The sequence below is a fragment of the Bombus pascuorum genome, chromosome 7, assembly GCF_905332965.1.
Source record: "Bombus pascuorum chromosome 7, iyBomPasc1.1, whole genome shotgun sequence".
Classification (NCBI taxonomy): domain Eukaryota; kingdom Metazoa; phylum Arthropoda; class Insecta; order Hymenoptera; family Apidae; genus Bombus; species Bombus pascuorum.
This window is the reverse complement of record NC_083494.1, coordinates 17,406,098-17,518,183: the sequence shown is the minus strand read 5'-3', so window position 1 is coordinate 17,518,183 and position 112,086 is coordinate 17,406,098. Positions and strand designations below refer to the sequence as shown.

Genomic DNA, 112,086 nt, shown 5'->3' with positions numbered 1-112,086 from the left:
ATATTTTATAATATACATTTTATTGTAAATTTATATACATAAGTGATTTCTTCGTTCTGCGTTTTTAATTTTCCTTTGAAATCTGCAGAAGTTCTACGCGTGCACCATTAGATGTCGCAGCGCACACCGATACTCAGAAATCAAGAATAGTTCAAAAAAGATAACTTGAAGTCGGTAATATTACGAGAAAATATCTGAATGCAATAATAAGTAGAAATAATAAATACCAATTTGAATGAATGAATTCGAAGCACAGCACAGTAAAACTATATTTATGATAAATATGTATAAAAGAACTTTCATAACGGTGGTATTAGATTGCAATTTGTTAGTTTTCTTCGGCACAAGTAACTAACAACCGTAAACACGTATAAAAATAATAAAATGATTTAAAGAAAAAAATCATGAAAGTATACCTATAGTGATTTTTCACACGATACTACTACATATAATATGTATATATCGAAAGTACACATGTGCTCGAATCGTTGCTTTCTCCCACGTTAAAAATGCAGGAAATGGAGCCGAAAGAAATAAATCGAGCGTCAACTAATGAAAACACCGCGTCACAATACTGTTAAATTAAACAAATAACGCGTGGAATATTTGGCCGCGTGTTAGGTCTATCCCTAACGCTTCGTCACGTGGCGTCCGTACAAACAGACACCATTCAATTGCAGAATCTGCAGGATGTCGTCAGCGATGCATTGTGTATCGAAAAGATGAATCAAAAGATCCCACGAATCAACCCCAGATTGAAAAAACAGAATTGCGTGGAAAAAGGGGCGCATACGTACGTGTATATAGCAAGTAAATCCAACGCAACCCAACATCTAACTATGGTTAATTAAATACATCTCGTAGCCTCGTAAAATACAGCTACTTAGATAAATAACGAAGCACGATATCTATAGCCATCGATCTGAAACTATCATGGTGAGAAATTTTGTGTCACTTTCTAGAACGAGTTTGTACATACTTACTTTCATCTTTTCCTTAATATCCGGTAGTTAGTCGTTCAGAGGCGACAACAAGAATCGTTTTCTCTCCTAGGAATAGGTGTTTCTGTAATCAGTAGGATCACGAACGATAAATTAAAACGCGGTAGAATCTAAATCAGAATCTAGATAGGTAGGCGAAAACTTTGTCCGAGAACCAACGGGTCTCCTTTCAAATTTATCCGGCTATCCTTTTCATCTCTAACTGCTCTTACACACGAAATAAAGCGAAAGACAAACGACGAGGGAAACAAGAAGAAGGCGAATTCTGCGGAAAGAGCGAGAGAAGAGAGGACGGAGGATAGCGCGATCGTCTTTCTCTCGAGGGCCGAAATATCCGCGTGGGCCCTTTGGTTTTCGAGCAGCACCGGCCCCTAATAACAGGGTACACCGAGGCTAAACAAACATACACGCCCCTGGCATCTCTCGTTGAAAGAACACACGAGAAGAAATGTAAAACAAAACAAAAGAAGCAGAAACAATTTAGCCACGCCACTTAAAGGATGCAAGGTGAAGTATGATAGGTACTGAAAGATTCAACAGAAAATCAAGTACATGCCTCGTTTCACCGAAGTATACGTCGTTCGTAAATTTTAATCCATCGGATAAGAATAAAAAGCAGCAGGAGTAAAGAACCAATAAGTATCTAGATTCTGATGTTTATTAAAATTACAGTGCTGTAATCTCAAAAGATACTTACTCGAATACCTGATAGAACACGATATACTTGTCAGAAATAAAGAGAAATATGTTAAACGTGTAATATTTGAGCGTAAAATATGGCCCATAAACCGTTAACGTAAAACGGTATGGCATAATTGCTAATTGCAATCATGAATAACAAATGTTTGCTTCGCCACTCTTTTCTTAACATCCACGATTTAATCGAAAAGGAACAAGACGCATATTGTCTTCGATAATCGATTCGGAGAATTCGTTCAGTTAGCAATTATAACTAAATTATAATTACGTAACGAGTTCGTTGCTTAAGTCTATGGTAATTGATTCCTATCGGTACGTGCGGTGAACGAAGAAATCAGGTCATGCTGAGAAATTCACTTACAATATTGAGTTATGTAAGAGAAATTTGATGCAGTTACTGTTACAGCAAAATTAAAAACGACGATAAGTGCTATTACGTAGATCGAATAAAATATTTTGGAAAAATAAAAAAAGGTACCGTTGTTCTTCACAAAGGTGGATTAAAAGGAGTGTACGTCTGACATTTCCTGTCGATTCTTCTCGTATTACTTCACCATTTCTTAAAATGAAAGCCAAAACGTACATACAGAGCTTGGAAAGATCTTAGGCCTGCCATGTAATCAAGGAAAGTAAAGAACGAGAGAGAATAGAACGCTTGTCGGCAGACATCGCATCTTCGAGTTTAGTATTGTTTCTGAATAAGCACTGCTATTGTGTATATGCACTTACGGTTTTCTCAATATTCTCGAATACGTTTGAACGTCTCTTTCTTTATTTTCAGACACAGGTACATCGTATCAATATGTACATAAATTTCAACGATTACGCACAACTACAAATAGGTCTTATAACTCGCGAAGTTAAACCGATGTACCATATTTCATTGGATAAGAACGTATTTCTAAAATATCGCATAGGCTTCTTAATCTAAATGGAAATACGTAGCGTGAAAGCTAAATGCCTTAAGGGCCGATCCATTTGTCTCTAGCACGTGCAAAAGACCGGCGAAGAGACGCGCAAAATGCGAGAGTACAAGGGTTTGAGTAAAAAGACGCGAAAAAGAAGAAGGAGATGAAGAAGAGGGAGAAGGAGGAGAGGACGAAGAATATAAGAAAGAAGAAAGCGAAGACGAAGGTAGATGAGACAAGAGCCATTCTGGTTTGTGGGCACAGCCGCTGCCTGCAGCCCACAATTATGATAATAGCCCCTGGTCCTGAGTCTTGTTAGTCCAACGTGGAACCATCTCCTTTTATCTATATCTTCTTATTTTCAGACTCACCATGCTACACCCTCTGCTTACTACAATTTCTACTTTCACCCCTTTGCATCGTTGCGAGGTCAGGTGGAGTCAGATTGATCGAATTTTGCCAGAAGAATATATCAAAGTTTATCTTTGAATAAATACTCTGAAAGTTTTAGTGTACGTTTTATGTATTTTAAACACGAAGTGTGTTTACCACGTTGATCTGAAAATTGAAACCTACCAGCTTTATTATCTTCACTTTTTATAGTAAAACAACTTGTGGTTGATCACGATGTATCGCTTCGATCTAAACGCTAAAAACAAACAAACTGTTGTTATACACGAGCAGCGTATTGTTGGTACAATGATACAGTGATAAAATGAAATTTAAGAAATACAAATAGACGTCTCTTGTGCATAAGTTTCGAGTTACGTGGCGTTTCAGAAGCATTAAAGAGCCAATCGGACCGTAAATGCACGTGAGGAAAACAGAGGTACTCAAAGAGTAATTAAAACGCGTGTACAAACGTTTTCGTCTCGTTAATTAAAATTAAACCGAGCGATCCGCGTTTCCTTGAACTATACTGTGTAAGGCTGTTTTGAACGGTTTTGTGTTTTAGTAGATTGAAGGCAGCTAGGAACGCGTACAAGGAATAAGAATATAGGCAGGCAGAGTGTCGGCATCGGTCGTGAATACAAGGAGTACGCAGTATGTACGTACTTACATACGGTCGCGTCTGTAAACGTTGTAAAAGGCGATAGCAAACGGAGCACGTTTTAATCCACTTTTCAACGCACCGTCGTCGTCGGGCCTTTTGACACTGCGGAAAGCGTTAATTGGAGACTGCGCCACTGCGATCGGGCAAAGAAAACCTTTCAAAGCGGGGTCCCTTCGTGTGATAGTGCCAGCAGCTTTTTTCAGGATAAGTAGAAAATGCCGTTTCTTCCTTCTTGTGCACCGTACTGCCTATACGTCAACCTGACTTTACCGATGTCGCGTCAAAGCTGCCTGGGAACCGTCACGATGTTCTTTTCAAAACTCGTACAATTTTGTTATATCTATATGTCCGCACGTTATTACGCGTACATCATATATACACGAAACTTGAGGGAAAGTCTTCAGACATAGTCATCTACGTGGGAGATCAACGAGCAAAATGTCAGCTAGAAATGCATGTTTTCGACTGCAAAACTACAAGACGAAACTAATACTACATTGGTACAGTGGTACTGTGTGCGTTTGATTTTATAAAAGTTGAAGAAATTGATATATTTGTAGCACTATGATAAATTACTTTTTTAAAAATCATAGACCACTTTGTGGTCCTTTAATTCGTCTAGTGATTCTGTAAAGTATTTATTATTCTTGTACTTTTGATATGTAAATTAATTTATTTACATTTTTTAATAATATTGTATTTACCTTTACATATCACATCATTGATCTTTGATAGAATCATCATTTGAAATTTTACATCAATCTATATCTCCTTTTGCATTTTTTAATTAAACTAATATTTAAAATTTATATATATAATTGTTTGTGCAAAAATTATTGTTGTTATTACTTTCATACAAACACAATACAAACAGTTGAAAGTACTTTTGCGATGAAAGATACACTACCAAAGTTTTGATGGAAGATATCTCCGCTTTTTCTTTACAGTAGCTACTACTGGGGTAATTTTGGATAAAACAAGAATTTCTAGACGACACAATCGTGGTATATGGTTGTTTGTTCAGATTAGAGCCGACAAAGGAAACTGTTCTCTCTCCTTAACTCTGTCTTGATTTAAGCGAAGCGCCCCGTATTTGCTCTAGATTAAATGGAGCTTCGTGGCATAGCCCTCTCACAATCAGAGATATATACTAGGTCCTACTACAGTGCTTTATATTGTACATTGTATTCACAACCAGAGCAACCATGAAAATAATCTTTGTAAAAATTCTTACGATTTCCTCGCAGACATACATGGCTGGCTTTTGAACTGCAAATAAATTACAACAAAGTAAATTTATCAGTTGAACAAACAATCTAGATACGTACTTTTATCTATGTTCTTTGTTGTTATTTGCGTTTCTTATTAATTTAATAACAATGGCTTTAATTGGTTTAAAGTTTAATAGCTTTAAATAACATAAGAAGAAAAATTGAACGAATTTGTGTTTTTTGTAAACGGGTGGTACACAGTAGCAGTGAAAGATCAAGCTTGAAGATGAATACATTTGAGAAAAATGCTGGTTATATAATAGACAAACTAGTACTATTTTATTTTGCCTTTTGTAGACAATTCCTCTTTTCTATTCCCATAAACTTCTCAGTTAGCTACAAATATTCAATAGAATTCTACTTGTTACCTTTTTCTGCTTCCTTGTTCACTTCCCTTTCTTGTACTTTCAGTCCCTCGTTTTGTCCGTTTTGCTCTCGTAGCAGAACTTTTTGTCTCGGTTCATTTCTTGGTCCGTAATAATGACGTTCAGTAATCAGGCGCATCCTGATAGACTAGAACGAAGAGGAAAAAGAACTAAAGAGGGTCGTGATTTGTAAACGTCTACGTGGGCGTTCTCGCTACAAATTATGTAAATAACGAACATAGAAATTATAGATGACTCTACCCTGATCAAATTTAACGCTGCTGGATACAGCAATCTAGGTTTCGTGAAATCGAGGCTGCAGATATCGAGATTCTACTACTCGTTTGCAGTGTTAAATATGTATAATATAATAGGATTTCCACGTGATCTGATATAGAATTTCAACAATAAATTTTAAACAATATTAAACAATTATTAAATAATAAATTAAACAATAAATTTTAAACAAAATTAATACAAATCTTACAAGCGCTTTTGATTTGTCTCCGTACAATCTTCTAATGAATTTCATAAGGTCAATAAGACGACAGAAAGTACACGCTATAGTTTATACCTTACAATTTTGCGTATTAAATATTAATATACATAGACTATAGTTACATTGTAAACATTTAAAAGGATTTATTCAATAAAATTTGGAATTTCTTCGAACGCGTTGCAGAGTATGTTTCGTAACCTGCGGTTTTCAAGCTTCAGAATCATAGAGCATGTACATACATACGTATAGCGTGTATGCATGTCACGAAAATGCAACAAGTAACATCCGAGTGAACGAAACAAAAGCGCGCGCTGCAACTGATTCACGAGCCTCGTTTCGATTCACTGATTTTCATAAAAAGTTAACTCAACACCTTCCGTGCACGTCGTATCGATTACAAGAACGAATGGTTGGTATCTCGAAAAATGTAGCCCGATTATCCTCCCTCGTAAATCTTAACGGCTTTCTTGCGAATCTCAATTTTAATTCTCTCGTTGGTTGCTGCTGCATCGAAAGACCGAGGCCATCCGATCCGTAGAACGGCTAGAACGTGCGTTTCTCGTGGGTGGACTTCGGTTGCGTTCGGCCGGACTCGGCCAGTTTCGGCTGCGGTGAGCCTGCGTCGACCCCGCTCGACCCATGGCGGTCGGAGCACACAACTGGTTGTGGCTTTCACGAGGCAACTACCTACGTCGCGCGCTCTTCCTCATCGCGTGTGCATTCTCGTTTCGTCTCTTATTTTCCGTTTAATCTTTAGCTCGTCTCTCGTACGCGTTGTCTCGTGAATAAACGGACACTGTCGAGGTAGTTCGTCAACGTTTCACGGCTGTAATATCCCAAGTGCGGTTCACACGATTCAACGAGTTTCACGCGACGAACTGTCAAAAAATCTGGTTCGTTGAGAGAAGTCGTGCGATATCATCGACGCTCCGTACCTATTCTCATCCGGTCGTGAATACCGTGGCGGAAAGAGGTGCTGTCACGTGCGTTTGTATCCGTGAAAAATTGGCACCGATTTACGATACTCATGGACCATGAGTCGTGTTAGAAGACTTTAACGTTGTTTACAGCATAACGTATCTCGTGTTTACGGCTACTCAGTACGTACAACCGGTTAAGCACGTGGTGGACACGATGCTCCTAAAATTGGCAGTGTTGCTGTTCGTTCTCGTGCGGCCAGGTGCAACTTACTTCAACCTTTTTCTCAGCCAGGCAGAAGTGCGGAAACTAATGGGTAAGCAAAGGTGTACGATTCGTTTACGCTTGCATTCACGCTTCTATTAAGTCGCTGCGTTGTTCCTGAACATATTTTTCACATATATGTCCTTGGTAAACCTTATTCGCTATATATGTATATATATAATATTCGATTAATATTCGATAAGAACTTTTTTGTATGTCTAGAAGAAATATTTCATTCATATCGTTTTAACATCAACAAAATTGTTTATAGCGATGTCATGTTGATCTCTCAAAAAGTTCTGAAATATTTACTTACATAGTAAGATTACTTTTGATATGTAGCGCTATATGATTTATTTTCATACATACACTTGATGTGAATATGAATAAAATACTTATTTTCATAGATAGAACAACGTATCCTTACTTACATATATTTACATGGTTGTGTTTACAATATCAGTGCGGACTATGTTACCAATCTATCACGATGTCTGAAATTAGTATTTTATTCTTCATTAAGATATTAAGGTATCTAAAAGTTCTTAGAAACAGAGTGTCTTAATTTGACATTTATCCGCATTGTTGTAAAAATTATGCAATAATTTATTTTTCTATTTCTTTATGACATACAATAGATAGAAACATTTTTAAACTATATTCAAAAAGATCATTGTTTAGAATAACTTATACTATGCCGATATATGTATGATTTTCTTCAAGTGTACGTCTTATATGCAATTTAAAAGAATTTTTTAGTCCGAGTAACTTAACAATCCATTAAAGTACGTACCGACGAGAAAAAATTTAACTACCGATCAAAAGCCCATTAAGATAGCGATTAGCGCATAGCATCATAATTGAGCAGCGGACAGTGAGGAATCGATGACGTTAAAGGCTCCTAGTACCGAGATTTCACTCGGCTAATGAATAATTATCACCGTCTTACATTCATACGGCAAACCTATTGCCTTCGTCAACGGTTTAAAATTCTACGGAATTTAATATATAATAGTAGACTGTCGATATGCTTAATTGAGCATTGAAATGCTATAGGTCAAGTAGAGATAATTTACGATATAGCAAAAGTGTCATAAATCCTTGTACTTGAGTTAATGGTAATTTATCGGTATCTGCTGTGATATAAAGGCTCGTGTATGTGAGTACGTTGCGTGTAAAATTAGTTCGTAGAACTCGCTTCGCTACGCATCTTTTCTTCGACAATATGTACGTGGCCTTTTTTTAGAAGTTATTAGAAAAGAAGGGGTATTCTAAGAATATTTCATCAAAGTAACAAGCGCAAAAATGATGTTGTTGGAATTGAAAGGTAAGGAAAACAGCAGAGAATGCCCATTTTTAGCTATTTTACGGCATTCCAACTAAAAAAATATGGAATTATTGACCCACAAAGGTTTATAAATAGACTGCAGATTTGTATGCATTTATGCCAAATTTAATCACGCAAGATATGTACAATGCATTTAAAATACAAAGTACAAAAGAACCTAAAGTAGAATACTAATAATTTGCATTTTTTTGCATTTGTAAAAATCTAAATTTGCATAAAAATCCTCAGTTTAGTCATAAACCAAAAATGTCCACGTTAAACATTTTTTGTGATGGTTAAAAACAGTGTTCATTCTCCACTTGAACGAAAGAAAGAATGTACTCACTCCCTCTGTTTTCATTAGTTTCTATTAGTGCAAATTCTTACTGTGTTAAGGTCCTTTTATACGATAATTATACGTTATTAACCATTAATAATGATTTAATAACTAATAATATCACTTTAGTGTAAGAGAGTCCTTATAAAATGTAAATTTTCGTCAGTCGAAATCCGTGAAAACGAGATGCGTTAGAAGGAGTGGGGTTATTTTGAACCATCGCGTGACAAATTGTAGATTATAAACTTCTGGTGTTCTATAATTCTACGATTTTATAGCGAATGAAACAATCAATTGGTTTATAATTATAGAATTTTGTTTATTTTATTACTAAATTTGTTATATTTATGGAAGGAAACTATTGGTATTGATGACTTATAAAGTTTTGCCTGTAGTATTAATACGATTGTGTAAAAGGTTCTCGAAATACTAAATCCCTGTTGAGTCCATATTATGAGTACAGAGTTGCATATTACTTATTTTAATAATAATAGAAGTGAGCATTTGTCACTTTGTTCGAAATGCTGTAGTGTTCAAGGGTTTAAAAAAATGTTAAATAAATATAAACGATTATTTTCTCTGATGTATAATTAGACTTAAAAATTCCACATTATGAACAATACAATTAATTTTATGAAACTTTGTCTTTTTTAATAATAGATTAAAGTACTAAAACTTAATCTCTGAATGAAGTTTTACGATATTCCTCCATACCCACTAATTGTTCCATGCTTGTCCAAGTACCGATGTTTGAAGCACGGATCGTTCTTTTAATTTACAAATACTTACGTACCACGATATTCTAATAAAAGTACGATTGAACCAATATATGAATGCTCAGGAGCAGCACGGTTCAACGATCCATTAAAATCTCACGGACGATGTGGTTGATTTCAGGGAGCTCGACAAATCCGTCCGACGATACTCGATCGTTTGTTCCATTCTCACGCTCCCGATCTTCATTCTTCCCCGTCACGCGTATACTCGTTTGGAGCATTTTATTTTTCCTTTTTCTCTTTTTTTCATTTGTACTTGCTGTTAGTCAAAAATCGTCGCTGAGCTAGAGGAGAATCGTTGCACCGGAAACAGGTAAAAGCTACTCAACGCCACGAACTTTCCAATATTTCCACGATAACTTCCACGGCGGCGGATAATTCTCTCTCGGCTCGTTGATCCGCGAAAAGCGTCGAGCCGGTTGGCTAGCATCGGCGCATCGCGCCACACCGTGCAGAAAGAGAAGAGATGTGTTTCGACGACACCTGAAGTCGAGCGAATTGCCGATTCGTTGATTCGCCCCGATTCTCCGCCGAGAGAAACGCGCTCGCGTGTAGCATTGCGCGTTTTCAGCCACGCATTTCGCGCTTCGTTCCACGGTCGACGACACGCATTTCCTATGCATATCTACTCAGGCCTCTTTGGTTAATTCAAACGTGTTCGCGTCAAAAGCCTTGCCTGAAATCGAATTGTGTTTAGTGCGAACGCGCGTCGCTCCAACGAATGAAAGGAATCGAATCGTACGATTTGCTATTTAGAGACGGCGTCATTAATCGCGCCTATAAATTTGGAGTGTATTGGCAGCGCAATGTTCGTTCAAACGAAAGGGATTAAATCGGTACGTTCTCGAGGAACTAATTTAAATGATATTTCTAAACTTACATATTAAGATTTAGATATTAAAATGTTACTCGTTTGCAATTAATGTTATTTTCATAAACATAAAAATTTTAGGTATATTATATTACTTGGAAGAACACGGCGAATGAAACTCGATATTTATATGCGAAAATTTTAAAATATTTTACAACTCCCAGAGGCGTGTATTAACCTCGTCGAAGTAGATATTCATCTCCAACTAGATGGGATAGCGTTTCTTGACTTAAATATGTATGTATATAGTGGTTTATCCTGTTTAATATAAAAGCAGAACTTGTTTTTGTGTCATTGAAGGATAGGTAATAAGAATACCGCTTTTGCAATAAATATGTTTTGTTGGTAAAGTGTGAACACATTTCGCTGTTAGAGGAAATACTTAGCCATTTGTTGTTAATAACGAAAAATTTGTATTACGGAATTTTATTGGTTAAAATTATACACTATCGTTTAAAAATTTTTAATCACTTCCAATATTCATGATTTATGAAAGAGAACGTAAGAAAAAATGTATTACTGTTACGGTAGATAGTTATTTGTCTTCGATTATATTTTTATTTCATTCGTACATCTTGAGCAATTGCCAGAAATTTCACGCGTTATAAGATTTTCTGATTTTATCTACGTTATTTTAATATACTGTAACGTGGCCTTATCTTCGTATTAGATACACAAGAACTGAATAATCAAATATAAATTGATAATTATAATCCAACATTTCTGTTGTAATCCAATATAGTAATTTAAAGTCCATAAAAGCTCGATCATCCACTCCTGTTTTTTACATTTTAACTTGGTTCTTCCCTGTACATTTTGTGTCCCATACCTTGATTTTTATTTATACGACTGTTTCGTCGCCGTTTCGCGATATCATTTTGTAGGCAAAAAAATATTCGAGGTAAAACGAGGAAACGAGATTGGTATTATAGGTTGGTATAGTATATACACGGGACGCGATAAAATATTATAACGAGGTCCTTGTTAAACGAACATAGCATGGGGTGGCTGGACCGACCCTAGTTTGTTTAGACATCGAATAATCGACAGTCGTTTCTTTTAGTCTTGTTTTCGTGCGAGTCGTCCGGTTCTATTGCTTTTTTTCCCTTGGTTTCTCATTTTAGTCGGATGGCCATGCTGCCGATTGGGCCTGTTCAGATAGAGCCCTGGATACCGATTTTGGAGGGCCCCTTGGGTCGCTCTCCATATGGACCACGGGTTTTTCAAGCTGCATTCACGCTTCCTGGAAGAAGGAGGTTTCCAATTTCGGTATTTACTATAAGGTTTCCCGTATTCGCTTACGTTCCTTCACGAACAAGCATCGCAAGAAATTGATCTCGATCGGCCGTGTTCCACTCTGTTGCCTCGTTCGGCCGCAATCATAATGGAAAGGAGTGCCGATGAAGATATTGACCGGTGATTAATTATGGTTATCGGCTTGTACGTTCTCAAAGTAGTTTTCGTTCATTAAGTCTTATGGCGCAAAAAAATACAGATACATATACACGAAGGTGAGAGAGCGAGAGTCCAAAGTTGGATTTATCACGAGTCGAACATCGAACGCGCTTATAAGAGCCACTTACAAGAATTACGTTAACTCCTTACGTTTTGAAAAATTGTGAAGGCAGGCCACGTTGCTCGAGTAGATTATATACACTTTTATACCGTTGCAGGGTGAAGATAAGGAAACGTTATTTGTACACGTTTATCGTGTATCCTCGATGATTCTTTTTCCAATATTCTTGGCGTTTCTCGAAGCGACTTTCTTTCTTCGTTGAATCGAGGTCCCAAGACACCTCACGACCCTAAAATTTTAGAGTTATCTTAAGATGTTACGGCCTTACGAGCTTGCTACCACCTTCGTATCGTGTAGCATCCGCTTTGGATAAGATAACTGAATTCCACTGGTGTCACGCTACATTCCGATTTTCGTTTCTTCACTCTTCAAACCAACAAGTAAATTACGCTCGTCTACCGGCTACGACGTTGCCTACTATATTAGTCATATGAAAATAATAAACATTACGAGATACATTGTGTTAATAAGTAGGAATGTTGTTTTCAGCGTTCTTAATTTATCATTCGTCGTTCGATAATGTATTCCTCTTTTAAAATATTCGGTTGACAACTTGCAGATCTTATCGTTACCACCCAATGACAAAACCCAATAGTATTACTTGGATTAAATTGTGCCGACATAAAGTACAATGTACCTTCATACGCTAGTTAATAAATTTATTATCTTCATAACGCAACAGCTGTATATCCTCTTACGCGTAGTATTTGTGCTTTATACTTTTTTTTGCAATCCATTTAATGTATGATAAGTTGCCTGCTTATACTTGGTATTTCGAATTACTTTATAAATTTTGAATTAAGTCTGCATTAAATCCGTACGCGTAAAAGATTGTACCGCAAATGCGATAATAACTTTTAACAGCCGGATTAAAATTCCTTGGTCCGATAACTTTCTATTTAACGAATTTGCATACGAAGAGAAAGCGCTTGTTGTAAAATTATTGCGGTGTTCAATCAGGAAAACGTCAAACCACAATGATGCGCACGAGCATCATCCGTCAGAAGTCCGTGTCAAAACACGATAGTGGTGTGCACTCCGACAATCTTGTGCCGGAGGCGGTGTTTCACTCGTGTGAGTCCGGCTTGGGTCCGACCTTAGCTAGTTAGGGCCTGACAGGCCCATCTTGATGTTACTTGAGGAGTGGGGTGGCCTCAAAGGTCCCGCCTGGGCTCCGTGAAAACGTTTATGCACGCACAGTGGCGTAGCAAACGGTGGCTCCGTGAAATGATAAAATGTTATGCTTACTTTCTGCTTACTCAACGTATATAACCTCGCGTTTGCTAACAGCATACCTGTAACGTCGTTATCCAAACGAACGCAGTAAATTGTCTTATATCTCACTGTGACGTGATACATTAAATTCTTTTAATGTTTTGAGGATACCACCGAGTTCGAGACGAAACAGACGAATTAGTCACGTATGTAGATAAATATGGGCAAATGTTAAAAAACTATAGGGACAGAAATGGGCGAGGATAAAGAAAAAATTGGTAGATCGTATCTGTCGATGCACAAGCGACAGAGAAGAATACGTTACGAGGGAATGGCTGCGAAGAAACACTCGTGTATGGTTTCAAGATGGACCAGCGGGCGAATGCTGCACCGTTGTCCGCATCAATCTTCGACTCCTCGTTAAGATCCGCGCCTTAAGTTTTCGCTTGTGTGCGTCAGCTCGTTTCGTTCAACCTACGTGCCAGGGACACTCCACGGGATGTGTTGGTCAGACATTTACATGAGGAGCCGTCCGAAGAGATACAGGACCCCCGTGGATTTTCTTCCGAGAGCGGACGGCGCGTTTTACCTCGTGTCTTTTTCTGCCCAGCGAAAGAAGAAAATCCTACTAAAGTACTTCTGATAAGTTTCGATGCACGACACGTGTTACTTTTCCCAACAACGAAATTGAAATCTCTTCGCGTATGGTATACATGATACATATACCTTTACCATTTCGTAAACGGTATATGTGCTTGCTGATTTTCTGCAGCACTACTTCTATATATTCGGTAATGCACGAATAAATGTACTTTATGTATGGACAAATGATATTTGCTTTATCGTATATCGTTACGAGTAAATTTGTTATACCCAATTTTGGGATGACAACCTATATTAATCTAAAAAGCAATTGTAATAACAGTGTAATAAAATTGAAAGAGAATTGTGTATCAAATGAAACCGTAACGTGATTGTCTTTTATGTGGGCATGAGCTCTTTTAATCCCTGGAGAATTCAGAGACGCGATAGTACGAGGGTGAAAATGGTTATACGCTTGTTTTCCAATCGCACTTGGGAGAGTTTTTCTTTTTGCCGAGGGCTATCGTGAGATGTAATCCAAGAGGATCTGCTTCTACAAGAAATCTTTCAAATATGATATTTTATATATATTGAAGTACAAATATTTTTAAATATATATGCGATAAATATCTGATGAAAATATATTTTACAGCGTTTAAAGCTAGTTTATGAATTGGATTTGTAAGATATAAGAATATTGATAGTTTAAGATTAGCTGCGCGTATTGACAGATGAGCGATGGCTCCCCTGTACGTCGCAGTGTTACGCTTAGCAAGCATTCTTCGCAGTCTACGCAATTTGAATAACAAAAGAGAATAGGTGAAGTATTTATAAGTATCTGTTAATATAACTATTCTTATATTTTTGATTTATATTGCGACGTTTGTGAATTGATTTATCGTTAGATGATTATTCTCGACGAAGATTCGTAAGAGGCGATTTTTCTGAGTTTTCTGTTTTCAGTTTAATTTGAACCGTATTGAATCTCGTAAATCGATCGTATCTTTTCCATAGCCTTTATTTTATCCTTCCTTTGCATCTTTTCTTACCTATCAACGAGAGCGTTTATCGATTTTTCAACATTATCCTTGCGAAGAATCTTTTAGTTTTTATTCCTGAGTCTTTTTTCGCTTCCACGCAGCGAGTTCTGAGTGACAGGATCTTAACGAGCATCTGTTTCTCGAAGATGAGTCTGCCGTTCCTACAGGATCTCTTGTGAAAAATATCTCGCGTAGTTGAAGTACTTAGGAAATATGCTGCCTTCCCTCGATTCAATATAAGATCGTGATTCAGGCTCACCGCCAGAATAAAACCTTTTTATCCAGGAACGCTGTTCGCTCCGGTATACACGAGCTTGTACTCGTGATGGGAGAAAACATTTTTCTGACGTATAGACCTCGATGCATCGGCCCTTATACAAGGTGACTCGGCAACTAAACGGCCGAACTCTTTCCAAGGGCCACAAACAGTTCCTGACAAATGGTTCCTTAAGTGGTACCCGTCCTTAACCTTTTATGTTGCTACCTAGAACGAACTACCGTAGAAAAGAGAACTCTAAAATACCGCCGTTCTGGAAGTTTATGCGGATAATTTAGCGTTTCGTGACTGCGTGTTACAAGCTGACGGTGTGTAGACTTTGTGGTTGGCATATCGGCCACAATTTTTGACAAAGGAAGTGATTTGGTTCTATTTCTCAGGATACTCGCAGTAATTAGCTTAATGCGCAGAATCACGCAAACGAAATTCGTTTGTATAATTTAAAACCTATGTATATTAAAATAATACAACATACGTTTAGTTCAGTTGGAAGATTCGAATTTTCAATCGTTATAAACAAGCGCGTTTTCATTTGCGTATCGAATCAAAAATTAATATTCTGAGTTTTGTTGTCAATGTTAACTAAACATTTTATCCGCACCATCTCATCTCCTTTCTTTCATTTTTAATTAAGCCAACGTTATTGCCCTCGGGATAAAGAACTGGTCTACAATGCGATTTCACACATCGACCTTGAGAACCGATTAAACATAAATGGACGAAGACAAGTTGTACCTACACGTACAAACACGAGTACTTTTATACGCTTTTACGTCTGAAGTGTCCTGTCTTGTTGTATGTCATTCCTCTGACAGCAGACGGAATTTCGAATGTGTCTCTGAAATTATCAAAGCATCGGTGCCGTGAAAAGGAACACATGGTAAGGTCCATCCACTTAAACATCCGAAGGCTTTAGAGCGCGTAGATGCCATCTCAGCTAGGGTCTTCAGGAGCCCCACAGCAGGGGATGCTCTGCCTTTTTACGTTCGATGTCCTCCTATCTCCTCGTCGGAAATCGCCCTTGCACGACTCATCCCTTGGTAGCCTCTAGTGATAAATCTGCCAGTGAGACTCCTGACGGAAGATTGATCTTTCCTCCGGACAGACGGGGGTAAAGAGCTGCGTTGTCACGGAACACGTGTACTCGTAGGTCAGTTCTTTTCCTGGAATTCGGGATGTATTCATACGTCAGTCATGAGTCGAACGCCACGGAAGAAGAGTAAGCGGTTTTGTTATTCCGCGGATCGGACGGTGTATTTTGTAGTTGTTACTTGACGATCCACTCTCACTGTGCGAAGCTTGCTTCCATTCCCTGGTTTATGATGAAAAGTTCGATGGATTTAGTACCTCGTTAACTTGTTTTAGCATGTGCGAGAGTTTCAGATTTCTGCGTATATTCCTGTACGCAAACCATTACCTTATAATAACATGAGTCGTATTTAAATAAATCGTTTCATATATATAGTTGATAACATTTTTCCAAGTTTTCTTTCTTAAACTAGATATGTTTTCGGTTGTTTTAATAATGATGACAGATATATTGCAATTTGTGAAAGGTACTCGAGTTGCTGTAGTTAATGTTTTTTAATGTTCAAAAATATTGCGACATGCGTGACTTTTCAGTTTAATTTTCTACTTGCAACTACCTTAAAATATTAAACGCTTCTCGTTTGGATATAAAATTTAAGTATACAAATTCTAAGGCTACAGCAGGATTAAGAGAAGTCTATATGTAAATGAATAAATGCTTTTGAACTTATGTTTACGCCATAACTGGTTCTCTAGAACGAATCAATTAACATATAAATCAATACGTGCATATAACCCAAATCAAAGTGCAAGTAAAAGCGTCGTAGACGTGAACAAAATTTTAAGAGATCGTACGTGAGAGGATTGAAAAGATTTTTCTGAGTCCATGGTAACGTTTTAATGTATTTAGTTTAGCAGATTGATTCCTTAAGAAACGATTTCTGAGCGGCTGAAAAGAACTTTTCCCTTACGTAATTTGGAAATAAAAGGACTGGTTGGGTGACGTGGCAAAGTTCACAGCTCGAAGGATTAAAGCTGAGAGCGAGGAAGATCGACAGCGAGGGATTTGAAAGGATCAGGATAGCCGGTTCTTTGGAGTCGACTTCCTGGCGAATCCTTCTTAACGAGCAACGTCGATCGAAGAGCACGAACGTGGTACAAGGGAAGGACATGCGATTCAACGTCGCGATAAATTCAGCTGCCACGTAATCTTCTTCGTGTCCGAGCCCTGATTGCTAGTACGGTGCCATATGTCCTCTCCGCACTGGCGACAACGTCTCAATCAGCCCACCCATCTGTCAGTTAACGTTCGGTAGGCTTTTACTATCGTTACCGCACGATGTAACGACCTAGCCGAAGCTCGCAATCGTATTTCGAGGGTGCACGCCAGGAACAATATTATTTTAGCTCCCGATGCCAGAATCACGTCCCAACCCGTCGCAGGTTTGCTTTGGTTCCCGTTTCGCTACCATACTACCCCTCGATAAATAAACGGGGCCAGGGTTACCTACAATACTGAGAGTCCATCTACTGTCCCTGCTCTTCGTCATAGGACAATGAACCAGATTTAACCGCGAGACGAAAGAAACATATCTAACGCGGACATATGAAAATAAATCAGCGTGTTGTTGTTAGAAGAACCTTTGGATGATTGCGACGTATGAAATTATTGTTATACAAGACTAGATGGCGGATTCCTATTAAATATTTTTCTAGAGAAGTTACATGTTTGGTTCGTTTCTCTTTTGGATTTCCTTTTAATTCCTTCTGTTTAAAGATTTGAAAAATACGATATCGATGAATCATGTCGATGATATATCTTAGTATGAAAAAGAAACTTAATTGGAGAAATTAAGGGAAATGGAAGGTATAATGTGTGACAAACAGAAAAGTCACAGTGGAAACCATTACGGCGGAAATTGTCGGTAAATGAGCAAAAGTTTCGTTTAAAACGCAAGCTTTATAGCATCGGAAATTCTTCACGATAGACAGTGAAGAATGTCAGGGATTTCAGTGTAACAAAATACTTCAGTGAAAAGGTTCTTTTAATCCTTCCGCTGGCTAAAACTATAAAGAGACGGTTGAGTTTCGGAAAGACTGAAAAAAGTATCACCGAAACGGTGAAATAACCCAACGACAAGCGCTTCGTCTTTTTCCTTTTCCTTCATTCCCCCTTTTTTCTTGCTTGCTTACGATCCTCTAGAGTGAATTATAACTAGTGTCGCGTGAAGTTACGCCTTCCTGGATGTGACCTATGGCCTGCGAAGAGAAACGGAGAGAGAATCAGCCTTGCAGTAACGAAAGAGGATAAACTAAGAAGGAACAGGGAGGGTGTACAAACGACGTCCAGGACTTGCCTAGGACTTATGGGTTATTCAGAGGAGACCCCCGTTGGCGAAGGAAGAACCCACGTACTCGTTCGATATATGCTAAACAGTCAGCCTCCTGTATTATATAGAGGGTGGGTCTAACGTATCACACTCGCTTCTTATAACGATACTTATCATCCAATCTAAGTAATACGACCAAACGATCGTAGAAGGTGTTCAAATAAATTTGTCCTACCTTCGAATGAATTTTCTTACCAAGATTGAACTGTCGACGCGTTCAAGGGTTTATTCGGAAGCAACTTCTTTAAAACATTACTTATTGCACCCCAACCAGAATAGTATTATAGTTTTTAATTATATAATTATATAATATGCAATTATATAGGTATCTCATTTTCTTTTTTCAAAGTATTCGTGAAAAGATATCGATTCGGATTCTGAATTCCAACGATCGGATATTTATGTAAATTTATATTTTTACGAATGTGATGTAAAAAATGCAATTTAGGCGGAAATTTCTTTTACAGTCTTAAATAGGATATTAAATATCACACATCGAGTATTTCACATATTTATACGCGCCTATGTGCATTTTCTGCATTTTTACACCTTCAAATGTCCCATAAATCCATAAAAATGTGCAGTCTACTAACGATCCAAGACATCAAAACGTCCGAATGCATCGAATTCCGAAACTGAATATACATGTTGTCTGTATGGTGATAAGACTTTTTTTTTGTTAAAGTTTTGTTATTTTCAAAAGATCGCAATAAGGGTACACCCTATAGCTATGTGCGTACTACATCGAGATCACACGTGGGTGAGAAGCTGGCGATATATAACAACGTGTGTGCGTGCACAGGGTATATACGCACGCCCACGTCGCGTCGCGTCGTTTGCCCGCGCTGGCGAAAGTGAAAAATATCCCATGCAGCGGCAGCACGCGCTTGTATACATACATGCACATGCACATATAAATTCGAGCTCGTTTGTACAAGCATACATGGATACGTTATTAGATCTCTCGAGGCTGCGTGTTGAGGTATCGGCGAGTACCAGCTGCCTGATCTGGTCGTTAACCTCGCCTCGCGGATCATTTTTGGATCGGCCTGACGTGTTCGAGTTTTCATAGGAATCCTCACGGTAGGTTTTTGATAAATTTCTCATAAATCATCGATTGCGCTCGACCGCGTTAGCTCCTGCAACTAAAACTTGAACTACGTCTGCATTGCTGTGAAATGAAATTCGTTTCAAAGATTCGATTTCCTCTTCAGGTTTTACTATATCGTGTGAAAGTAGCTATTCTACGATGCGTTTTAGAAGTCTACGATTAGTTTACGTTGGTAATAAAATAATTTTCGCATCGTTCACTTGTCATTGCGTTATTTCCTGTGAAATAAGTTCATTAATGGTCTGGGATGTGGGGCACGAGTAACGAGAATTGTTGCGATTTTGTACCATGCACCAGGTGATGCTGTACAATTTGACAGCTTTACATTTTTAATCACACACTTGCGCACACGGCATCATTAAAAATATGACGCTGCCGAATCGCACAGCTTTGCTCACACGAAATCGCAAGGCGACGCACCGGTCGTCTGTACCAACTCCTACATTGTAATATTTTCCATTTTTTTACACATATATTTGTCACGTCTTTCTTGATAAATACCAACAAAAATTGTTTCACGATTTCATTTTGTAAATTGAGAAGCTTCTGTCTGCGCACAGCAGCTTCCGATTTGCTGTATTCGCATACTCCTTTCGAATTTCATTTGCTGTAAAGGAGCAGATCTAACTCCGCATGTTCGAGGACAAAGAATGTTCATTGTGGTTGGTAGTGCATGGAAGGAGCTTGATGCGCAGAATCGCAGTGGGATCGAACAAAAATCGGAGCGGGTGCATTGTAAGCAGGCGTCACGACGTGTAAATCTAATATTTCCTGTTCCTTCGACCTGCATTTCAGCATTCTGCCTTTCCCTCTCCCTATGTTCTTCCCTCGTAGTACTGCCACCCGCCGTCATCTTATTTTAAAAGGCTCGCTACGGGAAGATCTCGTTATAAGCGTACCGTGGGTTTTGCACTGCAAAGGTGTTAGGTTTCTGACCCAAAGCCGTGGGCCCCCAGAGAAGGAGAGGGGTAGAGAGAATCGGAGGCCCCGCAGCTAGCCCGCAATTCACCAAGCCTTTTTTTCAGTTCTCCTTTATACCACGACTCTTGGAGCTTCGCTCGTCAACTTGCTTCTATACCGTATTTTGACAGCGGGGGACACGAAGCCCTGCGAAATTTTGCCGGCTGTTTCGCGCCTCGCGAAACGAACACTCTTACGCTCTTTTCTTCTCTATCTCGGTTCTTTGTACCAACGCTTTTTTCCCGCCCCTTTTGTTTCTCGTACGATTAAGCACCTTAGGAATTCGGCGTGACAGTTAGAGAAGATAGTTCTTGTTTTGGACTTTGTTAAAATTGATCGGTTATGTGTGCTCGAACGTTCAAACGGATGAAACAGATCCTTCGTCTTAATTTTTGTGTGGTTTTGTATAAAATATCAACATGTTTAATTTTTCGATTCAGTTGTAATCTTATAATTCGATTTTGAAGTTTATTACGAATAATCAAACTTACTGCATATCATAAGATACTATTAGTTCTTAATACAATGTCGAAAGAATGACAAGATACTTTACGTGCGGTAAAAGGTATCAGAAACGGGAAAACAACTCGAAAAACTATATCGCAAATTTAGTTGAGTCAGCACGGAGGTATTATAATTAGTAAAGTAAGCAACACTTTAAGTAAGTACAATAATATACACGCGGTACTAGGTTATGATAATTATGACTGAGAGTATTAATATTAATTCAACAAAATTTTTAATTTTTTATAGTAGGAAATTATGGCCTTCGCGTTGTCAATGTATCGTATATCGCACTAACATCCAGTCAAATAATATGTTTTCGAACGTAGGTCGCTAGAAAAGCGTTTTATAATCGAGTTTAATGAGTTATAAAGCAAATTGTTTAGCTTGAACCAAATATCCTACTCAAATAACTCTACGTCTGCCTGTATATAATTGAAATTTATTTCCTGACAGTCTGAAAGTCTTTTGGACTTCTTTCTCGATGCGACAGCGTTATATTTTCATCGTTAGCTCTCGTTTTATAAGCTGGCTCGACATTCTATTTTGACAGTGTGAAATTTTCTTAATTTCTCTTTAGAATTCCCTTTCCATACATTCTTTTATACTCTTTACGCGTCATTTGGCTTCTTTGTAAAACCTTGAAAATATTTGCTTTCATACATGTATAATGTCTCCGAAGAGCATATAAAAGTGAAAGGTCCTGCGTGCTATGCCATAATAGTGAACCACTTTGAAAGGCATAAAGTATTCAGAAGATCGTCCTCTGGGAGAGAAGCTCCGTATCTTTCCATTCCTTTTACTTCCTATATTCCACACCGACCATTTCGTTCGACCATTGTATTCTTAAATGCTTTATAGAATCCTCGAAAACTCGATATTTGTATTGGTGCATCTTTTCTTCAACGTTACAAACTTGTATGCGATATTATACACTTTGTGTTTGTTAAATAATATATTACAATTTAATATCGAATTTATATATTATTCTAGCCGATGTTTAATTCATAACGCTAACAGATGCATTAAAATAATTTTTAACGCAACGCACAAAGCCTAGCTTTTTGTGTTCTATTCTCGCAGCATAGCTCACTCCTTTATACAGCACAGAATAAGCATATCAAAGAGCTCGAAAGCAAAGAGCAAAAATAACGCCAGAAGTCTTGCAGGGTTCTTTACTACCTTTGTTTCGCTTTCTAGATATCGTTGATCGATATCTGTTTGCGCGCAGGTTCACCGAACCGACTAGCCGTCTGAAAGTTTCCTTAGTTTCTTATCTTTGATCCCGCATGTTTTCCGGGTGTCAGCAGGCTGTAAGGGGGTTCCGTAACAGTTTGAGAGTTCTACCAATAGGCGCGTCGGTCGGTGTAGTTAGAGATCGTACATGTACCAGGAGGAAAGGTTCCAAGTGCCGTGGAACCCTTCGTGACAATTGTGTCTGGCACTCGTTGTCGAGGGTCGACGCCTTCGTTGAAAGGGCCCTCTATCTCTCTTTCTTTCTCTTACAGCATCTCCTTCGTCTTTTTCTTTTCTCTCTACTATTCTTGCTTGCACTTTGGCCCGCTGCAAGCGTACCAGACATCAAAGGATCCTTGGTATACGCAACCCCTTGCTTACCCGCGTGCAAAGTTCCCGCATAAATGCGTAAAAGAACCCCCGACTAGATAAGGGTTTCAAGAATACCTAAACCGGTAACGAGGTCATGGCTAGGCTGCTGCAAAGAATAGACCAACTGCCTCGATGCTTGTGTTGTATGTACTCATCTTTCGAGTGTTAAAAAGTACCTGCCGTTGACTTAAATACCGACATTGGTATCCAATTCTAAGTAATGCAGGTTTCGTAAAATAGCATAATACGTTAAAATGTTTGTATTCACAGAAATCGTATCATTTTGTACGATGTTTTCTTATCGCTCATCAGTTACATCTGTATTTAGAAGAATTTTCGATAAAAGCAGCAACAATGATCGAACTGAGGCTAAAACAGGAAAGCAGGTATTGTAGAGTTAAAACGTTGCGGTTGACTTCTCTAGGAAGTGAAGTTTATCGAGAGAAAGATCTTGTTACTCTTCGAACGTCCGAACAAAGAGTCTCTCCTCGTCCAGATGACTCGGTAATTCTCGACGTAGTAAGGATCATCGATACTCGGAACACCTATAAAAGTGTCCTACTCGTAGGGGACGAAGATTCGATTTTTAGCGGCGATAACTCAGCAGGGTTTCGAGAATCTAAAGGTAATTATTTTCTGAGAGGATCCTACAGGGTATATTGCGTCTTTTTTACGACGGACACTGCGCTTGGTCCCCAGGAGGGAAGGCGGCCAACCTTTGGCTGGAGGAATAGCCAGTGCTGAGGTCGTGGGCATACGATATCTGATGCAGAAAACCGGTAAAGGCCGAAGGCCGATGGAACCGAGAGGCAAGGGACGGTAAACGAAGAAGAAGGACCAAAAGCAAAGACACGATTGTGGGGGCTACGGCACATTGTCTTCGGGTGACTTAAAAATCCAACTCGTGCCTCGTTAACCCTCGTATCTGATACAAGCATAGACCCTCGAAGGGAGTACACGACGTGTGCTTGCTTCCTTCTCCCTCTCGTGCGATCTTTCCCCCTTCGTTTCTTTTTTTTATCCGATCTTCCACCTTCGTCGACTCGCCCACGTAACCTTGTAGCTTCTGAATGCGGATTACTCGGTAGCGTAACAACCAGATGCCACAGCGTTTCTGGACATCGAACCATTTAACGAATATTTACTAACTTTCTGATAAGAATGGTACTTAAAATAACTTTGGCGATAACTTAGTTTTAATCGTACTTAAAATAATTTGAACAACATACTCAATGCGTAGGTAATTATTAGCCATGATATCATTTTTTTTAAATGACTTGATTATGTAAATTAAACAAAAGTGTAGTTTCACCACTATCCATTGTAATTTCTCTTGGAATAGTTCGTCGATATATATACCAATGTAGCTAGCAATCATAATGTTCTTACCTTCCTAATATCGCTTATCGTTAGTGTCAGTGACTTTTAATTCGTATCTTGGGTTATTGTAATTTGTAATTGTAATATGGTATTTGTATACAGGGTGTAAATGTGTGTAGAAGCAGAAAAGAGATTTTTAATGTAAAGACTAATGAAAACTGTCAAATAAAACTTATTCATTCGAGACTGAATTTTCGGAGAAATATTTGTATCAAATGTTTCGTTGACTACAAAATACGTTTTATTCTTATTTGACTCTTATTGTAGCGTGTCTCGTTTTTGTTAAACTCTCAATTTGCGAATGATTTTTAATGGAATAGAAAACGAATCTTTTCTTTGATGACAAAGGAAACGAAAGCTTCTCGTAATACAAAAACGTAGGAGAAACTCAAGAAGAGTTTTCTAAAGCACCGATATAAATTCTTGTAATCGTAATTCACTTTTAAGTGGCACGGAGGTAGCGAAGCTAGCGTTTCAATGTGCCTTTAAACTTCACAGAAGCGTTGTAAAAATATATGTAAGAAAATAACAAGCCCATTAAATCGACAGAGCGAAACCACCTTCTTTTCGAGACAATGTGCTCGTACTACCATTACTTATTCTTTCTCACTTGGTAAATTGCAAGGAGAAGCAGGATCTCTTCTGTTTCGCTTCGGTTCACACGATTTGTATTCGCGTTTGAGTAGTCTATTACTCGTGCTGAGGTTCGTGGACGTTGTATCGACTGTCTCCTTGAAGATAACTGGATGCTTAATCTACCTGAAATATGCACTTTCTTCGTGTTTTATTCCCTAACGATTAAATTTAATTTTTCCTCTCTATTTTCTGTGTCGGTTGTGCAACTGCGGTCTATCGGCTTCCTTTGCGTTAATTAAAAGTGCTATTTAAAAGCGCTACTGATTTAGTATGAAATTTAATGTGCTTATTATATTCGACGTCTGATTTTTAAATCTTTTGCAGCAAACAGAGAAAAACTTGCTTTAGTGTCACATAAAAATCATATCAAATTGCGTCGAAACTTTTGGAGATACGGAGAAGCGCTAACGAAATCCAATAATATAGACAGTAGAACTGGATAGAATTATTACTACACGTCGCTATACGTGACTTTTAAAGATTTGTGAGAATTACACACGCTAGGTTAATTAATCGTAAAACGAACACGTCGCTATGAATCACTTTTGGACGTAAAGATACTTAAGTCTTTTACTCACGAAATCGACCACCGATAGTCGCACCCCATTTTCATCATGACGTCATTGCTTTTGTGTTTCGTGAGCATGAAATCGCACCTTCTTAACCGATAAAGTTTATATTCAAAGAAAGCGAATTTATATTGCAATCTGAGTAGCTCAAATCAGAGAAGATATCAATGAATATGTAAATAGTTTCGTAACTAATTTAATTATTTAAGATTATAGATAAGATCAGAGAATGAATATAGTAATTCTAAAACATATTTAAAGATTATTATAAATTATTTCCATCGAGTCTTAAGTGATTTATTAACACAATAGATTGTACAAAGTTACGTAATTTTAAACAATTTACTTGAATTTAACTTGCATCCTTTACGTCACACGATAAATATTAATTATATCTGTCGATGAAATGGATACGTAACGTCTACATGAATACATATTGAAATTTGACTGAAATTTATTAAGACTTGAGAAATGTTGTTATATATACTGTCCGAAAATTATTAAGTATGAAAATCCCAAGAATTGCCAATGATATATTACATACTAAAAATTAAAGAATAAATATTACACGACATTAAATTATTGCAAATACTTATCATTAACTGGATAATAAAATTCTCGATATTTCGCAACTTATTCCAGAAATTTGTATTTAATAATAATATCGCAAAAAGATAAAAATAAGAGTTCTGACGTTTTTATTTTACGATCTACTAATAACAGTTGGAAGGCTTTAATCGATAAAATATTTGTCGTGTTGTTGCAGGTCTTCAGGCAGAATTGTTTTACGTAAGAGAAGGCGTTATAAACGAGTATGCCATTAAATTCGTGGTCCCAGTGCCAGCGCAGGTTCACAAGCTGCATTTCACTTGGGAAAATCTCGCCGGTAGGCCGGTAAGTTTTACAAAGGCACAGACCTTTGATGTAATTTCTTTGAAATAATTCTTCTCAAACGACGCAAATCTCGAGGAGGGAAAGGAGGTTAAAAAGCTCGCGACTTTAAAACGCAAGGGAAACGCGAACTCGGTAATGAAAAGAAGCGTTAGCGGCTCTTAAAATGTAGCTTCCGTATCTTCCGTTTGCTTTATTCCCTATTTACGTTTCTTTGACTGGTCGCCACGGTGGATCAAAGTCACCAGGAGCGAGGCACGATAAATTCGCCCGTTAACGAAGGAAACCGTGTGATGGCGAGATCTCAAAGACGAGAGAATCTTGTCGGATGAATCCTTGATGAAAACTCTTCAAGCTTGAACGGTCACTGAGCAACTGTTCGAAGCCTTCGCTCTTTCCTTGTTCTCCGTTCCGTTCCTCGCCCTTACGAGACGTACTTATCCAGATTATCGAGGCATGTCGGTCCTTCCCGTTTCTCAGATTCATGCCACAGTGGCGCAGCACTCACCATGGTATTCTTCTTCGAAATGAATTTATAAGCAGACCTTCTATATAGTCGATGAAGAACGCTTTCGTTAAAATCGTTGCAAATTTCGCCAATCCGGGTTGCGTTCGAGAGAATTATCAATAGTGTGCCGCAGGGATTAATATCGTGCTGGGAAGCAAGAAATCAGTAACGGAAGAATGCTTTATCGAGCAGAAATGAATAGGATTCGTTTTTATTTGTATCTATGAATGTTTCCAAAGAAAGTGCAATAAAACTCCATTTATTTGATCCAAATATTAGTTTGTACCCGACTATCGTGAAATTTTTTAAACAATATTTGGAAGAAAATTTTCAAATTAACGATACAGTTCCTTTGAAAGTTATTTTTAATTTTTCGGTGCGTGATTGATTCGATTTTTCAAATTGTCAAATTTTTTTTTTTTTTTATTTTATTTTGGTTATTTTACAATTTGTCCTTATGGACATTTGGTAAAGTGTTATATCTTATTGGTGAAGAAAAAAAAATAAAATAAAATAAAAATAAGTATAGCATGTGGGTGGCTACCACCAGCGGGGTGCCAGCTTCGTTTTTTCTAAGTTATATCTTTTATGTAAATTGTCAAATGTACGTGATTAAAAGCAAAAGATTTCAATTAAAACGATACAGTATAGATGTAATACCGATTCGATACAGATACATCTTTTCGAACAACGAGATTCTTTGATACTCCATAAATTTTCGTTTGAGGGTATGGAATGAATTTGTCGAAGGAAAGGTTCGATGTGACTCAAAAGTGGTCAGTTTGATTGGCAGGTAGCTGGTGCGCTTAAGTAGCATTCGGGGCACTCGGTTTTGTCGCGAAGGTGACGGATGTCTCGACGCTGGCCATCAGTCTCCGGGCTTCTTCCTCTCCTTCTTCCTCTTTCTTCCATCGAGACATCTCGAAGAAGTGGCTGGACCACTTTGTCCTACTCTCGGATCTGTTCTTTTTTTTCCGCACATCGTCGACGAGTCAATCCGACACTGTGCTGCATTCTGTCCACTTTTCGCCGCCACTTTGTCAAAGTACCATCGTCCTCAACGAGAGCGCGTTAGCAAAAAGCATTTTCCCCAACACACTAATAATTCATTCGTCACTGGTACTTTCGATCGTTTTCTACGAACTCGTACACAAGTAATACTTCTCAATATCACATTATCTTCATGACTTAGTAAACGAACAAAAAGTTAAACTCATAAAATTGCGTACGTATATTTTCCGCTGTGTACTAGAATAACTAAAGACTATTACGATTATAATTTATAATTAACGTTCGAGTTATTTAAATAAAACACTCAAAACTATAAAAACAATGTAAAATTTCTAATCCTTATACAGATACGAGGCACAAGACATAACGCAATCAGATCTGATTATGTAGCAGTATGCAAAATCTAACAGGTAAATTTATTGAAATTAGAGGGGTGATCTGCGTACTACTAAATGATCGTTACAATTTCATTTTATTGTTTGTGAGTTTGATTTTAGTGTTATATTTGCTGTGTAGTTATGAGACGAGAATAAATTAACATTCCATCATATTTCTTTTTTCTACTGAATATAATTTATTCTTCTTTTTGAGAGAAAGAGATAGATTATTTCTCAGTGCGGTTGTAAATATTGCATATTTAATCACGACATAAATATCGAAAGTTTTGAATAATTTTATAGTTACGAGATGCAACGTATAAGAACCGTTTCTTTCAATAAATTTTTGCTATTTGTTGGGTTGCTGTGAGATCATAATTTCGAAAGATCAGTTTCTTACTATACAAATTGTTTTGTAAAAGCCAGAAAAAATGATAATCACGTGATAGGAAAGATCTTTGGGAAATGTTAAAAATTCAAGTTAGGATCCAACAATTTTGATTTACTTTTCATCGAAATATATGGCCTTTCGTTTTTGTTAAAAGACGACTATCTGCCAGACGTTATACCAAACTTTATTCCTTAGGTGATACATTTGAGGTTAAATAGTATTTTGTAAGAGTTGATAACAGATAATTCTCGTCACATTTCACCAGACATAAAAGATATAACTTAGAAAACACGAAGTTGGCACTCCGCTGGGGGTAGCCATCCACATGCTATATTTATTTTTATTTTATTTTTTTTATTACCAATGAGATATAACACTTTACCAAATGTCCTTCAGGACAAATTGTAAAAACCAAAATAAACTATAAAAAAAAAACATTTCACCAGATATAGAGTATGTAGAATATAACAGAACACGATGTAAGAAACGCTACGATCTTTCTCGACTATCTAACACGATACATTATTTTATACCATAATGGTTACCACATAATTTTGTAAAAATTAATGTACACTACTGATTCAAGTAGTATCTCATCAATTTCAAATTAAACAGTACTGAAGATTGAATATGGATGAGATTGCAGCATATTTTGAAAAGGTTAACGTTAGTTAGGAAGTCTATTCTATATAATTTGAAGCATCATGCGGTATAATTAACATTTTCTCAGTACACTGCTCCATCGTGGTTACGTTATTCGTTTATTATATTGTAACATTATGATATTCAAAGATATGAATAACGTTGTAATAACACCGAAACTGAGATAATATTACTTGAGTACACTTTGCGAGTTTTCTCTTGAATTCTTCTAATTTTAAGAATTATCTGCAAAGGCAAAAGTAAATTTCGTGTTAATGAATCCAAGTTTAACGAAGAAAAGTCTTTATTACGGGGAAAAGTGTCCGCTTTTCTTGTAGATTAAAGTATGTATCTTTTTATTAAAACAACTTAACATTTCAATTAAGCAAAGAATGTAATATGTATAACATTGGTAGAATTTTATTATAAAAAATATACATATATAATATAAGAAATATTATAAATATAAATATAATATAAATCAAGGAAACATGCTAATTTACATAAATAAGGTAGGGAGGCTATATTATGCTCAACATTAGATCATTCTAAAAATATAAAAATACTATATGAAATCAATTTCTGCTCTCATTATTTTCATTCGCATACCTATTTATTTATCATTAGATATTTTGTCTTTAAATGCTTATGGTATAGAAGTATCGAAAAATGTAAATTTTTCAATTCGGAGAATTTGGTATTGCTGTTTTCGCGGTCGATAATCTGCGAGTGGCATATTTTAAGTAAAATATTTGCCGAGGCAATTCTAGGAAAAGAATCCTCGGAAACACGGCACGTTCGTAAAATTTCACGCTGCCGCGTTGTTTGGCGAGTTTCTTGCAAAGTCTCGGGTTGTTTTGAGGCGTTCAGAAAATGGAGAGAAAAAAATCATAAAAAATTCCTGACAGTTTAAGTCGAATGGTTAGCCGGTTTACAGAGGCATTCACTGTCAGCACGTAGTTGGTCGCTCGTGGTCATAAAAGACCGCAAGTTGAAGTAGCCTATAACGTATACAGCGCAAAGCGTGCAGCGTATAGCGTGTAGTGTACGGAGTGTAGCATGGTAGCGACAAGCAGGCAAGTTGACGAGGTGCCTTCTCCGCGGCTAGTTGGGAACCGATCATCATTGCGAGCTGGTAATCAGCTACGAGCTCTTCGGCTTCAACCGAGCTCCTCTTTCTTTGATCTAGCATCTCTTTTCCCCTCTTCTTTTCTTCCTCGTCTCCCTCCTTCCCTCCCTCACTCTCTCACTCTCTCCTCTCTCTCTTTCGTTCTTTCCTTTCTCTTATCCCCCGGGCTTCTCTCGCCCGCGGTCTTCTAGATTCACTTTGCCCTCCACTGGGCGCAAATTGTCTTCCGAGAATGGTACGTTTCAGATTATAGGAAGGTTCAACGTTCGCGTGATTACGAGCAAGTAGTAGCAACTCTCACCCCTTCCGTCCTTCGACTTTCTTCCATTTGTTTATTGTCCTATCCGCTCTTCATCGATTCTTAAAAAACAATACCTTTTACCTTGCTTCCACTTTGCTTTCTTCTGTTTCTCCACTTCTTTCTTTATTTCTTCTCTACCGATTCGTTCTTTGTTCTTCCCCTTACACGCGGAAACAGTCTATGTAGATCAGAAATTTCCAGTGATTTGCATTTACCGTACCTTCCTTCTTTTCATGGATCCGCCGGGAAATTGCACATTTCGCTCGAAACAGGTGCGCGTAAACGCGTGACTCGGCACGGAAATGCGAGTTCATTTGTGTTCATTTAGCGAGTCGCGCTGGGATACGTGAAATTGCAATTTCGGTCGCACGGACGAACAATTTTTTTGTTTATTCTACCGATTCGCCAGAGAAAATATATCTCTTCTCGTTCCAGATTATTCGATGCGATAAAGTTTGACAAATTTCCTGATTATACTATTTGAAACTTATTATACCGTCGTATATTTTGGATGTTACTGATTATTATGTAAAGTCGCCAAAGAAAAATCATATCAGAGTATTCGATACAAACGCGTAAAGTATATTAATAATACGCAGCTATTTTATTATATAATTTATAAATTTTGCAGCAAAATATCACAAATAATTTACTTCGATCGACATTCTGTTGCTTTATTCCATTCTCAATAACCGAATTGATTCGATGTTTGAGTTGGTAACGCCTTTATAAATATTTAATAATCTCGAACTTTTCAGTTGCCGTATACGATGTCGGTAGACATCAGCAATCCATCGGCCTTGAGTAGTTCCCTGAATATATCACAGGCTGGTGAAATTCCAGTCAATGGACTGCAGACTTGGGCTTTGGCATTGCATTGTGGCCCGTATGACGCGGAGGTCGACTTGAGTCTTCGGATAAATGTCTCCCTGTCGAGAAGAAACACGACCAGTTTGGACTTTAAACGAAAGAAAATCTGTCTGAAGGATAAAAGTAACATAGGAGCGGAAGAAGTTCTTGTCGCAGCTTCCGGATCCTCTTCTGGCGGACAGGTGTTTTATGCTGCTATCGGTTGTGCTTGCGCATTCATAGCAGCGATTTTTGTTCTCGTTATTGCTTATTATGTTCGTGACAAGAAGACTAGGAGACATCGGGATCCTCTTCAGTAAGTGATTTTAAATCACGTAGTCATTAATTATTTTTAATATTTTACAAACTAGTATTTTTATTATTTGTTAGAAACTACTTATTATTGCTTTCCTATTTACATTTCTCGTATACATATAAGAATGAGATTTTCCCAATTTAATTTGCTACTTAATGTCAAATTGACATATTGGTTAAAAAAAAGAAAAAGATAATAAAGGGATATATACCAATTAAATTTATACATTCTCTTATTGCAAATAAAAGAGAACCGTACATTTTCTATAAATTTATAAATTTTTTGATCGTATTTAATTTCATACGAAATTATGTTTGCTATTTAAGAGAATCAAGGGGTCTCAGTTCTGCGTGTAGCGTGGAAAGAGGCACTGGAGTCGGTCCTGCACAGACCTTTCTATCACCTGAGACACCTCCACCTGCTTCTGCAACGTCTACTTCTACTTACAGAAGATTAGACGATCGACCTAGTCGAGAATTACACGAAAGGATTCAAGAAATTACGGTTCAAAGGTAGATAATATTTCTTTAGCTACAGCATTACGAGTGGAACAACAGGTCTCACGTTCGATACTTAACAAATACGATAATTAATCTGTATCTAATAAGATTATTGAAGCGTTGAACGAACTAAGTTGAGTAAACTAAGTAAACTAAGTAAAGCACCTATATGTCTAATCTTTTATTAATGTTCTTATTTATGTTAGGCTAAATTTTTATCACACAAGATCGAGGATTTTACGTAAACTTGATTTTTTTAATGGACTATGAGTTTTACTGAAAACTTATATCATAGATATTTACTTACATTTATTTATTTATTTCATGAAAATGTCATAAATTTGCATAAATATCCGTAGTCTAATAATAAATACATACATGTATGGGAAAAATTAAATTACGGGAGTGAAGTATCCCAGGAGCAAATTTATCCAGTTTTTGGCAGGTATAGATGGGAAGACCGAAAGCATACACGAATGTAAAAAAAGATTCGAAGTACTTACGTTAACCTGCTTCGATTATTCAGGCTGCTTCCGTTTCGATACTCGGCCGATCGTTTCAACCTCCCAATAATTTTGCAAAGAAGGACTCCAGAGTCTGTACGAAATAATTATTGGTTTCGTTGATGGTGCAGTCACGAATCCTGAAGTAATCATGTTTCGCACTTGTTACAGATGCAGGGTACGCCTCCTCAGCATCGAAATGGAAGGCACATTCGGTCGCGTGTATAGAGGCAGTTATCACGAAGAGGGTGCGTCCTCCCCGAGGGATGTCCTAGTGAAAACTGCTGCTGAACATGCATCACAATCACAAGTAAGTATTTTTTCCTTCGTCTGCCAATTAACTTGTCTTCTTCCAACATTATTAATGAAATTATAGCATACCAAGTTTCCTCTTAACTCACTTGCAGTTAGTTCCGAGTGGCATAATCATGTTATTATACGACTTTATATACTTATATACACGAGATTTGATCGAGTTCATTGTCTTTGTTTCGAAGGTTGCTCTTCTATTACGGGAGGGTTTAGCGTTATACGGTTTGAGTCATCCAGCGCTGCTTCCTGTTTTGGGTGTCTCCATCGAAGACAGAAGCGCGCCTTTTCTCTTGTATCCGCACACTGGTTACAAGAACATGAAGAGGTTCTTGCTGAGGTGCAAGTTGAGCAGCGAAGGGCCACCGAGAGCACTCACCACGCAAGAAGTCGTGGAAATGGCCCTTCAAGCTGCCAAAGGGGTCCAGTATCTTCATAGAAAGAGACTGGTGCACAGAGACTTGGCCGCTAGGAATTGTGTGTAAGTAAAAAGCAGAATTATTTAAAGCCTTGCTTCCAGCAAAAACATTTTACTTTTTATTTATAGTTATTCATACGTCTATAAATAGACGGTCAAATGGATTACACGCGTACTTGGCAGTTTTTAACGGATGTCTCGTTAACATGGAAATTCTAATTGCACCGAATTTTTTAAATTTCTGCTCGAGCATAAAAGCGATCTTTTATAACTCGTATACCGCACTGAATATTTTAGCGAAGCATCGGTCGAAGCGTTATAAAGTTAAGGTTGTTACGTTTCGTTGCGATATTAATTGGCCGTGCGGCATTAATTAGCAATAAATACAGTGGCTCGAGACTGCTTTAATTACCGACTGTTACTGTTTCGCCTCGCGGAGATGGCCTTAATGCTCCTCTTGGTAGATCCTTTTTGCGCGACTTTTTGCATTACCACGTGAACCAGTCGACAAATTTAAACCAAGCCACGCTTAGCTTATTTGCTCCTTTTGTCCCGCACCTTGGCATTTGTATCAGCAGTTAGTACACCTCGAAGATGTTTAACGATCAATGTTGTATTTCATTAGGGTTGACGATGATCTGAGGGTTCAAATCACGGACAACGCTTTAGCCAGAGACCTGTTCCCGCAGGATTATCATTGCCTCGGCGACAACGAGAATCGCCCGATAAAGTGGCTTGCCATTGAAAGTTTGCTTAATAAAGCGTTCAGCACTGCTTCTGACGTTGTGAGTAAATCAACTTTCTTTGGACATTTTTTATCAACTTAAGAACCGAAGTCGCACAAAGTTTTTATTACTTTTGCTTACGCATATAATAAAAGTAAATCGATAAAAAGAGAGTTAATTATATTTCGATGTTTCGATCATCCTGAAGTATATATTTTATTCAGTTTAGAGAATTTCTTACATTTTGAAAAAGAAGTGAAAATAAATAATACAATTACATGAAAGGAAATAGATATTCATTAGGTATATATACAGGCTGTTCTATATGACGCAACGCATGATTTTCCAGCGGCGATTTTTCATTCGCGGATATCCGATAAAAAAAGAATTTTGTACAACAGTTCATCAGTATCGAGTAAATAAAAATATCGAAAATAGTTTGTTCCCACAACGAAACCGAAGTCACTTTATATTACCCTACTAAAGAGGATATTAAAATGGTTCCAAAAACCATGCAGTTTGAACGCGATCTTCGTTTCAATTTATGGGTATTATTCAAACTTTTACGAATATGAGGATGCTGAAGGTTGTCGAATAACTACGATCGTTCTATAACTTTCTATTATCTCCAGAAATTATATACATTTTGTTAGAAATTTAACATAAATTTGTTATTAAGAAAAGAAGATATTAACATATATTTATTAATGTTCCAGTGGGCATTCGGAGTCTTATTATGGGAACTTACGACGTTAGCACAGCAACCGTACGTGGAAGTCGACGCGTTTGAAATGGCTTCTTACCTCAGAGATGGGTATAGATTGGCGCAACCAATAAATTGTCCCGATGAGCTGTTCGCAGTTATGGCTTATTGTTGGGCAATGTCCGCGGACGAAAGACCGACGTTTAGCCAACTGATAGTCTGTCTTCAAGATTTCCACACTCAATTGACCAGATACGTCTAATCGTCATACGATTGAAATCGAATGCAGTTCGTACAAAATACATAGATCTTCTGTCGGAAAGATTTCTAAAACTTACAAACGTGACTGAAAAGAGAAGATCGTTGATAGAACATGTATATAATAGTAGTACTTAAACGATAATTTTAAGACTTTCAAAAAGTCAAGCATTCGTGGCTATAGGCACGTAGTTTCGTATGTATTTTATAAGAAAGAGAATCGAATCGAGTGTTTTAAAAGTTATAAACACTTGGATAGTAAAACTCGTTCTTGTAGAGTCTATTATGTAATGTATTGTGAAAAGAGTATTAAATAGACGCAGGCACGTAATCTTTATAATAGCATTCAGTAACAAGTCACGGTAGAAATTTGATGTATGTAACGCATAATTTATTTCCATGTTAAGACTGAATCGAATATTTACCTGGCAGTATATCGCTTATCCGGCGAAATATCATCGTGCAAATCCAACGTTTCAAAGAACTGCCAAACCCTGCATCAACGTAAACTGCCAATTCCTTACTCAGGAAGTCGTGTAATCGAGCAAAAATGTGTTGGACATTTTTAAACGATGTGATACGCTTCGCTTGCCACATGATGAGTGTTTCGAGTGTGCCAATACCCATTTTGTATTTTTGTATATATTTACATATATGTATATGTGTAAGCGTTAGCTATAAATAGAGCACCGTAAGACGGTCCTATCTTGGTGAAAACTGTGTACATAGTAAGTGAAAAGATATTGTGCGAAAGACGTTATGTACAAATCGCAGATGTTGCAGTCATAATAAAGCGATATAATACACACGCCTGTTATTCGCTATTTCTTCACCGAGAACCGATAACACCGTAAAGCTCTCCTCCCTTTCTCGATGAAAGTCGCCTGATTCCTTCGACTAGTTATTTTTGGCGTTTCTTCATCGTGGCTGAAGCAACAGACCCGAGGGAGAATTCTCGACGCCGAAAGAGTTTTTGTTTTCTCGGAAATCGTTCATCAAATCGTGAGATATCGCCTGGTTAAACGACTCCTGTAATTCGTGTACCCAGCGCCGGGAACGTCGGTTGACAAAATTAATGGGGTACCTTCCTACCGTGACGTCTTGTTTAAAATGACAGATGAGCTTGTGTCTAATTTTCTGCTGTCTCTCGCTGGCTCTGTTTCGCCTACAATCGGGTACATCTTCCACGATAAAAAATAACATTTTCGAGGATTTATAAATCACGCGGCTGTAATTAATTATTGTCTTCTGACGGTTTCCCATATTTTTTTCATTCTTTCGCAATTCTTTCGTTCAATTAGATAAATATAATCCGTTCGGATATGTAAATTCAGTTAAAAATCGACTCTTAGATATCCTCGCCATTCTCAGTATAGTTCGCTCTTAAGCGAGTCTGGGGTTGATTAAATAGCAACGAAGAAACGAAGAAAGGAACGTCAGGGTATCTACGTGCGACAATAGACGATATTAACCGGAAAATATAACCACGTTACAAATAAAACGAGTTTAAGAACTAATAGAATTTTAACATTTTTTTCAAGAGAATAGTTGGGTTTGCGACCCACGTTCCCTTCGTGACTCTTGATCCTCATAATGAGTACAATACGATGCAACAAAAAAATTTGTCATTGAATTTGAAGATCAAGGTCAATTTTTGACTACTTTTTTTGTAGATCCAGAGGCGCAGAATGACGCCACGAACCCTGATGACAAATCATTTTCAAACACGCTATACATATATTATTTCTACGTTTTTAAATAGATGATTTGAATTTATAATAAGCAGATTTTATAAGAAGGCAATAAATATATAAATTCGGTAATTCGTCATTCATTTACATTAATTTATTTAATCTATAGTTTGCTCAAATTCAATTACCGTTATTGCACGAATATTATTACATTCGATAGTGTTGTTGAAGTGTCCGGATATTTATGAAGAGTAGCCTATGGGATCAAGAACGATAATAAACATCGTGTAATGTCCGTTATTATTAAATTCTGTTCAAGCTATAAGAAAGTTAAAAGAGTGGATCGACTCAGCGAGGGTTTTAATGAATTTCAATGAGCTTCCACGACCCTTCGTTTGCGTAGGGGCTTAGTCAAACGTTAGATGTAAACGACGGGATTTGAGATTGTTTCAATCCCTGTGTACTGACTCTGACCGTACTGTAACGGGGTGCATTTCAGAGTAGTCATCCTTTATTCTTCATGTCGAAAGAGCAACACAACGTCATTCGCGCACGCCGCGTGTCTTTTTAGTTTCGCCGCGAGGGTTCTATTCAATGCGCACGACTTTACACGTACTCTCGTTTTAAAATCTTCTTTGAAGAAGTTGTGAAAATCAAACAATGATCGTGTATATTTTCTTGATACCTACGGCAATGAATATTTATATCGTCATTGATACCATTGCACTAAGTATCTATTTGAAAGTAAATATATTTTCTTAGTATACTGATATAGTGGTATACTGAAAAAAAACATTCGTAGAGATTCAATTTTATATCTTAATTTAGAGTTAGAATCTTTAAACTTCAATTTGCATTCAATTATTTGTATTACGCTTGTACGTGTTTATTATGCACTTTTTATGTAAAATTGTTTAACAACATTTTTGAGAGGAGGAAAAAAGTCACCGAGGATATTAGCTAATATCGGTGATTTAAAATCGCATTAATTTTTTTCCGCAAATTAGCAATAATGTATTATTAAATATAGGTTCTTTAAGAAATAACAAGAAATTCCAAATATATTCCAAATTCCATATATATAAAAGTATACCAACAAAATTCGGCTGGAGAAATCTGGGATATCTTGTATATTAAATGAATCTCATTGACACGTAAGCAATGATATAACGTAAAGAGGTGTTAGTAAGACTAACACGCGGAGGAAGCAATTCATTGAAAAATTAACATATTGCGTTGTTCCTTCCTTTAATTTGCATACAATCATGTTCGCATTAATTAGTCATAAAACTCAAATGTTTAATATTCATTTCGATTTCATGTTACTTAACGTTTTAAGAGGCAATTAAGATCACCGATTTCTCAGACAGCACACTTTTCGCTTTCGGTTAAGTCTTCCCTTTTTTTATGCCACTTAGATCCACGGAGGTCATTGTAATTTTCTTGCACACGTACAGTAATCACTGTCATTACTATATGTATGTATACATCCTGTTTGAATACTTATCCCTTCCTCGGAGCTACTCCTTCGCGCAACATCGAAAACTCTGCTCGAAAAAATAGTACCGATCGAAGAAACAATGGAGAAACGAATAAGAGAGATCGTTCTTCTCGTCTTTTTGACGGTGTTCGCATGGAAAAATTATATATCGTGTATAGAGATTTCTTCGCAGATTGTATTTGATTCTCAAGAAAATGAACGAGATTCGAACGATTTCTACTTGAAAGATTCTCTTAATTTAAATCAAGTTAATGATCAATTAGCGACGACTCGACGGATTCCTAAATCTTTTATCTTCGCGGTAAACAGTGAGAATGCATTTAGAATGTCGAATAAAAAAAGGAGTCATTTTACACAAGTAAGTAATTTTATCGTTTTATATCCGAAGAACAGTTTGTAACGTGTTAAGTAAAAAGATGAAGATCGAAATGAAATATTTCCAGGACGATTCAACGAAGCAGCCAATTGTTATTAATAATATTCAAATTATCGTGAGTGAAAATGGAACAAAGTCTGGCATAGACGTATGCAAAAATGGGATTTGCAACGTCTCAGTCTCGTCAAGACTCAATAACGAAGGTAACGTTGTAACTGACGTTCACCTTACCGTAATAACAAAATTAGAGGCTGATTTTAAGACGAATGATATTCCAATTGTGGATGGAGTTCGTGGTGTAGCAAATACGTATGATCTTGGTCTTCGTCATCTAAATCGTTCACGTCCATCGACATATTTATACAATACTCCACAGGTAACGCTAATTATATTAATTAATAAGTAATCTTTAATTACAATCTCCCTTTTAAATATCGCTATTCTAAACTCTAATCTGTTATTAATTCCCACTGAAACTTAATAGAGATTTGTGAAATAATTTATATTTTTAAATAGTTAACGAAACTAATCATAAGTAACATTTGTAGTATCATGTACTGCATACTACAGTGATTTATGTCTAAATAGATGTGCAGTGGTTTACGAAAGTATTTGAACACTTTTCGCAAATACGACGTTTATTGCAAACAAACACGTTATGAAAAATTGATATGCACTGTGAATATACTTGCCTTGAATATAGCGCTAGAACCGGTCCTCCTAAATACACGAGGCTTATTATTAATAATATGATGAAGAGTCGACTGTCCAAATAATTTTGTAATCCTTAAGAAGTGCACGTTTGCAATAAGTATCTTGGAACTTTAATGAACTTTATGTAAAATCCTTTATAACATACGTAATGTATTAAGGAAAAGATTCTATAAATGCTCAAATACTTTCATAAAGCTCCGTGTACACGTTAGACGATAGAAAACTTTTTTCAATTCCTGCTAAATTTTGTATTTCTCAGAAACTTTTACTTTAAGTTACGGGACACTCACGACCCAGTGATATCGATAAAAAATTCACGTACGAACAATATCTACCTACGAATGTATATATTATAATGTCAGAGTGCCTTTTAACACTTTGTTTGTAGTCTCAGCTTCTGCACAATTTTGCAAGGTAAATATGTAAATGGAAAGTGCGTCAACGCTGGCAAAAATAAAATACTTCGCCTCGTGTCTGCCGTGGGCAACTCTTGAAAAACATAAGACGTCGATTCGCGTCTCCCGATGTTAATGAGTTAATATAAAACCTTCGCGTTAAATCGTTAAAGTTTCATGCGATGAAACATTTTCATTAAATTTTTATTTTGCAAAATTTCGAGATATGGACAATAGTATCTTCCGAGTATCGATATAGAGATATATAAATAATAAAATGTTTTAGATCCAAAGTCGTTACCAAGGCGGTGAACCTTGGTACCAAGGCCGAAGGAGTTTTCAAAGACCTCGAATTAAACCTGTTGTTGACGACAAAATAGAACCGCCTCTTAGCAAAACTCAATGGAACAAGGAATAAAAATCAAGAAATTATTAATGTACGATGTTCCTCTTGTGAACAATATCATCGTGTTTAATAAAATACAAACAACGACTTTATATTTACTTGATTGCTTTACAAAAAGATTTCAAACGAGACAAGAAATATTCACAACTGTTTCTACAGGCATTTAGATATAGATATTGCCCAATTCGTAGCTATTAGAATACCTATAGAAACCAAGATAAGAAAAACAAATCATTAGGAACTTGCTGAAAATCTAGGACTATTACTTTCTTTAGAACTTCATCGGTAAACTGTGGATTTTTATGCATTTACGCGTTACTTGCATTCGTAAAAACATTATATAAGTTGCATAAAAATCCATGGTCTACTCGGTTATAAGCAATAGATCGAAGCTTTTTCCCTTATCTATATTTTCCTCTCTTTCCACCACTGATCGATCTTGGCATTTATTTTATTAGATATTCTGTTACATTTTCTCTTTTTCTGTGTCCTGCATTTATGAATCTTATTTATTATTATTATTATAAATTTTGCTTTTACGAATAATTCCATCAGATTCAAATTTTCAGCAGACTCTCTTAATGTCCTTTGATTCAATCGAGTTGATTTAAAATTCTCCCAGCGAGATTTGAATCAAAAGGTGGTCTACGTCAACATATGTAATTATCAGTTCATTATTTTCTTACAACTCTCGTAAATAACTTGCACAAATTTTCACACATAATTCTGACTCATTAATCGGATACTTAATGATCTTGGTCAATTATCACGTTTTCTATGATATTAAGAACTCCTAATACTTGTAAACGGTGGAATTTATACATGGAGAATAAAGTTATACCACATCAAACGAGTGAAAAGAACAGCTATTCTATTCTATATATCTATGATAGAATATTCTAGTCGGGGGTCTAGTAGGGAAATTAAGTTTTCGAGAACTTTAGAATGAAATATCTGATCGTACTAGGTAATCTATGAACTTAAGCACAGATTTAATTACTTAACTATTCGTGGACAACTGCGCGTCAAATAGTTTTATGCGCCTCATACTCTGGGTGTTTACTTGAGTACAATGAGTATTTTTACGCCAGCCATTTATGTATATTTGGTAAGTAAACGATTAAAAATATTATCTATAATCCTGAGTTACAGAGAATGTTGGATTTAAAAGGGTAAAAGAAAACAATTGTGTTTTATCGTGGTATTAACGCGTTCCATTGAAGATCAATGATAATGTAAATCCAACCGAGGACGTACATTTTACTCCTGGACTGTTCGGTAAGTAATTTTTCCATTATCATTTACACCTGTTGTCGAAGATTTGCGAGAGATCGTTTTTCCATCCGGACCAACCAAGGTGTGAGAGCTAGAACTGGAAAACACTCCGTAATTATTGCTAGACGGTGGAGGGAGTTCATCGGCGAATCTAGATTCTATTCCCGGTGCAACCTGAAAGATTAACAATAAATTTTCGTCAGTAAATATTTCCTTCAAATAACGATAATCTTTGTAACAACAACAATTAGACTGTCTAATAGACATATATGAAAAAATATATAAAATATCCAATGGTATCTACTTGTTGTAATATTTAGTAGTGAAACAAATCTCTATTGGAGTTCTATTATTTTAGCTGTGTTCATAAAATATGAATCTGCATAAATATCCACAGTCTAGTAATAATGAACGATAAATTAATCGATTGCTCCAATTAAGCTCGACAGCAAGAATACCGATCGAGTTCTTTTCCATCTTATATACGAGTATAAAAGGTAAAGATTAATTCAAAGAGTTATTCATACTTCGTAGATTCATAAATACTAAAGTACTAATTTATTAATTTCTTTCTTTGTACTGTATTTTCTCTTCCTGCTCTTATTTCCTGTAAGTATCCTACTATTTGTGAACCTAGGTTCTATAAACCTATTTACGTTTAGACCAAGCGAACGAACGCCCGTTCTTCCTTCGTTTCAGTAAAATTAAAGTGAAAATAGCGTTCTTTCTTCGTTTGGTGTTTCTTCGCTCACATTCGTCGCGACGAAACTCTTTTGGCGTAAGTGAGTTCGTTCTTGCTCGTTTGATTTAAACGCATTTTAAGAAGTACTAGTAAATTGAGAAGATAATATACGTGTAAATTCGTGAAACTTACTGGATTAATCGCACCAGCTTGATAACCGCCATCTGGTCCCAAATGAATGCCAGAAACAGCGGTATGTGTTCCAGGTAAGCCATTAGCTCCGTCGGTGGCTATGCGATTAGTTGCTTCAAAGATCCTATACGCATGTATAAAATTTGTGTGTTAGTTGCTTTTATAACGTTATTTCCATTAATACGAACTCCATTTATCGCAACAAAATTTTAGTTAGCGTCAGATTAACGGAGTTTTTGTCGATTGAAAACGCTTATGCGAATGTGGATTCCTATTATACGAATAAAGAATCATAAGTACTGGGAAAATAAGTGAACTGCTATTATATGAATTGCAATTATATAAACTATATAAACTTTTATTAAAAAGATATGTACTGATCAAACATGTGTATCTTTGAATTTATGTGTCATAACATAAAATATTATCCACCATGATTTTTAATATCTGGTATAGGTAAGGTCAAGTAGTTTCTATGGTTCAAAATAAGACGAAAATCGCGAATGATAAAATTGCATTGCTTACAAATTATCCTACGAGTGAAAATAAGTTGAAAATGTGGAATGAAAGTCCTGAATATTTATATATTTTTGTTTAATTGGGAAGTAACGCGGTGACATTACGATAATAGCTCATTAAGTTCAGAAATTCCAAAAAGATTTTCCATGAAATGATTTTTTAATAATAGCGATAGTGATCTTCGGGTAAAACCTCACCAACCATATTAAACTTACGATTGTTGTTGCTTTTGGATTTCAGCTTGCAATTGTCTGAAATTTTCCTCCATTTGTTTCTGAAAATCAGGGAAAGCAAATCCAGTGTCGAAGTATGGTGCGCCTGTAAACGATAAAGTAATAAGTACATATTAACAATATATGAAAGATAGTTAGAGAGAACAAACAAATTGATTACTCTTTAATGTTCATGCAGCGGTACGTGTTGTAATATATCGAGTGTATAGAAAAATTTGTAGAGAATATAATAATGTATCATATTAAACTACCTTCCTCGCACGCAGCTACTATGATAGATACTCGTAACACATTCATCTTCAAAAATACAACGTGCAATAAGAACTTTAAAGCGAGGAAAGATAGTATAAGATCACAATATATTTAGTAAAAGGTAAAAATATAAATAAAAAAAAAATGCTAATTTGTTTTCTTTAATTATTCACTGTTATAAATTTTTCGTCAAAAGTTATATTCCGTTCTATGTTTCTTTGTAATCTTTTATGTATAATTGCACAGAATCGCAATATCTTTCGATGCAAATACCTTCAGCAATCGTTGAAAGTATTTTATAATACTATAACAAAATTATAATCCTATGATTATCCTGTTTCAACGATTACACGTATTCCCTCCGAAATATCCAGCTTTATCATTCGCTACACTCGATATTACGAATTTATCATGGTTATTAAAAATTTTTCTAAACGCAAATTAGCACAGTGCATGCATCCACCCGATAATCTTCAAGCTGGTAATCTTGAGTTCGACTTCGCCCATTTTATTAATTATTACCTCCTCCGTAGCTACCATATGCCCCTGTGTTAAGCATGTTCGGCACGTTGCCAGTGTTCGGTTCGATGACCAAAGGTGTGTTGACCATGTTCAGGTTGTCAGGGTATCCTCCTTGATAACCTAACGGCGATGCGTTTAAATTTGTGCTATCAGCAGAAGCTCCAGCCGATGCACTAGCAGAAGCGAAAGATGCCGCAGGTCCAGCTCCGCCATTAGGTGCAGCCCATGCATTATTATTACCAGTATCGGGTGTAAAGTAAGGGTTGTAAGGATTGTAAGTCGGGACCGAAAAGTCGGGAGTGAACGAAGGCATGAAGAACGGAGGGAACTGGAAAGTTGGGAATCCAGGATACATGAAAGTTCCTGTATTTGATCCTTCGTTTGGAGCTGGGTTTGTCGCTTGGTTTGATTCAGGCTTTTTATTAGGCATTTGAATTTCGTCGTCTGGATTAAAACGTGAACCTATCACAGGGGTGGCGATCGTCGATGTTGGATCAGTTACTTTTCCAGAATCGGATGGTTGTTTTGTTGTAGGCGCGGTCGTGGTCTCAGATTTTGGTTTCAGCGTCGTAGATTTGCCAGCTGGACTAGACGACATGGGCTTCGACTTAGGATCCGTGGATTCGCTATTTGGACTAGAAGTTGGAGTCTCTGATTTAGGTGTGGTAGGCTTGGGAGTCGAAGAAGAAGTCGCTGTTTCGGGTTTAGGCGTGGATTCGCTATTTGGACTAGAAGTTGGAGTCTCTGATTTAGGTGTGGTAGGCTTGGGAGTCGGAGAAGATGTCGCTGCTTCGGGTTTAGGCGTGGGTTCGGGATTTGGACGAGAAGTTGGAGTCTCTGATTTAGGCGTGGTAGTCTCAGAAGTCGGAGAAGAAGTCGCTGTTTCGGGTTTAGGCGTGGATTCGGGATTTGGACTAGAAGTTGGAGTCTCCGATGTAGGTGTGGTGGTCTTAGGAGTCGGAGAAGAAGTCATGGCTTCAGTTGTAGGCGTGGATCTCGGATTTGGACTAGAAGTTGGGGCTTCTGAGTTAGGTGTCGTAGGTTTGGTAGTTGGACTAGAGGTTGTAGTTTCCGAATTAGTCTTAGGCGTAGTAGATTTGGCAGTTGGACTGGGAGTTGTGGCTTGTGGTTCGCGCGTTGATCTTCGATTCGGTCGAGTGGTCGGTTTAGCAGACGTTGGACTTGGTTCGGGAGTCTTACTCGTATTTGAACTTGAATCAGGTGTGCTCGTTGGGCTTGGTTTCGGAGTCTCATTAGTATTTGGAGTTAAATCAGGCGTGGAATTTGTAGGATCTGAATTAGGCGTTGTAGGGTCTGAATTGGCCGTTGTAGGGTCTGAATTGGCCGTTGTAGGGTCTGAATTGGCCGTTGTAGGGTCTGAATTGGCCGTTGTAGGGTCTGAATTGGCCGTTGTAGGATCTGAATTAGGCGTTGTAGAATCTGCACTAGAAGATGTAGGATCTGAATTAGACGTTGTAGAATCTGGTCTAGGTGTCGTAGGATCTGAATCAGTCGTTGTAAAATCTAGACTAGGCATTGTAGGATCTGGCTTTTTTGTGGAAGTACTTTGAGAATTTTTGTTGGGCAGAGTCGCACTGGTAGGATTCAAAGTAGACGTAGGTATAGTTGTACTTTTGGTAGTACTGCTGGATTCTCGTTTCATCCTCGATAGTCCATTGAAATCCATCTCGCGTGGTCTATCTTCGTGCAATCCGTCTTCGTCGATGAAAAGAAAGAAAATACCATTTTTTTTCGTTTTTTGAATTGTTTTTACACAAACGGGTCACTGTGTCTTTGCGATCAACATTTCACACATTTCACTGTTACTACCAGCATGCTTTTGTGATAGGTTTCAGACACTTTTAATTGTAGGAAATTCCTTCACCTTCTGCATGCATGTAAAGGAAAAATTTCATTGCATAAAACGTTAAATACGTGTGTTAACTTTCAGACCTTTTGCTCTTTTTTTCTCTCTCGAAAGACCTTAATCATTCAAATCGCATAATCTTCGTTACTTTCACATAGAACATAAAACATGCAGAAAGATTATGTGACAGATAGTGTTTTGGTAAAATACGTTCGTGCACATGCCTGTTTCTTCGCGTAAGTAGGAATGTATACGTGCAATGGATACGGATAATTGTAGAATGGAAATGAAAAAGATCTAAAATAAATGACGCGTATGAAAGAATGCTATCGATTGATACGAATGACTTGTACAATAATTGAATTTTCCTACGCTGTCAACTGTTTTCGTAAATCAGTCGGAGAGATACTCGGTCGAGTAAATGTATGAACTTTTAAAATTCCAGTTTCTTCATAAACATCGCGTCGTATTTGTGATCTTTACGATAACTCGGAGCCAGTTTTATCGATGACAATCTTCTTTCGCGGTAGAAACAATCCTGTGTTCGAGAGTCAGAAGTTGAGATTTTGTAACGTCGACAAAGTCTCGTCATCGAAGTTTTACTTTTAGTAAAATATTTATGACGCATCATAATTTGGAAAGCGACTTTAGATAAATAGAAACTGAATGACGCGGTTCTCAAAGCCGTATCTCGAAGGAACTTTCCAATCCTAATAGTATTCGTTCGAAAGATTACAAACAAGTTCAATGTAATTTCGTATCGCGTAAGTCGATCGTAAGGTCGCTGTAGCAGGAAATAAAAGCAAAGAAAATGAAACGAAAGTATCTGAATAAGGGTCAAGATGGGAAACAAAATGAGGTCATGGTTCGCGGGTGTCACGGCCAATTATCCGAACGCGATGACACTCGATGATGTTTACATGCAAAGGAGAATGCATCGTGTTAATGATAGTTAATGTTACGCGGGTACACACATAAGAATATTGATTATCGATATTATCGCGGTTGGAAAATCTTCCGCTTACAGTATTTCTCGGTACATGCACGTCCGAGCATTCGCCGGTATTTCGCGCTGGTTAAGCAGTATAGATAAACTAATGCTCCTTTCTTTGTATTTTTTTGCAGATTAAGCGGTAATCGACTATTGAAAATATACTTAATATCATAACGAAAGTTTTCAAAATATAGATTACAGTTTCACAATGTGACAACACTACTTCTTACAAGTTATACGATATTTAGCTTTTGACGATGTACTTACTTTAAAAAAAAACTTTGTTTTCTGCCGACATATTTCCGATTTTCGTTACTATAAACGAGTACATTGCCTTCTTACGAAAGTGGGTCCTTAAACTATCAACTAAATTTAACGAGGAATATGGTAACATAAGGCACTTATTAATACATACGTATACTGGTGTCGTGATATTCGGATTAAAAAATCGTATTTAATGTAAGAAATGAGATTACTTATATATATATATAATTTTATTCTACAATTTGTTGATCTTCTCTTGGAAAAATAGTTTCTTTAAAAAGGATAAATGATAAATGAATAATTATATAATCGACGCAAAATACTTGCTATTATTAATGAACGAAATAGCGTATGAGATACTTTATTCAAAACCAAACTGTCGCATTAGTTTCTTTCAAGTTCAGTTTCAAGAGTGAGAATTCAGAGTTTTTTCACGGAAGACCGTTCTCCTCGTAAGTAACGGCCCAAACCTGTTTCTAGATATCGGATAACGTCGATATCTCGGCGAACGGTTCTATATGTTCACGTATATATTCATGTACAAAATTTTTCCGTTATCGACATGGATGTTTGGCTGCCGAAAGTTCGTTAATATCTTACGATTACGTCATATTCCGTGAATTTCGCAATTTTCCTGAAATTCCCGTATTTTATTGCGATGTCAATTTAAATACACGTGAAACGTTATGTAACCCACAGCTGGAAAAAATGTTTAACGCGAGACGATTTTCCTTAACAATTTCCTTAGAAATATCGTTGCTCAACTAAGACGATGACTTCGGTACGATCTAGCAGTGTCTCTAATAAATGCTTTTTATTCGTAAAGTACGACAAACGAACGAAACAGTATAATTACTAACAATAGCGAGAACAAAGTAGCGTTAGAGCGTGTCACGATTATATTTAAATCGCTTCGTCTGCTTCGTCAGAATTGCTTCTTAATTATCGAAATTGTTAGGTGCGCGAGTGTGCTTAGCCGCTTACGTCAAACAAAGTGCAACATTCGCTAAATAGCAACTAGTCTATGCATTCGTGTATTAGTAAAGGACAATTTATTTCTGTGTACATATATACAATACGTGCGTGCATATGTTTATTCAATGACTACTCACTTCTACGCACTCTGAAGAGAGGGGATCGTAACTCCGCGAATGATCCCGCAACGCTGACAAACAATAGCAATATCAAGATCCTCGTATCCATTTTACCCGGAAGTAAGAGAACAACGTTGAAGAAACAAATTTCTATGTTTTTAACACTACCGAACGCGCAAATTTAATCGATCCAAACGTTGTCGTAGCTTATGATGGAATGACTGAGTCAACCGGCGTCTCGGCCATCTTATATAGGATTCGCTCGGATCTCTTCCTTACCTTGGCTCGTTTCGATGTCCGTGCGGCGCGGCGTGCGAAAAATTATACGACTGACTGAAATTGTGGAAAATTAATAACGCACGGAAGTTCATACGTTGCTTCATTCCCACGATGTATTCATATAAAATGGAGGAAAATTTTGAACCGAATATTATTATTCAACCGTGTAATCCAAATGTTATAATCGAGAAGATTCTGCTACCAATAATCGACAGCTTGTCTTCTCCTGCTAGAGATAATGTTTCATTCATACTATGTTCATTTTTGTATCTTTTCAAATTAAATTGGATATTGATAATTCATTCATACCGAATATAATTCGTTGTATTAAATTAAGTATAAGAGAAAGTAACAAATAAAAAGGCAATTATATATGCTGAAGATATTAGAACATTTTCCAAGACATTCGGTTTGCTTTTATAGTTGATGAAACATTTGAATAATTTTTTTCTAACATACATTTATATAACGTTAATTTAAGCAAATTATTTAGCTAATAATTTTAAACCTATTTTTCGCAATTGAAATTAGTTTTCGCGGCAACTGATCAACTATTGTTTAATATTAATATTTATGTACGCTAGAATTGGTCAATGGTGTTTAAGATCAATAACGTTTGTACTTGTACTATTTTCTTATTGTATTAAGTTTATTTGGAATTACGTTTAAACAAGACTAACTAACTACGAGAAGCGAACGCTATATTTGCTTTATTCAAAAATAATGGTCGTAACAATTCAACGATAAAATGATTCTTAGGAAATAAAATGATATGTTTTTCATATTTTATACAAGAAAATTTAAACCGAACTAAATTAAACGCTTTCCTCTAGTTTGTTATTTCATTTCTGTCCTTTGTTCGATAAATTCTACGTTCTTTTACACTTTTCACATCTTTATTCGTAAAGCTTTAAATTATATAAGACATTAAAAGAATTAAACGCATAAATCATCCAATTTATTAATCGGAATAAACCGTTAACGCGATTTAAGTTACGAATTAGTCTTCGATTCGTTTTCAACAATGAAAAACTACGACTTACGATGTGCATAAATAATAATCGATACATCGAATCGTAATCGTTCTTACATCCTGTTCTACGCGATCAAAGATAACCGAGATTGCATCTACCATTTTTTCGTAAGGGAAGAAAATTACTCGTAAAACTGAATAAACAAATGTACCAATTAAATGCAATCGATAATCTTGTGGTTTATTGGTTATTAGATAGCATGTAACAAATTGATACCTTCCGTACAACTTTCGTAGAAACAATTGTTAGCGAGATGCGGTCCATTTGCAAGAAGAAAAATATTATGAAAGATTGTGTCACAAATCGCTACTAGGATTTTATGATTCAAAAGGAATTATTATCTTAGTCACTGTAAAAAATAGTATATTCGATCGGACCCGATAATCGATAAAAACATTCCGAAGGAAGTATGACCTCATCTTAAAACTGTTCGAGAAAGAGTGAAAATACTTTGAGAAAATATTTCATACAACGTTCAATCAATAATAAAAATGAATAAGTATTTATTCAGATGCGATTGCATGTGTGACAATTGAGATTAATCCGTTTGTGATACACGTGGTATTGATCAAGAACTTCTTCGCTCTTTTTATATGAAAAATTTTATGAATTAAAAACGGGAACAACTTGATTTAGTATTAAAATTTTGTTATCGTTGTTTAATTCTATCATACATGTATTACGTTTGTTATATATAATTTTTCACGGTACGAAGATATGATATAAACTCGTATTTTAAAATATATATTTTTATGAGTTGAAATTTTCGAGAAGAATCTTGATTCGACAGATTAAAAATATTTGCGTATCAGTTTTAAAATATTTTTCATATCAACGCAAAAGTTTCATGTAACATACTACGGACATTTAAATTTCTAGTTTCTTTCTTTATAAAAGAATTTTAACGATAAGTTGAAAATTAAATGCCGCGCAAAAGTAAAGGATTTTACAAATAAATACCTGATAATTATAAACATATCATTTCTGTATCATAACTTACGAACATTTCGTAAATTTCTGCGTACAAATAAGAAAGAAACAGGTTTCGCAAAATAAACGAAAGTAGATGTATTTTTATAAAAAAAACAAATAAGAAAGAAAAGAAAGTATTTATTTAAGATCGACTAATTTTAATCGCATGTTTATGTATATAAATTTGCATATAACCGTGTAATTACGTTTTATGCATTAATTATTTATACGTATTTAATTCCCTAATAAGAAATAAGTAATATTTTCCTTATATTTATTTACAAACTTATACGTATGTATGTATGTATAAGATATATCATTCAAAATAAGATTAATGTAGGACTATGCTAATGGATCTACGTATTAAATATTCCAATTACATTCGAATGCTACACAAGGTTATGTCCTAGACAGAATTTGTAATGAAATGCACGATCATTACATATATGTATAGTAAGACAAATGGTTATAGGCATAAATAATAATTAATACAGTGATAAATAATATAACGATTAATTAACATATTAATACATATATTAATCGAGCGATATACTAATAATCAAGCAATACACCGATACATTAATAGATAAGGTACTCGTTATTACGTACTTCGAGGTATTGTCATCTATGTAATCGAGCGTTTCACACTCGTTAGACTTACATTTATTAAATTTTCCATAAAATTCACATTGTTTATCACATAGTGACATCAAATGGGATATAGGCTGTTTACGTAAATTCTTCAACATTTTATTGCTAGATAAATTTCTTGGCTCTGTACGATTGTACAGAGTGACGCCGCCGGGGAATACCCAATCGCGAAAGTTGATTACCTTCTGCGCATTAATCTAGAGGCGCTTTGGACAGCAGGCTCGTTCCCTTTTACAGAGGCGTCTATTGTGCTCGAAGGCAAGGTACTCATCTGCCTCTGGAGTTCAATGTCAAGACAGTCGAGACACGTATAACCTGCTTCTGGCCCCTGCTTGATGAATCACGCGTAACGTCCGTGTATTTGCTTATTGTTTCACGCCGCTTATACAACAATGATTACGATCCGTTGCGACCGATAACGCATACGCGGTAGGTTCTTTCGTTTCTGATCGAATGCATCGCCTTGAAGGAACTGCTTTCTGAACATTCATATCGCTCCACCGTTACAATCACGGATACTCATTTAGTACGTTTTATTTGCGTTTGCAGACTCTCCGTTTAAGATGGAACTTCATTCTAGCGAAGTATTACTTTCGTATCGAATTGGTGTCTAACCGATGTTATCTCAGTGCCCATGGCCATGACATATACAAATATTTTAGTCATTGATCTCTAAGTACGTATACGAATCCAAGCTGTGATGTCTTATACCAGGATGTGCATAAATATTATATACTTATATAGGCTTAATTATCTTTAGTAACAAAGAAAAACTTTGGTAAAGTTTTTTTTTTTTTATTTTATTTTGGTTATTTTACAATTTGTCCTTATGGACATTTGGTAAAGTGTTATATCTTATTGGTGAAGAAAAAAAAATAAAATAAAAATAAATATTGCATGTGGGTGGCTACCCCCAGCGGGGTACCAGCTTCGTTTTTTCTAAGTTATATCTTTTATGTACTTTGGTAAAGTGTTCGGTAAAGTATATTTCCTTTGTAACGTATAGTTGGCTTTTGAATTTTAGATCTTGTAAGGTATAATGTTTGGCATTTTGCACCACGACGACCACGACGTTACGCAGTCGAACAGTATCGTAAATATGCTTATAATTTTTAATTACGATAGGGATTCCAGAATAGGTTAAGCGATAGATCAAGCTAATTCGTTTTATATCCTTATTGATTATAGCATTATTTCTTTCTAACACATATCGAAATATGTAGCTAAATGCGTTTAGCGATAATTGGATAATTCCTTCCAAGGACCGAAGTAAGCATAAAACTTGATTTAAGTAGGAAAACTCGAGTGAAAAATGAGGCACGTAAAATACTTTGTTTTGTTTTTATACGTTGTATTCTTGTCAGAATTAATTAATTTTTTTGCCATGCTTGACTCGTGATTTTACCGTTCGCTGTAGCGTCTTCGCCTATTGTTTTTTTTTTTTTAATTTTTATTTTGGTTTTTTTTACAATTTGTCCTGTAGTGGGTGGGTTTTTTTTACAATGTGGGTGGCTACCCCCAACGGAGTGCCAGCTTTGTTTTTTCTAAGTTATATTTTTTATGATTGCCTATTGTATCATCCTTATTTCATTCGTAAGGATATTCGTTGAATCGTTCGTTGTATCATACTCTGCCGTATTTTGAAATACACATAGTCTTTATAAATATACTAATTGGATGGAACAAGATAAAAGCGGAAAATGGGACCGCATTCCTACCGTTGAGGCTTATCGTTATACTATCTGAACACTTTCAGGACGCCACGGTGGCTTGTTAATACAATTTACCCCTGGAAAATGGCTTACAGTGCTGTCGATAAGATCTGCTGGAAATTCTCGTTAGCTCGGATGGTTAATGGTTTCACGTTATTCAGCTTAAAGTAGTTGAAAACTACATAAATACAGCATTGACGAACAAAAATCTTCAGTAAGAGTTTGATTTTTGCGAGCGCAGTTACCATATCGACGAACAATCGTGTTAAAATTAGTTACTTTAGTGTTGACGGTAATGATGTTGCAATATGAAAATGCCAAAGGTAAAATTTATCAATATTTAATAAGCGATTTAAAATAGACATTGTTACATTGTACAGCTCGTTGTTGATTGTTTTTCTTGTTAACTATACGACTCTATTGTAAAGCGTCAATTTCCAGGGAATTCCATGAAAAAAAAATACGCGCAATTAAAAATGCACTTCAAACGTAAAATTGTTGATACGTTTTAATTCACGTTAGTCGTATATTAGTTTAAACGGCTTTAGAGTCTTCTATTGGACTTGAATACTTGCGATGCACGATATACTATTGGAAGTGCTGAAATGCAATTTAATAATTTAATATTGTGACGTTCTTAATATTCTAAGAATGCATACGGCGCAATCGCAGATAACGATGAACATCATGTGCACCTACAGAACGAACAATGTGAATCATTCGTACACTCGACTAAAACCGAGAAATACGTTTTTATCGTTTAATTATTAGACGCGATATCGATTATCTTATGATTTACCGTATATTCCTACGATTTCTACGATATGTTCGACCATTCAGTGGTTTGCGAATATACCATGACGTACACGTTATTCAAATAATAATCACCGCATCGTTGTTGAGATATCTTAGAGTTAGGTAAAGGGAGATAGGATAAAAAACATAGGAATATCATTTACCATATTTTAAATTTGATTTAAAAGATTTTTGTTCGACCATTCAATGGTTCGCGAATATACTATGACGTACACGTTATTCAAATAATAATCACCGCATCGTTGTTGAGATATCTTAGAGTTAGGTAAAGGGAGATAGGATAAAAAACATAGGAATATCATTTACTATATTTTAAATTTGATTTAAAAGATTCTTGTTCGACCATTCAATGGTTCGCGAATATACTATGACGTACACGTTATTCAAATAATAATCAGCGCATCGTTGTTGAGATATCTTAGAGTTAGGTAAAGGGAGATAGGATAAAAAACATAGGAATATCATTTACCATATTTTAAATTTGATTTAAAAGATTCTTGTTCGACCATTCAATGGTTCGCGAATATACCATGACGTACACGTTATTCAAATAATAATCAGCGCATCGTTGTTGAGATATCTTAGAGTTAGGTAAAGGGAGATAGGATAAAAAACATAGGAATATCATTTACCATATTTTAAATTTAATTTAAAAGATTCTTGTTCGACCAACAAATCAAAATTTCGACGTAATTATAATTACGGAGATATTGGGAACGGTTATTGGTACTACTAGTGTTAGTGTTGGGTGGAATTAAGGAGAGTTTTAACGAGGCCAATCACAGAAATCATTTTATCGTAATATTATAAATCAGTTTGTGAAAATATGGCGAACTATTCGATATCTCGAATGTCTCAAATACTTCAACAATTAAGAAATTAGAGATTTTAGATTTTTCTTAAATATCAAATTCTTCTATTTGCATTTCAGCGAATTCACTTTCTTACAACGAACAAGCACCCGGCACCGAAACACGTCCAATCACAAGGCGTTTCAGCACGATTCAAAGGAATCGCCACGTTTCGATTGCTCGTGGTACCTACCATTGTTTTCTTCGATTTCGATAAATCGTTGGTTTAAAGATAACGATGACAGTGTTACTGTTTTGAAGAAGAGAATCGACGCACTGGAAAAATTTCAGAACGAGCTCCTTCGATTACCGAGCCAACCGACCACGAGTAAGTACGCAACAAATATTTTACAGAACGAGTAAAAGTAAAAATTATAGGAAAAGAACGCCACAGATCATATCGCTTACGATTTTTATAAGAAAGCAATTTTAACATTCAACGTACTGTACGTGTGTGCGTGTCAATTACTCTCATATTCTGAAAACCGATTTTTATTTGATTTAGGGATTCAGTGATTCATTAAGATTTAATATGCTCCTGCTTTCTGTCTATTTTTGAACATTGTAGATACATCACACTTGTAATTATTTATAGCAATAGTTATTTTGTAACTTTATCTCAGATTGATGACCTATTTTTAAAAGCTAAGATATATTTGTACTGAATTTTAGCTATCAAATAATAAAAAACTAAATGTCAAGAAACATTGATTAATCGTGTTTCTCTCTATGGGAAAATGATATTTAAATCGCAATTAATTTTCCAAACACAGTAAACACGTCTCCATCTTACTCGACGTAACATCCAAACAAGAATCAAACCCAGAAGGGTCCCGAAAATGCGGAGTAGGAGAAAGCAAAGTCGATAGACAGTGACATCGTGGACGAGAAAGCAGACGTGGAAAATATCAGAAAAGAGCAGACGGAAAGCGAGTCGACGACAATAAAAGACGACAGTCCGACGAACATCGACGAAGAGACCGTACGATGAGACGAAGGCGAATGAAAAGGAAACGTTAACGTCGTCGAAAATCGACGAACGAAAAGAAGTAGCAAAAGCAACGAACGAGAACAATAAAATCGTCGGACCGGTTGAAAAATCCGAAATACTGGAAAATTCGAAGGCAGTAGCGAACGAATTCGATAAACCCCAACCCGATCAACCGATGGAGGAGAATCAGAAGCTCGGGAAATCCGAAAACGTCACCAATGAAAACATAGTGCAAACGATTGAGCAAGCTAACGAGAAACAGTGATATTAAGATCCGTGATAATTCTCAATTATCTGAACGTCACCCGCAAATGAAATTTTCGATCAATAACAATGGAACGTTCCGAATGCAAAACGACAAAGACGGTAATTTGCAATTAAGACGCAGAAGAATTTTTTACGATTAATTTTTACATCGACTATATTCTAAGCAAATTTGAATAAATGCGAAAGAACACGTTAAGAGGATTCCACTTTCTTTTTCTATTAAGCGTTTGAAGTCTCCGTAAGATTATTTTAGTAGTAAAAATATATACAATATTTATGTAAACAACGAGTACATAGACTTCTTCGATAATGTTTTACATTTTTAGATCGCTGTTTTTTAAGACGTTGCGAATATACGACGAAACATTGTAAATACATTTGGTTGAAGGATAATAATTTCTATCAAACTCGGAAGCAAATAACGTTTTCATAGCAAATGCGCGAATATGTATGTATTTGGTGAATCGTAGTATTTCGAAAATTATATTGTTCCAAATTAACGACTATCTCTCGATAATCCCGTTTCTTTGCGCGCGTACGAGTCATTGCGTGATTGTAACTCTATTCGTCGAAGAGTATTACGTGGGTGGACACACGATGAATACCAACAAGGATTTTAAGGTCGCTCATACTTATTGAAAAAGGGCGGAGAACAATCGCACGCAAGTCAGAACGTTTTCAGAGATGGCCAGGAGCATCTTTCACGTTGTGCCGTTGTGTTTTGTGTTGTTAGTGGCGTGGGCAGGTAAAAATACTTTCTCAGCCTAAAAATATGTATCGCGTGGTGCGTTCTTATCTTTAAATATTTTCATTTACATTTCGTTCGTGTGTGCGCGATTCGCTGTTTTTACGCAAATAATTATTATCTCGCGATTATTTAAAAACTTGGATTATTAGTTTGATTAATGTTGCAAGCAAACTGAAGGCTGGTAACATGTACTAGATTTAAAGTGTTCTTATACAATATAAAACTAACACGTATAATATATTTCTTTCGTATTGAAAATTGACTGGAAAATGAAATATCGAGAGTAAAAGAAGCTAAGCCATATTTTTCTAAATTTTAATTCCTAGTGTTGATCTTTTATTTTATCAACCTTTATTAATTTATTCCAACGAGCTATATCAATCGCTTAAAGGTGAGAGGATTCTTCCTTTTTTTTTTTTAATGGAATGAAATCAATTGTTGTATCAAATGTTTTGTACTCGCATTAGTTTCAGACAGCTAAAACGATGTACTTGCTTTTGCTCTTAATGCATCTTAATTATTAATCTTAAATTATTAATCTTAATTATTACGCGGTTCGGTTGCAATTTGCTGCTTGCGACGTTTCGTATAAGACGAGAGCCACCTACGATAAAAACGTAGCTATGGAAGCTTTTCTTCCTTTAAACGTGTCATGAAGGAACGTGTCTCGTTGCATAGATGATCGTGTCCTTCTCACAGAGGAAGACGAACGACGATGGAACACACCACCGGAGCTCATACCGGAGCAACTCGTCAAGACATTCGATGTAAAAAGCGGACGATCGTTGTCTATTCCAATCACCACGAATATCAACGTAAACGCGGGAAACAATGCACATTCTTTGGGTTTTCAACTAGTCCCTGAAGGCGTTAGCTACTCCGAAAGCAACAGCTTTAATCGTCCATCGTCGGTGGCGAGTGGGTACGTTCTCGCGATCGGTCACATATCAGGGATAGTCTCCAACACTAAACAATTGATTCGTGTTAAAATATTAAATAACTATCAAACTGTTCTGTAACACATAACGATGAATCGATTAACTATCCACAAATCCAACGTTGCACATTATTGGAAAGCCTAAATAAAGTAATTTATATATTATTGTACATCTGTTGTTCCATCAAGCTACAAAGACATTCTACGGGATATTATTAGGATAATAACAGACACCTACTCTATAGAAGCCATTACACAAACTATAGATAATAGAATAAGTAATTTTATAATAAAAAAATAAATAGTTTCTTCAAATCTTATACGATATAGCAAAATTGTACAGAATGTAGATAGATAAAAATTGTCATTGTTAAATACGAGTCGAATTATCGAACGAATTATCTAGAAATCCATTTCACAATACCATAAGACAATTTTGCTGTAACAATGTATATATTTGTTGCCAGGAGCGTTTCGCAAAGTCAGTCGGTGTCGTTCTCCGCAGGATCAACGGGAATAGCTGGTGCTGTATCAGAAGCTGCCAGTCAATATTATCCTATATATGGTAATGTAGGGAATGTCAACAGTCAAGTATTTGGTTTCGACAGTGCAGCTGCTACTTCGTCGGGCAGCACCCAAAACGGGCATGCAACTTCTTCTGCCGCATCTTCTGTTGGTTTCGTGCATTCTTCTGCCACGGCGAGCATAGGCACCGTTCGTCCCTCCCAAGGAACGACTATTCGCTTTCCAGGACAAAACCAAAATCGACCAATGTGGAGTAACATTCGCCCTAACAATAATAAAAACAATGGTACGAACAATATCGTTTCTAATATCTGTTATCTCGTATAAAAACATTACATATTAGCGATGTTAATTGATCATCGTGCCGCAGATCGCATCGATGCTATTAGTCATGTACACCTACGATAATATTCATCTTTCAGCGTAATGATTACATTTAAAAGTATAATATCATACGAATTATGTAGCAATGAAATGTAATTAATAGTCTCGCGTGTCTCGCACGAAGATTTTATTTCAAACACGTACGAAGCTTGCGAGTATATACTCGGTGTTTCGATTGTTGCGTTATTAATTAATTAATTAATTATTAAATGCCATATTTCGTTAGTAAGAAGAAAGAAATTAGCGAAGAAGGCGGATAACGATCATCGAGCAATCAACTGTGATTTCTTTTTTTAGGTCACGATCCTCCGCGTATGCCGAAATTAGACATCGAAGTAAAACCGCATCGTGGAAATAATCGTGGTACGATTAAGTTGCACGTTTCGACGCACGAGACAAAATGGGACGATAATCAACCAAAAATTCACATACACAAGTGGCAACCTAGTTCTAGAACATATGACGATGATGTACAAACATGAACATAAATATACAATTAGGTTTGACTCGAACGATTTTATTTATCTTTTAATTGTTTTTTTAGTCAAATGTTGCGCCATTTTACCTGCACTTCTACTCCAATAATGGGGCAAACAAACATTTAAAATAATTTTTTGATTTAGAACTGTGTATATCTATGTAACTATATTTAAATAATTGTAAAAAGGTTAAAGCTTAAAAATAGTCTATATATATATATATATATGTATAATTCCGATTTCATCATCCGATTTCTTTTTAACGATTATAATAGACTTTTGAAATATACAAGACTTACAAAAGTTAAAATAGTATATGTACATTTCAATGAAATCGAAGTTCTCCGAAAAAGTTTTCTTAAGAACACAAGTACTGACAAAGATAAAGAAGTATCTATTTCGCTTTCATGTCACATTCGATAAATTTAATTCCACATTAGGTAAGTAGGTGAAGGAGAACGACTGATTTCCAAGGTCAAATTATGATCTTGAATTCCGTGCGACATCTCTAGAATTACCGATGATTGTTGCTAAACTTTAGGATAACAAGATCGCTGTTTTAACAGCGAAGATACTTGGCAATGTTATCGAAGTATGATAACTGCAGCCAGAAGTGAGTTTCCAGTGTGACCATTGACTAAGATCAAGATACAATGTTAAATGGACATTAAATGGAACTTCGTTTCTTAGGTTATGAAATACCGACTTGCCAAAAAGTCAGAGCGTTTCTTACGCCCTCTGCGATTTCTTGCGGCGAATATAGGAATTATTACAGACGACTCGTCGGTGATACGATCACCGACGAGGTATGGAAGAAACGTGACATTTATGACGTTCGTCTACCGACGTCTTGCTGTTCTACCGATATAATTATTCGGAACTTTTGTATCTATCGCTGCTCCGTATTCGACACCCGAAATACCCGAATGCGAGTCTTTACGTTGTCACCTCTGATATCAGTAGGGGTCACCACGTAAGCTAGCCTCTCCCCTACAGCAAAGATCAAGAGTATAAAAGGACATGTATCACTGGGCGTCTCTATTCTTTCGTTACGAAATAAAATAACTTTCGTTACTAAGTAAAAGTTTAAAAGCGCGTAAGTAGATCACCGATCCTTCTTTCGCAAGACTTAAAATTTGCTTCTAATTTATATTTTAATATGTCTACCTGATACCGTAGTTTATATAATTAAATCCACGTTAATTACATGTTTAACAAGTTTTTCAGAACGCGATAATATTGAAATTTTTATAGTTCGTTACTTTCGACCGCCACTGTGTGTATACTTCGCTTACAATTATGATTTGCCCTCTACTCTACTTGTAATTTCGCGTTAAAATTTAGTTTTAATTTCAATCACTACGAACGTCGTAATCTTATCGTGCGCTGAATCGGTAACATTGGAAATGACGTTAAAATGATAAAGAAGTTCTAGAGACCCTCAAACCGTGGATGAAAAAAGTACATCGGGTGATAAATCTATTTCGTACGTCGTCTGCGCTAATATCAAATCGATAACGTCGAGCGCTAGAAATGGTAAATGGAAGCGTCAGCTGACCTCCAATACGCGCGGCTCAAAAAAGCATCGAACGTTACGTTTATTCTCGTACCTGTCTGTGCATCGAGTAATCTGTGCAACGATATGGAAGTTCGTCTTCGATGACATTACTACGGTTGGTAAGTTAGTCCTCTATCCCCGTATCTCATACGGTAATTAGCTATCTGGTATCTCCGTATCGTGGTGCCCTCTATAAGGAAGTTCCGATTACTTAAACGTTACAGTCAAATTTGAAAGCCAAATATGTATCGTCGTGGAATAACAGCCGATAACGTCGGTGGAACGAAAGATAAAAAGCTATAAATAAACTGACAAATATGCATTTACGATGTAATCTTTAGGACAAAAAACAATTATCATGAACCTTTTTCGCCTATTTTCTATACATTAACGTTCTCCCAAGCGAAGGAACAAGAATTCGGATAATTTTTTCAATATATACCCAAATACGGCTGAAACGGGGGAAAACGATAGAAATGAGTTTCTAACCGGGGAAGACCCGACAAGTAGCGCTATCTGGGGGGATGCTGCGAAACTAGGTGGCCACGAACGGAGCAATGGCGTAGGCGGCGATCCATGTGATAAATTAATTTTTATAGCTTCGTGGGTGGCGGCTCTTTCTATTGGTTGGTGATCGGGCGCCTCCCACTTCGAACGACGTTTCCTTCTCCTCGTTTATTCCATTCAACTGTAATACCATAATATACCATTTGTCTGGTTTCAAACGAGCTGGCAGGGAAATATCAAGGATGCGTGTAATTGAAATATACGTATCCGCGGATCTTCCTCGATCGATTCTCGACGAAGGCGTAGCTCTGCAACGACGCGAGATTTTTATCGAGCGGATCACCGTTTTTAAAGAAGACACGACGTAACTGCGCATTACACGTGATTGTTCGCGTTCGACGACGATAATTATCGCGATTACGTAAGGAGAGAAAGATCAATACGATTTTTACTTCGCCGCCGCGCGACGTGCCGATTACTCGACGAATCGCTCGAACTTTAATTACTATTATCCGATCGCGAGACAATCTGTTTTTCCACGGATGCAATTATTTCGTACTGAAGAAACGAGATAAACAAATCTTAACGACCGCTATCGTTTGTAGAATGATTGCATGACTCGGCTATCAAATGGATTGGATCGAGATTAGAATCGTATAACGTTATAAGGAAGATTAATTTCCATGAATACCTACAACGTTATATCGAAAGTTTCAGATTGTTCTACATTTCACAGAATGTAAGAAGTGGACGCACAGAAAGATCAGCCCAAGTATACAGAATTCCTTGTTAGCATTCGTTTCTAATATCGAAAGTTTTGGCGAAGCGCATCAGTTAGACAGTTACATTAGAGATACAACTGAGATTGTTATTTTTCCATTGCGCGGTATTATTCTTTTTATTGTATTGTGTCGTTGCGCAACATTACCAACCTGGCATTAAAATCACCACGCATCTTTCTTGTACGAGCGTCCATGTCTCCCTTCTCCATTTCGGGTCGTGCACATTGAACCTTTTCCAACTTTCATACAAGTAATCCTCGAACGATATGGCTAATTGTTTCTGCGTTATATAAAATATTACTCGTGGGTATATATTTATTTTTATTTCCTATGAAGAATGTGTACCACGTAATCGTTCAAACGGTACATTGCTACTAAAAAGGAAAAGGAAGAAGCAAAGGAAGAAAGATGTTTGTCTCGTGTACGAAAGAACAGAAAATAGATTTTGATTTCTTTTTATTAGACTAAATTTAAAAATAAAAACCTACTTGATCGGGATGCTATATAAATTAACCTTCCTTCGAGAAAATATTCGTAAATAATGATTTACACGTAGAATGAGAAAAATCATTTCGATCAACGGAATATCGCGTGGAAGGTGGCACGACGGTACTTTCTTCGATTACGTTTACGAGGGGAATGGCTGTTACAGTTACGCAGAACGGCGCGCGTTTTATGGCGAGCACGCTTTTCCGCACGTGCTCCGGGGAAATCACGTCGTCGAACGAACGGCTCATTAAATATAGATGCTTATCTCTCGATACTTAGAGAAGCCCCGGGAAAAGGTAGTCCGGTTAGTTTATAGACCGTCCACTTTGCTATACAAACGAGATTGGCAAACGTTCTCACCACGTGGAAAGTTTATAATTTTTAGCTTCGGTTACGTTTCGTACGTATTTTCTATACACTTTCTTTTCTTCCTTTACAAGCTTCGATTAATAATTACATAAATACTGTAAGAGAGAATTCGCGTGGACGATGAGTGATTCGGAAGGTACGAACGCTTACTGTTACACCTAGTTTCCTGTATGAGATTAAGAATTAATTTAAACGTGTACAATTAGTATTTATTCTAATATTTCTGTTGAAAGTTTGTCGATCGATCGGTAATTTCCCTAATTTCTCCTCATCCCCGAGACAGAACCTAAGCGTCTCTAAAACCGAAAACACGAAAACTTCCAAATCTGCGTATAATATCCATTCCTTTCCGCTATATAATAACATTTCAATTAAACCTTGTACCCTCGTCAGATCGCTGCGCGCACGCATCTAACGCGAGGCTCCTCTCTAGCGCGTTGGAGCTGGATCGTGCGTTGGAAGAGATCGACGAGTTCGCGAGATCGGAACCGGGAGAAGAAGCAGCAACGATAGATTAACGGCAAACGATAGAAACGGACTGCGAAGATTGGCGAAGAAGCGTGGAAGGAAAAACGAGGAGAGGAAGAATTAGGAGAGCGGCGCAAAACGCGACAAAGAGCAGAAAAAGACTATGAGACGAGAAGGGAACGACTGCACAGAATCTGAATAAGCGGTAGAAGAAAAAATGAAAAAGGGTAAAGAACACAAGGAAGGATAAAAAGGGACGGAAAGAAGAGGAGGAAGAGACTGTGAAGATATATGGAAGCAGGGAAAGGAAGAGGAAGAAGAAGAAGAGAAGCAAGAGGATGGAGAAGGAGAAGGTGCAGCCGTAAGGTGGGAGGAGAGAGAACGAGAGAAGGCCGCGGTAGTCTTTCTCGGTCGACTAGGTAAGATAAGGACGAGGCGGACAAACGGACTGACGAAGGTGGCCAAGGTAGGGGATATTCAGTCTCGCGGCCACGTGCTACACGAGCGCACGCCCCGAGCCGGCCGGTGGTCCAGCCACGACGTCCGTCCTCTTCTTCTTCGTCCCGTTTTGTCCCACGCTTCCTCCTTCTTCCCTCCTTCCATTCTTCTTTTCGTGCACCTCTCGACATCACCACCGTCCGTTTCTCGCTCTTCTCCGTCGTTTCCATCTTATTCTCCTATATCTTTTTCCTATCTTTTTTTCAATCGCCTCCTTTCGATCGACCTTTTTCCACGTTTCCGTTGTGGCGGCTGCCTCCGTCGCTTCCGAGTGTCTCGCTTCGAATTCCGAGTAGACGCCGCTCGAGGTGCGCCTCGCGGCACCGGCTAATCGCGGCAACGCTCGAGCTACGAGCGCCTCGTCCACCATCTTCCAGAGTTACAATTTCGTTCGTCCATTAGTCTTCGTTACTTGGCTCGGCAGATCGGAGAATTTATCGTTTGGAGGATTTATCGAGCCCACGAGAATTTTATTTAGTGACCGCGAGTGTGTATTCGATCCGGGATACCAAGTTTCATGGCAACCATAGGCATGGTTAACCAATCAAGAACAAAGCCTCGTGACAGGAGAATACCGCACCAGTGAAACTCCCTCCACTCGTTGTCCCGTTAGCCGATGGTACGTGTAACGAGCTCGTCCAAAATACCGTGAACCAGAGCTTGTCCACGCATTTGCCAGCGATTAGAACGAAAAAAATACGTCGTCCAGTATACATAGCAGATCGATATCGGCTGATCCGTAGTGATTGTGATCGCTTTATGACACGCTGTGCGCCGGCAGAAACGTCTGACCACGAAGGGAAGATTCTACTTGACACGCGAATGGAATCTTGACGTGCGTAAATTTAAAAACACATCGCAGTTTCTCCTGAGCTGAGTATGAATCAGTGAACTGTAAGAGTAGTGATGTCTTCTCTACGTTCAGCACAGTTTGTTTCTTCGAAATTAATCCTAAAATTCTTCGTTTTCATCTATTACATAGTGTTTCTTTATACCGTCCATACGCATCCACGGTCACACAGTTGCTTTACATCAAATTGTTGGTACGATGACAAAGCGTTGTTCCACGGAGTTTGTTTCTTCGAAAGATCAATTTTGGAATTCTTCGTTGTCACGTACCTTTAGCAGCGGTTCTCGGTATATTCTTGTTCCTAGCGATTCTACGAACAAGAGCAAGTTTCATCGTATTGGAATTTCGCTTTGCAAATTCGAAGAATCCGAACAGGATTAGGAGGAGATCGATTAAAAAATTTCAGGGCAATAGGGTTTTCTACGCGTCCAACGAGGTTTGTTTCCTTAAGAATCAGTTCCAGGATTCTTTGTCTTCGCCTATTTTCGACAAAATCTCGTTGCGTATCCATTTATCAATAAGATGATTCTATCGTATCAATGGTTAAATCGTATTCGTTAGAAGAGAAGAAAGGTACAGACACCATAACGTGAAAAATTTCGGTACGAAAATCTGTACCACGAATATCGATTTTTATTATTGCGATAACTTTTGCAGCAGTTCTTTATGCCGACTCGAATCGTCTTCTCGTCTTTGGTATTCCCTCTTGCAGAACCTAAAGCGTACGATATTTTCTCATTCTCTCGTTATAATATCAAAGACTAACGGTGACTTAAATGACCCTAACTTATTGCATCGACTCGAATATCGATCTGTGGGTCAGGAATCGTGGCGCGCGAGTTTAACGAGCCAGCTAGCCTCTGGCTAGTACGAAAAATCAATTCGGTCGTCTCTCTCTTTTTTTCTGTTTCTGTTGCTCGGTCGATTTGGCGGCGTCGACGATTAATTTGTCACGACGTCCGGGCATAACAATTTCAACTGTCTGCAGTCGGTACCATGATATCCGTGTGACGTGCCGCTCACAACCGGTTCATTAAAGTTGCAGCCGCTCGTCACTCATTGGCTGCCACGGGCTGGCAGTGATCGTGATGCTTGCGATAGAAAAAAAAAAAAAAAAAAGAAAGAAAAAATGAAGACGAACGAAGAGGACGAAACGAAAAAAAGAAGCGATAGAAAAAGATAAGAAACGTGATGGAGGAGTAGCAAAAAGAAGGACGAGGAGAGGAGAAAGAGACAGAGACGTGTATGGGCGATACTTTTGACGCGAGTGTTTCACCTTTCAATCATTATTATTACGAACACCGATGCCTCGAAGGATGGTCAGCCAGGGTGAAAAAAATTGACGCACAATTAGGATATTAATGATGCGTGACAGCCTGGGAAAGTCGAAAAAAACTGTGCGAGGCGTTCATCTGTAGTGAACGCACGCCGTTTGTGTCAGACGAAAGTACTCTACTCGCGTTAGAAACGTATTCTACGTTTGGTGAACGCTTTCTCAACCTTGGTTAGGTGGTCTTCGCGTATTATACTTATATATATATATATATAGGTATATTTGTCTGTCCATCGTCTGGCTGTTTTTGGATAAGATCATTTCTGTTTCGTTCGTGAGATATAGGTACGTTTCGTTTGTGGGATCGACGTTTGGTTTTTAAATCTTTCGAATTAGGTTTGTAGAATATCTGCTTGCCAGTCGTTGAGATACTGAGATTTTAATAAACGATAACGATTCGATGCAAATCGATTATCGTCAAAGTCGCGAATAATTTTTTAGAGAAAGTTGAATCATATTCATCATGATTAACATTCAATGTCCGTGACTTAAATACGTAATACGTATTACGTAATACGATTTTAATAATTTGTTTCAAGTATATAGATCTATTGAACTTTAACTAACTAGGACTGGTCGTTGTCAAAATCGCGAATAAATCCTACTATAAATTCTACCAGCTTACTTAAAACGTAAAAATATACCAAACTCGAGAATCTATCGTTAGAAAAGTATCGATATTAATTCGCGAATATGTTTCAGGAACGTATCGGGCGTTAATTTCTCTTTAAGTCGAATATATGTGATGTACTATGTAAAAATTCAAACTTTAACATTCGTCATAGTCGCTAAGAAGGCATCAAAATAATCTCAACTTTATATTTCTGCAAAAGAACTTGAAATCCGTGTTCTTTACGACGAACGTTCAGTGTCGGTGAGCTTGAGTAATCGGAATAGCTTCGCTGTCGACGGAGACCTGGTCGTTTTTAGTCCCTCTCGGACACGGATTGTGCGATGCTGCTAATCCAGCTTGCCAGGCGGTCTTCTAAAGAGTGACGCGATGTATTACGTTTGCATACACGCGGTAACGCTTGTGCGGGTAAAAGAGCGATTATTTCAAGGACTGCAAACTTGTTGCGCTCGTGGTAACGTTGCAAGAGCCTCTCTGTTCTTGCCCGATCCCGCGGGGAATCGTTCTCTGAAAAATATTCGTTGGCAAATCGTGCAACGTGGTTTGTGTTCGCTATTTTCTCACTTGCTCCTTGTCCCATCCTTTTATGATTCAATGCCTACGTACAATTCTGCGACAACGAGTTCTCAGTGGATGCCTCTTTCGTTAATTTGAATTACACGCTTGCTCGGATTACACGCGAATTTTCACGTTTGTTCAGCGACGTATGAAGTCACACGGACATTAATTAACCAAGGAATTCAGTTTGTTCATTATAGAGAAGCTGTTATGGTCTTTTACAGTTTATGTTCTTTTATATATTTATTTTTAACAGATCGCGTTCGGTGCGAAAAGTTTCTAAATACCGTTGAGACGACACAGCGCCGAGTATGAATGAAATTAAATGTTTCAAAGTTAATTTCGCATTCTGTTATCTTCTGTCTCCGTCTCATTTTTATAGATCGATAAAGATGAATTTTTGAGAAACTGAATGATTCTTAGCAAAGTATATGGATGAAGCTTTCCTTTCTCTTTCGCATATCTACCTTACCTATCGTTCTTCATTTCAATTTCTTTCGGCACGAGTTTCTCGTTTTGGTCGATATTGCGCTGTCAAAACTTTAATTACGCTTCGAGTTTCGATATCGATCGATACAACGTTAAAAAACGAGCGTTCGAACGATCTTTGAAGATCGAACAAGCAAATGCACCATTGGTAATGAACTTTGTCCGTGAAGGATCGTCAATTTCGCGCAACAATTTAACGATCGGATCAATTATCGTGCGGAAGGGATCGGCTGATTACAAGCCATTTGCCAAAGCCGTTGAACGTTGCACGATGGAGTCTCGTCGTTAAATTGAAATAATATTACAATTTCCTTTCCGCGAAGCGCGTTTCACGATCGTGGAAATTCATTTCATCGCGTTATATTTCCCAGCAGTAAACGAGAACGGTTAAGGCCCGTAGAAACGTTGGATTTATAGGAGTTGAGCAGAGGCGACGATACGCTCGATGTAAACCGGTCTTCCGCGGCGCGATACGGCCACCTTAATTAATTTGTCATTATTTAAGGAAGACGTCTCGCGATAAAATGCACCGGCATCGCCGCGTCGCGGTCCCCGTCGTGTCTACCCGTTACTTGGTTCGATCGGTTCGATATCGTGCAGAGACTATTTTCCGAATCGGCTAGAAGGTGGATAGAAAGAGGTGAGATAGAAAGAGAGAGAGAATGAAAACGGAACGTTTCTTCCCGGTCCATGCATCATTCGAATTTTCCTCGCGCTTCCTCGATCGAGTCGCGTCAATCGTCGATAGCTAGAAATCAATCTTCTAGCGGTTTCTTGGATATTTAATTTAAATTCTACGATGTTTCGGCGATGTAATGTATTTCTGGTATATATAGAAACAAGCTGTTTACAGGGAAATGAAGATCCCATTTCTAATTGAATCGTCGAATCCAAGCCGTTTCCGGCTATGAATTTTAGTACAATGGAATATTTGAATTGAAATATTACAAATCTTATTGTTTGTTAATGCGAGAGCAAGATTGAAACATAAACATTCAAAGACAATAATAAGACACTAATTTCAAACACCTAAAAGACTCATAAAAGGCTCGTTTACCGTAACATCTCTGCTCGAAGCTAATCACGATCTTTCGGCGCGAAAACGCGAAATTACATACATGTGTAAATTCTTGTACATGTCGTGTTGATTTCTACTTAAATTTATGTATCCGATAATAGGATTAGAATAGGATAGGTCGTAATAATAGCCTTCCGGGTGTTTTATAATGAAATATAAAAATATTTGTTGTCGATGTTAAAAAAAGTATCGCCATTGTCTGTAGAATATTTTTTTGACAAAAATACGTTTGCAAAGACTGTATTGGTTTCTGTTCGAACGGATTAAAAAAGAAATCTCGTTAATCGGAAGCACGGGCACGCTTACACTCGTCGCGGTTCACCAGGCGTACACGGGTTCGGTTCCCGCGCACGGATGAAATTAATACGTGGTCGGCGCCGTAATTAGCGCTTGTATTTATGCGTCTCTTGCGAGGCGGGCTCCGTTAACATGGTAATGGCGTTACACCGCTGTAAACACGACATGTTATCTCGACGAGATTCGCGCAAGAAATGGCGACCGCGAATGGTTTCGGCTTCGCCGGAAGCACGCCTCCTCCGTGCAATTCTATCTGCTTTCATTTTCAAAGGAATGAAGAATGCTTTACTCAGCCTTTTGGGGAATTTAATGAACATTCTCTGAATCATCGAGTTCCTCTTTGTCTTTTACTTTACGTGATTACTGTGAGAATTAAGAATAGGCAGAGTATTATCGAGATTCTCACTTTGCTGTTCCTTTATTTATTTCGTTTTATTTTTCATATATACATACAGTTTCTACTTTTTGGTGCGAGTCGAAATATTTTTTCCTCTTCGATAATTCTGAAGCTCAAATTCGTGAAAAAATGGAATGATATCGTCGGTTAATTGGATAACAGTAAAAATTTACGCACGTCAGTCTTCGAGTCAAGAGTATTAAGTAACCGTTGTGAAGTTAATTATCGTGTTTCCGATTGTACATTTTCTACGCCAAGCTCTTTGCTCTTCCAATTATTTCTGCCAGAAAGTTTCTGTTTCTGGCGATCTTCTCGATACAGGCTTTGTACTCGATAGGAAGTACGGAAAGGAAACGGAGCGGTGTAACGTGTCAGTTAAAACCATCAGAATCGACAAATATTACCTATCGTTTTACAAAAATAGAAAATACATATATCTAAAGTATTCATAATCCATTCAACACATATAATTAAGCAGCGTGTAAGCCAAGTGTTCAGTTAAATCACGAAATATCACGTTCCATATTTATAATTACAGTAGAGGCTATCGAATCGACCCAAGAAATCACGTTTCTTTCCACGTACCAGCCACAAACATCAAATCACACTACAAAATTAACCTGGAACGAAAGAAAGAATTTGAAAGAATCTCTCGAACGATAATAAACGGGAAAGCGGAGGGAAGGTGGCAGAGGTCCCGGTGGTCCCGGGTTTGCCGGGAGAGATCGTGAGAATCCGCGGTGGCCCAGGAAATTTTCAACGGCGTCGGCACTTGTAAGACACGCACGAAAATGTTGGGTCGCGACATCGAACACGGAACAGACGGCTCGAGGGACCGGCGTGAACGGTTTGCATCGAGAGATTAAAGAACATCGAATGGACGTGGGCGATTTGTCGAGCTCGGCAGGATTGGCTGGGAGCGGATCCATCCCTGTAGCAACGGGTGTTGGTGTCATTACAAGTACGACATCCGCCACCGCGGGGTGGTGGACGCCTACGTCGACGATCGCCACGGCAGCGGCCAACACCGACGTGGTGAGTTTTATCTTTTTCACTTATTCCTTTCCAGATATTTCTTTCTTCGACTCGCGTCTTCCTCTCGTTTTCTGTATGCAAATTAGTCGGGAAAATGATACCATATGAAATGGCATGATACAGTGGATAAGAGTATTGGTATAGAACAGTTTTGTTTCTAAATGCTTTCGTAATTCACTAGGTATATCATTTTTTATAAAATGTAACTTCCAAGTCTAAAGATTAAATATATCGTAATTTATTATCAAGGAGGAACTGGACATTAAAATTAAATGACGAAAGATACCTAATAAATTACCTTTATTGTAAATTGGTACGGGAATTGATTCTGCTTCTGTTTCGTTCTGTCGATGTGAAGCAAACAGGACAATGATTCTGTAGAATCGATATGAGAACCAGTTATAATAGAAGCAATGATCGGAACAGACAGCGTATCGGAGATTGCAGTTCATTTGTATCAATTAAAATTGTTATTTTCTATTATCCGAACGATTCATAAAATTTTTCAGCTTACGTAATTGCACGAATGATTTAATATAGGAGATATTTCGAATTTCTCGATCGTGGTGCGTGAGTGAAAATGATCGGAGATAGTGAATCTTCAATAAGATACAAACATGGAGTTACAAAAGATGATCGGAGCTCAACTATGAAGACAAGCAATATCTATTAAACGATCAATTTCAGTTTCTTACGTTTACTACGTTTTGCTAAAGGCAGTAAGTATATTACTGACTCTTTTAGTAGAGTATTATATTTTACTGCCTTTTCGCAATGAATGAAGATGTAAAATGTTCGCAACTATTCAAAGACACAAAGGAACTCATCTTACACTTTTTTACAATTACTGTCTTTCCACAGTTCGACATGCCCATTTTATCTCTAATAGTTTGATTTACAGTCACATAACGTCATTCAATTATAAAGGGAAAACCTATCCAGCATTTCAAAACCTCGCTGCTTCCATACTTTTTTTTACAACGGCGTCTTTGTTCTCCTTACAACTTTTCTACGATTCTGCTACATAAAATAATCTCGATTTCCTTAGAATTTTCTCATTCCGCTATACTCCTATTTTACAATTTTCCTGCATAGAGGACATAAATCGCCTCTCATATAAATATTTGCGATAATATTTTATAAATCTCGAGGGATTACATTTTTCCGAAAAGTCGTGAATATTCGCGCAAATTAATGTCGTTTATCGGACGATTATAATTTTTATTCTTACAGATAAAGAAAAACGAAGTTTAATTTTTTAGATATATCTAATTAACTTTGACCAAGTAATAAAATTTATATCTTGTATCGCATTTGTATTCGCTTTTCGAGTCGTCGCCAATGCCTGCATGAGAAAGTAACGCAGCTTGGTTGCAACGATTAAAATAACACCCTCGCAATTTTCTCATTCCATCGACATTCCTACTTCGCAATAAAATTCTTCAACGTGAAATAATCTTAATTTTCGCACAATTCTCTGGTCTCGAAGATCATCTACGTCATCTCCGTCATTCACGTCATCTTCAACCCTTCCAGCAACAATTACCCAATAAAAATCCCGGGTAATTACGCTTCGTGGCCTCCCAATCCCAGTGCTTGACTCCAGGATAAAAAGGCTGAGGAGGATAAAGGCACCGTTGTTCCGACAGGCCTACATTTCCCAGCAGCGCCTTTTGCTGCTGTGGGCCTTTTGAAAAAAAGTGGCGTGAAGCGTGCGTGCGCGCCACGGCGTAAAGGCGAATCATCAGCCGTGTAACGCGGGGAAAAATATCCCCGGTTAGCACGCTACTTTCATTTCTTCCTCGAGTGTCATTCGTCATCGGCATTACCTTCGCGCCGTTACTTAATGAGACGTCCCCGTGTAGGATGCGGGTGTGCGATTAAGCGGTCGAACCAAGAGAGGTCGAAATATCATGGCGGTCGAGAGACATCTGGTAGAATGCGTTAGCCTATGGTTACAACGGTGGATACGTGTTTCGACGAACACCAGTGCGCGTTGAATCGCCTAAGATTCATCACCGTAATTTAATCTGGAATTTTACACAGAATAAACAAATTTGTTGTCGATCTATTGATCGCTAATTCTTGATATAATAACGAAAGGATTGAAAAAGGACCGTGTATAACGTTTGACAGAATGAATGACTTTTAGAAAGACACATACAGAGTATGTCAAAAAGTTGGTGCCAAACTCGAGCAACGCGTGGTACCGATTAGGACAAACCAAGGAAGTTTCGATAAACATGGATCTAAATAACCTTAGTTTCAGAGTTACAATTCCCTCTTTTGTAATTCGGATCTAATTTTTTGGTTCTTGTAACACTCAAGTGCTACTTTCTGTAACTTAGTTGTAATTACATTTTAAAGTTCGAAAACATCGAGAACATACCGTACATTAACATCCCCTCGTTTAACTATTCCAGTTACTAGAATATACCATATCTGTGGACCATAGGCTTTGCGAGACGTCTCATAACAGGGTAATTCTACTTGAAAAAACTACGTGTAGTAACTGGAATAGTTAAGCGCCGTGGAATGAACAACGGAAAGGATGGTGAAGATGGGGGGACTAGTGGCAACGCTAGAGTCCATCGAGAGGACACGAAGAACATTATTTAGTTCCGTTGGAGTGTACCGCGCGACTGCAGGGATTAGAAGCAAGGTGACACAGCCGCGTCATCTGTTGGATGTTTAACCTTTTTTACCTGGGCTCGGGCTATGCGCCTTAGCCGGCCGTTCCCACAAGAAGCCATCAGCCGCCGACTCACCCAGATACGCGGACTCGCTGAAACGGGAAATCATTTTTGATACGCGCCACGGTACGAACGTTCATCCTTTGGCGCGACGGAAGATCGTCAGAGGAGAATTTCGTTGATTCGGTGGGAATCAATGGCGTCGAGGTTTCTTTTTCTTTGGGTTTATAATTGGCTGTATATAAGATGGCATAGGGTGCATGATACATATCAGTATTGTACTAGTTGTATTCCCCGTATCAGGACATAATTATGAGTAACAGAGTATAAGATAATTGAATGGATGATATCAGCATCGTTATATAATTGTCTTAAGCATGACGAAGATGATCTCTATTTAATGAGAGTTTTAATTTGACAAATAAAAAAAAGATATAAAGTAACACTGCTAGAGTAAGTCTGATACTTACGATCAGAGGATGAGAGTGACCTTATATGCTTGATCAAAGATCGTTGAATTAATAAGACACGATTAAAAATTGTTTGCTAAAAGATAGTGGGAAAACAGATCCAACAATTCTTAAAAGATGGCATAACATTATCGTGTCACTTGTGTTTCCCTTCATTAACCAAACACTGATCGTTTTTACAGTCCAAGTATCTTCCCATCAAACTTACCATATGACACTTCGACAACCATTTGTGATTTTCCATGCAAAGACGATCGACGCTATTATCTTAGCCTTTAAAGCTCTCCGACTCTTGGTTTGCTCTTTCACGAAGAAAACGCGAGGATCGTAAACAACACGTCAGTTTCTCTCATCATCGAATCCTCTAATTACTTTTTTTAATCCTTGTTCGCTGTCGATCATCTCGTCCAGCTCGTCAAGACACCTTTTCACGCGTAACCGATTACCACATTACATTCCACGCTCGAACTATCACGGACACGCAGTGTCTAAGCAAAAGATGGATCAAATTCTTTCGAGTAGAACGTCAAACGAGGCTTCTCCTCCGAATCGTCTCGATCTCACGCGAGATACCACCGTGTAACGGATACGTATACCAGCGTATCGATTAAAACGCGAAGAAAAATCGAATTCTAAAAATATTTCGAAACATCCATCGTGGACCTTTGATCCCCGCTATTCCGAGAGATTCTCGATTCTCTTGAAAGTACGTATGCGAGCTGATGTAATGTTATTTCGACGTACGCTCCCTTTACACGGACGATTGCCTTTTCCTTACGAAATCGCAAACTGGTATCGATACACCCTTCGTTGCGATACGGGAATCGAGTCTAGCACGATTCTTCCGCGCGTTCTCTTTCACGTACGAATTTATTTTTGTTACTGCTTGTTTACATCAGATGATCGTCGTATATTATCTTTTTCGTGACTTTATTAAAGGCATTTTTCACGTATCCATAACGTACGTCGACATTGTAACATCAACTTAAATAAAAAAAACTCTCGATGAAATTGATCTGTATATCTCGTATAAAGATTTACAAAGTGGAAGTAAATTCTGTACGCAGACATTTCAAATATTTTCAATAAAAATTCGATACACCCTCCCATTGAAGCATTGTACGAAACAACATGGTTATTTACGAATCGTATGCACGTTCTCCCGTCCACGTACGATTTTACCTTTCCCGTGTCGGTCATCCTTTCTCGCTGGATCGTCGCGACCGAACCTCTGCGTTCTACACGATGCAGTCCGTAATGACTGGCTAACTAGGTTTTAATAGGAACATGGTCTCGCAACCGAATCCCCGGTTCTTCTTGCAACCTCCGGGGAGAAGGCAAGAAAAGGTCCCCTTTTTATCGTGACTACGTCTCTTTTCGAACATGCACACACACACACATACACACACATGGACACATCTCTTTCTCCATCTCTGTACATATTTCAACGATTCTCAACTCTTATGAACAAGTTGCTTGGTGATTGGCGGCCAATCAAATAACGTTACGATCGATTCGTACGGAATCGCCATGCCGCGAATCGATCCCATCATTCATGTATCCTTTTCTCGGTCGTGCGATAAATCACGCGCGAATCATCCAAGACTTTTCTCAAAGATACACGGCATTCGGTACACGCGTTTCTATCTTAAATCGGTGTACGGTGTAGTCAAAGGTTTAGTTGAAACAGTTGGACGCGAAAACGTCACGGGATACTCGAATGTCCTATCGACTAGGAGCTGATCGAACATCGAAATGATAAATCCCAACGTCGCTAAACGGTGTCCCGCGATCGTCACTGAAATAAATAGCGTTAGCAGCAGGAGCACCGTCGATGGATATCGCCGATGCTTTCTTATCTGGTATCGTTTGCCTGTGTCCAAGAAATTACTATTCTTTTATCGTTCATTTTTCTTTGCTTTTTTTCTCATCTTCATCGTTCGTTTCTTTCTCTTCGTCTTTCTCTTCTTCGTCTACATCGTGGCGGAGATCGTCGTGAGACGAGCAAGAAACGCTTCCATGATTGGCACATATTGCGCGTGCTTGCAGCATGATCACCGCTGCATTCTAAGCGTCTTCGGTTTCTTAGCCGAAGCGTAACCACATGTCGCATCTTTTTGTTGCAGATGAATCAGCTCTGCAGGGTCTGCGGAGAGCCGGCCGCGGGTTTTCACTTCGGGGCCTTCACGTGCGAAGGTTGCAAGGTCAGTATCCACGAACCCCTTTGCTCTCTTTAGATCATCAGACCGACGGAAAAATTTCAATGGCCGTTTATATTCTCGCATCTTTCGCTCCTACTCTTCGTCTTTCTCCTACCCATTTTTTCTTTATCTCTTTTCTTCCTCAAGGTATATGTGTGTGTATATATATATACACATATATATGTACATATTTCGAACACACATTCGAATGCAAATAAAATTGTAGCCTTAAGCGTGCAGACGCGTGCATCATCCTCACGTTACAATTACCGGGCACTGTACCGACCGTGTTGACCCACGGGTCTTCGGTTTCATGTTTCTCGTGGAAAGTTCGAATTCGTGTTTTCGTAACCAAATTGATCGATTGTGTATAAAACGTGTAATTTCTTTGCGGTGATTTCTTTACACGTACTGGTCGTTTCTGGAAAGAATGCAGATCTGTTTGGGTTGTAATAGAGCCATCTTTTATCGACATAAACTTAAAAATAGGGCACGCGTTTTTCTCTCGTCGATCAAAATAATTCTATCTACGAATCTCGTTAGTTATATTTTCAGTTACGAACAGCATTGTTTTATTTTATTACGTTTATTTGGATAGAAAATTACTCGTAGATACGATGTAAACGAGCGATTTTTCCTCGTGCGTTATTATTGAACAGCAAGCAATGTATAAAATCGTCAGACGTGTTACAATCGTGTATGCACATATGTACAGTGGCTCGAAAGTCTTAGACATCTTCTACTTTTAACTTCATCTAAAATTTTACTATTTGTTACAGATTATGAGCTTTAAATTGCGCGCGTGCCTCAACAAAATCATTGATATGGCAATAGCATGTACTTCCGTTAGTAGAGATAATCGTCAAATTCTTAGTGTCTTCATTATGGACGTAATTTTTTAATTTTGTAGCTAGTAAAATAACTGTTTTAAAACTTTCGAGCAGAGGTTTTATACAAATACGCTGGATCGCAAGCTCGTCTATTTCTCCATATAAACCAGCAGATTGCTAAAACGCACGCGATCACGCTCGTCTGTATCGTGTCTTAATATAATCGATAATTTTCCTTCTCTTTAATTTTTGCAAGGGCTTCCATCGACTTTAATTGAAATTATTAACTCCATTCATTTAACAAACCCGCGTCGAACGTTTCTCTTCTCCACAGTCGTTCTTCGGGCGCACCTACAACAACCTGGGCAGCATCTCCGAATGCAAGAACGGTGGTGTGTGCGTGATCAACAAGAAGAATCGCACTGCGTGCAAAGCTTGCCGGTTGAGGAAGTGTCTGATGGTGGGTATGTCGAAGTCGGGCTCCCGCTACGGACGTCGCTCCAACTGGTTCAAAATCCACTGCCTCCTCCAGGAACAGTCGCACCAGGCTCAAACGCGTCTCATCAAAGACCCAAAGTCCGCGTACGAGAAGGCGTTCGGCTCGTTGGACGTGGCGAACAATAACAACAATATTAACGAGAATCCTGGTACAACGAGTGCCACTAGTGTCGTGGGTATCGTCACGACGACAACCACCACCGCGAATAGTTACCATCACCACCATCATCAGCACCATCAGGACAGGTTTCCAAAAAGAGACGACCTGAGGCCACAGGATATTCCTGCTCAATTAAGGACACCAGATATTCCAGCAAGAGCCAGCCAGGATCCTCTATTGAGGCCGATGGACCTGGTCAGGGCACCTCACGAATTACTCAGGCCGGAAGTGTCCAGGTTTCCCATGTGGAGAGGACCGCCGTTCTTTCATCCAGCTCTGACACACATGCAGCTATTAAACACGCCATTTTTCCCGTTTCAACAACGATTCATAGTCCCCTATGTGAACCAGGTTGGCACACCACAAATGGTAGCTAGCCTAACGAGTTCTTCGAGCGATAGCGTGAGTCCTAGGTCGACACCGTCGCCTAAAAGGGACGATGACAATCGAAGTGCCCGTGACGAGTGCAGAGAAGTGGACGGAGGTTGTCAAAGGAGTCAAATAGAAGCATACGATAAGAGTCTAGCGTTTCTGCGTTCTTTGGGTCCAGAGCAGGAAGAACCGATCGACTTGAGTATGAAGGCTGGCAAGATGGACGGGCAAGAGGTGGATGCGACTGGTAGCACGGAAGAGGAAAGGTCGACGGACAGCGAGGACAACGAGCTGCTACAGGACACGGGGCCGCCCCTCGATCTCACTAGAAAGACGTGACCCTGCTCGACCAGCTCGCGGACAGCTTTCGATAGGAACTGGACTGGTTGGTGTTGAATCGTCGCTCGAAGGCGTTGCTCGGAGAGCTGCCAGCCTCTTTCGCGCACAGAGACTCATATTGTTGTCCTTTCGCGGGGATGAGGAGATGACTTACGACGTTTGTTGGAGATCTTGGGCAGAGTAAAGATCTTGTGGCGAACGTGGAAGGAAAACGCTTTTCGTCGAATAGGGACGAGACGAAACGAAGATGGAGAAGGCGTCGAAGGACTGGTAAAAAATTAGAGAATCGAGTGAAATAATACGAAAATAGTGGCGTGGATGTAAAGGAAAGAATCATCTGGTATGAGAAACTACAAGAAGATGCAAGGGTGAAATAATGGATGGTCAGCGACAGTAGGAAAAGTACGGAAGAGCGGACGTCACCAGCCTTACATTGCACGAATAACTTTACGATCAGCGATCGGGTCGACGTAAAATTGCTCAAGCCCTCGGTATTAGCCGACAGACATACACGGTCTCTTTGGTCGGCTACAGCTTCGCCAGGTGTTCGTTGACGAAGTAGCCGAAGATCGGCTCGATACATCCTTACAACGAGACAGACGATTGTGCCTTAACCGGTGCCTTTCAGCTCTCATACATGTTCGAGTGCACGAGAGGGAGAATATATATATATATATGTGCGTGCGTGTGTGTGTTTGTGTGTGTGTGAGAGAGAGAGTGCCAGTAAAAACCACGTGATAGTTTAACGTTAAATAATAACCGCGCTAACGTACGCGTGTAACGAGTTCGTACGCAGGTACGGACACATGTATGTATTATATATTATGCCTGTGCGTGTGGTGCGTTAGATATTTTTGTTCTTTCGTGTAAACGCGTTTGGAGAACCGCGAAGTAAGCGAGAGTGTTCGAGAGACGCACGAAATCTCCGTTTCTATCTCTCGACGCTCGGGAATGGCCAGTGTTTCGTTAAGCCGCATCGAGATTTCTTTTATTTATGTCGAGCCTTATTTAACGCGATTTTAATTACTTGTTAGTCTGTCAGTCTCACGAATATGTCGGTGCGCACGTCTTTTCTTCTGGAATGTCAAACACAACGGTCTTTGTTTTAATTTTCACGTTAGAAGATCGTAACTTGTTATGGAGACTACAATGTGAATTGCAGATGTCGATGAAAAATAAAAAGTCACGCAGCTAAAGAAAGGAATGGGTGATGAGGATTAGACGATAGGCGTACAAACACTCGGTAGTGTTCGACGAAAAAATACGAAGTAAAATAAAGAATATTGTATAACCAATACGTAGCGCCTTGATCGTCGTTCATTAAATATCTCCTCGTTTCCCTTACGCGACCGTTCGTAATCGCGTACTTATATATACCTCGAACTCGAGATGGTATTCGATTACTTTCGTCTCGCGCGTCTCCTGCATTCCGAACCGTCGCGTCGCCACGAAAACGCGCACGGACGGATTTGCTTGGAGCGTACGCGCGCCCAGTCGCTGCGCACTTTATCGCACCGAGTTATTTATTTAGTAATAAATTTGTACGCGCGCTGATGTACTACGAGAAACATGTTTTCTCGGATAATTCCGTTCTAACGCGCGAAACGCCTCGCGAGGACAGCTTCTCTCGCGATTCCCCTCGTCTGAGGACGTCGCGCGGATGCAAGATGATAAACGCACATTAAAAACGCTTGGTAATAAACACACTTGGTATATATCGATCGTAAGGCGGACTGTGCGATCTAACGTTTGACTTAACCGTGACATGAAAACACGTAGAGAAAAAATAAAAGTGAAGGAAGGATAAAACAGATTTAAGAAGATTTCTTCGACACGGTTTCGCGAATCCTGTGACGAATAGGTGACTTAAGATGATGTCATTGCACGGATCGTTTATCGCTAATTACGTTGGTCTGGAATCGAAGAAATTTCACGGTATAATATATCATAAACTGCGATAATTTATGAAGCAACGGGGAACTGGAACAGGTATGATTTCCATTTGCGTAAATCTCGTATCATGTTTCTAATGGGATGCCTCGGCGATTCTGTTTAACATAAATTTTTATTTATTTTTTCTCGTAGGTACTTCTTTAATGGATCGATTAAAGACTCGTATCGTATATAAGCACGATCTATCGACGACAGAATTATCGTTACTGCTATTGGGTTGGTCGAAAAAATTCGAAGGCAACTTTTCGGCGAATTTTTATCATCCATTGCTTTATCATTTGCATATTTAGTTCCATGATTGTTATTTAGGAAACCTTCGTTTTATTCAGTTACGAGTTCTTCCAAGTATCTGTAAGTTCCTTTTTAATTTTGTGGCGTTAAAATACTTATTACCGAATGCAATGAAGTAAAATGTTCCAGCAAAGGTTTGGCAATTTTCAACGCTTTGTTACTTTTCCTAATATTTAATAAATTAAACAAATCTCTGTTTAGGTTCCATTTCGTTAGTTGCATTCTCTAAATGCAAATTTGCATAAATATCCACGGAATAATGGACTTGCACAAAACTAAATACTATGTAGTTGTTAGAAACCCTACGAACTTTCCCAACAAGTTAATACGTATCGCTTTTCTTCTTACCCTGAACTCGAACGTCAATAATAATTAATCCCAGTGAGGAGAAAAACGATCTTAAACGAACCAGTAAGCTCTCCTTTCGACTAAGCCATCCAATTCGACGGATAGCTGGAGATTTGAACGAGTGGATCGGGAGACTTCAACAGGCGCATAAGCGAGACGGTTTCCGCATGTGACAGCTTTCCTCGGTTTGTTCGACGGCGAGAATTCACGGGGGCCGACATAATCGACAGGCCAGGACGGTGTTCACCTGCGTGCACCTGCGTGTATTCACGAGCACTCGTACCCGTAACCCCGGACATTCGAATGCCTTGGGATCTTCTGTTGTTGACTTAGGTGGGACGGAGAGAGGTGAGGCCACTCGATGTCTGTCGAACCAGCTCTAGTGGTTTCTGGCCCGACGATTCAGGTTCCCGGAGCTTCTGGCCCCCACGTGTGCGGCGAAAAAAGCGCTACCAACGCACGATGACGTGTGGGTACGCGCGAGAACGCTTCGACTATTCTTGGATTACGTAAATTTGTCAAGCGGAGGTTCCCTCTTTCTTTCTTTTTCTCTTCTTTTTTTGCAAGATGCTTTTAGACGGAACGGATTGTGTAATCGTCGAAGAGATGGTATTGCTGTTTGGTAAGATTTTATGGTTTTACACCACCTATGCGGCATGGTGGCACTTGTTGAATTTCTTAGTTCTTTATATTGTAGTTTTACGCAGTGAAAGTTTCGTTGGAAAAATTTCGAAAGACATTTACTATATAGCATCATAATAGATTAATTTTCTCAATGCAATAACAGTCCGAGAAATCATTCGATTAGACGTTATTTTCAAATAACTATAGATTAATTTACTTAAATAGGTAAATGATTTTTATCGATGAATTATTTCACTATTTATCCATTAAATGAAATCATTTTTTATTTTATTTGACAGAGCTAACCACAATGAAAAATTATCTGATTTGATCTTAAGATGAAGTTATTCCTCCTATGTTATTTACAAGGTAAAAATAATCAAGTAATATTCAAATGAATTTATTTCCATTTCAAATAAAATTTGTAAAAACTTCAACTAAATACTCGATGCAGCACTCTCTTTGTTAGTATAGTTAAAAGTAGTCGTAATCTTTATTCGATTTTACTGATGTAATTTAAAAAAGATGCAAGAGGTAATCGACGCTGACGATGGATTAAGCGAACTTTGATTTCCATCGTGAAATAATTTACAGGGAATAGAAATTCTACTCTCTCCTTTATGAAATCTGTTTTTCATTTGTTATACCCGGCTCAAACGTGTCTCGTTCACGATGTTCCTTCTATATTACGTTAATTTGCGCGCTGGATGCAGATCCTACGAGGCCATACGACACCTGTGACGCCGTACGTCGCGCCCACGTAAATTATCCCGGGAAGATTTACGACGCGTCTCGAGCCGCGCATATACTCCCGTGTCTCTAAATCCTCGAACGAGTATTCGTCTGTTATTAGTGTCGAAATTAGAAAAAAAGAAAAAATCGCCCTGGCTAGATCTCGATAAAATCATCCTCGAAAACAGAAATCTCTCTTGCTTTACACACCCGTACCGTATCGATCGTTTATCAACCATTTCGTCCCTTTCTCTCTTTCGCATTTACAGTCATTATAGAATCTTGTGCTACGTACCCTACCACTCTAAAATATTTACACACTTGCTTAATTTATAGGAAATTGTAAATAGCGTTTGTCTACTTCGACAAAATTCTCGGAATGTTCCTACAAATCGATCAAAATGTTCAGACATATATTCTTACTCATTCACTCTCATATCGATAGGTATTATTCGACATGTTGTGTAAATTTCGACAAACAGAATCGTCATAAATAACAAAGTTCTTGTTTGAATGTAGAAAAGACGAAAGTATACAATAAGAATCGAAAATTCAAATTATCCATTCAATTTCAATTTGTATTTAGCTGCGTATTATCAATTTCACGTGTCGTCTAATTATTCACAACTTCCTCACCTTCGACTGGTCATTATCGCGCTTCTGTTAAAGAAATAAACTGCAATTTTTCACGATCCGTGTTGGAATATCAAAGAGAATATTGCGTCACAGTGGCAGTGTATTCTTGGAAATAACACAAAGCAGCTCTGATAAATCGTCGTGAACAATTTTTATCGCTTTATGTCGAAACACTCGAGATATACGATTCTCGATTCCGATTCACGGCTTGACTGCGTTTTTTCTTATTGGACCCGCAGCGATACATGACAAGATGCGTGAAGTTTGAGCGGCATATGGGCGAGCTGTAATTGTGTCGAGGAACTCGCAGCTGTATGCCTGCAACCCTTACTTATTGTTCTTTATTCGAGATCCTTTCAGATCGCTTATACCGTATCATAGGATAGGCAACGTTGTCTGTTCAGTCAAGACGATATTCCCTTTAATACTCGTCGTTTAAACTTTGGATGTTACTTGGTAAATACCACGTAAGTACTTTAACTTACTTCATCAAAATGTTTTAACTTAGTTACATTCTAATCCATTCTATCGTTTAAGATAATGACATTAAAACATTATAAGATTCTTGCAAAGTACTTCATATATGTATTTATTCAACGTTATGCATTTCACGTTCTTTTCAAAATTGCAGAGAATTTGATACTTTCGCTGTTCCCTTCCACCCCTTCTATCATGTACAATATCATCGTAAATCATAATAAAAGTTCTTCAAAATGCGTCGAAGAATCGCGTTTACGAGTAGCATTCGGTTGCCAAATTACAAAATTTCCATCTTACGTGCTTTGCAAAGACACAGACTCTTCCATGGCTAAATTACAACAGTTTCCAAAGATCTGGACAAACTCTCGATGGAAACGATGACGATGAGGAGGAAGCGGATCACGGCTGGCGAGGTAGCACACGCAGCGAGGTCGGCAGATGCGCGGCATGGGTGTAAGAGGGGCCATTACACGCGAATGCGTGAGGTAAAGAGGTTTACTACACCTGTGGCCTGTGGGCTTGGCCAGTGAGGTCGTTAGCGTGCGCGACGAAGAGGGCGATATAGAAAATCTCGCGTGGAAAGCTTTGGAACGGAGAAGGACAGCGGATATCTGAAGAAGGCAGGGGAACATAAGGTTGACAATCCGGGGTCATGGCACGCTGGTCGTGCGATTGGTCGTCGGGAAATTCATAATATGTTTTTCACAGACGCGACGGACACAGACACGAACGGAGGCTCCTTTCGAACTCCGTTCGGACGAGGCTTGAAGCGGTTCGCCTGGACGTTTACGAGCGTTTGACCCTAAGTGTATGGCTGAGAGTAGGGGAGGCGGAAGACACGGAGAAAGGGAGAAGTCGCTCTCTTGCGGTCTCGCTAATTGGCTGCGTTGCACACGCATCGTCGTAAGAGGATACTCGAGTGGACGTGAACCCAATATCGCCGACGCGACATAACAAAAGGGTGTACGCCAAATAAGATGGTGGTAAGCTTGTCACGGATACTCTACTCTGACTAGTCATTGATAGCAATATCGATGATATACGTAATCGTGTACTTGTGGTTTTGGAGATGTTGGAGCGTGAAGTTATTCAGATCGATACACGTTTTATCGTAACTTGGTAAGATTTCATGTATTGTTTTATCTCAAAATAAGCAACTGGTCTCTGGCTCGGAGTAAGCTATCTCCTTTTCTCTATTTGAAGTCGCCGACAGAATGAGAGATGGGAGACTGAGTAGCGAGAAACTATAAATTTTTATGGTCAAATGAACAGTGACGTCGTTTAGTAGAAGACGAGTAGAATATGTAAAGCTTTGCGTGTAAAGCTTCCTCACTCTACTATTAGCGTTCTTACTATGTTACATGCTGCTCGGCCGATCGCTTTATGGATTGCTACTATCCCTCGCCCCTCGCTCGTATTCCGTATTTCCTCATGCTCCGTTCGAGAACAAAGTCAAGTGGAATAGAATAGTTGATTCGTAATAAGGAACTGTCCGGTTCCGTACGTGTTGCTTATTTCGTGGAAAATTGTATTTTTATTGAGTTCCGGTTATTTGTGCTGTGTTTGTGAGACAGAACGATTATTTTTTAGTATTACACTCTCAAGTTTATGAGAGCGTAGTTTCACGTTTACAGATACATGTGGTATTGTTACAATTGTTAACGCGATTTGGTGCATAAGGAGACAGAGTGATGGATGTTCGTTTAAAGTTCGATAGTAATATAAACTTCGTATATTTTTCGCGGGGACAGATAGCTTTTTATTCTTTACTGGATTAAAATGAATTCTGAACGTGGTTCGGTATATGCTTTTCTTTTACTATGTAGAGCGATAAAGATTTGTCGACGTTTCATCAAAATTTCATAATAAGCGATATTCTTTCACGGCGGTAGAAAATTTTTAGTTTCTCTTTGTTATGCTCATCAAAGCTTGTAATAAGTATTCTTAGAACTGACAATATATTTTAGAAGCGTGAAGCGATACCAATCGATAGATAGCCGATCGAAATTTTCTAAAATATCATACCTTTCCATAAAAATAGAAAATTCGTAACTTCTCACTGAATCGAAGTGAATTGTAACTTTATGAATTTTAATTGGGGCTTAATGCATCTTTGAAATTGTTAACGTAGTTTGATACGTACTGGATAGGAAGAACGGATAGAATGTTATTTAGTTTTGACAGGATAACGAATAGAGGCTAAGTACTAACTGGCTCTCCAGTCATTAGCCTTGTCAATATCTTTGATAAAGCGTGTCCTCGGAGCACGGGAGTTTGTAACAATGATCCGTAACCTCTTGTGCAAGTACTCCATTTATTCCGAATGAAACTATGTACGCATGCCATTAGCTTCGAACGGAACTCTAAAACTGATCTAGATCGTTGATAACGATTCATCATCGATTAATACACTATTTTTACAATGTTTTTACATTTTTCTTTTATATATTTGACGTTCGCTCCATTGCTTTGTTTTGGAAGAAGAATTCAGCTGTTCAGCGATTGCACGCGTTCAGTTTCGGAACACTCGGTTTCGAAAAACGAGCGAGTCGGATAGCAATAATACGTCAAAACGCGATAATACGCGAGAATTAATGAAAAGAACTGGTTTCACCGAAATACCTTGTAAACCCATTATTCATGCTCACACGCTACGAAAATCAGTGGAACTAACGGCGGCCGTATAATCGATGGTCACACGATTCTTCTTGTTTTATCGCTTTTATTCGTGCGCAGCGGAATAATAAAATATTCAGGACGTTTTTTTGTCAAAATAATCTAGTCTACAAACGTTGCTTTTCATTCAGACAAACGCGGCACCAGTTTGTACTGGTTTGTACTGAAACTATCGTACGAATACATAAATTATTCCGCTGTTAATTCTCGTCTTACAGTTGCATCCGAGATGGCGCTTATAATTCATCTTGTAACGACAATTTTTAACAGAAAAAAGCCACGTGAGTCGATACATTTCTGAGAGAAATAACTACTTGCTTTGAGAATATTATTAATCAGCGAAGAGAATAATGGCTTGAAGTCATCTGAACGAAAGAATTATTGCATATTTTATGATTTTAAAATCACTGACACGAGGATTCTTCGAATAGAGATATTTATTACACAGCAATCTAATATAATAAGATAGAGTTACTTACAGTCATAGTTATAAATAGCCCAAAGTGAGCAAAAAATATTCACAAAATTACATAACAATATCTATATATAGAAAATTCGCTAAAATGTAATACGAAGTAATCGATTCGAATTTTTCTGAAAATCATAGATTAATCCACGAACGAGTATCACAGAATGTGATAATTATCCCAGGTTTCGATGATCCGTTCGAGCTGTGTCATCGAAACTTTCCTGATCGAAAGTTGCTGCGTAGGCGCGAGCCCGCTTTCGAGAAATCGCACGTACGATCATTAATAAAAGCCGCATCATCGCTAGGCTAGCCGTTGTCGTGACACTTGACAAATATCATCGTTTTTTTTTTCTTCCTCGAGGGTATCACGGTCAATTACCGTGAAGAAATCGTACGGACGTCAATTCGGTCGTGGCCTCGTCGATTAATTAAAAGATTCGCTTCTTATCGATCGTGTTCGAACGTATTCGAATCCAGGCGAGACTCGAAGGGATTGTTCGAATAGATTCTCTACGCTATCTGTGGATTCTTGTAGCCTGAATCGTGGTCATTTATAATGGAGGAGAGGCTAACCACGATAAGGGAATTCTGCGGTAAACGATGCGCGGCGAGAATGCGTATTTTTCGGTGCCTCGACGCTTCATTATGCGCGGCGTGGCTGAAGAGGAACGGAGGATCGAAGCGGAATCCAATTCCGTGGGAAGAACGTTCGCAGAGTGAAGAAGCAAATTCGTTATCCAATTACGCCGCTTGAGTCATCTTTTCGATCGCGTTGCTTTTCTATCTCGACGTCGATTTTCTGGTAACCGAATGGATATAAAAAGAAGAAAGAGGATACGAAGGAGAGGGAGCGAATGCCCTGTGATTAATTCGTCGATATGTCGAATTAGGCATTGCAGGATGCTTCGATTTAAGCTGTCAATATAAACGGTGCTCGAAAAGAGAGAAATTGCGCGTCGTACATCAAAATTTTATTCCGCGGACAGCAGCGGGACAGCTGTTTTAAATGGCTTCGCGACGGTGATCTCGAGCGAAGAGAAATTTTATGCCGATTAAATGGATCAGGATTCGGGTCAGATTAATATGACAGCTGGAAGAAGGTATCTTCGGCTTCCAAAGTTCCAACGTTTCGTTTATGGTTTACGCGTCATAAACCTTGCAATTATACATCCATGTCTCGATCAATCTACTTCAAATTGAAGCTAATGGATCGTTCCATCTAAAATGCTCCGAGACTATTCGAGACTACTCGAACCCGATCAAATATTAATCGAACGGTAAATGCGGATGGAAACGTGTCGTCCAGGGAACGCGACCATTAATAAAAGCGGTTGGGTTATCCACGATAAGGACCCTCCCGCGTGCCGCAGTACCAAGCCGTTAAGGATCCGTAGTCCTCGCGGCGGGAATGCCATGGCACGTCCTTTCGCGCGGACTAAGGTAACTTATTCTCTGTCTTTGTGGGCGCCCTTTTTGCGCGCTCGCTCCGCGCGCCGGATAGGGTTAAGTGGGTGCGACCCCAGGACGCTAAATAATATCGAGCTGTGCCATCTACCGAGCACGTAGCGCGCCATCTTGAAATATTACGCCGGCCGCTTTATTATTCGTTTATGCGCGACTCTGCCCGCCTCACACCGCTCCGTTCCGTTCCGCCGCTTGCCGATCATTATGTGTTCACATGGTGAATCCTCTCCCTTGAGTACAGCTTCGATCGCGATACTTTCCAGGAGCAGGAAGACGGCATCTTTTTTCAATGAACGCGGTGTCATAAATCTGTATTCGTTGGACAGCCCGTCTGCGTGAAATACTGAACACTACGGCAACGTTTACGTGACTTCGAGCTGGTTCAGGCTTCTTCAAACATGGTCGAATCAAAGTCGGCGGTTTGAACCAGATATACGTTGAACGAGACTTTTCTAACTTTTCGGGGTGAATTTTAATGTGCACGTTGAATGTGTTGTAATTTCCATAGAACATTCTTACGTCCATCTTCTATTTGTAATTTCTTTATTCGTGGATCGTTATTCCTTAAACGTTTTTGGATATTAATCTAGAACTATAATCATGTTCTCATACGGTAAGTTAACATAGTAAAGGTATTCGATTTATATGAATCTAACGAGCAACAAGCAATTTATGTAACTGAAACGTATGTAATAGAAGCTAACGTTCGAATAAGTGACTTTAATCAACGCTGGTTTAATTAATCATATAGAAGAAATTCTACTGCGATATAATTTAAGAGTAGATTAATAAAAGAAATAATTAGTGATAACCAAGTTCGTCACCGATAATAACTAACAAGATTCTAAATATATTGTCAGCGGAAATAAATTATTACAAAATGTCGAAGCGTTTGCTTGAAAGCACCGTTCTAGTTCAACGTCAGCGGTAAAGGATTTCAAGGAAGTGAACCTGTTCGAATTTTAAAGAGGAGCACCATACCGGGTTTCCGAGAGCGTGGTTATAAAACAACATTGACAAGACCGAAGGCAGCCTTGGAACTTGAGATCCTTCGGCCGGCAGAATTCGAGAGCAAACATGGGCGCGATCCGGCGACCGTTTTCGACATCACGACACGAAAAGCACTCCGCATTCACGTTCCTCTCCTCGTCCCGTCTCTTCTCCTCGCCAGTCTCGTTAGTATATATGCTCGTACACTCGAGATTGACATTTGAATTTCAATGAGCCGCACGGTCTTCACCGGGAGTTCTCCACTTTCGAAACGACCGAGCTGAAGCGTCCACGGATACGGGCACGGGCAGCGGCCATTAGTCGCGTCTGTCTCTCGTGAATTTTAGATGAAACGAAAACTGCTGGTAACACAGAACCCGATTCCGTGGAAACGGATATTTGTCGTTCGGCTAGCAGATCGGACAGGTGGGGCGGTGCTATCTTGGAACGACGGTGTTAATCGTGCTAAACGGATCGACCGCCGCAGCTGCGTCCCTTTTATTATTTCTTTTCCTCCTTTTTCGGTGACCAAATTCTAGTTTTTTCTCTGATTCACTTCTCGAGTTCAGCAGGTCCCTCCGGTAATTTTTTGGAAGCTTTCCAGGTCGGTTCTTACTGTGTGTCGATGTTAAAACAGCTACCATAAATAGGTTATTTTAGGAATTTTAATTTTAAGATAAACCAAAGGGGAAGAAATGGCAAATAACGTAATGATTTACGAACTAATTGAGCAATTGAGTCGAGGTAGTTGAGCCATTCAAAGACAAAGCTGACCAATTCCCTTTTCCAACAGTTTTCTACTTTCAGCACCAAAACGCACGATTAATGTATTACTTCTGGCGAATCAAACAATCAACTTGAATAAAATCGATTAATCTGGTTTCTGACGAAAAATAATTCAATTACCAAACCGAAGAAAATAAAGACAATTCGTCAACACCGTCTTAATCCTCCAAATATTTTCGCAACCACCTATTCTCTCCTCATCTTCTCTTTTTAGATTACCAAACTCTCAACCTACCCGACTATTCCCGTATCATTTTCTTATCATCAAACGTAAAAACCACGTGTTCACACGGAAGATTAAAGATCGGCAGAAGTAAGGATAAGCTCGTTTCGCTTGCCTTCAAGTTGTCGCGGCTGCTCGAGGCCAGACATTCGAAGGATCCAAATCCGGTGACGCGGCTGTGCAAACGACGAATCCCGGATTACGGTGCTTGTATACGTTTACCTAAATGGCGGGCAATTAGAAAGACGGTAATGAAAGTGTCAGTCGAATAGCGCGTTTCGCCGCTTCACCAATAAACCGCTTGCTTTACGGTCCGTGGACTCAGGGACTCGGGCTTCTCATCTAAATTTCCCACAGTCGGCATTAAATTCGTGCTGGGGCGCGCGTCTGCCCCTTCGTATATGTCCACCACCGCTCGACTAAACTGGATACTTATTAATTAAGGATAATTGCCGGAATTTACGATATCGTTCGGCTTTCGCGGACATTCGCATACTGCTTCGCCGACTCGCTTTTTGGTAAGTTCCTACGTGCGTGCCGATTGGTTATTTTTATCGATAAGTTCCTTACCTCGTACTTGGAACTGGTTCTTCAATTTGATCTTTTGAATGGTCTTTTCATATCTTTTGAAAGTGCAGAGATTAGGATATTGTTAAGTATAATTGATCGTAGTTAATGACTTTTAGAGTAAAGTAGACTCGTGACAAGCAGATGAAACTTGAATTTCTTCGAGAGTTACCATATCAGAGTAATTATCCTTTAACTCTTTACTAAAATTGCTATATCCTTATAAATTAACAAACACGTAGATGTTATCACAATTATTACCTGCATTTTACATAATTTCGACTCAACAAAAATCCTATTTGAAACGCATTCAGCACTTGGATGCTTCCCTATGATAATAAAATGATTAAATGATTCCTTTAATTTTCCCTGTCCCATAATCTCCCCTATACTCTGTTCCCTTAATCTACACCAACCGTTTCATCTAATGAGAACCATCCACCGACAGTTCACGCGAAATTCACCGAGATTTCGCGTTCGAAGACCGTAGGTCAATCCTGACGCGATAAAATCGACATCGAGATGCCTCCGCGCCCTGTTTCGTCCTGAAAGGCGAAGAAGCGCGGGCGCGAACGGCTGTTATCGTGAATTGAGCGCGTTCCGCGGCCGTATAAGCAGCCCTGGTACACCTGTAACTCCTCTTCTTTATCTCTTCCCTGGCCTCTTGCTCGCTCTTCAAGGGTATCAGTTGCTGATCGATTCAACCTGTGGGTGGTCTCGGGCCACGGGTACGTGTTGTAACCCTACTCTGTCCGAACGCTACCCGGTGTCCCACTGGTTACTCCGTTAATTCGCCAAGGTCTTCGATAGCAAGATGGTGGAACGCAGATCGATCCGGTCACCGTGTGCAGTACCTTCACGCTTCTTGGTGTCACGCGTTTTACGGCATCGTTCCTTACCGCCAACTACCCGTCCAGTGGTAGTTGGCACGAGAAAAATCATCATCACGGATTTAGTCGATGATGCTCCATATAATTGTGAATAAATCTCTTCCAATTGATTCCTTCTCTCACTGTGTTCGATAGAGTTTCTGTAACAAATTTCTTGGTAGATTTCTGTGGGAGTTTTAATGCGCTTTAATTGAGATTTAAGGATCGAAAGCGCTCGAGACATGATTTTTTATTGTTTATGGTACTACCGTGCGAGTGTAATTCTTGAAAATTTTTAAGTTGGAAATTGACTGAAGAGAATATAAACATATATAATTATTATTGTTGTTATTATTATTTGTTATAAATTTTCACAAGATCGGTAAATGCATATTTCCTGATCGAAATTATAAATATTTTTATGCACGAATAATTATTTATTCACAATACACCAGAAACCTTTATCGAACGATTATACCGAGTTCAAAGAACCTTAATTTCGAAGGCAAAACAAGCAAAATAGACAATTTATAGTTCCAGAGGAAGAAATTGCATCGAGGAATGCATTACGAGTACGAAGTGTTATTAGAGATCCTAACGTCTATTATAAAACGCGTAATGCATCTTCTCGTTTAAGTAGAATCGGTAAGAGTATCGCGTATCGGTATTACTCACGTGTTCTTTCCAAGACTGATGGTAAATAATATCGTTTCGAAATGATCGATTATAGTTTTGAAAAAAGAGGCTTGCTACAAATTTTCACCCGGTACATGACTCAGGCAGCGAAGCGGCTTTAGATGGGGGCGTAAAAGACCAGGAAACAAATGAGATACAAGGGTGGTAAGTTACACTCTTATATATAGGATCAGGCTACTCTAATATTCGTCAGAGACTCTCTGTTCGTCTACATGAAATTTTTCATTCGATTAAATTAAATGTGTCGTATCATGGTGATAAATGTGATTGAAATAAAGTCTCGAATTTTCCATATCAACTAACAATTGCTAAAACCAGCAACCACTAAATTCAGAAAATTTATCTCCCTTCACGAAAGATTAATTTCAAGATTACCTCCAATCAAATAAATCAATCACTGTTTAACTACAATGTACATATAACTACCTTTGAACTCCAACCATCGTAATAATTTCTCCACGCGTCTCGTATAAACACCCTGCATCCAATGAAGCTGCATTTTAAAATTGTCGATCGACATTTCATTTTCCTTATCTCGGATATGCAGGAATTGTTGCGTGGCAACAAAGACGAGAGAATAATTTACGCGGCGACTCGCAGGATCTGAAGTATCGGCGGATGAAAGCACGTCGGATACTCTAAGCGAACGATATAAATTAAGGTTCAGGCACGGCGGTTACTCACCTGGTGCATTATGGATTGCCGTTACCCAGAAGATATAGTCTCGCCTTTATCGGGCTTAGATCACTCGCAATGCTCCGCCGTGGCGTATGCAGTTCATTAATCCGTATTTGCGATAGGCGTGTCGTGCGTGCAAATCGCTGCTCGCCTCGCTCGTTTGAGCTCTCACTTTCCGCTCGCGTTCCGCCGCAGAACCCCGAGAGACCCCTTCGAACGCAATTAGCGCTGTCAGATCTGAATCTGTCATTTTCACTTGGACGTTTTAATATTTTCCCGTTACGCTCGATGACGGATCGATCCGCGAGGGCTATCATTATTCATAGGAAAGCCTCGACGTTACAATACATTTGGATCATGCGTACAAATGATCGTCGATGTACACTACCGATCAATAGTTCCGAGCGTGTCAAGATTTCAGAAGAAATAATCATTTCCTTGAGCAAATAAATATTTTATTCGCAACGTTATTCATTTATAATGTCGAAGTTGTAGTTGATTGTCAGACTATGAATTTTTATGCGTATACGGGAAATCGAATGATGCAAAAGTGTATAAAATAATAGCACAAAATATAAAATGTACAAGATATTAGTTATACAAGACTTTGCCAGATGAAACAAATCTCTGCTCAGGTTTCATTTTTTCAATTGTGTCAATTATTCGTTATTATTTATTTTTATCGCACAGCGGCTCGATGTAAGTTATATTTGCGCTGAAGAAATTCAACAAGAGATCGTTTTTTGAAATTTACGCTTTTGGAATGGATAAATCTACGATTATGGAATTGTTTGCGAATGTTAGGGATGCAGCGTGCTCTCGATAGAGGCTACGAGCAATTTATTTTCGTTGTACGACAGATAATTAATGCGTTTGATGACTTTAAACGAGCGCGAGAAGATTGTATGTACATATCGGGTTAAGTCGAAGATAGATCGTAGAGTTTGATGGATTAAACAGAAACATCGACTGATTTCTAAATTGCCGGTCTATCTTTCTACTATCTTAATCTATTAATTGCATATATATATATTTCCATGACTTTTCTCAAGGAAGCTCGATAATCACGGTTCCATTAATCAATCTCCCTGGTATCGCTCTATCAATATTCTTCCTTCCTCGTACGACTCTTCAATTTTCTAACCGAAGGTTTTATTAAAAGAATTCATTAATTAACCTTCTTGATTAAGTTGAAGTTTAAATTCACCTCAAATTTCATAATTATTTATGCTATTTCCTTCACATAAATTATTCATTCGTGAGAAGTTAAACAATAATTACACGGCCGAGTAATAAAATTAGCAATTTTAGGAAACTTGATCTTGATCGATTTAACTTCGGAGAAGTTTGCATAAAAATTAGTCATCAACGCCAGAAGTAGCCTCTAATTTTCGCGTGGGCCTTTCGTCAACCGGCTACTGCGACGTCGACAACGATGACACACGAATGAGATACGATGCGGGTACCACGGCGCGACACGGTCATAATCTACCTGACGTTATGAATCCTTCCGCGAACGTGACGATACGTACCGGATGTATAAGCGCGTCGATACGCGTATGCGACGTCCACGGGGGTGGTCTACACTCGTGGCGATGAAAAACCAGCTGTTAATCAGGTTCCTACGTTGTACACGATGCCGGCGGCGTTATTCGCGTCCTCTTTCGTTATACATCAATACACCGGTAAAGGCATGCGCTAGGCTGTTAGGTTCTACGCGTGGCTACCCGACTGCGGTTGTCAGCCAGCGCCACGTCGTTATCGAATTTCGACGAACGTCCAACTAAACGGCTTCTTGGAGTCGTCGAGGAATGTTTGTCGGATACTTGAACACGCGAGAGTTAATCGATCTAAGATGAATATTTGTAGGTGAAAGAAACGATCCAATACACGGTGGTCGTGTTTGGTCATTTTCTTTTGTAAAAATAATTCATTATAGGATTAGATGCTAAATAATGATTTTTAAAGATATTTACGATTAAAGTTTCGTTACCGCTGTGTAATTATTGCAGCGGATGAAAACAAATATAACAGTCCTCCTTGAAAATTGATGATAAATTTGATCGAAAGTGTTTCGATGAAAGAGTATTTGACGATGATAGTTGCTAAAATCCGCCGTGCGTAAAATCACTCTACGACGATACGTATTACCAAGATTCTAATAGCAACTATTTAAGAGGAATTTTGAAGAAAAATTGTGAAAGATACCACGAATTATAGCATCGTTTAAACGACAATTATTCGAAATACGTAATATAAATTTTATCGAGTAGGTTTAGTAAACTCGTTAGATTTAGGATAAGGTTTACACGCGAGGTCATGCACGCGCGCCACTTAAAACGCAGATACCAGGTGTTCAATTGGAACAAGCAATCATCTCGGGCAGGATGCAACATATGGATAACACTGCAGCTGTGGAACTAAAATAAAAGGCATACGCGTTGCTATACTTTGTAACTATCTCCCATTTTCTATTCACCCGTACGCGTCATTTGACAGTCATTTATACGAGACCATGAAACCACATTCTCACAGACACAACTTAATAAAATCATGTATAACCAACGTTTGAATAGAACGAATTATATTGTCTCAATCTGAAACTCATCGTTGGACGACGACAAAGATAACGGTGTATGAGATCCTTCGTGATACCACAGAAACGTTTGTTTCCAATCACGCCCGATCTCACGCTGACAGGTCGCGTCAACGACTAACCGAAACCTTTCACTACCCTTCCATTCGACTAGGTGACTTCAATGAAATCCCGTTGATAGCTGAAACTGGCGTTTCGAATGCAATTAGCGTTGGAAGAAGCGCGACACATAGAACCAGCCTCTTCACCGTCTTCACTCGCGCGGAACACGAAAAACGGGCATGCTACGATCGAACCAGCTGTCCAAGTTCCATCGAACGAAGCTTGACCCATCCAGCTCGAACTCTTACTTAGTACCGAGAGCCTTCTCGGCGCACGTTCGTCAATTTCCACGAGGAACGTCCTCTGACGCTGGAATAATGGAGAACGTTCCATCGAGCGTTCGAGCACGAACGCGCCTAATCATACAAGCCAAGTCGCAGACGGTCGTTCCCGATGCGTGTACTCGTGGTTTCATGTGGCTCGAGCAGTGTACACTCAATACACCATGCGCTCTAACGGTGAAAACGTTGGAGAAGGATTTCACGCGCGGCGGCTCTCTGGCAGAAATCTTAATTCTCGGAAGAGTAAAACGACCCGGTCGCAGCCGATAGAAAGGCGCAACGACGTTGAGAAGGGGACCTCGGCGAGGATTCATACAAGAGGGATACTCGCAACGCCCGTTGGTTATACGAGGATAATACAGACAAATCGTAATCCCGCAGGCACGGAACGAGTGCCGATTAATTTCGAGATGAGCCTTGTCAAAATACAGGCACGCCGTTAGGGCCGATGCTCCCACGTACACCGCGGCTAATCTTGACTAATAACTGTCGCACACCGTGCGAGCAATAGGGAAAAGTGATAGGGAACCTGTTGAACTCCCGGTACCCAGGAGGAGAGCCACGAGACCGTCGTGTCCTCCTGTTCGAGTCACAATCGTTTCTCCGTGTATAGGTTATGTTTATGGCACGGATCCTGCTCCCGTCTCACGGCCATAGATACGTCTATAGATCAGAGATTACCAGGACGAACCAATCGCCTTTTCTGTTTAGAAGTTCATCGGGAATGCGTCTGCCTTGTTCTGCTCTCGCTCGCTCTTCGAGTCGATCGATCGATAGATCGGTTTCTCGCGCGCCCTGACGATCAACCGGCCATTACGATAATCGTGTGACGCTGTCACGGAATTGGTAACGTGGGAATCTTACACGAGATCACGCTGGAACTTGAATTTCGTTCGCGGTTATTTCCGGTTCGAACAATTTATTCGACCGGCAGATTTTTATTCTTGCGATGGGAAAAACTTGTTTGTGACGTAGATGGTTTTATAATTCTTGAGGTGTATACACTATCGGCCAAAAGTTTGGAATCCGTAGTCAATGCGTTGGGCAAAGGCCAGGTTACAATTTTGAAATCTTAAGAAATTTGTTTCGATAGAAATTTGTCGAAATAAAAAATGTCGTTGATCACATTTGTAACACCGATTCTTAAATTAATAGAATTAGAATCTTGGTATCTTGGCGAACTTATTCTTGATAGGCAAGAATCTATAGAAACACCAAATGTTGATATTCGTAGTTCCGATACTCGATTAACAAAAGAATTAGAATTCTGGTACTGTATAAAACCTTTTAAGCAAAAATCCATCGAAACAAACGAAATCGCTATTGACGGTTCTAATATTCATTTCCAGTAAATAATAAAATTCATAGAAAATCTAATATAGATATAATCACGAAAGTGAGTCTAAATTTTTGGTCCGTAGTGTACATATTTAAATGCATAAACGACGCTCGAGATACTAATACCCTTTTCATCTTTCAATTATGTGTGTTTAATTAGTAAGCAACACAATTTTCATAAAGGTTTATGTAAAGCAACTAGAGCTGTTTTCTGTAGCCATTAGTTACAGATCATGAAATCCAGATGGTTGATTCTCGAAAGGCGAATAGCCCTAGTCCATGAGAATCTGTCCTTCCATGACGTGGGTTGATCCGTGGAAGAGTAGAACTATCGCCGTGTAAAATGTCGTCTCCCTGGTAATTCCGTGAGTGGCGTATCGCTACCGGTTTGAGCGGATCGTTAGAAAACAAGCTTCTCCGGCAACGTTTTCATTAGGCATCCTTCCACCTACGGATTAGAAATCGTTCGAGGAACGACCAGTACGAACAGGGATGCGATGCGCAATAGATCCACTTGCATGCTCGTAAACAACATTTTGTTTAGTGGTGAACTTATCGATGAATTATCGGTGGATAAAGGTCCGAGCGTAAGAACTGGCGTGACCGAAAGGTTTGTGTGCACGTTTAATTACCCGGAGCGCTTGAAGTTTTTATTGCACGGCGTTATATACTCCATCGCGATGCACGCGATCGCCGCGGGATTTCGCGGGCAAAATACCGCGAGATACTCTAAGCAAACCTACACAGCTTCGGCGATCATCGTTACTCGCTTCTTTATCCCTCGCATGGCTCGTTGGAAATGCCCTTCTACGAACAAGCGTTTTACAGTCCACTACATTTTTTGCTTATCGTGATTTCTTGGTTGCGAGCAAGTTATTAGTAGAATGTTAATCCAGACGTGGTCGTTACTCTTCCAGGATGATTGTAAGATTTCTGACAATATTCTATACATTGTTCGACATGTTTGTAAGAGGATGGTCATTTTCTCGAAATGGTAAACGATGCGATACGAGAATCTAATCAATTTACTTACTTCAAATTACAGATAAAGAAAATTGATAATATTGGATTGGAGAGTATTGGTTGGATTTGACCTTGCTTCTCCCAATTAATATCGATTCTCGATATTCTGCGCTGGAAACGATTTCAGAATTGTATATTATAGTTACTTTAACAAATTAAGAACTATATATCATAATTATTTTTGTGTAACGTTCATTCGTGATCTCCTACATTTTTACAATTTAAGGATCGTGTATTCGAATTATGACAAATATATATCTACCATCTGCTATTTAAAAAATGGAATGGACAGTTTTACTACGAGCAACGATGTAAATCAGTCTGACTGGCGTAAAAAGCTAATACACTTATCCGTTACCGCAGGATCGTTTTAGTATATCGACAACGTTTCTCGCCCTTCGCGTTCATCCGCGACGAGCACCGGGCTCGTGCATCATCGGGGCGGCAGGATCGTTCGGAGGTGTAATCAACGCTAACTACCGCGTTCCCTCGAAAACCATGACGCGATGCTGTTACGTGATCGTCGTTTGTCTCTGATACTCGACTGAGAACGAGCCGTGTTCCCTGCACGTACGCGTCGAAATGCATGCAACAACAAAGTAAAGACGAGAAGATGCAACGCTAACGTGTATCTGGATCGAGATCGAGCCGATGGGCAGGCCGTAACTTGCCAACAAATTGAGTTCAATGATGATTCGATCGACGTATCGATCCAATATGCCTGCAATTTGCGAAAGAAATCGAGGCAACGACGATGCATCCGTGGCGAGTCACGCGCTCGTTACACACACCGCGATGTAGGTGCTTTTATATCAGAGTTCACCACTCGAGGCTACCAACGTGGCAATCCAGATTCCCCTTCGTCGGATTATCGCGTCGAGGGAACGCGAGTGTAACTCGAATTTGTGGCACGTGAGAACGCCATGAACTTCGTGAACGCTACGAGAAAAACGCCCTGTTCACGCAACTAGGAACGTCTTTGAACCGTTTCGCAGGATCGTTCGCGCGTCAGCCGATCGCTTTAATCGATCGCCGCAGTGATCGCGGGCTAACCATCGATTAAATCGCGATCGAACGAATAATCGCCGTTATCTTTAGAATAGATCTGAGGCTGCTGCGATCGCCAGGGCCGCTGCTCGATCCTGTGGATAGTTTTGCGATCGGCGGGGACACGTTTTATAGGCTCGATCGAGATCACGATCTCCCATATATTTTTCCCACCTTCCTACCCTACTCACTCGCTCGAGAACGAGCAGAGAAAGGATCCGTGGTGAGATCCGCGAAGGTGAAACGAAGAAAGCAAGAGGAAGAGAGAGGGAGAAGGAGCAAGTGGCGACTGGCAAGAGAGGAGGACAACGACGAGCCAAGGGAGAGTCTCATCGGCCACTTCCCATGTTAATATCCGGTTATGCGTAAGGTATGGAGGCGTACGGCCAGTTTGCATGGAAACTAAGGCATTACCGTGCTGGACCACCGGCGTCGAACCACTCGTCGAACGGCCCTGTTTGCCGACACCTCGGAGGACGACTCTCCAAGGAGGATCCCCTACTACTCCCTTTCTCGCTTCGTCCTCTTATCGCCGCCCTCCTTTTCTCTTTCCCTCTTTCTCTCTCCCTCTCTCCCTCTCGCCCTCTCTCTCTCTCTCGCTCTCTTACTCTCCATACCGCTTTCATGGAGCCACGATTCCGATTCCAGACGTTCCCTCTCGCGTACCCGGCGAAGGATCTTCAGATTACGGGCAACGAGTATCAACGGCGGATCAGCGAGGTTTTATCGGTGGGACAGGGCCGGGCTGCTCGACCCCGACGAACCCCTTTCTCGACCAACGGCCTATTCACTCGCGTTCGATAGATATTTTCGTTCATTTCGAAACAGTTCTCTCTTTTCTCTTATTGTAAAGATCGCTTTCTGACGATCGAATCGAATTTCGTTTCAGAGAGGGAATTTCGGTGGTTCTTTTTTTTTTTTTTTTTTTTTTTTGATTCAGATCGAAGAAAGGGGAGGGAAGATCGTCTCGGAACCAGATTTGTTGTATCACGTGGAAATATGGAATCGTTAGAAACCTGTTCGGATAGTAACTGTTTCGACGAGAGAGTAGGGAGAATATCAGCGGTTACGATTGCTCTGGAGTTTTAGATCGTTGTTTTCTCGTGGCGGCAAAATGAAAGGAAATTTTTGGAGCGGCCTCGATCGTTTATACGGGGTGTAGATTAGACGTGGACCGTAGATTAGCGGCTTAGACCCTTCCACGAATTTTATTCTTATGTTACTCACAGATACACTTTCCTGCTTTCGATTTTTCTTATTTTTCATAGTTCGAGTTTAATGGTAAATACATGGTGCAATGTATTTTCTTTATTTCACATTGTTATTAGACACGAATGATAACGGTTCAAGAATCGCGTTGCTAGAACGATTAATTATATCTGTGGTATCGCAGCTTGCCCAATTACGGAGAAAACTATTATCTGTTAAATAAGCAACTTGTAACGATTTTACATAAACATCGCGTTCATTATGCCTTGCCCAGGAGAAGTCAGTACTTTACTAGACCTTTTGGCAGTCTTTTTGAGAATTGCATTTTTTTTTTAGTGTACGTCATTTAGAAGATCGAAGAAGAAACAATTTTTAATCAAGTCCAGATATATTACTGTATAATCTTGGTCTTTAAATGGTAGAGCGATATCAGGGAGTAAGGATAAGCGAAAACTACCTTCCCTTAACCTACCTGTAAATCTTACTGTAATATTTAAAAATTAACGGAGAATAATAACTAGAAATTCAGGAATAGTCTGCGACCGTTTATGTGTTGTAGAATATTCAAAATAAACTACTCACTATACTATCCAGAAGTTGAAACAATTTTACTTACGCTCGTGCAAATATAAAATTAACAGCCTATTCGAAAGATACTCCAAATGGTGTTAGTCTATTCATCAATATCTATCAAGTTTCTTTCGAACGCCGTCGTGTACGAACACGTGTAAGCTTTCAATGGTGCAAGAGAAAAGCCAGTTCACCTGTCGACGACGTTGTGTTCGCTACGGCCCTGTCTCCGTGACACCTATGCCCCGTCCGTTCGGATCTAAAAGTCCTCGGCGCCCACACTCGGGTTCCTAGGCTTAAAGAGGTTCAAAGTTCCCTCCGTGGTCGTTTACGCCTTATTTATTCTCGTAATTTACTCCCACGCGGCCCTTACACGCCGGCAATTTATTTTACGACGATCATATCTGGAAGTGGCTGGCAGAGTGCCGCCCGGTCCACCATACACAACTCTCTGACTCTCTTCGTGTGTACCACGAGTTCACACTCCTTTCCAGAGCATTGCTTAAACCGGCACGTCGAAGGAAGAACGACTTAGATACAGGAAATTTTAATATCCGTTTAATAACAGCTTTTCTTGGCGAAGATGCGGTACGTTGGCTTACGCGTGTTGCCAATAGACGCGGGCATTCGAAGCTCGGTTACGAAGCGATTCGAAATTTCCAATATCGTAAAAATTCGAATTATATACTTCGAACACGACTTCATGCTTGAAATTCTTAGAAATTTTTGGCGGGTCTTAAATCTTGACTCTCGATGAATTTTCAATCTTTAAAGTTACGATAAATCTTGAAAATTCAGACCTTTGGAAAGATTTGATAGGTTTTGAATGTCTTTGAACGTGCAAGTTGAGTATCTGTTCAATCACACGTAAGTACATATTCGGAGCGACTCGAAGTGTTTCAGATTACACGTTGCGTTTCATTGCTACATGCTGCAAGTTATTCGCGAAAATTCCAAGTCAGAGATACAATCTTTTAAAAAAGGGAAAATATCAGAACATGTCCAATGTTTGGTTTTTCCCATCGTCTATTTTATATCCAGAGGTAATTGAAATTCGATCCTTTGCACGTTCGTTAATTAATTTTGATCTTTTAGAGTCGTACAGCTTATATCGCGGAACTACACGATTTTTGCTTTCATTTTCGAAATTACGCTTATATTTTGGTTTATCTATAATTTTCGATGAGAGCTCTTACTCTCGTAATATCGTAGCCCGTAATATTATAATGAGAATGCATTTAAGATCGTAAGAAAGTGAAAAACGTGTTAAATATCGGATGAATTTTGTTAAGGGTAGAAATATTTATTATCTTTATAGCTGATCTTCCTCTTAATGATGTCTCACGAAGCAAGTTTTTATGTCACCAGTCGGTACTCCAGGATGCAATTTAATAGATTTTTTGCATGAAATATGCACGTGCTCGCGGACAGTTATCTCTTATATGTACGTAATAACAGAAGCAACAGCGGAGTAAATCAGGGTGTATCATCCTCCGTCGCGACATTGTTTATGGAACATCATCGACGAGAAAACTGTCGTGGTAAGAGTTGCAACGACGTTTCGCGATTCTTATTTGTGAATTTCTTTATGACGTTTAAACGTCCCTGGTCTACAGAGTCTCGAAAATGTCACGTAGGTAAATTCTTTCATACCACTTATTAACGAGATTAACACGAAAGCAAGAAATTACTGCGTTAAGGAAAAAAATCTTCGATTATTATTCGCATCCTTAACTTTTTCACGATCAATTCGCTTTCGCGAATCTAGCGCAAAATTATTATACATAATTTTCCAGTTTAATCTTCCACGGAATAGTAGCGTCCCTTTTAAATGTTAGCGAATCCAGAAATTAATAAAATTCTTTAGAGGTGGTTATTTTAATTCTTGATCGGTTAAAAGTTATGCGATCTTCGATAATCCTTGATTTTCGCATTTTTTTTTATAACGAATTCCCTTTCTCGGATGTAATAAAAAATATTTTACATAATTCTCCGTTTTACTTTCCCTTTTAAGTATCGATGAATGTCGTGTTTAATGAAATTGCTGGAGGGATGTTTTTTCGATCGGTTGGAAATCGAGCAAACGCGAGCGAACCGCGTAATCGCCGCTAAAAAGGGACTTTTTAAATTACAGGCCGGTCCACCGATAAATAGCCCGGATGTGATGGTCCAATTACGCTCGCGTATTTATATTCATTCGCTTCACGCCCGCTCGGACGTTTATTCTCGGTCGCGTGCGCGACTTAATGAGCCCGAATCGCTCGCGACGTACGAAAAAATGAATGAAATTTATACGGTGGGCCTTCTCGGGCTCTTGTGCATGAAATCGAACAGCAAACCCCGAGGTACGGTGTGCTCGTGTCAAAAATAAGACTTAAGGAACACGGAGGAGAGAAACTCTTTCAGGGTTCTCGTTCAAAGTATATAAATGAAAACGCAGATTTTCAGCGAAATTTACATGACAAGTACTTCTTAGAAAAATTAATTGATTTGATATATTTCACAGTTCAATAATTAAGGGTTAAAAACTACATTTTTTGATATATATATATATATATATTGGGAATTAGAAGCTACACATAGTAACGAATTACTTTGTGTACAATCTAAAAACTACTTCTTCGAACAAATCCTTTTTAGTTCAACGAACAAGGTATAATCGCTTCGAGAATCGCGCTTAACGACAACGTCTTCTACTTGACCTATGCAGGAAGAATGATCGGTAGCGATTCAGGGGTTGGTTTCGCGTGACGAGAACAGGGTGCTTATACATCCAGGCGCTAACGGGCGTAAAATGAATTATCATTTATATATGCGCGCGTTGTTGGTCGCGTGTTAGTTTGCGTCGTCGCGCGGCGTACGTTATTCGAGCCCCACTTCGCACCTCCGCGTAAACGGTCACCACTGTCAGTATATACTTATTTATTCCAATGTTAAACCTTCGCGCCGGTAGCTTTATGCTGGAAAATTAGCAAGGGTTACGCCGTTGAATGGCTACGTTGCCGCTTAACACCAGCCGATGCATTCTCGAAGTTTTTTTAATGGACTGTGACACGCCCTCCTTAGCGCCCTTTAACACCTTTCGACCTCCTTTAAAGAGTGCCTCCTCGCGAAACCATCTTTGAATAATACACCGCGCGAAAATTCCTCTTTAACCACGGAAACACGTTTGCTTGGTCGACGTGCTAAAGATGGGAACGCTCGTGTCGTTTCTGTGCGGGCATTCATGTCTCTGGGATGTCGAACGTTGCGTTGGCGTTATAGGTTTTACCTAGACCTTGCTGTTCGTAACTAAAAGGAAGAAACGCTGGTCTGATTGCTTTGTAGCGTAATAGAAGCATAATTTTAAAAATATGGCACGTTTTTTTTACATCTACAAATTTGCCATTTGTATTATCGTTCACAGGTACCTAAGTACCTGTTAGAAAATTTATGCGAAATCGGATAAATCTAAAGAATCATTAGGAACGTGTGACAACCCTTGAGATCATTATTTCGTTTCAAGTTTAAAAATGTAATAATTTCAAATATTTAAGAGTCTTATTAATTAAAAGTAAGACAGTTACAGTTTACCTAATCCTCTGTATTTTTCTCGTTCCATCATTGATGAAATTTTTGGCAATTTTTAAATCGCTATCTTGTACGAATACAAAGATGGACCGATTAATCGCTTCTCTTACGTTTTGCATGGGACTAACAGGTACTCCAATACTTATGAACGGGGATGCACATTCACAGACGTCTTTCCAATCATAAACAGTATTTCCCCGAAGATGCGAAAAATTTCTTTCATAGTAGACACGAAGCAGACTCGGTCAATAGGTTAATTATCAATTCTAATAATTGATTTTGACATTATTGTTCTAAATACCTTAGGTCGGTTCTCGAGAAAGTCCATTAACGCAACGCGATGTCTAACGATATCCCAGTTACGTTTTTGTACTCATTAAGTAAACGTGGTCGACGTGGTTAGGTTCGTGGTCGACACATTTCGAGGGGGTATATCCTAGGCTCAACATTACCGCTGACAGAGTTAAATAGCGTTCTCTGACCTTTCGATGAACCGCGATCGCTAAAAGCTTGTACCAGGAGATTAACTTAATAACTTCTTTACAAGAGGTCTCTTTCCTAATACCCAGCGATTCTTTCTTCGTCCGATGTGACAATTAATAACCGAAGAAACAGTGTCTCTCCGAATGATTACCAGAGGGTACGAGCAAACATTCATTTCTCCGATTGACAACCAGTGATTGATCGAGCCTTTGTAGAACCACCGTGTTGCCTGCATATTTCATCGTTTCACATCTAACCACTTCTAATAGAATTCTTCTCCGATTTCTCAACCCTGTCTTTCACGAGCCAAGAACTATCTCAGATATATCCTCTTCAATTAGTAATCACTAGTGTTCGCTATATCGTTCAATGAAAGCTATTGTAACGAATTGTTAACACATCGTGCCTCGTGGGCGTCTGTTAGCTTACAATAGTCAACAGAAAATTTTCATTAGCGGCTTGAGAATATTCCTCGACATATCTGTACATATTTAATGTTCTATTAATACATTTATTTATCTCTAAGCACAGAGTGTATTATATTCGCGTGGATGTCCCTAGAAAATCTTTTAACATTCATAAAGATATTTAACTAATCGACGACGTGTTACCGCTATGATTGCAAATAAACATAACAATGATTAATACTTTACAGATTCTATAATTATCTAACATACGTTCGTTGGTCGTACTATTTCACGGATGATTAACTACCGATGAAATCGATATTCCTAGTCGACAAAGACTAAGATCGTTCTTTTCTTTTTTGAAAGGGATTAATTTCCATGTTTGCTCCGATACATTGCCGTTTCCAATATTGCTACTACAGCTAGAATTACATTCGTAACAAATTAAAAAGTCTAAAAGATTATACGCTAAAATAAGATTAAGAAGACTAAATTTCTTAAAATTAAAATTTCTAATTAAAATTCGAATCTTTTAAAGCCATTTTCTTGCCGAACGAATTTTCTAGGTTCTAACGAGATTTGCCAAACGTTCGAGATATCCACGAAGAGCACTCGTAACGAAACCATCGAGTAGAACAGCCTATTCGTCCAGGTATCTGCATCTCGCGCCTCCCCGTTAAGTTACAACGACTGGCGCTTAACCCCTGACACAGGCTACAATGGCTGGACGGGACTCCATAATTGTTATTTTAATAAGCTAATTTTCGCCGTGCTCGAGCGCCACGCAAACCGCGCGAGGAGGGAAAGAGCATCCACAGCGAAATGGAAGGCGTTGGACGCGGGCAGAGAGAGAAAGAAAGGGACAAGATGGTGCACGGACTATGGCCCCATCGACGGCCACGTCGGACGTGCCGAGATTAACGGCTGTACTTCCGAGGGTCTCGACGATTTACCCGTAATAAACGTAGCCACGCTTCTTACACCGAGATTCGTACTCCCCTCGTATCTTTTTCTGCGAAACTCTGTCACTCTTCACTGACGCGTTTATTCTTTCGCGATCCCTTAGGTCCTTTTCTTCGATTTGATTAGCGTAGATCAAAGTCTCGATATTGGATCTTTTCGTTATTAATACTTTCGATATATCGTTCTAGTACAGGCATTTTTGATGCGTAATTACGTATCGCGCGCTTCACTGTATTTATCATAGAATTTACATACTAATTAATTAGGTTCAGATATATGAAACTTTGTGTCGTTTAGTAGTATCTACTTTGATACTACTGTGAAAATGTAATGTAAAAACTGATAAGAAAGTAGCCATTGTAGTTGAATCAGAAGCAGTCAAAAGTTTAAAGATTTGTTACTTATTAATTGTTCGGAACATCGATTAGTGGAATATTCAAAGATGATCCCTTGTAAGGAAGATCGAGAAATAAGTACATTTTTATTCGAAAGCTTTTGTAAATGACCTTGTTTCGCATGAAAACTTGATCCAATTACCTAAACAGTTTGCGCCATGATTTCTAACAACCAAGATTCTATCGCGCGTAATCGTACTTATCTCCATACTGAATCCTTCGTGTTAAACCTAAGCATTGATTTCCTAATTTTGCACAGTCGAAGGAATGTGAAAGGTTCTTAAACGAGTTCATCGAGATTTTTCATCGAAAAATAGAAGGGGTGAAAGTATCAATGACGGGTTATTGAAATTTCTATTTGTAACTTTAGTACTTGGAATCGAAGATGTCTATCAAATGGAAGAAGTGTTTCGGTACGAAATTTCTCGCATTTCCTGTTACGTTGTAAGCACGTGTACGTTTCTTTCACGGCGTCTCATCTCTGAACGCACAGGTTGACCCCGCGGGGTCACGCTGATTTCCCGTAGGGAGATCCGTTCGATCCTCACCCAATCGTGGCGGCCAGGACATTTATCTCGTTACAAAACTCGCCGTCCCAGTCGAGCTAGAAAGATCGATAGGGTTTCCTGGCTTTATCGAACACGAAGGAAATTCATAATAATGCCGCCTTGCGCGACCTATCCTACGCCAGTTTTCAATCATTGCGAAATGTGAAAGGACTTCGACCCGCAGCTTTATATGCTTTTCAATCTCTTATTATCTCTGACACGGCTAGCTTCTATTGTCAAATACGATCACAGAAGGTTAAATAATGTCACAGCTCATATAGCAAACGGGATCTCTCACCCAGACCACCTCTCCTCTTCTATGTTTCGCACGGATGCGGAGAAATCTCTTAAAGATCAAATTCTTGAAGTCCTATCCCCGTTTGCAGATAAGATTTCATTTATGATAGAATTTCATTTGCGTTAACTCGTTAACCGAGCCGTTTCCTACACCGAAAGCTTCTATCTAATCATGAAATTAGAAATTGAGAAAGATAAATCAATTTCAGTTAGGATGAATTTAATTCTTACGTATATAGATATCGTAGATTTGAGTCGCAACATGAAACGATTGATGTGTTTAACAAACTGACAATCGAGCGACGAGTTAATTCATGTTCCATCCTTAACAGGCTTGAGATGGCTATTCATATTAATTTTTTACATATCTTATAATTTCTATATACATTATGAAATTTGTTTTAAACTTTACCAATATGATCATGATGATATCATAACGCTGATGCTAATGGTGGAATTTCAAAATCTTTCATCTAACATACGTATCACACCCATAAATGGTTTCTAGGCTTGAACATTCAAGAGCTTTCGCGATTCTGTGTCTATCGATAAGATATTAAATCTCGTTGCTGGGATATTAATTCGATCAGGATGAACGCTAATGAATTTGCACCACGTCCAACACCATCCTATTCCGCACGCATCAACAACGGCCATCGTACGTTCATCCTGGAACGGCGTATGAGTTTCACCGGGAGGACGTTCACTCGCATTAACGGCTTATGGGATTCCTGCGTAACTTATTTACGATGACAAAAAAAATCGAGGCTCCCCCGTCCGCCTATAATATACGCTGAAATCCGCTATTCTTCAATTACCTCTCTTCTCCTTTCTGTATACTCTATGTTCCCGCGGTTTTATCGTTCCGTCCCTTTCTCGTTCTCTCCGTTTTCCTCTTACATCCCTTCTTCGCTCTTCTTCCTCTCCTATAACTCTTTTCTTCCACGGTTCTCCTCGTCGTGCATTCGTTCTCCTTCTCCGTCCTTCGTTCTCTTCCTACTTCCTTTATTCTATCTTCTTCTTTCTCCTTCTTTGCACGCCGAGAAACGGCGTGGTACCACCGCTTGCGTGCATCTTGAACGCGTGAGCGCGTACAGCACGAGTTACCCTTGGAGGTCAGAGGTCGGGTACCCTGTGTAAGAGAAAGAAAAAGGGGTAGAGGTGGATGGGCGTGGTTCGTATTTGAAGTAGAATCGAGCCTCCACCTTCTTCGTCTTTTTCTATCCCTTTCGACGGCGGATGTGCTTCGCCAGATACGTCATGGAATTCTCAGCTATTGAAAAGAAATATCCGTACCCGCCATTCTCGTGTCTACGGCAACCGGCTATTCATTAATTTACGCGTTAATCGACGCCGTGAATTTTGTCCCATTCACGGTCGATTTGCTCGCGCGTTTCTCCACGAGGGTGGATCGATAGTATAAATTGAAAATCGATGGATGACTATCGCATAGGCGAAAGATTCCACGCTGTTGGCTATTGTATCGTATACAGTAGAACGAAAATACTTTTAAATCGGTTAAGTTCGTCCCATTCACGATCGATATGTTCGAAAAATCGATCGATGGATAAAAAATCGAGATTTTGTGTTGTATGGATATTTTATTGTACGTTATTCTATATATCAATAATTTTGAATCGAAATTATGTCGACCTTTTTTCTATGAGTAGCGTATTTAGAGTCAATTTGTAGATACCGAATGGGAGAAGAAATTCCTATTGACTATTGTATTAATATTCTATCGTATACCGATGTTATATCGACCTGTTTTCTAAGAATACATTCATTATATTACATGATAATCGATACCTATCATCATTATTAATTTTATTCCACTCGCGATTGATTTTTTCGAATCAACAAGCTCAACGTTCTAGTCGAGGGTGGATGGATAGAATAAATTAGATATCGATGCGTGGTTGCTAAAGAAATCCCGTGCTGTTGGCTATTGTATTAATATTCCGCTGTATAATAATAGTCTTGGATTCGAGTTAAATTGATCTTTTTTTCTAAGACCAGCGCATTTAGAGACGATGATGTCGTAATTAGAAAGGGAAGTTGCGTGCATTCTCCCGCCCGTATCAGCCGCAGGAATACCGAGAACCTTTTCCACGTGATACGTTTCTTTAGCCTGGGATATCGAACCTGTTGATAACTCTTGTTACTTGACATAAATGACATAAATTCTCGAAATTGAAATTAGCAATTTCTACATACCACTTATATATAAGTACCAGTTAGAAAATGATTCCAAGTTTTTGTTCCCAGTTCATTCTTGTATCTCTCATATTTCTTCGCTAACGACTATTTTTCCCTTTTATCATACAAACTTCGCGAACACGGGGTTCTTGTAAAAACGATACAGTGTCGGTTCTTCGATCGCGTTGACAACAGTGTCCGCGGTTACGATCGGTAATTATCGGCATGCCACGCGTGTCTGAGATACCAGGCATGCCATCGAGCCTTCTCTCTCAGATTCCGCGACACGACGCGACGCGCGGATCAAATACAAGAGAAGCCGGCGATCGGTGGAGGAAACCTCGAGGATCTTGAGCCGATCGCTTCGGATCTTTCGTTAAAAACAATTAAACGTGGTTGCACACGCGAGATGTTCAGCAGGGATAACGGGTCGAAAGGACGATTCATTGGACCGTGACGAGTAGACGATAGCCATCGCTAATTTAATAAAAGCAGCGCGATGAAAAGGTAGAGCTGTGAAAAGAACGGTGGTGACCCGGTGGATCGGTCTGTATCGATGACCAATTTAGATATCGCGTCTGGATATCTCCAGCGTAACCTTGGACCTAGTGTCAGGGCGATCCTACGATCTGATCTTTGATACGTGTGCTGTTGAAGGTATAAAAGAACGCGTGGCGTCTTGGCGGATAAAGAGAACGGTACGAGGATTCTTAAACGTTCTGAAACTATTTACTGGTTATTACGAGAATTGTACAATATTTGAATATTATTTAGAATATTAGAGACAATACGCGTCAACTTATTTAGAATGTTTAGTTTATAGAAATTTTAGTGAAAGAACTTTCAATAACCAAAGACTATTCGTGTTATAAGTAAATTATCAAGACAAATTTTACGAAGGCATCGTTTTGGGGAAAACGGAATTTGGACACGATTGGTCAAAAATTAATCCGCTACACTTAATAATTTTACTACATTTAATACATTTAATAAAACTACATTTAATAATTTTCCCAAGTAGATCCTTTCGAAAACGAGATTTTAGGCCGAAAAAATTGTATTTTATATATTTTGGATTTTTTTTTGCTTACAGTCGCGCTAGTTGTTCGTCCCTATTCGCGTGCATACAGTCGATAAATTTTTATACTCGACTTTCTGAAAGATGAATCCTCCAACGCAATTTTGTCGTTCCCGATTATCGACTCGTTTTAAACCATAAAATCTCTCTGATGTTACTTCACGCGTATCGCGAATGCAGACTCGTAATGTATACGCATACAGGAGAAAAGTATTCAATCGAACTGTAGTACTCGATCGAACGCAACACAATAATGTATTATAGTTCGATAGTTGGTTGGAGGAGTAGAGTTTCGCTTAGTCACGTTGATCGTTCACGTTTGACGCGACTTTTCTCTAAGAGTCTTCTCTAAGATGGCCGGTGTGTGGTAATTAATTAGCCGGGAAAAACGTTTTATACCTTGTCCTCCAGTCTTGTACACGGTTACGAGAGGATACGAATGGTGGGTGAAATTCCGATACTCGACCGGCTCGTTACGATGATTCCTCGCAGCCGGCTTCCCTCGATGATGTCGGCAATTAAAGTCTTATACCCTCCATTAATCTGCATAGGGAAACAGACGGGCAGAGAAAAGGACGTGGACGAGGAAAGAGAAGAGTGAGAAGAAACGAAAATGATCGCCACGGGGGTTTCCGCGACCCTTTCCTAGAGATCACAGCAGTTCTAAGAGGAAAAGGGAAAAACAAGAAGCTTCTGTCACCGAGGGATCGCGTCAGAGGGGGACCATGACTGAATAATCAAGATTTTCGCTGTGATTCTCAGCTGAGATTCCTTTCGATACGATGCGATGTCGTGAACCTCCTTCTTCCATGTTAAATCGTGGGTCAGTAGTGGTCTGCGTTTTAGCGTTTAATTATCGACTCTCTAAGATGAGGGGAGCTCTTAATGGGCACTGTAGGATTGCTTAGGATGAAGTGGTAATTAGAGTGAACGATCACTGCCGCGAGTATAAGTAAGAATACAATCACTTTGGTTTTGCTTCTGGGGATTTTATCGTTTCGATTTAATGAATTTGCATGGAAGAAGAATCTTTTCGTTTATAGAAACAAATGCTATTGAGTTATAAAAATAACGGAAAACCGTAATGCAATAAATTTTCTAAAGCTTCAAATCATCCATATAATGAGCATTATTATTGTTATGAATAAGCGTAACGCGTTACAAATTGATTCTCACGGAACAACGATGCTTCAAACCCAAGAAACGAACCGCGATGAAAATTTCTATGAGACGAAAAAGAAAGGATTCAATTAGCGATCAGCTGTCTATTTATCCACGGCTCATTGTTACCGGCGGACTTAATTGCGAGCTCGCGAAAGTCGCGCAAATAATTCACCGCGAAATGATTCATCAGCCGGCTGGCTGATTTTTTAGCGGCCCGATAGAAAGTCAGAATCTATCGGAGGCGGCCGCCATCACATTTCCTTCGTCACGTATCTGACAGGGTAATGGTGGCACAGGGATTAACCAACACCTAACCTGCGGGACACTTACTCGGCACGGCAACGACAGATAAATTAGCGATGCTCGCATTGTGGATGGGGTAATAGACGTCGCGGAGCTGACATTTAAGCCACGACACTGTAGCCAACTCTGTTGTAATCGACTCGATGCTGCGCAGTTCGAAGTTACCATTTTCCGCTTTTCTTACGTTGCAACGTTTTCGTCGCGATCTGCTCCTCGGATCGTTCGAGGAAAGATCTTAAAATAATCCCGAGATAAAAAAAAAGGGCATAATCTCTGCTCTAAGTATAAAACGTTTTCTTTGGAGAAAGTTTCCCCTAATTACTTAAAACACTAGTTTAACTTCGATCGGAATATTCATGGCCGTTGATAAACTTGATTTATCGAACGAAAATTAATTAGCTTCGTCTAACAGGGACAAAGAGGCATCAAAGGTGTATAGCGGTCAACGTGAGATACGTGTGCCGAGATTGGTGAAGGTATCATCGTGACTACGTGATATTATCGTGCT

At 38.8% G+C, this 112,086-nt stretch overlaps 5 protein-coding genes and 1 long non-coding RNA gene across 9 annotated transcripts; 4 read left to right on the top strand and 2 right to left on the bottom strand.

Moving 5' to 3' along the window:
- Positions 1-6,443: 6,443 nt before the first annotated feature.
- Positions 6,444-35,806, top strand: LOC132908654 (tyrosine-protein kinase Drl-like). Its single transcript, XM_060962859.1, has 8 exons — positions 6,444-7,031; positions 25,934-26,061; positions 31,176-31,582; positions 31,909-32,094; positions 32,757-32,895; positions 33,083-33,375; positions 33,938-34,097; positions 34,754-35,806. Exons 1-8 carry the CDS (start codon positions 6,932-6,934, stop codon positions 35,000-35,002), a joined length of 1,662 nt encoding a protein of 553 aa, XP_060818842.1. The 5' UTR covers positions 6,444-6,931; the 3' UTR covers positions 35,003-35,806.
- A 2,181-nt stretch (positions 35,807-37,987) lies between these two features.
- LOC132908671 (uncharacterized) lies at positions 37,988-40,173 on the top strand. The gene is made up of 3 exons (XM_060962886.1): positions 37,988-38,548; positions 38,634-38,942; positions 39,962-40,173. Exons 1-3 carry the CDS (start codon positions 38,270-38,272, stop codon positions 40,091-40,093), a joined length of 720 nt encoding a protein of 239 aa, XP_060818869.1. The 5' UTR covers positions 37,988-38,269; the 3' UTR covers positions 40,094-40,173.
- A 987-nt stretch (positions 40,174-41,160) lies between these two features.
- Positions 41,161-48,211, bottom strand: LOC132908645 (mucin-2-like). 2 transcript variants are annotated; one of them, XM_060962831.1, is made up of 7 exons: positions 47,994-48,211; positions 45,032-45,472; positions 44,785-44,977; positions 43,757-44,691; positions 42,965-43,067; positions 42,231-42,354; positions 41,161-41,530 (listed from the first exon to the last, which is right to left on the bottom strand). In XM_060962831.1, the coding sequence occupies exons 1-7, from the start codon at positions 48,082-48,084 to the stop codon at positions 41,342-41,344; spliced, it is 2,076 nt and encodes a 691-aa protein (XP_060818814.1). In that variant the 5' UTR covers positions 48,085-48,211; the 3' UTR covers positions 41,161-41,341. The 2 variants fall into 2 exon arrangements, with proteins under 2 accessions (XP_060818814.1, XP_060818813.1); XM_060962830.1 differs by having other exon boundaries at positions 43,757-44,977.
- A 7,962-nt stretch (positions 48,212-56,173) lies between these two features.
- LOC132908667 (uncharacterized) lies at positions 56,174-58,721 on the top strand. Of its 2 annotated transcripts, none has more exons than XM_060962879.1 (4): positions 56,174-56,293; positions 56,975-57,218; positions 57,701-58,044; positions 58,440-58,720. In XM_060962879.1, exons 1-4 carry the CDS (start codon positions 56,233-56,235, stop codon positions 58,622-58,624), a joined length of 834 nt encoding a protein of 277 aa, XP_060818862.1. In that variant the 5' UTR covers positions 56,174-56,232; the 3' UTR covers positions 58,625-58,720. The 2 variants fall into 2 exon arrangements, with proteins under 2 accessions (XP_060818862.1, XP_060818863.1); XM_060962880.1 differs by having other exon boundaries at positions 56,218-56,293; positions 56,996-57,218; positions 58,440-58,721.
- Positions 58,722-58,917: 196 nt separating this feature from the next.
- On the bottom strand, positions 58,918-61,721 carry LOC132908681 (uncharacterized). Of its 2 annotated transcripts, none has more exons than XR_009658396.1 (3): positions 60,669-61,395; positions 59,789-60,369; positions 58,918-59,659 (listed from the first exon to the last, which is right to left on the bottom strand). It is a non-coding gene; the product is annotated as an uncharacterized LOC132908681 (long non-coding RNA). The 2 variants fall into 2 exon arrangements; XR_009658395.1 differs by lacking the exon at positions 58,918-59,659 and adding an exon at positions 61,619-61,721 and having other exon boundaries at positions 60,187-60,369; positions 60,669-60,867.
- A 1,520-nt stretch (positions 61,722-63,241) lies between these two features.
- LOC132908663 (nuclear hormone receptor family member nhr-25-like) lies at positions 63,242-78,818 on the top strand. The gene is made up of 4 exons (XM_060962874.1): positions 63,242-63,911; positions 69,464-69,960; positions 75,250-75,327; positions 76,489-78,818. The coding sequence occupies exons 2-4, from the start codon at positions 69,802-69,804 to the stop codon at positions 77,521-77,523; spliced, it is 1,272 nt and encodes a 423-aa protein (XP_060818857.1). The 5' UTR covers positions 63,242-63,911; positions 69,464-69,801; the 3' UTR covers positions 77,524-78,818.
- The last annotated feature ends 33,268 nt before the right edge of the window (positions 78,819-112,086 follow it).

Bases quoted from the DNA above. Each gene is read 5' to 3' on its own strand.
- LOC132908654 (XM_060962859.1), top strand. From the start codon at position 6,932: ATGCTCCTAAAATTGGCAGTGTTGCTGTTCGTTCTCGTGCGGCCAGGT. The intron at 32,095-32,756 runs GTAGATAATATT...CACTTGTTACAG, and splicing joins CAAGAAATTACGGTTCAAAG to ATGCAGGGTACGCCTCCTCA. The intron at 34,098-34,753 runs GTGAGTAAATCA...TTAATGTTCCAG, and splicing joins TCAGCACTGCTTCTGACGTT to TGGGCATTCGGAGTCTTATT.
- LOC132908671 (XM_060962886.1), top strand. From the start codon at position 38,270: ATGGAGAAACGAATAAGAGAGATCGTTCTTCTCGTCTTTTTGACGGTG. The intron at 38,549-38,633 runs GTAAGTAATTTT...AAATATTTCCAG, and splicing joins AAAGGAGTCATTTTACACAA to GACGATTCAACGAAGCAGCC. The intron at 38,943-39,961 runs GTAACGCTAATT...AAAATGTTTTAG, and splicing joins ATTTATACAATACTCCACAG to ATCCAAAGTCGTTACCAAGG.
- LOC132908645 (XM_060962830.1), bottom strand. From the start codon at position 48,084: ATGGATACGAGGATCTTGATATTGCTATTGTTTGTCAGCGTTGCGGGA. The intron at 44,978-45,031 runs CTGATTTAACTC...CAACGAGCACAC, and splicing joins AGATCCTACAAATTCCACGC to CTGATTCAAGTTCAAATACG. The intron at 42,355-42,964 runs GTAAGTTTAATA...ACATGCGTATAG, and splicing joins ATCCAAAAGCAACAACAATC to GATCTTTGAAGCAACTAATC.
- LOC132908667 (XM_060962879.1), top strand. From the start codon at position 56,233: ATGGCCAGGAGCATCTTTCACGTTGTGCCGTTGTGTTTTGTGTTGTTA. The intron at 56,294-56,974 runs GTAAAAATACTT...CTCGTTGCATAG, and splicing joins GTTGTTAGTGGCGTGGGCAG to ATGATCGTGTCCTTCTCACA. The intron at 58,045-58,439 runs GTACGAACAATA...TTCTTTTTTTAG, and splicing joins TAACAATAATAAAAACAATG to GTCACGATCCTCCGCGTATG.
- LOC132908663 (XM_060962874.1), top strand. From the start codon at position 69,802: ATGGACGTGGGCGATTTGTCGAGCTCGGCAGGATTGGCTGGGAGCGGA. The intron at 69,961-75,249 runs GTGAGTTTTATC...TTTTTGTTGCAG, and splicing joins CAGCGGCCAACACCGACGTG to ATGAATCAGCTCTGCAGGGT. The intron at 75,328-76,488 runs GTCAGTATCCAC...TCTTCTCCACAG, and splicing joins TCACGTGCGAAGGTTGCAAG to TCGTTCTTCGGGCGCACCTA.